The following is a 137,316-nucleotide window of genomic DNA, read 5'->3' as shown; positions in this document are numbered from 1 at the left end:
GTTCTTATAATTCATATTGTGCTGACTCTATGTTATTCACTATACTAGCGATACCATACTACTGCTAAAATAGTTGTTTTGCTTAAATTATAGGTAAATTAAGATGGTTACATTCCATATTATTGTGCTGACTCTATATTTATTCACTATACTACTTGATACTACCACCTGTAAAATAGTTGTTTGCTTAAATTATTATTGTATGGTAAATTAAGATGGGTTCTTTGTTTTATTTATTTATGTTTATGTGTATATTCGTTGCTGATTCAGTACCATTTATTTGTTAATTGAGGTGGTACATCGTTACCAGGCCTCGGCTTTTGCTTCATCAAATCTTGTTAATACACAATAATTGTATATAATAATGCTATAATGTTTGTAATGAGATTGATGAAAATAAAGATTGATTGATTGATTGTTATTTATTTATTTATTTATTTATTTATTTATTTATTTATTTATTTATTTATTTATTTATTTATTTATTTTTTCAAATTCAGAATGGTAATTCACTTACCTGAAGAATGTAGTTATATACTGGCTTACTAGAAATTTGAGTATTGTTGAAGTTTAGCTGCTTTTAACAAACTGAAGTGTGCTTTTGTGTTATATATAAATATATATGTCACATGAGATTAGAAAAGATACATATCAGAGGATTGAAATATTACCCATATGTTTACATTCTTGCTGAATTAACATGTTCTGTCTAGTTAAAAATGACCAAAAGTGAAATGTATATATAAATTGCACGGGACGTACTTGGAATAATCAACCTACAAGCAGGTGGCACTGATGTCATTAACACTGCAGCTTCGTTATATCAATTTTTATAATAATACCGGCTTTTGATTTTTTTTTTTAATATTTGGCTTTATTTCTTGATGTACAGTTACCACCATTGAATAGATTAATACCAAGAAAGTTATTTGAAAATAGTGTAAAAATATTTTTCCTAGTTTGTATGAAAATAGCATGTTTAGAACACATAATTGTTGACATTCCAAAAACTATTACATTCATCAAATAATTATATTCTAATGATATTGAAAACTTTCCTTTAATGATTCATATCACAAAACCCTTTTCTATTTTTCTAATTTTTTATATATTTATTTTTGACAATCCAAATTGTGAAATTCGGTTGAAACATCCTTGATATTTCACATAATCTGGTTAGATACATAAACTAGTAACAAGTATAATTTTGCGCATGTTATTCTAAACGTTTCTTATTTCATATCTGGGCTTTTGGCAATTACTTTATGTAATATTGTTTATTTATATATTTATTTATTTATTTATTTATTTTTAAATTTAGTGTACAGTATTAAATGTGTCCAAGATATCAACCTGTTCCAATCTCATATATATTCTTTCTCTATAGACCTCCTGTCTTTACTTTATATCTTGAATATGACTTGTCATATAGCTCTTATTTTAATTGCTGCATTAATTTGTGTGTTTGTACAAGGCCAAAAAAAAATTATCTAGTCAAAATTAACTAAACAGTTTACTCTTAAGACCCTTAGGCCAAAACAGTGATTTTACGAAAAATAAATTGTAAAAACAATTCTAATGATGTATGAAAATTTTGTTTGAACAAGAGATAACATATTTACTGACTTTAGATTTCAACTTTAATTTAAAATACGCCTAGTAGCACATAATGTGTGACTTATATTATTGCATATCGTATTATTATATATTGTGAACACTATATCTTTTTTGTATCATATCATATAAAATTATTTTCTAATTTTTGTCATTTTTGACATTAGTTGTGAGTCAGTAACTTCTCTTAATTAATACTGAGAATACTCAATTGTAACACAGCTTATAGAAATTTCGAGTATTGTTTGATTTCTTTGCATGTGACTCAGTATACATTGTATATATATACAAAATATATATAAGACAGAAATTATATCAGAGAGTTGAAAATATGCATGTGTTTATTCTTGCGGAATTAACTGCATGTTCCACAACCGATAACGATTGCAGAAATGAAATAAAAATTAAATGTAACCGAATTTTTAGGGACGTACTTGGAATAATCAACCTACAAGCAATGTGCTGCCAGTGTCGCGCTGCTGCAGCTTCGTTATATCGATTTTGATAATAATATAGAAGCTTTTTGGTTTTTTATCTTTAGCTTTATGCGATTCATTCTTGGTATGTTAGAGCTTCATCCTAAAGAGGTCTCGAAATAAAGTATTAAACAAAATTGCGCCTGGTGTATAGAAAATACTTAAAACCTAATGCAGTCATAACCAAAATAATTATGTTCAATGGTGATGAGCTTACCCTTCACAATAGTTCTTCGCACAAAACCCTTTTCTATTTTCAATTTTTATATATTTATTTTTGACAATCCAGGTATGATCGTTTGAACTCTTGGTAAAGGCGGGTCTTGAAAATGGGTGGTGAAGCAAACTGGTGAAAATGAATTACATTGTTCTAGACGTTTCTTATTTGATATCTAAACGCTTTTTTAGCATTCAATACAAATAATATTTATTTATTTATTAATTTCATTATTACAGGTTCATTTAACTTCATAACATGATCTATTACAATTATAATACCCAGAAAAGAAAGAAAATTGTCGAACTGACATCCATAAAGTCACTGATGTTTTTATGTACTTAATTCTAAACGGAATAGTTGCCAAATTAATTAAGCTAGCTGATGATGAATTCAAAAAATAGTATGTTAAGGTATCTAAAGATAACAAATAATGTCACCGTTCCATATTGTGCTGAATCTATGTTATTCTATACTATTGATACACACTACTGCTATAATATTTGCCTATGAAATTGTATTATGGTAAATTAAAATGGGTTCTTATAAATTATATTTGTTCATATTGTTCTTCTACTTGATATACTATACCTTAAGCAATTGTTTCCTTGAAATTTATTATGGTAAATTAAAGATGAGTTTATAAATTATATTACTGACTCTATATTGTTATACTTTTAGCAATATATAATTTAAAATTATTATTATAGTATTGAGTTAGATAAGTTCTTTGTTTATTTATTTATGTTTATAATATATTCGTTGTTTTGATTAAATTATAATTATTTGTTGATGAAATTTGCATCGTTACCAGGCCTCGGCACTTCATCAAATCTTGTTAATACACAATAATTGTATATAATAATGCTATAATGTTTGTAATGATTGATGAAAATAAAGATTGATTGGTGGATGACTATTTATTTATTTATTTATTTATTTATTTATTTATTTGTTTATTTATTTATTTATTTTTTAATTCAAATCGGTAAATTCTTTGGAAGAATGTAGTTATATATGCAAACTTATAGAAATTTCGAGTATTATTCTGAAGTTTCTTTATAAAACTCAAGTGTACATTATTGTCATATATATAAATCTATGCATGAACAGAAAAGATACCATCAGAGGATTTGAAATATTACCTTATGTTTTTACGATATATAATTAACATATTGTCAATAAGATTGAGAAATGTTACGAAATTAAAAATGTATGCTCTAGATTGCAGGGACGTACTTGGAATAATCAACCTACAAGCAGTCGCGCGTGTGTGCTGCTGCAGCTTCGTTCTGTCATTTTTTTCAATAATACCGACTTTAGTTTTTTTCCCAATATTTTAAAACTTTGTTTCTTGATGTGCAGTTGCAAATAAGATAGATTAATCTGAAGAAAGGTCTTGTGGTATAAAAAATGTTACTTCTAATTTGTCATCAACATCATTCCTGGTATTTCCAAACCTAATACGTTAGTCATCATTATATTTAAACACTTTTAAATGATTCATATCATAAAACCCTTTTCTGTTTTTCTAATTTTTATATATTTATTTTGACAATCAAATTGGCAATTAGGTTGGTACATCACTTCGGTAAAAATATTAAAAACTAGTAGCAAAATATATGTTTTGTACATATTGTTCTAAAACGTTTTGTATTTCATATCTTAACGCTTTTGACATTGTTTGTAAATATAATGTTTATATATTTATTTATTTATTTATTTATTTTTCAAATTTAGAGTGTGCTGTTGTTATATTAGATTAATCAACCTGTTCCAAATCTACTATGAGTAGCACTCATATTGCACTATCTATCTTATAATTCTCCTGTATTTTACTTCTGTTATCTTAAAATGAGGCATCCTTGAACAAATAATAACAAACTCTTGTTACATTAAAAATTATCTAGTCCCGAGAATTCCTTCAAAATAAAGTTGCTCTTCTCCAAGACCACAGGCCAAAAGCTTATTGATTTTTACGAAAGAAAAAAATAAGCCCCGTAAAACAATTTCTGCCGTGATATTAAGTGCATTTGGAGCAAAGAATAACATATTTTATTTGATTTCGACTTATTTAAGATAAGCCTAGTAGCACATAATGTGAACATATTACCTTAATCTGCAATATTGTTGACATAATATTTCAATGAACTTGAAAGCACTGTTTCACAATATCTTTTGTATATTATCATTCTCAAACATTTTCAATTTAATATTTTGACGTTAGATTGTAAGGTCAGTAACTTCTCTTAATTAATACCTGGAAGAATATAGTTATATACAGAGCTTATAGAAATTTCGAGTATTGTTTCTAAGTTTCTTCTTATGAACTCAAGTGTACATTATTGTCCATATAAAATATATATGTCACATGAGACGAAAGTACATATCAGAGGATTAATGTATATGTTTTACATTGCGCAGAATTAACTGCATGTTCTAACTCACAATAAGTTGCAGGAAATGAAACAAAATTAAATGTGTATCTAAAATTTTTAGGATACTTGGAATAATCAACCTACAAGCAGTGCTTAACAGTGTCGCGCTTGCTGCAGCTTCAAGTTATAAATTTTTATAATATTGGCTTTGATTTTTTAATATTTAAAAGCTTCATACGATTCCATTCCTGATATGTATTACGACTAATCTAAGAGAGACGAGGTCTCGAAATAAAATACTCAAATAATGTGCCCTAGTTTGTATAGAAAATAATTTGTATTTAGGTACATAATTGTTGACATTTCAAAACCTAATGCAGTCGTCAAAATAAATTATGATCAATGATATTGAAAGCAGCTTTTTCACAATAGTTCATATATCCACCAAAGGCCCTTTTCGATTTTTCTAATTTTGCATATATTGTATTTTGACAATCAAATTGTGAAATTCGGTTAAAACATCACTTGATAAAGGCCGACCATGAAAATGTAGTTGTTAAGCAAACTGGTAGCAAAAGTATATAATTTTGCGCATATTATTCCTAAACGTTTCTTATTTCATATCTTAACGCTTTTTGGCAAATATTTGTAAATATATATTTATTTATTTATTTATTTATTTATTTATTTTTCAAATTCAAATTAATGCAGTATTGTCATGTCAAGGTCGATAACACCAAATTCGTCTATAGTAGCATGTCATTATTGCACTATCTTTATACATGAATTCTCTATATCTTTGCTTTATTTATCTCCCAAAAATAATAGGGCATGTGACGCAAATATGCTCGCGCTTATTTTCAATTGCATTAATTGTTTGTTTGAGAGGCCAAATAAAGATTGCTCTAGTTAGAATTTAACTAAATTAATTTGCCCCTAAGACCCTTAGGCCAAAAACATTGATTTTGACGAAAATAAGCCCGTAAAAACAATTCTGCAATGATATTTAAAAGTACATTTGGAGCAAGAGAGATAACATATTTTATTTTGATTTCTGACTTATTTAAAGATACGCCTAATAGCTTTATAATGTGTTAACATTACCTTATGTCTACAATATTATTGACATAACATGTTCAATGACCTTAAAGCACTGTTTCACAATATCTTTGTATCATATCATTCCTCAAACCTATTTTACTAATGTTTATTATTTTTTGACAGTCCAGATTATAGAGGTCTGATGGCTTCTCTTATATTAACACCTGAAGAATGTAGGTTATATGCAAACTTACCAGTAATTGCGATTATTGTTCTAGAAGTTTCTTCTTATGTGATCAATGTTTTATTAAATTGTTTAAATTATTTTTAATTATGTATACAGTCATTTTAAAACTCAAGTGTACAGTATTGTCATATAGCAAGGTTGTCAACAGCTTTTTCAAATCCCTAAGGTAGCATGTTATATTGCATTAACTCCTATATAAGAGAATTCTCCCGTCTTTATTTCTGTTATCTTAAAATAAGGCATATGATGCAAATATGCTCGCTCTTATTTCCAATTTGCATTAATTTGTGTTGTTTATACAGAGGCTAAATATAAAAAGATTGGTGGAGTTAGAAGTCCTTCTAAAAATAAAATGCTTCTAAGACCCTTAGGCCAAAGAAACATTAATTTCACGAAAAGAAATTCACGTCAAAACAATTCTTTAATGATGCTAGAATTACATTTTGGACCATGAGAGCACAGACCTGCGAGATTGTGTTGATCCCATTTTCTTAATGTTCAGACAGATATATACAGTAGCCTACAAGCAGCCGGTACGTACTTCCAACTTACAAGGTGGGGCATAATTACGACCCGCCAGGAGTTTCTTTTCGCATGACTTGCAAGAAACTCTCTTGAGAAGAAATAAGAACAATTTATTACTTCATTCTTTTTGACCTTTTACAAAAATTAAGCCAGAAGCATGAACAGCAATAATTATCTAAATATAGGTGTACTTTGGTGAATTATATGCGCTAAAATTGAAGCTCAACTTTACAAGATTAGCGGCCAACGGATCTCAAACTAAGATATTTGTAGAGAGATCAACAATCAATTGCAAAATAGTCTAGATCCCGAATTAGACAACGACAGAACTTCAGTCATTATCTCCTGGAAATCCAATTGTCTTTTCAATACACGTATATAATGCTTATCGCTTGATGGCAGCGCAAATTGTATTTACTTAACCATGGTAACTTTTCATGGTGGAGATTAAACTGATCCACTAGAATCTGCATAATCTTTTAAGGTGTTGAACAATCAGTGGATAAAACACTCCACAGCTTCACCCACAGAACATTGAGTGATGTTGAATAATGGGACATACCACAAGAAATAATAACTCAACATGTCATAATCACTATATCTATACAAGAATTCTTAAGTCTGTACTTTTTGTTTTCTTAAACTGAGGCATGTGACATAATATACTCGCTCTTATTTCTTAATTGCATTAATATGTGTTTGTACAGAGGCCAATAAAAGATTGCAATGGTCTAGTTAAAAGTCAAGTAAGATCATATGTCACCTGTGACTCTTAAGCCATGTACATTGATTTTTACGAAGATATCAAAGATCAAACAATTTCTGTAATGATGCTAAGTGCATTTGGAAGTAACGTTTTAAATTGGGGTTAGCTGATGGGGCTAATATAGCCCATCCGCCTACAAATTGCTGCAACACGCCCGTCTCTGTCAAGATGTCATTACATGGATTCTACCTTGTGTTTTGCAATACTTGGTATATAAGGAAATGGTGACAGAGAAATGGTTATTGTAGATATTGGGAGGGAAATTTACGAGATATTCTTACAGTATTGCTAGCGCATTGGTCACTATAATCCATACCATACCCTAAACCTTATCCTAACCTAAAGAGCTGATCATATATCCTAACCCGAACCTTAGCATTAATCCGGACATTAATTCTAATATCTTAGGTGGCGGCAGTCATTCTTAAAGTAGTCTCCGGCAATCACAACATTTTTATACCTTATATGTAAGAAAAATAATTATCAAGCACAAATTACGTGATTTTAATTAAAACAAACTCATAGTGACCATAAAACGAATAAAAACATCGTCTCTCAACACACGATATTGAAAATTCCCGTGCAATGACGTCCCAGTAATACAATGAAGGCTAACGACAATTGAGCTGCAAAATAACCATTACGTCATTGCGCTTACGAATTTCGGCGCGGGAATTTGGATGTCGCGTGTTAAACCCGACTGGTTTTATTGGTCAATATATATGGTCAATATGGTTTGTTTTAAATAAAAACATGTGATTCGTGCTTGATAATTATTTTCTAACATATAAGACATAATAATGTTATGATTGCCGGAATTAACTAAATCCTTGCCATCAGAATGTGTGTAGATTTCCTTTCCGCGTGATTTTAACCTTTACAGGTTGTTGCCAAATATTCTATATAGGTTATTATCAGAATACTATGCACATTAATTTACCGGAAAATATAATTACATATAATTGGTAATAATGAATTGAAAACAGCATGCATGTTAGAAGCCTATTATAAAGTGTCTATACTCAGTCGTCATGTGTCGCCCGGTAATTACAAGCTAATTATATGTTGGATGCTACATTATAAGCTACTACGTTCTATTCATCTACAAAATTCATTGATACTTTATTACTTATATTTTATTGTTTCCATATTATAACGTTTATATTATGAATAAAGGCGCAGATATAAATTATACAGCGCAACGCAGTAAAGCTTCCCTAAGCAGATGTTGCTAAATAAGCGTGATAAAAGATCTTAATAGTAAATAATAGTAGAAAAAGATGGTAGAAGTTTAAATTGGCAACAGACATGAAAAGGAGAATTGCGTAACTGTACACAATGTTATATGACTGGTTCAATTCTCATTCATTTTATACTGCCAGTTCGAACCTCTACCTTGCAAGAAGCAAATAACGCATTATTTGTAGCAATTCGTAGGGTTGTTCTGATGTTGTTGGAATGTCTGTATTTCGTATAGTATACAAGATGTATTAGATTACTAGGTAGTAAACTACCAGTATAATGCTGGAGACAGCGGTCAAGTAGATTGATTGTTCTGTATTGGTGAACTTCAGACCCGCTTCCATGAAAAAGCGATCGATATTAACACATATTAAAATGGTTCTTCGGGGCTCGTTGTATTGAGAAGGTAGCGCATGGTTTTAAGGATGTCATCATTATTTGGTATGATATTATTTTGTTCCATCCTGTATCAATTATTTAAAATAAAACAAATGGCTCTTAAAAGAAGTAACCTTTAGGATAATCAATTTGTGTCAAAAGGAATGTGTGTACAAACATGTCAGTTTCAATTTATTTATTCGTCTGTGTTACTTTTATATTAGCTTCACTGACACAACTGAATCAATATCAGTAATCAAAAACATACAGCCGACGGTGGTTAAATTGGCGATTGAACTTCTTACGATTTTGGGCGGTGAACATAATTCCCAAGCATTACAAATGTTGGCTGCAGTATAAAATGCGTCATGGCTAACTTCACCCTCAATTATCAGCATTGTAAACATGCTGTACTCTAGTGGTCCATTTTCAGTAAACCTTTAACCCTTCGTATCTCAACTAACCGTTCTCAAGCTACAAATACCCTTTTACTAGACGTAACTTTACGAAGGGACCTAACTAGAGACCCCTGCAGTAAATCCCTATTACTAACGAAGGTATATTAAATATTTAAATTATTATACAATTTTTTTTTTTTTTTTTATTTTTACATGTATATTTTCACAACCACGTGGTAGGAAAGGAGTTACAGGGGTTAAAAAGGTAAAGCAGGTACAAAGTCAGTGTCCAAATTGTTTGAGACTCAGGTGACCTTTCACTACCTAAATATTAAAACGTTAAATTTGCTGGAAAATGACATTTTTTCAAAAAAGGCAATGCAAAGGCTAGATAACTTAAAAATCTAAGTAACATTAACGAACAATCCATGAATATACTTGTTCAAGAAACATATTATAGTATTATTTTATATGCCTGTTTAGAGGCATACCAAAACATGTGTATTAAGGAAATCATTCATCATCTCTCCATTTTAACATTTTATTGAAAGCATATGAATTCAAATTTATAGTAAGTTTATTTTCTTACAAATAAAAACAAACTACCTATACTTATGCACTCTCAACAAGTACATAATGAACACATAAATAGATAAAAAATAGGAAATGCGTAATTTATTCGTAGTAAGGTCAAAAATTCAAAAGGTTAAGGGGTATAAACTTGTTTCTCTCACCGTGAAACGTGTCAAGTGCAGAGTAAAATGAGGTAATAAATCACTAGTGATGAAAACCTCTGTGACAAAATGTAGCCACAAGCCTAGGAAGACAATTTTCTTCACAACATACAAACGCATACTTTGTGTGTAGATAAAATATCAGAAAACATTTAACATGAGCGAGAATAACCTAACCAATCTAACCCATTTTATGCTTGAGATTTTGACTTGACATACTTGATTGTGGAGATGATTCCTTACGAAGATAGTCGATAAGTTGTACACTTAAGTGACACTTCACTACCCTCAAGTGACATGTTGAAATTTATTCAGGTCAGGTCTTATTCAAAAAGCAGTTCAGTAGCTTGTGTTTAAAAATCAGTTTACTTTTGGTATCAGGTCATACATGAAAATGCACAATTCGTTAGTTTCACTTACCCATATAGCATTGAAAGTACCATCATGTTATCAATGAGCCAATATATTTTGTGTAGGAATATTTTGAAGAAAAAATTTGCCAAAGTTTGGGCGCATTCGTAAAGTGTTTAATCCCAGGGGGCCACTCAAGTATGATAGTGTATGCATGCATGACCAAATTGTCTTTAAACACCCCCTAAACGAGTTTTACCCTACCAGCAAATCTAGGCCCTTAATAAGGTAATGTAATATAAAATTTACCCCCTGATGAGTTTTTTGGCTAGTAAAAATGACAAAATGTACCCTTTTTGGACTCGTAATTTACCAAAAGTCAGTGTTTTTTAGACCCTAAATGCGTCACCTGCGTAACTTGCCTTGCCAAAAAAAAACGCCCCCTTTTCCTTGTTTTTTGGTCACGCATGCGTACAGACCATTTATGTGAGTGGCCCCCGGGTGTTTAATATAGTAGTGAAAGTAAGTAGGTACTAATACGAAGCAACGCGATGTCAAACAGACTTAAGACAACTCCACACAACCTATACTATAGCCTACATATGTAAATTACTAGGGCATGGGTTTGTAAGTGGGTGCATTTGGTTTGGTGTTTGTGTATCCTGGACGACTTTGCAATGCTCACATGGTACTGATAGTTAAAATAAATAGAAAAAGATTACTTAGACCGAGTGAAAACCCTAACAATGTACGAACATAGTGCATGGTATGATTATACCTCATATCTGACCTAGGTCAGGTCACGACCTTATGTCCTTGCCAGGTGCTTGTGCCTCTAATTCTATGTGTACATGTATGTTGAGGTCTAACGTAGGTGTCTCACAAACGCATGTCACATCGTGTACAACTAAACAAGGAATACAGCGTAATTTATTCGGGTATGTGTCAACATTTCAACAATTTATGCAAAGAGAGATTTTACGCAGAGTGACAGACGTTGACATTTTCTTCCCGACACACTCATTAATACTTTGTGTGTAAGTCAAATATCAGAAATGTGTTAAAGTGAGCGAGAATAACTCCAAGTGACTTCCATCTAACCCACTTTATTCTTGAGATTTCAATTTGACATACATGATTGCGGAGACGATTCCTTACGATGACATTCGATAAGTTGTCCCATGGTCTATGGTTGTTCACTTATGTGACACTTCGCTTGCCTCAAGTGACATGTTGTAAATTATTCAGGTCCATGGGTCCATTTCACCATGATTTCACTAAGCTTTACGTAGCTTCGTAAGTTTCAAAATTAATCGTAACATACAACGCATCGTAAAATCCATTTCACTAAAATGACTTACGATCGGTACTAGTAGCAGGGACTCACTACAGGGATCCTCCTTCTTTCAATCCCTATTCCCACACAGGGCCCATTTCACTAAACTTTACGAAGCTTCATAAGATTCAAAATCAATCGAAAATTACGACTTATCGTAAATCCATTTCACTAAAATGACTTACGATCGGCACCCTTCGTTAGTAATCATGGGAATTACTACAGAGATCCTTCGTATAGTTATATGTCTGTTAAGGGCATTTGTAACTTACGAACGGTTACTTGAGTTAAGAACGGTTAAATATTTTGTGAAATACACCCCTTGTCTCATTCAAAATGCAGTTCAGTAGCTTATGTTTAAAAATTAGTTTACTTTGGTCTCAGGTCATACACTAAAATGCACTATTTAGCTTCACCTTGCCATAGCATTGAAAGTACTATCAATGAGCCGTTACTAACCAATATATTTGTGGAGTAATATTTATGAAGAAAACACGCATATACTCATGTCACACTGTGTACCCTTAACAACTAAACGAGGAACACATGATAGTAATTAAGGCATAATTTATTCGCAGTGAGGGTCAAGATTTCTAAAATTTATGTAAAGAGAGATGTTACGCAAAGAGCTGAACATGACGAGTGATAGGCATGATTCTTCTCCCGAAAATGTCAAACTCATCGTAAAGAGGAAATTATGTCAAAAAATCAATTTGCTAAAAACCTCAGTGACAACGTAAGTTACAAGCCTAGAAAGATATGCATGTACACTTGCCTTTCCAGCATACTCATTAATACTTTCTATGTATAGTAAAATATCAGATAGCAGTTAAAATGAGCGAGAATAACCCCGAGTATATAACTCTTTTATTCTTGAGATTTCGATTTGACATACTTGATTGTGGAGATGATTCCTTCAGAAGATATTCGATAAGTTGTACACTTATGTGACACTTCACTACCCTCAAGTGACATGTTGAAAATTATTCAGGTCCAGGTTTCATTCAAAAAGCATTTCAGTAGCTTATTATGTTTAAAAATCAGTTTACTTTGGTCTTAGGTCATACACTAAATTCATTTCTTTAGTTTCACCTACCCATAGAATTGCAAGTACCATCATGTTATTAATGAGCCATTGCTTACCAATATATTTGTGTAGTAATATTTAGTAAAATATATTTACAAACGTTTGGGCTGTCATAAAGTGTATAAAATATACTGGGTTTGTGGGATGGATTTGGTTTGGGTTGGTGTTTGTAATTCTGGATAAATTTGCAATTTCACATAGTTAAAATAAAGGAATAGATAATTTAGATGAGTGAAAATACTTATTGACTGGTATGATTATGTATCCGTTGATAATGTCAGGAATCCAAATTTTTTTATTCTAAATTATAATAATAATGACTAATATTCACTAATATAAACAAACTACGTATTTACTGTAGTTTATACATCAACACTCAGTATATACACACGTGACCTGACCTAGGTCAGGTCACGACATTGTGTTTCTTGCTTGTTCTTCCTCCAATCCTATGTGTTTACATGTATGTTGCTGGTTTCTCACAAACGCATGTTACATCATGTACACATAATAGTAAAGCTAATTTATTCGTTGCGAGACACATCACTAGCCTCAAGTGACATGTTGAAAACTATTCAGGTCTAGGTCTCACTCAAAAAGCTGTTCAGTAGCTATTGTTTAAAAATCAGTTTACTTTGGTTTCAGGTCATACACTACAATGCATTTATTTACTTTTACTTACTTTAAACCACACTTCCCCACAGAAAATATGCATATGGGGTGTGTTGGGGCAGGTGCGTGTTTGCTTTGCATTACTTCCGATGACTCCAACATAACAACACTCCGAGGACCTCGTTCTTAACGAGGACCTATACACGCGTCCTCGCTACTTAAACCTCGTTAAACGGCGAAAATGAGGTCTTATATCATACTATCCTCTATAGCTTACGTCCTTTTAACACTTGTTCGGTATTACCGATATTTTGAGCACTTGACATGACAACCCAGCGAGGACATTTTGGACTTGTAAATATTTTGTAATTTTTCAAGTCCTCAGAAATACTAGTAATATAAGGGGTGTTTATTGGGATGTATCCTGGGGAAACATTGCAATACTCACATGATACTGAAGTTAAAATAAAATGGAATATATACTTTAGAGTGAAAATCCTAACAATGTACGCACATAGTCACTAATACATCGTATGTCTCCTTTAAATGTCATGCAATATAAAGACAGAGAATACTATATTGATTCATCGTCAAACGCTCCATATTTGTCTTTCTCGAATACACCAAGTAAATTGAGACATTCTAATTATCTGTTTTGCGTAATGCAATCACGACAAGTAACCCCGAGTGACCTCTATTTTATTCTCGCGAGATTTCAATTTGACATACGTGATCATGGAGATGCATGATTCATTAAAAGTATCCGATATAAGTTATACACTCGGATGACACTTCACTAACCTCAAGTGACATGTTCCACATTATTCAGATCCAGATTCTATTCAAAATACAGACAGTATACAATTTTTTTTATTTTAAACAGTTTACTCGGGCTTCAGGGCACACATTTAAATATATTTCGTTGCCTTTGCGTTACCATATAATCGTATCATATGTAATACTGCAACTTTCAAGGTTAACCAATATATATTTGTAGTAAATTTTGTCTGCTTGACAATATACATTTTCTCCATAAATATCGACTACCGTATAATGGACTTGCGTCATAATCTCTACAATAAGTAAAAGAAAAAGCAGATATCACATAAAATGCATCTTGCCTACATGACATAATAAACCCTGAGCTTAACGTGGCTGTGCACTCTCAGGAATACATTAATTAAAAATACTGCAACGTCTTAATTATTTATGATATAGAAAAGTATACATTTGGTACACTTTAACGTCCTAAAGGGACACAAAGAGTTCATATATCCTACTGGAATTCATCTTGTGCACGCATGCTGCCTCTGCCATACCTCGGCGTAAAACAAGGAATCTAAAAAAAAGCACTGATTTGGTGTAAAGGAATCACTAAAACACATTTTCGCCTCAAATTGTTGTAAAGGATCTATAGAATAAGTAAAAAAGCCAAAGTTTTGCTCTTGTATGTTTGATTTGTAATCTATAATATACTCCATTAAACTTTATTTCGTTTGTTCCCTTCCACCCAGCTGTAATAGGGGAGCTGTTAGAGGTAGTGTTGTTTATAGCAAAAACATAGCGTGATATTCCCTATCACGGTATCATGGTAGTGGAACAATGGAACAAACGTAAAGCGCTTTTAAATAAATTGAAAAGGCGCTATATAAAGCCGACAATTATTTGTATTATATATTTGTATTATATATGTGTATACCCATATATCAGAAGGGGTGCAGATTTAAAGGCTAGATTGCGATGAATTCAAATGCTATTGAAACCAACATAGTATCATGGGAAGCTGTCAGTGATTTCAGTGTGTTTTTAAGCGTTAAATCACGGACTATTTTAGATGTATTACTGCCGAATTACGCATCACTTGGATATGGCCAAATGCGATCACATACTAGTTTATCATGTTTATCTGAATTGTATATTTTAGAATATTATTACTATTTACTAAAGACACAAAAATCACTACAAAGAAGACAACTAGTTTTCAGAAATCAACAAACTTTATTTTCTTTGTTTCAGCGGTATAATTAATATTGAATTAGTGCATACACATAAAAAGAAAACAAAAACAAAAACAAATTAATGCGTAGTGATTTAAAGCACGCTACGCACTGGCACAACCTTTAGACAAGCCTCGGGACACATAACAGGTTGTCGCTGACCACTACGGCCCACATCACTCCATAAACTATTAAACAACATTTGAAATTTCGTACGGGTTACAACGAGACAATTAGCAGTAAGTTCCTTGTCCAGAATAATTTCAAGTTAACTCAATTTTTACTCGAGAGCGTACTAACAACCGACAGGGGTCGAACCCGCAATCTCTCGCACCATAGTCAACGCCTTATCGATTGAGGTAACTTGATTGCAAATTGCACTACCCAGCTTACTTCATATGTGCTGACAAGTGTTATATTTGACTTGAATGATAATAATAGGGTTGGGTTGTTGTTTGTTATTAGCATTATTATTAGTGCATCCTAAAAAGGCGGAGATATGGGGTCATGGAGTGCCAAGGATGAAGATATTTTTTAATCAGTTGAGGAGAGCCAACAACAACAACAACAACAGCAACAACAGCAACAGCAACAGCAACAACAACAACAACAACAACAACAACAACAACAACAATAACAATAATAATAATAATAATAACAACAACAACAACAACAATAATAACAACAACAACAACAACAACAACAACAACAACACAACAACAACAACAACAACAACAACAACAACAACAACAACAACAACAACAACAACAACAACTACTACTACTACTACTACTACTACTACTACTACTACTACTACTACTACTACTACTACTACTACTACTACTACTACTACTAATAATAATAATAACAATAATGCGTGACAGATCAAAGGTAACATCACCATCGCCATTAACGTCATCATCATCATTACCACCAACATGGTAGTTTAATCATAACCATGGACTTTTTAAATCCGACGACAGGCAGGATGACCTAGGTCAAGTGGTTAACATAGGTCATGAAAATCACGTGGTGTTATAATAATAGGTCAGTGCCATTTACGATGTAATATAAAATGAAACGTTACGTCCCAAAGAAGAAACAATTTCCGCTCATACATCACCTGGTAAATTAAAATGGCGGCGTTAGCCACTAACTGATTACCTGAATCGTTATAAATCCCTTAAGTAAAGTAATAAATTAGCTTATCTAACTCATCGTACTTAGATGACAAGTTTAATGATGTATTTACGAATTGTAATTGAGGTCACTTAAATTAATGAAGATTAATTTCAAAGATGTCGTTAGATCAAATCACCGCGCTCAAAGTAATTACTGATTGTGACTGAAACAATACGGCCTTTCACTTACTTAATTAGCATAATAAGCTATATTACGATACGCCACAACTTTTCTTGCGCTTTTCTTATTACATATACGTATAATCTTTCAATGGTACAACCAACTCTTAATAATAGTGTTAACAACCTTTTTGTAATAATCCGAAAAGTAAGATATGAATTCAATTGTTCGTCCTTTTATACATGTATAATGTAAACATTGGCAAACAACGGTGGCGCAGTACAAGCCCTAGATTGATATAAAAACTGCGGTAGGAGTACTTGTTAAAATGATGCATACTGCTAACATACATCCACACTTGACATATACGTAATTCAAGTTGTGTTCAATTTTCTCAAATAATTAACAAAATAGTACTTACCGCTGTGTAAGAAAGAAGAGTGTTACGACCAATATACTAAGGCGGCACATGTTGGCAAGATGCACTGAGTACTTATGAAGCTTCGACTGCAAGCTGCGAAACAGAATCCCCACGTGCGTGATTCTCGGCCACTTACTAAAGTAGTCGTAGAAATTGCTTCGACAATTACTGTTATTAACTGAAAATACAGTAAATATCTGTGAAATTGGCTAGCCCAGTTATTTACAGATGTCAGCTGGTTGTGTTTCTATAACAGGGTAAAGCTTTGTCTATGTTTCTGAGCCGTTAGCGTTATATTTACAGCTCTATGGCCAGCTACGCGCTGGTGGGGCTTTCGTGTATCTCGCTCCACATTAAGCAGCAGATGCACTACGTTAGCTAGTTGGCGAAATGTATGCCGGGACTGTACTAGACTTCCGGTTTTAAGCCGAGTTCTGCTGGCTGCCATTAAATTATCAAATAAACGGCACTTGAAGTTTATTGCAATAATGCTATTGTTCATATTATGGATTAAGTATTATATAGTCGATATTGTTTTTTTTTTGTCTTTGCATGCGACATTGATATTATAAAAATAACATTATATTATGACGATAAATTATTCAATTGTCATAATAGTACAGGTGGTATCAGGCAATTAACAGTAACATCGATCAAACTCACATTACCATACCAATTAGTAATTTTACATAGTAAAATAAGTGTATTTCGGAATGTTTTTGGTTATTTGTTTACAATTATACAATATCAAAAATATATAAATAAAATATGCGAATTACATATATAAAAAATATGCTGGACACGCTTATATAAATGTAATATACACTAAGATATAGCGAGGCGACAACTGGTTATACATAGATAATTAACCATCTCACAGAAACACGTAAGATATTATCTACCATGACAGTTTGCAATAAATACAGAAATATTGCCAATAATATGTTAATACAGAATTTTCATGCATATAGCTATAAACCCGTTGTCATGGAAAGTCTAATATAAAAATATCAATACCATGTAACTCAAATATAGAAATGGTTTCTGCGTCTTATAAATAAATAAAACTAATGTTATTCAGCTCTGGCACTTAATCAATGGCCCGATAAAATCTAGTTAAATGTCTGGCGTAGATGGTCATATATATAATACAGTGTGACAGAGGATAGCGATATGTGTATTGCGCGCAGGTTGGTACAATCGTTAATGCCATCCCGAGACAACCCTATACAGATTTAATTTAATCTTACTCCATGCATAATATATGAAAATTAATAAAGCTGAAAAAATAAGCTATGAAATATTATTCTGAAAGATTTGATTATGAACACTTTAACGTCCTAAAGGGACACAAAGAGTTCATATTTCCTGCTGGAATTCATCTTGGGCATGCATGCTGCCGCTGCTATAGCTCGGCGTAAATCAAAATTAACTACTTCATAATGAGGATAAACCTTATAAGAAGATTTCAAACTCGCGAATTTGCTTTTAATTCTGTTCCTAATTCGCTTTAGGTATATTTTAGGAGTGTCACGTAGTATTTGCATAATGCTATAAAATTAATGTCGGAGACAAGAGGCACGTCGGAGGGAAACTATGAACTGTGATGCTGCTCAACTAGAAACACTGATACGTACAGATTCTGCACTGGAACAGTTGAATCTTTATCTATTTATCTATTTGACTATTAAAAAACCCTTAGTGCCTTGGGCAATTCTGTGTGTAAAGGGCATCTTAATACACATAGCAGCAGCCTCGGGTTATAAATAGCTAAACGTAGAACACCTGTACTCAACTGAAGAAGAAGAAAAAAATCGAAATACGTAAGGGCATAAATAGTTGTGTCAATTTGCTACAGAAGAGAGTAAGTTAGGCGTACCATATCCAAGAAGCACCATCACATATTTTACACTGACTTTGCACACATTTTACAATGACGTATAAAATTGAATTTAATGCTTTCAATATCCAAACAGCCATGCATCGGATGTGAGGTGAGAACCGAAAAAAGGTAAACAATATGTTGGTGAGAATATGGCTTGAAGCAAGCCGCAGAGGTGAAACAGGGTGGCGCAAAATGATAACGACGATATGACCTAGTAATTATTGTAATTGGAGTGACGTCATCTGATGCTCTTAGTTTCGCCTCAGTCCAAAAGTACCGTCATCATTATCGACTAACTGACGGTGGTTGTACATGTTAAAGCGGGTTCTCAACTAAAAATGATCACAAGTGATTGTGATTGCGATATGTAAATCGATTAGAAAGGTTCCGAGATTTTTAGGCTACATAATGCTGAAGGAGCTTCATATATTGGCTGAATGGGTAGTCTAAGCATGAATACGACAGTTCATTCTGTTACTCTAAAAGAAAATCATTTTGAACCAAATGATATACATACATGTATATTTTTTTTATCATTGTGGGGTTTCTTTGTTTTTGTTTATAAATATTGTTGCTTGTGCAACTATGGGGACTTTAAACCCAAAAAAGGACACAAGCACTTTTGACAAAGTCGACAAGATCAGCGTGGCTTGCAAGAATTTACCTTGCCTACCCCATTGAACACCTGATCGTTATAACAGCTATAGGGTACAGTTTGCATCGCATGGAATAACCCTTATCTTTGAAAAGCCTCTCTCGGTTTACACTTAATAAAAAACATATTTAATAAACGCTCTGTATAGTCAGTTGAGATTCCCTTAAATATTTTTTGTTCCTTTCTTATTATACCTTGAATGAGATGTCATGTGACGGACTTGAAGCGAAAGATGCAATAGGTGAAGGGTACGGTGAAATGGTATAGTCAAATGGATATGTGGTTAGAAAGATGTATCCTCGATGGGAGAGCTTCTTTTCAGCCTTGCGTGTGGCAGGTACCGTATACTAATACCTAAGGGCTCCGGTCTTGGAGATTTTGTATTCAAGTGCCGGTTCTGTGCACTAAACATAACTGCATAAAACATTGGCTTAATAATTGCCTAACAGGCAGATGGTGTTGGAGTACGGACTGAAAGCATGACGAGCACAAGATTTACCCGCTCCTAGCATCTTGGCATTCATAACTTTCTATAAAAACAGTTTCATCATTGTTAGATAGAATTTCAATCGGATCTGACGCACAAGAGATAAAGCCCGCGGTCTAATTCCTCCCCGGGGTAAAGGGTTTCTTTCTTTTTTTTCCTTCTGACCACAGATTGCCCATACCTCCGTGGGCCCACACATTGCGGAATAAAAATACGATGCGCAGGGTATCATCAGTGGCTTTGATGCAGGTAGACATGCCAATGGTTACGACACGTTAAGTAGCTCTGCACGGGTTTTACAAAAGAAATTGTAATGTAGTAGCAGCAAAAAATCAGCAGAGTCCTGACCCACTAGCGGCAAATATTATGTCTTTTAAACCGTTTGAATCGAATACATTCTAGAACATTACTATATTACATACAATCAATAGCGCTATAAAATATAACAACTACACTTATTCGGTCAATTTAGCTTGCAAAGATAACAGATTATGCAAAACTGTTGTCTGAATATTGGTTATCTCCAAGTGACGTCTCTATATAAATTAGCTTTACATATACTTTTGTTTTGTTTTGTTTTATTAAAAACAAACCTTTTGTTTTTAAGTTCAATGTTTTGACAAATGAGTTTTTTTGGATTCCATAACTAATGTTGTTTTGAAGTTCTAGAGCAGGTTGAGTCATATATTGCGAACATAACATACGGAGGCCAGTTACATTTTCTTTAAAATTTCGCCCCGAAGGTCCCTGTTGATCTAAGTGATGTTTCCTGAAATTCCATACCAAATATCTCTTTTAAAATGACATGGACTGCTCATTTGGCTCTAGACATTCAAATGGGTAAGGTAAAAACACTTCAAATAACGAACTGTATGTTACAAAGGCATATACTAGTATGCATACATACATGCATTACATTTTTGTATCGGGCAAATTCATCAAGATCTCTGGGACGGCAACTTTACAGTGCATATCATGTCAGTACTTAGATTGTAAATGTTTACATAGCACTGGGACTAATTTGGACAGTCATGGGTTAACAACCTACTCTTTTGAAACTGACTGCGAGATACATGTACATGTATGGCTCTCTGTATCGACATTCTGGGACCGACGGCGTAATGTCCCCTCCGAAAGACGAGTACTCTCATGGTGTATTTACCCGACTGTATAAACGCACCATGGGGAGAGCAGAAATCTGAATTTAATTTACAGATGTTGCTAATTAAATTCAGACTTTTTTCAAACCAATACCCCTGCATACTACCACCGATAGTGATTGAACCCTGGACCTCATGTACCGAAGGTGACTACACTAACCATTTAATTGACCACGCGCTCCTAATGCACAAATCTATATTATAAAAACCCCAAAGAATCCGCCTTAAATATGCAAACTTTCCATAGTGTCGAACTTACTTGACTCGTGAAAATAAAAACCCAACCAAAGTCATTGTTATATTCTTGAACAAAATCTTCCATTATGTGGATTTTAGTCGAATGAGATGATGAAGTAAGCATTCGGAGATGTGCTTTGCACTTGTTGTTTATCAATTTCTCAGTCACATGAGCACGTTCATTCGCTCGCTATCAATTTACAATTGATCTCTAATTCAAAGCGAGAACTAATGTGGTGAGCATCTTGTAGTGTCTTGTTATAGATGCACTTAGCTTCATTGGGCATCTGCTCTGTGAAATCAGTCGACCGACACATGAACATTATCACAACACTTTTTTGAGTGTTGAGATGATACAGTGTCAATAGAAATGGAACACCTTCCTGTTAAGTATAATATGTAACGGAAACAGTTGCCAACACAACTGTTAGAAGGATAGTTACCACTTAATAGGACACACTTCACTGTTAAAGCAAAATTAAAATAGGAAACAATTTGACATTTTGATGTCTCTGTGGATTACTGTTGGTTTATAGAAATTAATGAATTGGGACCTTTACGTATTACCATGAATTTCACTAAATTGAGTAAGATCAAACCATACAAAACTCTTTCATTATTACAAACTCATTTTTACGGTATAACCTTTTCCACAGAAGCACATACAGTTAATTGCATTAAGAATCTCTTCTATTGTAAAGATCGCGAAGACAGGTAGGTAGTTCTACTTCTAGGATATTGAAAGAATTAATCGAAGAAAGGAGAACTTTGCGAGAGAGCGAAGGTAATTTGAGAACCACACATTTCGTTCAGTATTCTAATACAAAGGATCGACATAAGTATCTTACAATATGGCAGGTCAATATTGAGTCAATTATATCTGTTTCTATCGCTGCTTACATGTCACTGAATCTTCAAGTGTTTTGACATTCTAATAAGCTAGTATACCCATCAAAATAATATAGTCGGTTTAATTGTATTGGTTCAAAAATAGGGTATTTAAATGCAGCAAAACAATCACGACAGGTGTGCTATGCTATTTACATAGAATGTTGATAAGAAAACGCAAACAAGAACAGAAGTTTTGGATCATTTTACATATCTTGTGATACCTATATCTCATAGAAAGAACATGAATGTACACTGATTGCTTTAGATATATAGGTCGGTCATAAATGGAATGTCAACAACAGAAAATATAGTTCATCATAATCCGTGAATGGTAAATCAAGAATTGAGTCTATAAAATGAAGACAACATTTTATTATGCACCTGTTTTGAGATTGATTGCACTTTTCAAGAGATCACCATCAAAACTTCTTCATTGAAAAAGCCACAATCCAGCCCACCCACATAAACACGTTTCACTGGATGTATACTATTGATGACTTAATAATACTCTCCAAAATATTTTTCCTTGATGACGGACTTGTGCGCTGCCATATTATATTCTTTTACCACGAACTGCTGATAGACTGAATGGAACACGTTTTATATTACATCTATTTTGTATATGCAAGATTGGCATTCGAGACATGGTTCCTATGTATTGGAAAAGTTCTATAGGACCTTCACTCAAAAGCGTTTACAAACAGATAAATGAAATAATATATTCTTTACTTCAATAAGGTTTCAGGTCGTCAATGTTTAGACTGTGGTATGCATCTGAATGTATGCACAGTGTGTTTTGAGTACACAAAAACAGATTCTAGAATTTTCAATATATTTCTTGAACTTCAATATATTTGGCTCTTCATCTATGTCCGGATAAGATGTACAGCTTCGTAGATTTCAAAGAACACAAACGTACATTTCCATGTCGCGGATCTTTGTTTAAAATACAACTTTTTGGTTTTCAATTAAAGCTAATGTAGAATTTCCTTAACCTAGAAGACGAAAACCAGATCCACAATTTTGAGATGTAAATGTATCTTGTTTTCAAGAAGAACCCAAGCAAGGAAGGGGCAAAAATAGGCAAGTAGTTTCTGGCACACAATTTTCAACATCATTTAATATTACTCTAATAAAATGGTGCAGAGAATGGTACGAAAAGTACATGGAGCAACATTCTGGCTGTTACTCTCTCATCTCCGATTTAGATCATGGTAAGATTTAATGGTTAACCAAAACATTGCAAGGGGAGCGAGCGTGAAGGGGTCAGCAAAGAATTTTGACTACATGTAAATATTAAGTTGCATTGTCGCAATACTCAACGCGCAAAACCATATAGAGATATCGTAAATATTTTATTATGTCCATTAATTTATCTCATTATATATTTTGTTGACACCTTTTTTATACCAACTCAATCAGATGAGCAATTAAGTATTTTTAAACTGTGCACACATCTGGTAAAACCAAATCTAGGAGTGTGTGTAATGACACCACTGATGTAATGGAGTCAGACTCAAAGATGTGGCGTTGGAAATCATTTGATAGACCGCAAGGAAAAGCAACGCTGTTTATAAGTACCCGTGATAGCAAAACAGACATGGAAAAACATCAGGAGAGGCCAAATTGATTTTCTCAGTCGCGTCTGATTTGTCTTTTTCCTTACCTCTCTCATTCTGTGCAAGTATATATCCTCTAACAATTATTTCAACAAGAGTGCACTCAATTCCGTCACATATATTTTACGTAATGCAATCTAACTTTGATATCTATTTCTTTATTAAAAAGGAATAATCAGACTAATATACTGTCCAAATTCTAATTAACGGAGTATTATGAATATAAATTGATCTGGAAACAAACACGTTTCATAAGTTATAAGTGGACTTGTATCAATCCGATTTCACGCTACCCAAGTCCACAAGTATGACTGTTATTTTTTAATTAACACACGGTGGATATTCATACGCTGAGTTCATTTATCCGATGATATTTAGAAGTGAGAGAAAATACGACACACAAGCATTCTCAAAAGCCCGCCAAACTGAGCAGCACTTTAGCGATCATTTTCATGGCATCATTTTTTGTGACCTCTGACATTTGTTTCAGCAGCACAGATGCCGTGTTACGCGCACCTACCACAAGGACGTGTTTACATGTGCATGTTTAGCTCTGAGTGATATAAGGTGGGCAAAATAAGAAGAAAAAAATCCTCAGGAAAAAATTACTGTGCCCCCTTTTTCATATTCTGCAACGTTTCCTGTGAGCTATAGTGAAGATAATTAGCAGAGAAAGCAGTACTGTAAACGTCCATAGGGCAATAACACCCTTAAATTGAGCTGGTCATGAGATTGGCAAAGTACAGCGACTCACCCTCTAAAGATATCTTGTTTTTAGAACGTGTGGAGGTCTTGGGGTATTTGAATGCTGGCTGTCCCGCCCAGAAGAAATTATTACCAGTCTAATGCACAGATTGGAGGCGTGTAAGGTTAGAAGTATATGGTAAGAAAACGATACACTTAATTAACCCCGATGCATGGACAAATTGCAAAAGAAATAAAATTCTGCTCAAACGTCATTGTTGTCATACCATTTCAAAACGTAATTACTATTTGCTATATGTAGTTAATTTCAAATTCTAATTGGTTGTATATGTGTTATGAGAAAAACAGTATTTTGGATTATGAGTTTACTCAGTTCATTCGTTAAAGAAGTACTCCATCGATTACGACGGCACGTATAAGCAAAGTCACGAACAGGCCGTAAACAATAGCGCTTAACACGTGATCGGTTTTATTGGTTTACATGATAAGTATCACCATCTACTTGTTGAAGTCGCTTCTCTAAGTTTTAGGTGTCATAATCAGAGAACTCTACCGTGATTGGAGATAAATGAGAATTATAAAAGAAGGAAGAAAGCCTTTCTTCCTCCATGGAAAGGAAGTTGCATTGACTTATAACGACACGATACCGTCAGAAATAAGGACGCATGATTAACTCTCCACAGAGTATAAATAACAAAGACGTTAAAAGCATTTTCTAAAACGTTTCATATAGAGTTTCGAATTGGTATGAAAAGGAAACCAAAAGGTGCCCCATAGTGAAATTAGTTTAGTCAGAAACATCTGCCATTTCTGTCACTTCATTTTTCAAACAGAGCTATTAAACGTTTTCTTGTCAGAGTGGGGTTCCAAATACCATGCTTCTTTTTTTCTATTACATACATATAGCTTGCGTGCTGTAATGCAGATGTGGTAGTGGATGGTCGCACTTATTACGCAGTATATTAAGAGCTAGATTAAACATGAGACGCACGGGCACCTGTTGGAAAGCTACCAGGCTTGCTGTAACCCCAGGGCTGCTTATGTTTCTATCTTGCGTATTTAAGAGCTATTTGTAACCCTGATGGTAATAGCTTTTTAGAGTATTCAAGAGGAGCGCTGAAACAGGATAACCTATAAATGCAAGCTGTATTGCATCTCTTTCATTTTATTAGTATGAAAGAAATTATTATGGCAGTCACGATCATCATAATTATCTTCATAGCTTTTACGTTATCTCTCGGAATATTGCGAAAAAAATCCCATGTAAGCAAAAAAGATTCCTGGTACTTTGATAGCTGTTTTTATGCTCAACCTATAATTTAAGACTATGGTTTATTACACAGCACGGGAATTATAATACATCATTATATTACACCAGATTGTAAATTGCTTTTAAAATTATATGTGACAACTGTTTAGGTCTGCAGCTGTTGTTGGCTAGATATATTATCTATTACTCAGGCAAATGCCTACCCAATGTGAGTAATTAATGTTTCAGCCATTCCAGGACGATTCAAACGCTTATCAAAATGTTACAGTTCAGCTTTGATGTACAGGTGTTTAAAGCTCTCTCTATATATATAACAAGAGGAACACGGAGAATAACGTTTAGTTAGTCTACGTATACTTTATACTAAGGATAAGTATTACATGTTGGGAGTTTTATTCCATCTCATTTAATGGCTCAATAGGGCTCAGGGTCCTACTCGATTGCATTCACGCAGTCTAACACAATTCACAAACAGATATTGAGCATATTCCAGTTGAAATGCAAGATATGACCTTAATCTTCCACACAGGGAGTGTGCATTTCAAATGGGGTTACCTGCATGGCTGGCTTCATTTGAAATCTACATACCCTGTGTGATTAAGGAGATTAAGGACATGTCTTCCATAGGGGTTGTATGGAACAACTGGAATATCCCATTGTTTATGATTTTGTAAAAGATTTAATCTAGAAATTTAAATGGAGTTGACAGACAAGCTTTTGCTCAGGGAATAACTAGCCTTTCAAAAGTACTCCAGGAATTAGGGAGAGGGAAGGCCCGAGGAAGCCGACCAAGGAGGCCAAAGACGGAGTCACTATATTCTTTAACCGAGAGACTTCTTGACAGATCTTAATACTTAAGCTTCCTGAGAGTCACATATTGTTTTGTCCTTGTACAACTCGATTTAACATCCCCTCTTTTAAACAGCTTACAGTGACTGGTCATTGTTCCTCGCCATCATGATTATCTCGATGAAAGGCGATAAGTCACGAAAACATCAGTTGAATGTGTTTTCCTCTCATGTGTTATCGCTTCCAAACATATCCCTGTAAAGTAAGTCGTCGCTTCAGGTACTTGTCACTTCTCATTTGTAACATTCTTAATTTATTTCTCCCAAAATAGTCCGAAAGTAGTCTAACGATTACTTACGGAAGGCCTGCATTTACAAGGGCAATGAGTTTTATAATGCTAAATTTACTATTCTCAAAAAAGAAAGGGAATAAGTTGCACACCTTTCTCTTAACTCATTTGCTGAAACAATATTGTTGAGTATATATTATATATAAAAGAGAATTTACCGCATTTACGTATTACCAATATATATCATTGAAGTATATCGTCAAGTAGTAGAAGAATCTAGTTGATCTACCATATATCATAAGGGGTGACATTCTGCATTCTCAGTGCCTGTATATATTCAAATTTAGTAATCACATGAGGATGGTTGGTATAGAAACGATACATCATAACTGACAACATTGCTGTGATGAAGGTGCAGAGCCACGATAACTCCACTATATTTTGGGGAGTTAATCTTTCTCTTCAGCTTTAAATGTGTTGTGGTACCACCTCTTGGGAGGTTCAGATAATGTCAAAAGAAATCGAATGGCTTTGCTATTAAGAGAAGGTGTATAAAATGGGTGCATGTTTGCATTTAGAATTTTCCATCGGGAAAAAGGAGTCTTTCCAGGTACTAAAGCAATACTCTCTATTTAGATTACCACACCTCGACAATAGATACTGCACGCTACAGCCTCGACCCCCATTAGTGCTGGTGTTCAAGTAATGCCCATAGCATGATTAGAGGGTATGAACTTCGCCTGCTAATACGAGGACCAATTCATTTTATTCCTTTCTCAAATTTGAAATTGCTGTATTGATTACACGTACATGCTTTATGATATAAAAACAATTCCATGTTAGATCACACAGGAACCAAGTATGATTTTTGCTAAGGCTTCTATGTGTAACACAGTAGCTGCATGGTATGCACACCGAACGTTATATAGCTGTGTCGTGTAGCTATACCATTACAGGAATACGAAATCGGCTGGTAGTAATTGCATTGTATAAACATGGTTTACTAAAGTACACAAGATTGGAAATTTTACTTATTACTGGTGAATGGCTTAAGTAATTGGACGGGTTAGAAGCTTTAGCATTAACTAAATTGGATCAAAAGCAATGCAGTTAAAGAGGAAACACATACTAGTGAAGGGCAAGCCATGAGTTAACATATTAAATCGGCGTAAAGAAAACTTTACGGTTTGAATCAATCAAGGTCATATTTGACCTAATACGTATGAATAGTATTCAATTTTCGTGTTTTAATGCAACTGCTTGCGTTCTATATGTCAAGAAGATGACGAATATCTGACGCTGGTATTTAGCTTGATTACGCATCATCTGATGATGCACAGATTAGTTTCATAACGCAATATACGTATCTCATGTAATGACGACATAATTGCGATGCGCTTTTTCAATTATCATTTTATTATGCAGGACCGACCACAAAAGTCAGTGCTTTATTTTTATATGAGTACTAGTCCATAAACTTGAAGATTCACTAATTTTTTGATATCGAAAGAAATTTCAGTTACGAATGAGATAAGATTAATCTGATCATCGTACTAGAAATTCAATAATTAATTTTTAAGTTTGACATAATAAATTCCAAAAATCTCTGCCGTACGTTTTTTTGTAAATACTTGGTGAAATAACAAACGGTGCAAAGCAATACCAAATCAATACATATGTTCACCTTCGAAACTGTTCTATTCCAAGTGTATTGGAGACGTCATTTTCTGTTTCCCTAAATAGTTCACCACAATGTAGTTTTTCGCTGTAAGGAATTTTCTTACCAATAATGGAACTCATGTTAGCCATTTAGTTTACCTGACTCACTTGATTTCTCAACGAAATGTAACGTGGCGAGGTTTCTGTACTACTGTAAGGCACCAAACCTAATATGGCAAGGTGTACCGGCCCCTCGGGCTACCTAACGACTCTAGACATTAGGCGAATGAACTGGTATATCGTAAGGTGCCACGGTTGATACTAGTCCATTTACTTGATTGAGAAGTCAGGAATAGTGAGTGACTTTATCTCATCTTAGAGCACCTTATTCCCAATATGACCCAATTACCCTGTTAGCCCCTTTTGGGCAACACGATGTTGTACTAAATAAAAGGAGCCAAAATGTCAAGCTTTCTTTATACCGTTTAAGTTAAGTGATACTCTTAATCAATCAGGTTTTAAAATATGTTGTAGAGATAAACAAACATTCACATGTCTCTGTGGGCATAAAAACTAAGAAATATGTTTTCATACACTGTATTTAGGATTGATGTTACTCAAAATATGACAAAGATCTGGAAAGTACATAAGAACCTTTTGCACACTGTAAATTGGCCAGAACACATGGAACGCGTTCATTAATGTAACGGTTTTTTAACACATGACACGTGTTCAACTTATTTAGAGAACACTAGTGTTAATGTAGAGAACACATGTGTTATTACCTCAGAACACTAGTGTAACATGTTCTAATCCTTTAAACTCTGGTATTCAAAATTACTATCTATGAACACCTCGGACACATGAAAGAAATGTAACGGTTTTTTAACACATGACACGTGTTCAAACATTGATTTTCAGAATGCTGGTGTTCAACCTTTATTTATACATTACTCGACAATAAACAAATGCATGGTAGTAAAAACAAGATAATGGCGGTGTTCCGAAGAATTCCGATGAAATCAGAGAGTTTTCACCTAAAGGCAAGCCCAAGGCTCGAACCCTCGCAGATCGTATCTCCCGGCCGACAGCGCAACGCATTAATCGCTCGGCCATCTCACCCTCTTGTGTCTCTCCGATGCTTGTTCATCGCTGTCAACAGATATACTAGTCGCTCCCAAAGTTGCCCTGAATTTCATTCTTCCCTAAATCCTTCGAATTTACTCTCACTATCATCCCATTTGTCTTGAAAAAGACATTTTGGAATAGCGTTTCCCGGGAGCATTTTCACGTTGCATTGCCATTGTTGTTGTTGTTGTTACTTTTATCCCTCCTTCAAAGGAGCACCGTGTATTTCTCGCTGACACGTCGCAGCTCTCCAACGCCTCTATCTGCTCATGCGTTCCATTTTAGAACACCAGTATTCAATATAATCATTCAGAACACTTGTGACACGACTGATCAATACTGTGTGTTCTACATTATACTAAAAGAACACTAATGTGCAAGGCTTATCATATTTTCAAATACACTAGTGTTCTAAAGAGACAATTATGAACACCTCTTACGCGTCTGAGAAGAGTCATGTTTTCGGGAACATTTGCAGTGCAGGTTTTACAGTGAGTTATATTCCTAAAACTAAACTAAACAATACAGTGTTCGTAACGTTATCTTTATTATACAGTTGAGTAATTACATGTCCTTTGAATGTGACGGTACTGTCTGAAATATGTGGAAAATAGGTAGCGACGAATCATTTTCTGTCCTAAGGGTAAGACCACACAAGTCAATGAGATACAAATAAAATGCCCATGGACCGTAGGCAAAAATATTCACCTCCGAATTAGCATGCGCTTTCTGTTCTCTAAGTGATTGTCCTGGACTGAAACTAATACAATTGAGTAGAAATTACTCTTTGCTGTTGGAAGATTATATCGCACGGAGGCCGATCACATAATACGAAAAAAAAAAAAAACCGCTTTATTTTCACTTGCTATCCAGGTATATAAACGTGCTTAAAGATACTAAAGAGATAGCACACCAGGTGCTTAGAGCACTGAGCTAAAACGAGGCCCATTTACTTCGATGCGATACCTGCCATGTTGTTAAAATGAGTATAATTTAACACGTTTAAACTTAGTACATGAAAAACATGTCCATTTGTTAGCCTAATAGCATAATAGATAGGTACATATCATTGTTCTGAGGTCAGCGTGCTTCTATTTTAGCGTACGAAGGAGACGTCTTATTAGTTTCATCTGTATTGTTGTAATGTCAGCTTGAATTATAGGCATGGGTGAGTTGCTACAAGTTTTGTTATTAGTCTTCTGTTTTCCTGAACGGCAAGCTAAGTAACATAATTGTCAGACATTGACATAGATTTGCAGTTAGCAATACGCATGCAATAGCATTGAGAATTGTTGAAAATGGTTATGCAACCCACGCAAGGTGTTAATCAAAAGGTAATTTACCGTTGAAATAAAAATGTGTGAGCGTTATTAACATCTTCAGTTTAACAAAACGTTGAAAACATAATTACACCCCGAACACCCTAAAATAAGTTATTTAATATTTTTATCAAAATTATTGTGTTATTATTTATGACACCTTTTCAATGTATATGTCAATCTTTAATTAATAAGGCATTCCTATAATCCTGACTAACCACGGTAATATATCAACCAACAAAAATAAGTAAATTTGGATGCCCGCGTCCCAAAACACTTTAATATACATTACAGTTTACCTCAATTGTATATATTTTATCACATATTTTTAAATTAATGATATAATTTCTTGTCTATATATCAATGCAGTCAATGTTTTAACATTAACTCTGGGGCATAAATCTATTAAAAGCCCGATAAATCTACCGCTCTCATTTCAAATAAGAAAGAAAGACAAAAATGTTAGCGCATGAATGGAGAAATAATAAAAGTTTAACAATTTGTAGTATGATGGTGCCTAGGGACTACAAGTTATAGTATTGCATTACGCATCTTTCCATAATACAAACCCAGTGCGACAGATAATATTGATAAGCTTAGTGGGGTCAGCTTACAAATGGGCCATTCCATTTGTAATTCATATACCCCTTATAGAAGACATGACCTTAATCTTCCACACAGGGAGTGTAGATTTTAAATGGAGTCGCCCGTTCAGGTACCCCATTTGAAATTCACACTCCTGTGTGGAAGATTAAGGTCATGTCTTCCATAGGGGTGTATGGATTTCATCAGGAATATCCCAATTTATTTCTAACTTCTGTACAAAAATCGAATCTTCCTTATTCACGCGTGAACCAGATTTTCATATCTTGTTTGTTTTTGTCAATTACAATTACCCTTCTATGACCCTATAGGTGGTGATGTATTAAAACGACATGAATCTTGATTTGAATTTCACTATATAATCTAAGGGAATAAACAAAATAATATCCGGCTCTTTCAAATTAAATTTCAATACGTGTGCTGTTATTGCCAAGGACATTAACTTATCTTCGATGTATGACTCGTTGGCGCATCAGCACCTCAGTTTTCGTCCTAACCAACTATAAGATGCTATCAATTTGTGTGAATATTTCTCCGGGGGGTTTAAAGAGATAGGTGGTCAGCCCCTTCAATGGCCTCTAGGTCTTAGCTTGAGCCACGAGCTTGTACTGATAAAGCAGTTTGACTTCGCTCTTCATTTCCTTTACCTGTCAATAGTAAAGCGACATTGCCAAGTGAAATCCCTGCGCTATTATGCTGACACATTTAAACACATAAACATTAACTTTCTCTTCCAAAAATACACAGGTGCCACGGCCAAGTTTCCTGGCATCAAACTAGATTGTCATTCTATTAATCACAAGTAATAACACACTTTAGACGGCGGCTATCTCCACAAATTATTTGAAGCGTCGGGGAATGAGAATAAGGGGGCAAAGAAGACAGAAATCAATGTGGTGTCAGGTGTTCACAGGACGGAAAGAGTTTGTGTTATTGTGTCAATCGCAGTTTGTATGTTTAAACTTTAGTAATTTATGAGATCAAACGTTTTGGGAATTATAAGGACTATTTGTTTAACATTACAAGGTTTACAATCTATAGGAATGTAAGAAAGTCATGCGTCAAAATTGGTTAATAAGACCATCCTCTTTCTATTGCTTACATTAAATAAAAAACAATAATCTATATAGTCCATATAAAGATAAAATTTGAAATATTTTTTAAGGAAATGGATATGTTGCATCAGTCAAATCGGAGTACAACCATGCCAATTCTCTTGTAAGTCTACCCAATTACAGAAGGTTAGTAATACTTTTAGCTATGCTTTTAATACATACTTTAATTATTGCATCGTCGTACTTATTATTATGAAGCTCTAAAATTCATAAAGTTTGATTATTTATTTACATTTCAAGTTCGTTTTCAAGGCTCAACATGTTCGAAGGAACAAAGTATGAAAAATGAAAATGTCAATTTCAACGGATACACATCGCATATAAAGAAACTGAAACGGAAGAGTAGATTAAATGAAAGGAAAAAGGTAAAACAGGCTCTAAATTAATGCGAACGGATATCGGAAGGCAATGCCATGAGTTGTGTCGATACGAATCCATTATTTCCACATACAACAGATATATTTTTGACTTAAATACATAACCTTATGTGGCGTAATATAACCTAGTCATGATGTATTCTTACTTGTAAAAATGCTTTTGGAATGTATAAGTAAAACAAATTTATTGAAGTATTTCTTTACCAATGATGATTTTCGTCGCATTGATTCGCGAAAGGGAAATGCTTACATTACCTAATATTGTCTTGTTATTTCTAACTCTGTGTGTTTCTCCTTCTTCATTAGATACTGACATAGAATAGAACTGCAGACAAAATATTATTTTTTTTCCATCAATGATATCACGGCATTGTCTCCTAAAGTGTTTCCGACAAGCAAATGATTAGCTATAGCTTTTTGTTTTGTTAGTTTCATAATTTCCATAGTAATGGATTGTTATTGATGTAAGTAGTTATATCTGCAAACGAAATTAATAGATGCAACAAAATTGCTTTTTAAATGGCAGACTCAACAAAATATTTAATGATACATTAATGCTTTTAGGACAATTGTGATTCCATCATAGATTACATTTTCTAAAATGGGCATCTTTGCAAACAGAAAGGTCGTGTTGCGATGATGATCCACATAAAGTATTTGATTAAATCAGGGAGAATACCTTTTACACGGCTAGCTTTATAGCTTTAAAATTGTAGCTGCTGGACAGAGGAGTACAATGTTTGCATATTTCGCTAATTCCGCATCTAAAACCCAGAGCTTTGCTTACTTTTGTCTTCATTTATATCCATATTCCAACGATTGGTGATTTGACCAATGAAATAGCCCGTTACAATAGAAATATAACGATCCATCCGATTCGCCAATGAGCAATAGTTTATTACTATAATGTTGAACTCTAAAATAATCATTATTGTTGAATATTTATGGTACTTGTCCGGAGAGTAATGTTTTAGTAGGCCTACCATTCTGTAATTTGTTCTATTTCCCCATGGTTATGCTTACATTTCCTGGTACAAATATACTCAAACCACTCGCCACTAAAAAGAATCAGTGTTTATTTAAGGTATAGTAGGCACCATTGACATTTCCCCTCAATATGTTTGCTGGCCAGCGACGTAAATCTCAGATGTGCTTTCGTTTTATATCATCCAATCTAATATTTACGTTAATTATATAGTTCGAACATAACATTTAAGCACAAAGTATACCAAAAATAAGCAAAAGCTATAACCAATGATAAATTTGCGCATTTGTTCGGTCAACTATTATAATTCCAGATTATAATCAAATTAGATCTAGAAAAAGATCTAAATCAGATATCATGCGTAAGTCAATTGCCAATCATAACTAATTATAGTACCTATAATGTAAAATATTTTTTAACAGTTGCTCTTTTTGCTGATTTATCGAATCAAAAGGTATTTATATCATAAGGAAGTTTATTACTATTTGTTGAACTTTAAAATAATCATTATTGTTGAATATTTATGGTACTTGTCCGGAGAGTAATGTTTTAGTACCATTCTGGAATTTGCTCTATTTCCCAATGGTTATGCTTACATTTCCTGGTACAAATATACTCAAACCACTCGCCACTGAAAAGAATCAGTGTTTATTTAAGGTGTAGTAGGCACCATTGACATTTCCTCTCAATATGTTTGCTGGCCAGCGACGTAAATCTCAGATGAGCTTTCGTTTTATATCATCTAATATTTACATTAATTGGGTCCTCGCTTTAATTCAATATATTTGTATCATTTAAGGGGGTACTACACCCTTCGATAAATTTTGACTATTTGTGCATTTTTCTCAAAAACTAATAACACACTGGTAACAAAAGTGATGCATATCATAGGGGCAAGGAATCCATTTACTACACTGGAATTTCAGTGACCCAAGACAAGCAGTTCGTTATTTATGATAAGAAATGAGGTACCGCTAGGATGTACCTCATTTCCTATCATATATACTGAACCGCTTGTCTTGAGTCACTGAAATTTTAGTGTAGCAATTGATCCCTTGCCCCAATAATATACATAACTTTTGTTACCAGTGTGTTATTCGTTTTTGAGAAAAATGCAAAAACAGTCACACATTTACCACAGGGGTGTAGTACCCCCTTAAGCACAAAGTACCAAAAATACGCAAATAAGCAAATAACCAATGACAAATTTGCGTATTTCTTCGGTCAAATATTATAATTCCGGATTATAATCAAATTAGATCCAAAAAAAGATCTAAATTAGATGTCATAATTGCGTATGTCAATTTCCAATCATAACTAAACATGTTAATAGTACCTACAAAGGTAACATATTTTTAACAGTTGCTCTTTTTACTGATTACCCTATTGCATCAAAAGGTATGAAAATCTCAAGGAATCCTGCTATCTTTGGCACCGATAATGTATAATATTGATTCATGATACGGGGTAGCCTATATAGCCACACTTTAATTACCTCACAACACCTGGTAATTATTGATCTTTTTGACATCTACAATGTCAAGGGGCCTTAAATAACATGGTATCAAAGGCATTGGATTAATAGGAATTTGTACTAAAATATCAGAAGGAAATTGATTGAAAATAATAATAAAAAAATTATTATTCTGTCATCCTTGTTTCCCAGAGTCGTTCCCGCCCCTGGCATATAATAAAATCGTCCTTTACCCTAATCGAAAGTTACCCAGTGAATCTTCTTATTAGGTATTTCAACAGTGTGATTTACATACAAATCATATCATCTGATCCTATTGCCAACAGTGAAATCAATAGTTTTTAATATTTCCTAAATCTAATATAATTGCTTGAATATTGTTAATTAAATCTGATGTATGTATATAACATTCAAAATATATATTGTAAGTTTATGAGAGGGTTTGGAGGTTTGAAATTTGAATTTACACTTAACATTATCAAATATTACTTTTTAGCGGATATGCTACAGGATAAATAAAAATCGAATGCAATTTTGATTTGATTTTGTTGAAATAACGTCACCGTCCTTTGCAGCATGAATTTGTTATAGACAATTATTTGATGGAAGGAAATGTGTCGCATGAATTGCAGTGAATGGTGCCGTTGTCATTTCTAATAGCAAAAGTGGCATGATCATGGTCCAATGATGCTAATTGCCTAAGTGGTTAATGATGTAGAAGTGAGTCTGCAGGAATGACAGAAGCGGCATGAATATACTGAATAATGTGTCAATGATTATGAATGAAATTGATGTGCTGTTAAAAGTCATCGTACTCTTACTCAACACATGACAACATTTTTGATCTTTGAGATAATAATTTATTCACAACTAGGGAATTATCTATGGTTCTCTGTTTTTGTCAAGTATTTCGTGGAGTTCCCATCGGGAAAAGTACATCTATCATGTTACTAATTGATATTATTCATATAAATCATTAATGTTCGAAATATTAATAAAATAGAATATTAATAGGTATAATAAACATGAGAAATTGGATCCGGCCAATCATTACCACACTTTTGTTTTTTATCGCAAGGCTTAGTTGTTGCCCAAGTACGTTCACTAAATGACGTCAGTAATACAACATTCCCAAAGCAAACATCCAATAACGCCCTTCATTTTATCGCCAACCTGAATTGAAAAAGAACATATAAAGTACAAAATGTGAAAACATGTCTAATTTTATGAAACTCACGGAGCCAACCAGTAACAAATTTGATTTTCCGTCAACTTTGTAAGTATTTTAGAACTTTTAGAAAGACATGAAAGATGTGTATAGTATTATTTATAGCATCATAAATAGTGATGTGATAACCCGTTATAGAAGCAATAATAATAAACAGTAATAATATAGTTATTTGTTTCGACAACAAGCTTAATCACATAACAAAATATTTCTTATTAGTTTCCTCCATAAACATACAATGTTATTCAAACCAACGTAGCCTCGTTTTTGAGTTTGATGTAAAGACCTGAGTGTACTTTCACACATAGCACCAAATACGTGCAACTGTAGCCAGGTCGTATCCCAAAGCTGATCATCCTGTCACATCTTCATTCTGGACATCGTCCATTTGCCTACCTCTGATACCCACCCCAGGGCTTAAGGTGCTAGATTTCTCTAACCTAAGCTAGCTCAATTATGTCATGTATTTAAAGGCACTGACTATCAGTAATTCGCTGAACTAGAAAATTAAGAAAAATAATCATCGAATATCACATTTTAAAATTGTTGTAAAGCATTGTAAAGAGTAAAGGTGTGTAAACATATCGTCTCTGCAAGTGATATGACCAAGCATGACCTATAAGGATAATAGATATGCATTTGAGTTACATGGTTAATGTTGGAGGATTCTGTCCATGCGGATAAATGTAGCTACATGCATTTAGTGCAGTTTCATATTTACAGATTGTTATTTACTCCTTTTTTGCAACTTGTGTTTCATATGAATAAACACACAATGATTCAATTGACTTATCCTTGACTTTGAAGCCATTCCTAAAACACACTGACTGCTTTGCGCGGATCACTACGGAGAGCCTTTAATACGTGTAAATTCAAATTCAATTATAGATACAATAGGTGTCATAACATATAGAATAAACTAACACGAGTCCAAATATTATCATTGGTTTTAGTGAAAGGTAACGAAACTAATCAGTAATGAACAACGTGAGGCGGATAAAATCATATCCTTGACTTTGAAGCCATTCCTAAAACACACTGACTGCTTTGCGCGGATCACTACGGAGAGTGCCTTTAATACGTGTAAATTCAAATTCAATTATAGATACAATAGGTGTCATAACATATAGAATAAACTAACACGAGTCCAAATATTATCATTAGTTTTAGTGAAAGGTAACGAAACTAATCAGTAATGAACAACGTGAGGCGGATAAAAGCATTATAGTTAAAGTGGTGACGGAGATGATAAAGTTGATTATGTGCTGCATAAGGGCAACATATCTTTGCTGTTTGTACATTATTTGGCTCCAAAATGGTAGTTATCCATCAACATGCGGAAATGGTCCTATTCACAAGGTTAACCAGGCAACGGAACTGGTGCTTTAGCTTCGAATACAATAACAATCCATCCTATCACACTAACTATTTTGTGACGAGAAATCAAAACTATTTATATAACTTGTACAAAGATTCTTATCATTTGATTGGTCCATTACTAATTATTGATTATTTTCGCTATTTATAGAAAAAGACTATTGCACTCCGCGCAAGTGCAATAGTCAATTTCCATTGCACTCACCCGCAGCTACCATGGCAACGCTGACAGACGCGAGCGTAAGTAGTACTCGGGGCAACGGAGAGACGGAAGTGAGACCGCCCCCAACGTTGGACCGGAAGTGTAGGGGGGAAGTCTAATTAGGTAGAGTGACCTAATGTCCCTTAGAATCCCTACCCTGGGGAAATTCTTAATTGGAGTGAATGTCTGTACTGACTAACATGGTCCTGGTATACTAATTGATTAATTGGGTGTTCCCAACATCCTGGATCAAATTACTTCAGTCTGTCAAAAGTGAAATCATGAACTAATTAGCAACTGTCAAAAATACAAAATCATTAACCAATTAGCGATAACATGTCTCAACTGGTAAAATGAAAAAATATAAATATGAAATAAATATACACCAAATGAAATATAGAAATAATTAAAATATATTAATTAATTAATTGAAGCAACCGGTGGGTGTGGTTTTAAATCGTATAAAACGAGCGAGCACATTTTTGGAAAGTCATAATATCACCATCGATCCTGAAGAATAGAAATCTTTCTGTCATCACGACTTTTGTGCTTACAAGTGCATATATAGGAATGGCAACTAGTACAACACACCGTTATACGGAAGAAGTCGAGAGAGCGCAAAAAGCTAAGGAGGTGGAAGAAGTACGAAAATTGCTGAAGTATTTGTACATAGACCAAATACTCTTTGCCTACAGATCCACCGTGGAGACACGGTGTAACGGGTGTATAATAGATCACCCCTCCCAGAACCAGCATATGTGTATGGAGCCTTTAGACGAACTTTATGCATCGGAGCTGTACATTGAAGCTGAATCCAAAGTAAATAAACATTACTTGAATCTGTTATTCATCGAGACCTGCAACACACTGTGGCTTAACAACAGAGTGATAGATTTTGAGAGGACCATTCAGGAATTTTTACAATGTTGGATGGACACAGATTTTCAAGACTTGGAAAAGACTCTGAAGAACTTGGAAGATTTTTATGTCACCGCAGGCATTTCGGCAGCCATGAAGCTGTGTTCTCTGGAAGCCCGATTTACAAAGTGATAGACATTTGCACGCGAGATTTAGAACTTGACTGCGAATATGGATGTTATGACTGCAAGCTATTAAAAGGCTTTTCTGAAAAAGTTCAAATGATAAGAGAACATCCTGATTATAGAATAACTTTGGATTGGATCGAAAGAAATCTTGTATCTGCCGAGTGTTTTAAAACGCTGATGGAAGAGGTATTTACAGAAAAAGACCATGGATCGACAAAAACTTCTTACAGAGCTTTGACTTTGCTCGTATGTACTTTCGACGTTTGTGCGAAGATTAAAGACAATGATCTTAAAAGGGATATACTTATATCCGTAGACAATGGCGTATCTAGACAGAACGTTGATTGGACAGTGCTAATGAATACTGACAGTACTCTCACAATGTGGGATATTTTGAAAGCTTTAAGTTTCAAATGTTGTTCGTTTGTACTTCAATGTTACTTATATTATCTAGCAAATTTGTGAAATAATACTTTGAAATCAAAAAGATGAATTAAAATATATGCAATGAAACAAATTTGAATGTAATTGTGTTCTTCTTAAGCATCTTTATTACTTAAAACTGTATGTAAAACATAAGGGTAATCATTCTTTGTTAGAATGGCAAAAGACAAAGAGGTAAAAGAATACTTGCGTGAAGTTTACTACGACGCTGGTCATCCTGCCGGTTATGGGAGTGTAAGATCTCTTTACTCAGCAGTCAGAAAGAAAGGTCTAAAGATTACCTTTGATAAAGTTAAAAAATGGCTGCGGAGTCAAGACACTTACACGCTGCATAAACCAGCTAGAAAACAGTTTCGTCGTAATAGAGTGGTGGTATTTGCGATGGATTCGCAATGGGAAGCTGATTTGGTTGATTTGACATCTCTGAGCCGTCAAAATAAGGGGTACAAATTCTTACTCACTTGCATAGATGTCCTTTCCAAGTTTGCGTGGGTGGTACCTCTAAAAGATAAGAGAGGATCTACTTTGGTACAGGCGTTTAAGAAAATCTTATCATACGGTAGAACACCAATCCGATTATTTACGGACAAAGGTACGGAATTCAAAAATAGGGAATTTCAAAAACTGTTAAAGAGTAAAAACATACACTTTTTACGCCCAACAATGAAACCAAATGCAGTATAGTAGAAAGGTTTAATAGAACGCTCAAAACTAGAATGTGGAAGTATTTCACCCATAAAAATACGAGCAAGTATATAGATGTCCTGCCCAAGTTTGTTCAAGCCTACAACAATGCCAAACACAGGAGTATAGGTACAAGTCCCTCATCCGTTAATCTTGACAATCAGATGGAAATCAAGAAAAGGTTGTACGATGAAGATGATGTGAACAAATCACAAACTTTCAAATTTAAGGAAGGTGATCGTGTTCGGTTAAGTAAAGTCAAGATGACTTTTGAGAAAGGATATAGGCCTAATTGGACGGAAGAAGTATTTGTAGTTTCAAAATGCGTAACGAGAAACCCCCCAGTGTATAGGATCAAAGATCTAGATGGAGAGGATTTGGAAGGGACCTTTTACGAGAAAGAATTGCAAAAAGTCGTCAAGGAAGATGATGCTTTATACATTATCGACAAAGTGATAAAACGGAGGAAGAGAGGCGGCAAAAATGAATATTTTGTGTCGTGGAGGGTTACCCCAGCAAATTTAATAGCTGGGTGTCGGACATACAAATTGGGCCCGCATTATTATAAGTACCCTTGTTTTTGATTATCATAGTCATATCGATTCGAATCATTCACGGTGTGAAAACGTTACAAAGATGGCTGTCTCACAATTTTACGCCACTCTACCTAGTAACAGTTCCATACAGTTTTACCCTGACAACAAATTGTCTTCATACACGACCAAACTACACACTCCTTTGAAATTGACGGGTGAATGGGAGGTTTCTTTGGTAGAAATAAATTACCCCAGAACGTGGTATAATATATCTGGGGATACTTGTATCATAAACTACAAAAGTAGCGGTGTGGATGAATTGGAAACGATAATCATGACCCCGGGATATTACGAAGATGCTCAGCAGATCATTTTGGAGATAAGAAAAATTTACCCGAAAATGCTAAGAGAAATATCGTGATGTACATGAAATCACAATCCAGAAAAATGGTTATCAGTTGCAACCATGGAGCTCGTATACAGATTAACGATCTTCTAGCTCGCATGTTAGGGTTTAAAGAGGGGGGATTTTTCAAAAAAGATAATTTTGGTTCATTTCCAGTAGACGTACACCGAGGATTTTATACTTTCTACGTCTATACGGACATCGTGAGGTCTCAGTATGTTGGAGATGCTCACGCCCCATTGCTAAGAACCGTGGATGTTGACCACTCCGTAGTAGGTGGAATGGTTTGTCGAACATACAACAGCCCTCACTACATCCCCATCAAAATACGAGATATTGAGACTGTCCAAATAGATATAAGGCTCGATACCGGTGATCCTGTACCATTTGAGTCTGGGCGAGTGATAAGTAAACTACACTTTCGTCTCAAGCGTTCCCCGTACCTGATCTAAGTTTTCAAAATGTACCGCAAACCCCAAACTCCGCATTACCACGATCCTCACTTTTTCGACAACTATTACCTCAAACAAGTTGGATCGGGGATACCTGTTTACAGAGGGTCCAGCACTCTTCAAAGGGGTTATGGATTGGGAGGTCTGCTCGGAGGGCTATTCCGATCCGCCATACCTCTTCTTAAAAAGGGAGCCGCTACTGTAGGCAAACAAGCTCTTCAAACTGGTATGGAAATAGCCGAAGATGTCATGGCTGGTCAAAATGTGAAAACCGCCGCAAAGAGAAGAATCAAACAAGCCGGTAAACAACTTGGTTCTAAAGTTGTAAAAAGAATACAGACTGGTAAAGGAAAGAAGAAGAAGAAGAACGGGAAACCAAAGCCCAAGAATAAGAGTGGTGCCAAAGGTGGTAGAGGTATAAAGAGAGGTAGATCTGGTCAGAACGTCAGTAGGACAAGTAGCAAGCGAAGGAGACAGACCTACAACGACATATTCATTTAAAGAAAACATGGCTTTACTACACGAAAAATCGTGCCAGTGCACCACGAGTCAATTAGATCTATTTACTGTTCCACCAACTCAAACATCCATCTTGTCAGGAACATGGGATGAGTATCACCCCATCTCTAACCTCCTCGATGGTTCACCCATAGAATTCCATGTGGCAGGTACTCCGGAAGATTATATCGATCTATCTCAAACCAAATTACACATCATAGCAAAGGTAACCAATCAAGACGGGACCAATCTTGTGGCAGATGCTCCAGTTGCCCCCACCAATCTTTTCTTACAATCATTGTTCAGTCAGTGCGAAGTTTCCTTGAACGAGCGTCTAGTCTCTGTGGCCAGTAACAACTACCCGTACAGAGCTTACCTGGAAACCTTACTCAATTATGGGAGGGAAGCCAAGGAATCTCAACTTACCTCGGGTTTGTTCATCAAAGACCGTGCAGGTATGATGGATGAGAATAATCCTTTGGCCGACGATGAACACGCAAACACAGGTTTGAAGAAAAGGTACGAATACTCAGCTCGTAGTAGACGCATAGACATGACTGGACCTCTTCATTCGGACATCTTCATGCAAGACAAACTCTTACTAAGTGGAATCGATCTGAAGGTGAAACTCACGCCATCTAAAGCACCATTTTGTCTGATATCTCCCAACGCTCAAGGAGACTACAAAGTTTCCATAACCCACGCTTCCCTGATGGTACGCAGAGTAAAAGTCAGCCCCAGTGTGTCTCTCGCCCACGCCAGAGCCTTAGAAGTAGGAACGGCCAAGTACAGCCTCAATAGAGTGGAAGTCAAAGCATTCTCAATCCCTACGGGGACTATGTCTTTTTCAAAAGACAATCTGTTCCTAGGACAACTACCGCACCGTCTGGTGGTAGGGTTTGTTGACAATGATGCCTACAACGGCGTATTGGAGAAGAACGCTTACAATTTTAAAAACATGCATCTCAACTATCTGAGTCTCATGCTAGATGGACAGCAAGTGCCAGAAAGCAAGCCTCTTACTCCGAAGTTCACGGTGGGTGGAGGATCGAGTTATATTCAAGCTTACCAGACCCTTTTCTCCGGGTTAAATAAAATGTACCAAGACACCGGGCACTTCATCAGTCGGGAGGAATATCCCCACGGTTACACACTGTATTGCTTCGACCTCTCCCCGGACCTCAACCCTGGAGACCATCTAAACTTAGTCAGAAAAGGAAACCTGAGATTGGAGATGCGATTTGGAACAGCCTTGCCTCAGACAGTCATGGTGATCGTGTACGCTCAGTTTCAGAACATTCTCGAGGTAGACAAACAGAGAAATGTCTTGTTAGAATACAGCGTATAGTCCCAGCAGAGACCGAACAAAATGGATTCCCAACAGCTGAGAGAGGTCATGAAATCGGACAGGCTCGGTAGCCTATACTTTAGGGGTGTATTTGCCTCGGATGATTTAAAGAAACAAGTCGTTAAAAACTTTCCCTGCGGGTACATAGCTAATACAGATCCGAGTCAGAAACCCGGTGAACACTGGGTGGCTTTCTACTTTGACGAAAAAGGAAAGGGAGAATTTTTCTGTTCTTACGGGGAATCACCAAAGACCTACAACTTTGAATCGTGGTTAGAAAAGAATACATCATCATCATCGTGGACTTACAGCAAAACGAGACTACAAGGAGATTTATCGAGCGTGTGTGGACAATACTGTTTATTTTTTCTACTTCATCGTTTCAGGGGCGTTTCTATCAATGACTTTTTCAGTACAGATATGGATCTAAATGACTCTTGGGTTAATGAATATATCGGTGAAAGGTTCAATTTGGATACGAGCGTTACGGACCAACACTTTCTCTTAAAACAAATAGCTCGATCTATGATGGGGCAATATTGAAATTGCATGAAAATATAATAGCATTTTAAAAATCCTTAAGCATGTTTAAGTAATAAATATAGATATAATGTAAAATAAGTCAAACTAGGACACAAAGATATATAGTTCAAAGTATATAGTATGTAAATCTTTTATTCTTTCTTTTTTTCTTCTTCACACGTATATATGTATGTACATAAAATGGTGAGATGTTTTATAATAAAGTACGTCTGTACAATGAAAATATATTACAGAGTTTTTGTCGTTATTTACAAGTTGTATTTACAATCTTCTTTTTCACATGCAGAGATATTTACAAAGTTGTATTTACATTTTTCTTTTTTTTTATGCAAAGATATTTACAAAGGATACACTTATATAATTATACCATTTAATATATAATCAATAACTATTTTTACTTTAACGATAGTACAAAATACAAAAGGCATCTTTTATACAAAGTTAAATCCAACTGTTCTTTGTAAATTACAATTTACCCTCCTGTACATAATATTCTTAAGATGGGGGATAAGTCTCCCAATTTAAACGACCCGATGCTCTTTTTTTCTTGGAGTCGGTATAAGACTCTTTTTACTTTTTTAGACTTTTTAGGACGAGTAGAGGTGAATGAGGCCGTATCTGGAGGAGGGGTCCTTTCTTTACGTTTCATCGCGATCATTTTGTACCGTCTGTTTGAATTAGTGATTAGTCTTTCCGGTACGTTAAGTTTGATCAGACCATCTAGAAAATGCTCCCACCCCATGGGATCGAAATGTCTACGTCCCAAAAGAATATCGTAAAGTAAATCGGATATGTGACTTCCAGAAACCTCTTTTCCATCTACGATCAATTCACCCTTCTCGTTATAGTCTAATATACCCTGACTGTTCTTAATCAGATCCAACATGGATTTTGCTTTGGTTACTAAAGTTACTGGGAAATTAATCAAAAGTTTTTTGGCATCTTCATCTATGGGGTCTACTCCTCCTACGGCGCCTTCTAACGGTGCATCTTCTTGGTGAGGTAGATCAACCGGGTCGATAGCAGCATCTTGAAACTCCGCCAAGGGTTTCTCTTGGGTAACTTTAACGGATATAGGCTTATTGACGGCTTGATTGTAGTACACTAAATACCTCTGAAGAATTTGGTTGTACATTTGCACCTTGTCGAAAGGGAGCAAGTCGTGTCTTTCCAGAATTTGTTTAAGTTCTAGGTCTAATTTTGCCAAGTTAGTTTTGGTAGAAGATACGGGTCTGTCTTGTACGGTAGATAGTACATCAGGAGACACTAACACCATTTTCTTAGCGTGCTGCATGATTTCCCTTGGATTATTATTATTTGAATAATAACCCAGCCAAAGTAGAGAGTATGGGCTGTAACAGGGCTCCTAGAAATCCACCTTGTTGAAGCAGAAGTTTCTTCTTACGTCTGCTAGGTACTTTATGATCAGCGAGAGTACGCAACTTGTGTCTGTGACGAGATAACTTTCTCTTCTGATGAGAAGACAGATTGACATTGCCATTTAATACGTTCAAAGAACACTCGCATAATGACTGTAATAACCCAGCACTGGCTTTTTGTAAGATAGATTTCCTGAGTTTAGGATCACACTTGGCCAAGACCTTGAGCAGGTGAGCGTTGGTCTTTATGTGACGAGACATGGTGACAGAATGAGACTTATTTGAAAGAACCGATTAATTTATATCATTTTTTAGGTACGTAAACGTAATGAGGCGTTTCTTGAGGAAATACATTGGTTCTTACCCTCATATTGTCTGGACAGTTCGGTTTAAAATCGAGAAAGAGATACCCAAAAGGCTTAGAAGTCGCATCGGCGTACGCTTCTTGCAAATATTTGACGTTACCCGGAAACATTTGTTTAGCCAGGTGTACAATTTGGGATCTATCTCTCGGGTTTTTAAATAGAACTATGTAATGGCTATTTAAACTTATGGTCCTACTCTCTTTGCCCTGGTAAAACAAGTTTTGTAAAATAAAGATAACGGTCAAATTACGGTGGTGCGATCCTTCGTAAATAAATTGGCTATTTTCTTATCACCGGCAGCTTCGGCCATCAGATCATCGATGATGATCATGTTATTTACTCCAGGATCGAACATATCACACACGTCGGAAGGTATGCCTTCCATGAATTCAATTTGTGGAAACTGTTCAGAAAGTTCTCGATAAGCCGGCTGAAACTCTCCGTAGCACCAGACGATCCTGTCGGGTTGATTGGTCATCATTGTGACTGTATTTTCCAATAGTCGCTTCGTCCATTGCGTTTTACCACAACCACTCGGCCCACAGCACAAAAGTGAAAATGGAGATTGAAGACGAACGTCCATGTCCTACTAAGTCTCGTTACAAAATGATGGTTATATGCAAATACACGTATGGAATATAGAAAAACATTTGATCAAGATAAACCAATCGCAATATTGTCAATGATAGTGGCACTTTCTTTAATTAGCGTCCATTGTTCAAAGTTAAGATTAATACCTACTATCGTAGGTTTGATACCAGTTTTGACATTTCCAGTAAACTTTCGTATGTCGATTATTACATTGTTCAAGTTGTTGTTGTTGTTGCTGTTATTACAAATGCTAAGAAAGATACTTTCTCCCAAACCTATCATGTTTTCTGCCAAGCATGGTTGAGGCCTAAGTACCGACGTGAAATTAAATTTTACGGGTGGATCATTCGACAGTAAAGCGGAGAAACCTTCCGATCCTTGGTTGGATTCTATGGAATCATTCTGCATAGAGCTCATAAGTATACCCCAGTCATTAGTCGCTTTGTTAGTAGCTGCCAACATGAAAGCGGGATAAACCCCGTACAAACTTGACGTGATTAAAACCCCTAATATGAACAAAATGGCAATTTTGTTTTCTTTGATATTTTTATAAGTCATAGACAGAGAGAAACGTCCTTCTTCAGCCATGGTTAGACGATAAATGAGACGCAATAAGAGATCGCATAAGATTTATTTCATTTTTCACAGACCTTAGCTTTTACGCCTTTATTGAAACGAGATAAATTGGGGACTAATAGTTTTTGATAATTTTTTTAAATAAATTAAGTAGATAAATAAATAAGTATGGGTTACAACTGTAAAATACTCATACCAGATGTGAGGGAAATTCAAATACCATCGAATCTTTAAGTCAATAATACGATATTTATACAGTTAATTATATATTTCTTTGCAAGTGCGGAAGAAAATGTCAATCTTTGTCAACAGTAGATAAGAGGGCTTCAAAACTACTTTGTGGTTGGGAGTTTGTAAATTTGGGTGTGGGGGGCATTTTGTTATCGTCGTCATAGGGGCAATCATGGTCTTGCGAAACATAACGGTTACAACCGTAGCAAGAATAAAATGTTTGGGAATCAGGGTCAATAAATAGATAATTTGGTGATGCGTGGGTTTTTTCTGTTTGTGAATAATAACCGTTTTATCCAGTAAGTCCTGCGCGGGGTTCTTGGAATATCGAGGTGACATTTCCTCTAACATATCTTCCAATGCACTCCAGTCAGTAGTTATATCTATTTGCCCCTCCTCTCCCTCATTGTTCATGTTTTGTTCATTCATTATTTCTTCTCCTACTTCTTCTTCTTTTCCCTCAATCTCCATAGGCTCATTGATCTCAACGATCTACAAAGTAAATATAAAAAAGAAGAAAAAAATTAACCTATCTATCGATACAAAAATATATAATAATCACTTTAACAATTTTCGTGGGTAAATTAGAATTTGTTTGTTTGTGTTTTATTCATGGTTTTTGTTTATACCCATAAGGGACAGTATTGAACTCACCCACTCTCACCCTTTTATTGTATACTACCCTGTAGTCTTTGCTTTGGGGCCTAGTGAGGATTTGCTTGTTTTTATAATCCCTTACAATTTTGTGTGGTTCATTTACCGTAACAACCTCGGGTCCGACTCCCTTCACCATACTTGCCAATGTATCATAATTAACTACTTTAACAGCACTACTGTTCAAAGTGATGCCTCTGATTTTAACTACCGTCTTCCCCGTGTCCAAAGAATACGCATAATTTTTAGGTCCCGCCCCCACGAAAGTTTGAATGAAATTGCCATCTTTGGGAGATATTTCGTTGGTTAAATCCCCCAGATACGAACCTAATGGAGGTGACCACTCCCCTTCCCTCTCCACATACACACAACTATCCGTATCGAAGTAAAGTACCCTTTCGCCTAACTTTTGAATGATGGAATAAAGTTTCAAGCGAGCATAGGCTGTTGTAAAAGCAGCTATGACAACATTGGTTGTTGAATTAGCCCTGATAAAATTGTCACCAAACTTGTAAGTAACTTCTGCAAACATGTCATCGTAAATATGAAGGTCTTGTAACTCTATACTATCACTTTCTAATAATTCGAACAATTTGGATGGGGCATTAATAAATTCCGTTTTAGGAAGATTGTCTCTCATACCGAAACGACCCCAAAGAGTGTTTAAACATAGTTTAGCTACAGTTCGCAGACCTGGATTGTGGGTTATTTTTTTGGGATCTAATTGAACGCCTTCAGCTTGGTAATAATCACTGATATATTTGTCTTTTTCTTCCTGGGTTTTAGCATATTCGGGCCAACCGCTGCATTCTTGTTTTATTTTCAAAAAAGCATCTATATATTCGCTGAAGATACCTTTACTATCCGATTCTATATCGTATTCTGAACTGTTTTGAAAGTCCCAGACTTCGAAAATCTGAGTAACTGTGTAGCCAAGCTCTATCGCTTTCATGAGCTCGACTGAAACCCACGTTCCTTCGAGGCTTCTTTCCGCATCGTTATGTTGACAAATGTCTGTTTGCTCCGTTTCGGCACATATGGAGCATAAGGGAAAGAGTAACTTACCATTTGACTTAACGGGGAGGACGGGTAGATAAAGCGACTGAGGCGGTAAAACTTTACATTTTATAAGGCCAAAATACTGGTCAACACTCTTAAAATCTTCCCGAATTATGGTAGGTTGCCCACAAGGCATTTTTTTGTATTTTTGAATATATGGGTATAATGAAGTTACGTCGGAGTATTGAATTTTCTCTCCTTCTTTACAATCATAAAACAGACGGACCGAATTAGTACGTCCCCCAAAGAAAGAATCCCTAGGTTGTAAGGGCGTTTCAACGTTACACTGTAATGCGGCATCTTTAAAAGCAGAGTCCGTTTTCATCAAGTGATCAAATTCATGTTCCCACTGAAAAATTACATCATATCCAAGTTGTTCTAATAACTTTATTCTCGTTTGGGTCTCTTGATATACTTGACCCATCATCTTACCCGAAAGAGGATGAATCGTGGTATGCCCGTAGCACGTCATACACGAATGAAAGAAACACCCGAACATCTCCAGAACAGTAGGCCTATTTGTTTCGGGGTTAATGCAATAGCCATCTACAAACCCACACCCATTAACGTAATGCTCTCCCCCGTGTAGAGCATCTTGAATATCCCAATTTTTTAATACTCTCATAGTATGTAGCCATCTCAAACCTTTGACAGATTGGTTTCTTTTAGGAGAGTACCCTGAGGAGGGATACTGGCTATCTCACCCTTTGGCATAAATAAAGTTCTGTAAACTAAACTACAAGCAGAGGCCAATGTAGCACTCTGTCGAAAAGGATCTATACCCTTAAGGTCTTTACCTCTGTAAGTAATCTCCATAAAGAGACGCCTGAAATCGGAACATGCCCTTCTCAAAATATCTACATCTGACTTGCAATACGACACAATTTCTTTCCTAAAATTAAATACATATTCACCATTTTCTTGTAAATGTAACATATCTGCGTACCATTTTTCAAATTCAGCCCTAGCATCGGGCATCATGGTTTCAACTCCATAATCCTCCATCGGAGGAAGTTTGCCTACATAATTGAAATTTTCAGCCTTATTAAAAAATGAGGAAAATGACCTTTCTTTAATTCAGTAAAACCGAACGTTTTGGGCAATTTTGCAAGAGACATGGGTAAGAAGCTTAACGAGTCTATAAATCTAATTTGCGTATTGGGTTCTATCATTTGCCTAATTTTTCCCCCCGACCTAATGACGTTGGCTGGTCTGATACCATTTGCGAGCATATATTGTATGATAAAATGAATATCATACCCCGAATTGTTATGAGCTATGACTGTAGCCCCTCTGTGTTTATCGATACTGAATAACCAGTGGCAAAAAGCCTTGTTGCAATCTGTAAATTCTCCAGAAAAAACAACTTCCCTTTGAGATACAGGTACCATACATACATCGCAACGATCTATGGCATCTTTAGACATCTTAGGCATCCCTTTTTGTTCCCGTTTTATATTGTCTCTATCAATTTTGGCTTCTAAATCTAAACATCTAGTACAAGTAAACTGCGCAACGACCAAATTTGGTTCGTGCTTTCCCCCATTATTCTGAGTACATTCATAATCAAAGTATATGTAAGGCAAAGGTTTTTTATATTGGGGGTAAGATTGAGGAATCATACAACAATTGTGATCTTGAGTGACATAATTATTACATGTTTGACAGTGATAATCGGTGCATGAATGTTTCATCCTTTCACCCTTTTCATTTTTGGGTAATTTGTTTTTGTAAACAAATAACTTACAGGAGCCGCATATGTAATAATTTTCGCAAGTCTTAACTTGATCATCTTTGTGCAAATCAAAACAACGCTGAGTTTTAAATGATCTGAAACAGTCGTCACATTTAAACCATTTGCCCGCATCGTCACTATCAGGGACACGGGCGTTACATTGTGTAGTAAGACATTGAGAACATTTTGGAGTATCAGAATTCCCCTTTGTGCATTTGGTATGAGTATTTTTGTTATTATAACCCTTTAAACAAGCTTCGCAAAAATAGCTAGTGTTAACCATAACCTTTGGTGAACCTATGACATCAAAATGATTGTGATGGTAAAATAGATACGCCGTGTGTTCTGCGGCAGGACCCTCGTAAATGACACCATTTTGACACCTAAGCCCATACACCACTAATCTTACATGGGGGAGTATGACTGCCTGAAATTTATCAAAATTATCGGCTGAAACCGGGCCTTCTTTAACCCCCGCTTTTTGATGGAGTTCTTTCGCCATCTTGGTTAAAGTAGGTCCACCTTTTCGAATAGCGTGCCAATTAGGGTGGGCCTTTCTTTTGCCGGGGATAGGACGACCCATCGATGTTACGATGGCTCTGGCGAAGCACAGATCATCATCTTTATTATCGATCGATAACATACCATTACATTTTTTGACCCATTCCCGACTATCCACGGTCTTGACATAATCTACCCTACCCCCTACCGGAACATTGACGTGTTTGATGATTATTTTGACCCCCGAATGTATATAAAAATGCTGATTTGATTGTAACACTGATTCTATAATTCTTAACATTTCTTCAAGCGACATATCTTTGGCTAGAACCCAAGGGATAGAGATAGGGGTGTCTAGTTCGGGAGACATTATAACAAATCTTATGCGATCTCTACCTTGAATCTCATCTAAGGTCTCATCCATGACTTGTTGAAAAACTCTCTCTAAATCTCCTAATACATCCGAAACTGATCCTCTACAACCTGAATCAAACGACACATTATACCATCTTTCTAGAGATCTGAAACGCTTGCTCTGAAATTGCCTATCTAGCATAACGTTATACTTTGGTGTTTCACGCTGTTTTTTGGGGCAAGAACCATCAGCTTCCCCCTCTTCAGACTCATCCCTAGATCTTTTAGTTGAAGGTGGTTTTGATGATGGAGTAGAAGAAGAAGTTGAAGGTTTAGAAGTGGTTGATGGAGTAGAAGAAGAAGTTGGAGGTTTAGAAGTGGTTGATGGAGTAGAAGAAGAAGTTGGAGGTTTAGAAGTGGTTGATGGAGTAGAAGAAGAAGAAGTTGAATGAGCAGGAGTTGAAGGAGTTGAATGAGCAGGAGTTGATGGACGAGATGAAGAAGTTGAATGAGCAGGAGTTGATGGACGAGATGAAGAGGAAGTCACTTTTTTGAAAGTAAATTTGGATTTCTTCGACTTTGATTTAGGTTTGTCGTCTAAACCACGTTTACCACTAGGTGTTTTGGAAGTATTCGTCGATGATCTAACTTGGACATTCGCGCCCACATCAGAAACCCTGGGCCTACCACCTTCTTGAGAGATGGTTGGTGGTGTGTAGGTTTCGAAAAAGCCCTTAACTATACTGGCATAAGTAGGTTTGGGAATTTCATCTACAACAACAACAACAGTCTTCTTAACTAAGCCACTATCATGATTTTGCGATTGATTTACCTTGTTTTCATCAGATTGCTGTGGTGGTGGTGGTGGTGGTGGTGGTTGCATCTCTACTATCGGTGCTGTAGGGGCAGGTCCTGATGGAGGGGTTGGTCCTGATGATGCTGGGGCTGTCCCTTCTGCCGCTGGAGGTGCTGGTCTCCCATTCATCTTCATAAAATGTTGGTAGAGTTTTGGAAGACTGCCCCGGGCGTAATACTTCATTGCCTCCCGGTCTACTTGAGGGAACACGCGACGCAAATGGTCCGCGATGACGCATATCCACACCTTGTCATGGAACTTCATGCTGAATAATAAATAATATGAAGTGATCTAATTAATTCATGAATCGAATATAAAATATTAATTTGTGAAAGTTGTACTTAGAAGCCATAATAGGGTTAAACGCAAAATGACTGAATTGTTATTTTAATAAATGTTAAATTTCTAAATTAAAAATAATATTTAGATGTAAGCCTATGAGTAAACAAAATACGTAGAATTCATCATCTACTATCTATAGGCCTCAAGATCTTACTACATGTAGTTCTTAAATATTATCGTGCGTTAATCAAATTCATTTTTGTTTTAGGCCTAATACTCGCTATACTTACCGTTCGTTTATATACAAACCGGAACATCCATCGTATTTCAAAAACATACTAAATTAAACGGTTTGTTATATTAGGTTTATTAATGTTACAACTATTAACAGTATGAAAATGAAAATATTTGTTATTAATATAATAAATCTTTGTAAAAGTAAGTAGAATAAAAAATTAGTTAAATAAATTATCGAATAAACAAAACAAAAAAACCATTAAAATGAGAATTGTTATCAAACTGAAATAATAATAATCATTATTAACTTACTTTGGATTTGATTTCCACATTTTCTTCAACTTCTTTAGCACTTCTCCTCTCATTGCTAAGGAGTCTGCCACCCCAATAACGACTGATTCAGGGGCTGACTTTGGGAGCATTACCAGAAACTCCTCCTCGTCGTATTCCCCTTAATGTAGTGTTCATCCTCGGCACGTCCAGTGAGATTTTTGACATACTCCATGCCACCGATGGCTATGTATCCTGATAGATCTCCTTTAACGTGGTGAGACATGGTAAGAACTTGACTGGATATAAGATCCTGTAATAAGTATAGCGAGTCTTGGCAACTAGTGTCGTGAAGTTGATCCAGAGATCGAATGATTGGACTGATGGAACTCTTACAGTATTTATTCAGATTTCTGTTAATTAGGCGTTAATTAAATCTCCCCCCTTTGAAACTACCGATGTAAGGACACCCTCTTTAGTTCCGCTGCGTTAATTAAACAACCTGTCTGGAACTTTGGTTTTCAACGTTTTAATTAATTTAATCCGGACATATCCTTTAATGATCAGAGTAGGAACCTTTGATACTAATTACATACAACTGACAAATTGTATTTTCTTTCTCTTTCATTTCCATGATTTATTCAGATTACTACATCCTTCATTAACATTTTGACACATTTGTTCTTTTACATGGTACATAGGAAATAAAGTTTTAACAAGTGTACAAATATTTAATTACTAAATGTGTTTAATTATATCAATGTAGGTAGCATTTCCTTTGACTTAGTTTTCACCATCAGTATTATATTTTGGTATAATTATTCCATAGGAAATATAAAACATCTTGTTAATTACTATAGCTGACAAAGGGAGGAAGTGTACAAAGTTTCCCGCAACATATCTGATTGGCATAAATCATTAAACAACTTTACAATATAAATTAACATTACAATGATTGTATTTACAAAAACTCTCTAATTACTTTACTGTACATTACACATTTGCCCTATGACATAAGAGATTTGTTGACATCATTCACAACAAGAGTCAAATTATTCCATTCATTTGGTGCAAGTACGAGTCCTTTCTGTGTAGCACGCCTTCTGTTGTTTTTGTCCATGTAAAACTGGCGAATGTGCACACTCTTTCTCCCTCTGAATTGACTTACAGTCACATACTTTTCATTCCCCACATGATAAACTTTTTCACTGTCTTTCTGCTCAGTCTTTTGGTGAAGAATATCCTTCTTCTTTTCGAACAATGTCTTGGGTCGCTGATATAGTCTAGGCAGGTGAGCGAATGGTTTTCTGGGTGCTTTGTTCAAATCATCAAGCGAGGGTTTCTGTTCCAAAGGTGTGCTGTCAGTTCCAGGGGCCTGCAAAGTACCGCAGTCATCGACACTCTCCTTATTCTCCACGATGATCAGATTATTTCCTTCGTCTTCTGTTTTCTCATCAAAGTCTTTGTTATCATGTTTGTTGTTCTTCTCATCAGACTCTCGCCTATATTCCGACATGTGGTCTTCTATGTAACTGTCCAATGAAGCTGCTACAGGGTCGTTAAGATCCCAGCCATTTAGGCTTCGCATATATTCGCGATACTCATCAGCAGTCTGCATTAAAGCATGGTAGTTGGATGCTGGCGGCTCGTCGTAATTACCGGCTGAATCTACGCTGGTCACATTGAATGTGTTCATATCGGGTACATCGGAACTTGTTTCACCAGAGAATATAGGGTCGCAGTTGTAGATCGGTGCATCGGGCAGCGCCTTTTCGTAATATGGGAGAAAGTCTGGCATGAAATTACTGCTGGTGTTATTTCTGCTGCTGCTTTTGTTGGCTGTATCTTCTGCTAATTTTGACTGGTTCAATCGCCACAAGTTAATTTCTGTTTCACTGTCCCAACCGTCGCTTGCCATCATACCTAGATGTTTTATACACTACTCTAGAATTAAACGATGAAACGCTGGTTTTACTGCTCTGCTGTCGAATCGAAAAGTGAATGGCTAGACCTACAAACTGTACGCTTTATATACAGTTTACGTAATTGAAGTATCCGACAGAACCAGTTTGGACAGGTATTTGGACGGATAATGCCAATTTTAATGTATCTTACAGGATTATTTCTATATTTCATTTGGTGTATATTTATTTCATATTTATATTTTTCATTTTACCAGTTGAGACATGTTATCGCTAATTGGTTAATGATTTTGTATTTTTGACAGTTGCTAATTAGTTCATGATTTCACTTTTGACAGACTGAAGTAATTTGATCCAGGATGTTGGGAACACCCAATTAAGCAATTAGTATACCAGGACCATGTTAGTCAGTACAGACATTCACTCCAATTAAGAATTTCCCCAGGGTAGGGATTCTAAGGGGACATTAGGTCACTCTACCTAATTAGACTTCCCCCCTACACTTCCGGTCCAACGTTGGGGGCGGTCTCACTTCCGTCTCTCCGTTGCCCCGAGTACTACTAGCGTATATCGCGCACGGTGACTGCCTCGACTGGCCAATTATAGGTATGGGTGTCCCTTCTAAAATAAATACAGTTTGCAATATATTTTAAATTTATTTTGTTTTCCTGGTGATTTTTAAAATTAAGTGGAAGAAAAAAGCCTCGTTGATTGGAACAATCCTCATGAAAATATTCTTACCATTTTCCTCATAAACTTTCAATATTTGTATAATATTGATAATTTTGTTTATAATGGTTATAACAATCAGTTTTAGTGTTCGTCTTAACATAGAGACAACATAACCTGTAATTATGATATTAATACTGATTGCCTCAAATAACCGTCGCTTGATTTTGTATAGAAATAGAAGCACACGGTTCATTTTTTCTTCTACATAATGATATTAATCAATTAATAATAATAATGATAATGATGATGATGATGATCATGATCATGATCATGATGATCATGATGATGATGATGATGATCAGAATTATCATGATGATCAGGCCCACGATTGCTTGATGTGATCATTTATTAATGTTTCTAACAAAACATTACATCATTCTAAATTCAAGACCTTTACAATACCAACAGCAATCACACTGGTAATTATATTCAGCATATATAAGCTATATTTTTAACTTAAAGTTTCTTTTTTTATCACATTTATTAGCTATATTTTTCAACTTAAAGTTTCTTTTCTTTATCGCATTTTTCATCCTTTTTTCTGCCTTTATGTTTTAATTTTCATCCTATAAACTGTACATTTGTGTGGAAATTGAGGGCGTTATTTACACATAATTAAATCTAATTTAGCCTAATATGAACTATTCCTTTCATTTCATGATAAGAAGTAATTTGAAATTATGCTATTATGTTACTCATTTTCATGACGTCTTAATGTTATTATACACGAGTCTACCCCTTGCAAACATGCAAACACGATTTAAGATAAATAGCGCCATCAGTGTTCAACTTTGCTTAAAATGAATACAGTTCTACAGGCCATCAAACAACCATACAGGGTCATTATGATGAAGATGATAAATAAGAAAATAAAGAAGATAATGATTGAGCTTTTACCGTAAATCATTATAAAAATGCTTTATGCAGAACAAATATCATATTCATATCGCCAAGTTACAATCGAAGTATTACTTATAACTATGTTTTTATTATTTTTTTCAATCATATCTCTTTTTATTATGCAAAAGACAGCTTTACGCCCATTAGAATAGTACAATGATTTTATCCAATAAAATACACATACTGCCAATTTTACAAATACTCATTTGTACATAGGCTGTTATTGTTCTCACATTCAGGATATTACATTTATTATTTAGTTATTATCAATAGGACAATAACACCATGGTACAGATCGATATGCATTGTCCTATAAGAACAAACAATTAACAATAACATTATATTAAATGTATAGCTAAACGTAGTGCATTACCACCAAGTGCCAGTTAAGGCAAGTGTGATGACATGACAAGAGCCATATATTTTTTTTCCAATTTAGCCATTTAACTAAAAACATGCAGTGTTTTTCTTAATATCAATATCTTATAGGAAATGAATCAAGGAAACCAATATCGCATTTATATTTCCAAATATTTTGGGACACTTGAGTCAAGGGCAATGATAGGCCTATATCAAAACGAAAGTTTGACGTAAAATTGTAAAATCATGCACATGGGGAAAAATACACCCCTTAATAAGATTTGGGATTTCCTTTTAAAACCCACACCATCCCTCTTGTGTGTCAGCTTTATTTTTCTCAATTGTGCAAACACCATTATATAATGCTTCCTTCAGACCCGCCATAATATAATTAATGTAATGAAAATAGTGGTTCAAAGATAGAATTCGTTTCCGCTTCGATGACCTACAGACAAATAAAACTTAATTGCAGAAACTTTGCAAAAGGCTACATGCATGTAATAACATGCTGATTAAAGCATAATGTTGAATGTCCGCGGTAATTTCTGTCCAAATCATTTGAATGAAATAAAAACATATTGAAATATTTTTCCTTTATACTTTTTTTTCCAACCATATTGTGGCAAATAATAAATATAATAAACAGAAAGTGATCGCACTTCTTTTGAACCAAAAGAATAAGCCAGCTATGTCGAGTTCGTCACCAAGAAGCCACACGATCATCATAAACGTAAACTATTAACTGCCTCGCAGAGCAAATTCTGAGCGCGACTAGTCGGTACACTGAGCATGCGTATTGTAGCCTCCCCTGTGGGCTGCTGTACGTCGGTGGCAGTAGTCATCGGCAGTGTGACATGGATACTGCTACGTTAAACACTCATGTGAACTACCTTCCTTACGGTTTCCATAATTCACCGAAATCATGCCTTCTACTACGTTATATAGAGTAATATCTTTCTTCAATGCCACCGGAGCTTTTATAATTATCTTACTACTAGGAATCGAAACAGGAATATGTTGGTATGTAATTTTTATTTCTTATGGAACACCTAAGTCTTCCCTGATGAAGTTATTTATACATAGGAGAAGCAGTTTTGGTATAACGGCCGAATTGAGAATGTCTATATTATGCGTATTATGATCAATTTTGTGGAAAATATATATCTAAAATGTCTCAAGGATTATTTATACGTTTTATCTTGATTTTCCTACAGGAGTAAGGATGATCCTGACGTAACTGCAAATATCACAAGAGCCTTAGAAGCATTATTGGACAAAAGAGTTATGACATTAGGCTACGGCCACGTTTTGGAGGTAAGCTTCTATGTCGAATAATCGGCATGCTACTGGAGTAAACCCAGGTGGTTATCTCAAAGTGCCAGATCAAAAAGTTACGGCGCATCCCACCCGCCTATCTGATATCTAGTGGTAGAAACACACAGGATTGTGTAATTTTTGTGAGAATGTTAAGTACCTGTACAAACTACAAGATGAGGAGCCATTACATCGAAATTCGTCCCAATCATGTTCTGTTATGAGTTATTGTGTTATAGGGGGCGATCGTTAAGTCTAGATCTATCCCCGTCAAATGAGCTAAAATAACGGACATAGGAGTCGGCATTTCCACCGCATCATTGGACGCATTTGTATGTACCATTGTCGAAACCAACAACACCAGCATCAGTCAAATCTGTTTCCAAGAGGAATTGCATTTGGCCAATGGATGTTACGGATTGATTATACATGTTTATAGAGATAAATGTTTTTGTTTGTTATTTATTCCTTTTCCTGGATCACAAGGGTAATATAATTTATTTACAAATTTGCATATTTAAGTAAACAACATTGATACTTTACAATGACCTTAAATTCAAATGGACGTGCACGTGTTAATATTATTAAATTGGTTGTGAATAGATTTGGATGAAACAAATCGTGTGGGGGCGCCAAATGGGTTTTACATTTCATACAATTTTTATAAGGTAAGTACGGGCTTTCTTGAATTTAGTAGGAACTATATACGATAAGTCATCCTTTTATACTATTTTCTTATCATAAATCATTATAGTCAATATCATCGGCAATCGTTTTTATTATTATTGTATGTTATAGTAAAAACCTAAGTTAATGCTACATTCGTATTTATATCCAAATCTCTTGTAAAGTGACGGTTGTGCGATTGGTTAGATACCATTACTACCATTATTGCAATTTATGATGTCAAAGAAGAGCACTTAGACACAAATAATACACATAGATCACTTAATACAGATAAACCATATAAACGTATAAGTTTTTATGCTTATTTGTAAAGCAGTTTCGATGCTATGACAGTTTTTCCGTTACCTGGTTAACCTTAGAGCATTTACGCATATTTTTTGATAAAGACCATTTCGTTTCAGTAGCTAAATAATGTAAAATACTAGACATTATGAAAACACGATATATATTCTTGCATGCGGTTTCACAATCGTATATTTTAAAATCGATGTGTATAAGAAAATGTTATCGATTATACGTGACCTATGAGATCATCGAAATGTCACATGCTTAGCAACTTATCAGCAAAATTCTTTGGATTATTATAATGAGCACTTTAATCAAAACCAAATTTCTTGCTTAAAATTTGACAATAGACAACAACAATATGTGTGTAAAATTGCAATTTGCAAAAGGAAACCCAACAGTTGAGTCCAGAATTGTGGTAGCGAATAACATTCAGGATTCTTTTTGTTTTGTTTAAAACATTAACACTGTTTTTGATCACTTTTGCATAAAACTAGAACAACAAACAAGCACACTTTTAATGACACGTCTGCGAACATAAAACCGTCATATTTTGAAATTCAAATAAACCAAAATAAAAAGAAAATGGTAAAGGAAATGAAAAATAAAGTGCTAATGATTTGATAACTATATCATATTGTGCGCAGTTGTGTTACAATGGCGGGCCAAACAAATAGCATGTACAGTTGTATGTTGCTTAAGAACAACATGCGTCGTAAATGAAACAATCTGGTATGAAGTGAAATAGCATTAATTGACGGATTATTAGGACATGCCGGTCATATGACGTCATGAGGAATAAATGAACTCACAATAACAGTCATAGAGAAAATACTATTACCTGATTTTAATGTTAGAATTCCTTTGGAACAATTGACACAACACATCTACATTATATTACATCCTTTCGTATAATTAAATTGGTGCATGCACATTTCTGTTATTTATCATATTTAATTATTTATCAAATTATTTATTTATATAATTTTTACTTAACATACTACTTATTTATTCATTTTATACAATATAATATTTTATTTATTCACATGCATTTATGTATTGATAAGAGGCGTGTAATAACAAACCGGTGATCAATTTTAAACATTTTATAACACACATGCACATGTCAAGCAAAATGTTTGCGCAGGTCTACAAAGTTTCCGAAACATAAATATACGCCAGGAAATTCAATTTCTAGATTCATGACCTTATTTTATTTCATCATCACCGTATTTATGCGTAAGGTATTTAGTATTGCTAAAATTGTAAATTGTAAATTAAGTGTGTGTATAATTCGTCAGTGAGCTTAAGGCATAACAATTATGAAGAGTAGAATGCAATTTCAATAATTTACCCAAGTTAACAGCGTTAACCAAATGTGTACGGCGTGCTGAATGACATCACCCAAACTTGGGTTATATACCTTTATTGGTTTTGATTATATGTTTGTGTAGTAGGTCCTATTACTATTTAAACAAAGTTACAAAGTGGTTTAAAAAAAAACCCAAAAACACTACACACATGAAAAATAAACCCAAAGTACAATATTATGATATTATCAATCTCTCTTAGGAGTGATTTTTATGATATTGATTAGTTTGGAGGGTTGTTTTAGCAATTAACGCTTAAGATGTAAGTTAAAATTGAGATTTGGTTTACGGTAACCGTGTTCTGTACATGACAGGACAAGCATACGTCAGAACGGTCCAGTAAGGTTAACCAGTTAACGGAAAGGCTACTTTAGCGCTGGTGACATCATCCGACATGCACAAAATAGCAATCCTTTCTAAGCACACTTAGATACGAACAGCATGCACTCTGCTATAATATTATAAAGTACTTTTCTCTTAAGTTAAATTCCCAATATCTAAACAACCTGAGAACACCTTATCTTATTATTCTTTAATGTAGTCCCGTTAGCATTTCCAGTAGTCTATAGCCATAATATAGCAGTATAATTCCACCGAACACCACATAATAGGGTTAACTCAGTAGCGTACATAAACATATCCCTGCCTGCATGCTTTAGCACTCAACAATTTTGAATTAGCGTAGCCGGTGGTTAAACATTTTAGAAAATCCCTTCGTGGCAACCGCGTGTTTGGAGATAGTACGGAACCCTTCAAAAACCTTCAGGTAGCAAGATATTTTTTGCGAAGATGATCTTAACTTAATTTCGAAGACATGTTTTTTGGGTTCCGGGTGTCTATTGATAACACTTGCCTGTTCCATTTGCATTTTTATGTGTTGTTTACATTTGAAGTTCTGCAAATTGAAGAGCACTTTTTCTTATCAAATTTGGTTTAATTGGTATTATTTTGAAGAAAAAATGAATACCAATTTGAGTGGTTTTGTATTTACCGCAAACATTAAAACGCGTCGTACGAGGGTGTGCTAACAACCTAATGTTTTTCATCTGGCACGTGTGTGTTTACACCCGAATGACTTAAGCTAATTGCAGACCCATCCGTTGTGCTCATTGTAGCAATACAAATAATACATACCACACGACCCGAGGGTAGGACCGACTATCAAAGTCGACCATTAAGGGAGGTGGGGTGAGGTCCACTCCAGCTTTCTAGAAAATGCATGAATTTTATTTTACTTGCTCTTGTGACATTATTGTACAGGATAAATGAACTTTAAACTTGGTAATTTATCTAGAAAATCTGGTGAAAATAGCATGTTCGTGTTCCAAATTTTGTGATGGCGCGCTTACATTCTTATGTCATTATTTAGTGTCACTTATTTTGGTATCAGCTGATTGAAGAGACCCATAGCTATACATTGGTTCTTGGTCTTGTGACTTTATTAAGGATAATTTATCTAAAAAATCTAGTGACAACAGCAAGTTAGTGTTTTTGAGAAAAAAAAACAAGAAAAAAAACACCAATTTTCCCTATACTTAGCTAGAATTTCGCAATTTTGCGAGGGCACGCTTACATTCTTACGTCATAGCGACATTACATAGTGAATGCTTGTATTTATTTTGGTTTATCACCGGATAGCTATACCCATAGCTATACATTGATACCAATATTTATAGGTTAATAAATGCGTATCACTTGTTGCTCAAAACATTGTACACAATAATGCACGCATACTGAGATGTTGCTGCGTCTAATGGACGAGCCCCGAAGGGGGGAGTGCATTGGACGCATCAACATCTCAGTACAAGTGCATTGCTGTGTACAAATTTTCGAGCAACAAGTGATACGCGCTTATTAATCTATTTCATACACGAGAAATAAAATCCGTAATTTTTGCTATTTTTATAACAAAATTGAAGAATTTGGTTCCAAAAAGGCGCTAACTCCAAAGGCTGCTTTGTGTACAAGATATTCCAAAGAGTAGCAGTAACCTTGCCAATCTAATAACATTTGACCACTAGAATAGTTATAACAATTATTTGGTTATCATTAAAAATATATTGGCAAATCACTTTAACCTCCCACGTGCGAAGAAGAAAATAATAAATATACAAACAAATGTTGTTCCAAAAGGAGCTAAATCCAATGGCAGCCATTTTTAAATCTTGCATTGGAGAATTTTTAGGGGACAAAATGATGTTGAAAATAGTTAGAAAATAAGCAAGATTTACAAACATATCCATTCCAATCGTTAAATATCATTTAAACTTACAAATGATAAAATATACCAGAAAAATGTGCACGAGGCAACTATTGGATTTAGGAAACAAACTCTTAAAATACAAGCAAGTATAAATGCATCCACCCGCAAGAAAAATGAACGCGTCCGAAAGTACCGCAAGTACTACGCGGAGTGCGTCCCGTACAATTATACAATATTTATACACGGCTAGTAATTTACTAACGTTTGCTCTGATTGGTTCTCACTATGAAATAAAAAAAAACACAGTAGGAAGAGGGTTAACATCTTTTATCCAGCATACTAAAACACTTGTATTTAGACCCACATGACTTACGATAATCGTAGATCCACCACATTGCGGTCATTTTAGTTAACCCAGCACCTTACCATTAACCATGGGAGGAGCCCACTATTGGTTTCTATAGTACATGATTTTTATTTTGATCTTGTGAGGGTATGGACTTACAACTTGAAATTTAGGTTTATAATAGATATTTACTTTCATATGTGCCTTGTGTCAGATTTTTATGAATTATTATTATGTAAATGTACAAATACGTGAAATCCTATAAGAAATAATGGCCAACTTTAAACTCGCAAAATGTATGTGGAACGCACAGTCAACGACAATATACGAATCACTTTTTGGCCGACATAAGGGTCCCTTGACAATTAGTTTGATCTAGGTCAAAGGTTATTCATCCTATTTCAACTTTTTATTATTAATTTATTGTCTCTATTATGGCGCCTCATATCTAGTGTCAGTTTTGTGATCAACAGCCTACGGGAAAGTGGTTCTATAAAGAAGGGCTCCGTGGAACCCCCTTAGCAACTAACAGGGGTGCACCGGGAATTAGATACATAAGTGTTAATTAAAAATAAGATGAGAAGATCTCAAACAGCGATGCTCCTAAACATATTGTTTTATATATTAATGCCAATTTATTTTCAAATATCAAGCGCCATGTTGAGCCACAGCTCGTTTCTCTCTAAGCACCTGTGGGATAACGTTATGTTTGTTTTTGGTGCGTTGTTTTGATAATCGTATGAGGAGGGGAAACTCCACAAATATTAATCTAACTGAAATTACTTATGATAATAGAACGGGATTTAATGTAAGCAAAACATGTTAATGATATTAAGAACGTACGAACATGAAACAAAAGTGAACATTATACGTTTAGATTAATCAGATTCTCCATATTGCATGGATCATGGGACTTGCGATTTTCACTTTGTCAAAACACGCACTCTAAGCTAAGTTGAAAATGAATCCAACATTGCACACAGAAGTGTACCACTTATAACTAGAGGGCTAAGTTTCTAGCTGCTCCTAGGCAGACTGATACGGTATGATGATCAGAAGTGGGTTAGAACATTCAATTCGACAATTCCGTCTCTCTTGAATTTACACACCTGAAATGAGGTGTCATATTGTTTATTGTATGGAGAGAATGTTGCGTAGTATGTCGCTATCGTTTTTTCTTTTAATTTCTCAGCCACATACATGGTGTAAGCGAGTCAAATGTAGTTTTGTCAGACAATATTAAGTAGGTAGTGATATTTTGAAAACCTAATACATGATTTGTTAAATTGTGAATTTGCTCTTAATTGCTGAAAGGTAGATCACAAACTACAAAGGTAATCAGAACAGGACTAAGTGAAAAAATACAAATCAGAAATTAAAACCATCTATATAAACAGACCTGACAATACAGGGTGTACAAAAATAAATTACGAAATAACATCATTATTTCAAAGTAATGAATTACAAAAGCGCAACGGCATAATGGTTTGTGTATTTAATTTTAATAAATCTAGGTTACCAGAGGAACGTAGTTGGTTTCATTTAATACTCGGCTTCAAAGGTTATGTATAATTATTTAAAAGGTTTAGAAAATAAGTTGTACCACTTTCACCATAATCGAGGATATCCGACTTGTTGTACCACATAAAATTGTTTGATTTTGCCAAAACAGAAGAAAAAAAATTAAATCCGATTCTTATGCTTTATTTCTTTTTGGATACTTGAAATAAATGATATATTTATTTATTTATCTATCTATTTATTTATTTATTTATTTTATTACAGGGTTCATTACAAAAAAAAACATCCTTAGTATATACATACTTGTCCCATCCTGTTTTCTAGATTATTTAGATAATCAGACATAACTTTTCAAGTCGAGCACTACACGAACCTAACTAAAGTGCATCTGGCATGTATTTAATACCCGAAATATTATGTCGTTATGACTTTGAGCATTTTACTGGTTTTTAGATGAAATTTAATTCCAAGATCCTTATGTCTTTATAATACAAAGATTATGACCTATTTTCTTCAAATGTTTTCAAATTTCTTCAAATTTTCTTCAAACAATGTACAACTTTCAAATTCCTTTTGAATTTTGTTTTTATTATCACCGTTGCTATAAAACGCTATAATTAAGAGAATTGTGTATTCGATGCAGTGGCATAACATAAATAATGAAAACAGCAATTCCATGCATGCGCTTCATTTTTGCATTACTGGTTTCTGTAATAGTTTTCAGATGCTGTATACTATAATTATCTTTGCGTCATGATTATTACCTACATTTTATATGCAAGTTATGTGGTCCTTAAGGTGATACTGCACCCCCTGATAAATTTTGTGACTTATGCATTTTTCTCAAAAAATAACTACGCACTGGTAACAAAAGTATGTATATTATAGGGGCAAGGAATCCAATTACTTCACTGAAATTTTAGTAAAGACACGTTGTTCATTATATATGTGTAGAAATGAGGTACATTCTAGCGGTACTTTTTTCTTATCATAAATAACGTACCGCTTGTCATGGGTCACTGAAATTCCAGTGTAATAACTGGATTCCTTGCCCCTATAATATACACAACTTTTGTTACCAGTATGTTATTATTTTTTGCAAAAAAACCGCAAAAATAGTCACAAATTTATCAAGGGGTGTAGTACCACTTTAATACTGAACCATTTGAAACATACGTACAGCATGAATTATAATTAACATTTCTGTCTGCAATATGGCAATTAGATTCCTATGTTGTCGAACTGACAACATCTTTGCACTATTTCAAATATATTATCTTTTGTTCTCATTTGATTTTCTTTACAGGTCCTTCTATTTCAGTAGGAATGGACATAGAAATTGCTTCCATCAATAGTATCTCTGAAGTTAACATGGTAAGTGATCTTGAAACATAAGCTTGTATCACCAGTAAGTCAATTCAACTGGTCGTTGTTCTTCCCTTTTTTATGCCGTCAGGTTATACTTATCTATAATGCCCCAAGGCCAACTGTCAAAGTTATTCTATCATGCCTACGTCTTGCTGAAATGAGGTAGGACAAAATACGCAATGTATGTCAACATGCATATTTTCAAAAAGAATATCTTTATTACCAGACATAGTAAGAAATACAAACTTTTATCTGTTTATTTGAATAACCACATGATATTAAAATCCAAGATATTGCAGACATTGGATATTGTCCAGAAGAAGGCAGCAGTGTTTGTTTTAAATTGGAGAAACGATTAAAGAAAATAACAGGTTGACATGCAACTGAGGCTACTCACACTCTAATACGCTATCCGTAATTTGACAAGTAAAGTAACATGTAAGAGCTGTACTTGTTTTCAACATAAAATGATTTGGACAAATAACAGGTTGATTGTGATATGGATGCGTCACATATTCTTACCATTTCTGTGCCACAAGTATTGTTAATATTAAAAAAATATTTAAACAAAATTTGAAATTAATTTTTATGGTGAAATGAATTAACCATTAAGCGCAGAATAATTAAAATGACCTATAGGAATATAGCAGATTATTTATTTCTGCATAAAAAGGAGTATTTGTTCCAGGTCACACGTACTACCTTTTTATTTATCTTCATTTATACCCGAAGGGAAAAGCGAAGAGTTATCACCGTTGAGGCACTTCTAGGTTTTCCTTTGCTATAGAAAACAGAAGTGTACAAGAGTCCATCTTTGATAATTGTTTCATATATAAACACTAAAATATCGTGACGTTAATCGGTGGAGCTAAGGAATACAAAGTTAAGGGTATCTTGGTTACTGCCGATAGTAATATAGTAAACCTTGAGAGGGTAATTGACGTTAGTTAGTGTCGAAGTCAGTCATGTACTGTGACCACTAATGGATAGGATGGTCACTTCTTGGTCATATTGATAACATGATATGCTCGTCATTGACACTCTTTACTCGTACCTCATACACCCCAACGCAATAAACCTGTTTTATACAACTAGGGCCAGCTCTTTTCTGTTTTGCTCGCGCCAATTTAATGCACCTCATCGTTCTGTACAGCTCATCTATATATCTCCAACAGTAGCTCTTAACTCCGCAGGGGTTCAGCTGGTTTTGAAGACCTTTACAGCATTTTATTAGCCCCTATAAGCAGTTGTGAAGCGCAAAATCAATTTGGTATACCCCGTGAGTTCCTTCAACCATTTCATCCCGCTTGCTTTGCCTCCTATGCTCGATGCAAACATAATAATCGGGCTCACATGATTGTGTCCTCCTACGAAGAGGAAAAATATTGCTATACATATATGTAATGGGGTGGGTAGTTACGGATAGCTTACGGGGCGATAAAAGAGTCAAATGCGGTACCAATAGGGTAACTAGAGACCTTAGTGCAGGTGCTTACTGTGGCTTTAATTTTATCCTCCTTGTTCCTTCACTAATCCATGACAATGAGCGAACGCACGATGCCTACAATCCACTTGCTTCCGAACCCTCTCTATTTTACTTCCATATGAAAGTTTGACTTGTAATGCATTATTCATGAAACTCACTTTCATCCAGTCGTGGCTTTCTTTGTAAGAATTCCACACAGTGTTTAGCGTAGCTGGTGAATATATTTAACTTCATATGACAGATGTGCTTGCGATGCCACGAACTGGAAACCGTGGGGTGATTTTTATGTTGTTTCAGATTTGTCATAGCTCTGAAATATTTGTGTACATGAATCACATTCTTCGCTATTGTACCGAAGTTATAATTTTTTTCTTTTATAAATATTAAAGGTGCTGCATTTTATTTAGTGAATGGGGTAATGGTTATGTTAACTTGAATTTTATTCCTCAAATATCTGACCAGGGACCATGTGAACTACACGGTGAAAGGTCAATATTTAACATACTGCATTTTGGTTATTTTAGCATCAACAAGGACTCCTGGAATTATAAAGAGATGCATATCAACTTGTTAATGTAAAATTGAATCGAATTTTGCATGTAAACTAGTCATTACACATTATTTAGGTCACCAACGCACGCAAGAGCGGCAAGGATAACCAAATCACCGTGAACAAAACATGTAAATTATATTCTCATGACCTTGTGCTTGGACGAGTCCGTTCATAACGCCCCTTTCGTAATGTACGGTCTGCCATCCATGCAAAACTAAGAGGTCCCAATAATAAAATCCTCCAGAGATCTTTTCAGGTCAGTCAATCGAATTGAATAACTAAAGCATATAATATACCGACATGCACTATAAGACGATCAAGATGCTAGCCAAATTAAGTGGTATTAATTTCTACATGATCTAGTCATTACTCACAGAAATACCCTTATATGTCTTCTTTCTTGTCACCAGATTAATTTAAAGTAAACACAATATTTTTTTAAATTAATATTAAAGGTGCTGTATTTACTATAATACTTCATCAGAGAGATGATAACTTAATGAATGTGGTATTGGTTATGTTAGCTTGAACTTTATTCCTCCAATATCTGTTCAGTGGCCATGTGAACTACACGGTGAAAGGTCAATATTTAACATACTGCATTTGATCATTTTGGGATCAACAAGGACTCCTGGAATTATATTTGGAATAAAGTGGTATTAATTTCTACATAATCTAGTTATTAGTCACATAAATACCCTTATAAGTCTTCTTTCTTGTCATCTGATTAATTTAAAGTAAACACAATATTTTTTTGTGTTCGAGAATTTTTTTTATAAATATTAAAGGTGCTGTATTTATTATAGTACTTCATTAGAGAGATGATAGTTTAGTGAATGGGGTAATGGTTATTTTAACTTGAACTTTATTCCTCCAATATCTGTTCAGTGGCCATGTGAACTACACGGTGAAAGGTCAATATTTAACATACTGCATTTGATCATTTTGGGATCAACAAGGACTCCTGGAATTATATTTGGAATAAAGTGGTATTAATTTCTACATAATCTAGTCATTAGTCACATAAATACCCTTATATGTCTTCTTTCTTGTCACCTGAATAATTTAAAGTAAACACGATATTTTTGTGTTCGACTATGTGTTCGATTATATAAAAGGTAAAAATAGATTAAAGGATTGCAGAACCTGTATGTTTTGATATGTTGTCTAAAACCTGCAATTCATTTGAAAATACCAAAAATATAATGAAATTATAGTAACACAATATTTTTTGTGTTCAATTAAATATATAAGATAAAAACAAATTTAAAGATTGCAGAACTTGTAGGTTTTGGTGTGTTGCCAACAATTCAATTGGAAATATTTAAAAAAGAATGAAATTATAGTAATAATACACAAATGCAATGATCAAAAACTGATTAAAGTACGTAAGCTATTAAAACTAAAATATCTGCGTTGAATATATTTCTTTATCTATTTCTATACTGTGCCTTAAGTACATCTAATAAGTATGTCTGGCGTAATGTGGTAGTTTGCATTGCCTTATACCAAGGTGTGAAATTTGATCACGCTCTCTTGCCTTCTTTGCTTCTGTTGTGTACCGATTAGATCGTTGAGCCAGAAATAAAGGGATATCAATATCCCAGCTCCACCATGGGAAGGCCCACTCCAAACATAGTACTATGTTTGACAAGCTCAACTATGATATCCTAGTTTTTAATGCTGAATTTACTCTTCTCAAAAATTACCTTTGATAACTACAGGCCTTGAACTTTAGAGAAACATTAGAAATATCGATTAAAATGTCAAGAAACCTTCTTTGATTAGGTTTCATTACATTAGTGCTCCATTCTCCAAATCAATGATTAAATATGCTATTATATTACTGTATGTACTGGTACAGACTGGGAAGCTAATGTTTTGTTGTTTGAGAAAAGGAAACGAGATTTAGAACACGCTAGTGGTATTTAAGACTTCCTCGTCATTTAACGTGATTTCACTATTTAGTAGACGTAAAGTTCGTCCAACAACACGGTAATTAATATTCCCAAAACATTGCATTGTCTACCCAGCAAACACAAAAACGTTTTAAAAACGTTTTTAATAAGTTATATTTTGGCTTTTGGTTTACATAAAAACGTTTTAATAACATTAAAATGTCGGGTTATATAAAGGTCATGAAAACGTTTTAAAACGTTTTGTATGAAAACACACTACAACAATATTTTTAAAATGTTTTCAAAAATGTTATTGTAAACTATTTTTGCAAACATTTTTTGCCAAATATTTTGTCAACACTAACATAACATTATGTTAAAATATTTGCACCCAGGAAACACAGAAATGTTCTTAAAATGTTTTTTTCAAAACGTTTTAATAACATTTAAATGTCGGGTTATATAAAGGTTATGAAAACGTTTTTAAAACGTTTTTGCAAATATTTTTTTTCAAACATTTTTCGCAAAATATTTTTGCAACCCCAAAATAACATTCTGTTTAGAATGTTTTGTATCAAGTTTTCAAGAATATTTTTGGAATGTTATTAAAACGTTTTTATACCCTTTATATAACCCGACATTTAAACGTTTTCTGTAAAACATTTTTGTTTGCTGAGCAGTAGATTATCAAAAAATGATTTTTAATGTTATGAAAACGTTTTATACCCTTAATATACCCTTTATATAACCCGACATTTAAACGTTTTCTGACAACCTTTTATAACCTTTTGCGAATGATGTCGAAAACGTTTTGTGTTTGCTGGGTATGTCATTTGTCTTATATTTTCTGCCGCCATTGCGGTCACATGATCAACAAGGTGAGACTCTAACGAGCTTTTCATTTTTTCACCCTTGGCTTTTTGCTTTGAATAACATATCTCAAATTCATAGGTACCTTTCATTAGTACAATGGTAAATTTAAGTCAACTTCAACAGTTATGTATTCAATAACTTCAGCGCAGGTGCTTAACAAATGTTACGAAAGGACCTTTCAAAACGCCTAGAGAGTTTGTCTGTGCAGGGTGTTCAAAATGTTCTTTAATGTATATTGTTATTTTAAGGTAAAAATAGAAAAGAAAATGTTTTATTTTTTCGCAAATCATATTTAATATTTAATATTAATAACTGAACTGAACTGAACTGAGGCAGTTATATTTGACCTTATAAATCTTAGTTGTTTGTATAGCATTAGCTTAAAGTGATCATCAATTGGAATATCTTAAGGATTATTTTATATTGCCTTTGTCTGATTCATAAGAAGCAAATTGGGAAATATTTCATCAAATCTGCTTGTATACTTGAGAATACTCTCTTTTTATTCATTTATATCCACGTTGAGAGGACTTTTTTTCCCTTGGTGGAATGACCTTCAATTTGAGGATTACGTAAATCCCCGTCAGTCGTAGACTTGTGTAACGAGATTGATATAAATAGAAGAAGGACAAGGATATTTTTGTCACAAATCACTTAAACAAATTGTGACAACATTTACTTACGACGAGATAGGCTAAGAAAAAGAATCGTATATACATAGGGCTCTACACTTAGCAATGTGTTCTTATTTACGGGCAATATACAGGTATTTGTATAATCTGCTACAATTTGATATATTTTTTAAACCAAAAGTAGCTTAAAAATTCTGTTTATTTTCTTTTTCTTCGAAATCAAGCCACAGTTCCCCACAAGTATTTGCTCGACAATATTTATTAATTGTTTATTGCTTATTGATTTTCAAATTATATAGATATATATATAATACTGAACCCAATTTGGTTATTACTAATAGCTGTTAACAGCCTTATCTAGCATGCGGAATAAATTAACATGTCAATCGCTAGCGAAGAACTATGAATCGCAGATTATTGTCTTCTACAAAAATAAAACGCACTTCAAAAGCAATAACTGAAACACTTTAATCTAAAACATTAGAAAACAGTACAAATCTGATTGAATAAGGAATAACACCTAGTGGTTTCAGTGTATCCACTTTTAAAGTGTAATTTACTTTTGAGCATCATCAAGCCTTTGTAAATTTATATTGTTGGTAGCCTAAGTGCTAATGACAGATAACTTTTGTATGTTTTAGTTTGAGTAATTGAATGGTTGTTAACCTAATAACGCGATGAGAAGATAATATGACCCGTGATTAATTTTGACGGAACAGGGTAGCTAATTAGGGATTCTTACCACTTGTATATAATAGTGATAACAAGTCTCGTCAGTTTAAGGCGGCGCTGACTTTATAACACAATGTGATGTCAAAGTTCGTTAAAAATACTGGTATCTTGCATGAAATTAAATTTACCAAAAGCATGTAAAAAATATAGATATCTTTTCTTTATCCCTACTTTGCGACAGTAGTGTACGCCTTACAAGCCTGGGATGACAATTATTGTGGCAGTAATGTACTCATTTCAAGGCCAGATTCTAATAATCACAAATAATCAATACAAGGTACAAAGCCTTTCGAAGAAGAAGTAGTCAAAGATAAATAAGAAACAGAAGAAAATAAAGGACACAATCAAGAATGTGAGAAAAAGAGCAAATGGTTGAAGACGAAGAACAATAAGATGATGATGAAGAAGATGAACAAGAACTAGAAAAATAAGAAGATGAGTAAAGAGAAGAAAAAAGAAGATGATCTGAAGTAGAATGAATAACCAGGAAGTAAAAGATGCCTATTTTTTACATGTTGTGGTAAATTTCATGCAAGATACCAGTATTTTGTGAAACGAACTTTATCATCACATTGTGTATTAAAGTCAGCGCCGCCTTAAACTGACGAGACTCATCATCCCTATTATATACAAGTGGTAAGAATCTCTAATCAGCTACTCTGTTCCGTCAAAATTAATCAAAGGTCAAATTATCTTCTCATCGCGTTATTAGGTTAACAACCATTCAATTACTCAAGCTGAAACATACTTAAGATATCTGTCATTAGCACTTAGGCTATCTCAATTATACAAGGACTCGGTGATGCTGAAAAGTTAAATATACGTTAAATTTGGATACACTTATACCACTGGGTGTTATTCCAAATGTAGTCAGACTTGTGCTGTTTTAAAATGTTTTAGTTTCTAGTGGTTAAGTGATTGTTTTTTAAGCACTGTATGTTTGCAGAAGACAATGGTCTGCGACCAATACATGTTGCTCTTCCCAGGTGATTGACCAATTCATTTATGATGATTAGAGAAAAGGTTTGTCATGCGCAGTGAAAATGGATCTTGAAATAGAGTCTGTCCGTCTCGGTCGTTAATACGTACGCACGTATCATGTGCATCGTGTAAGTACTAGGCCAGGCAGAATATGGAAACTTAATTAATCATTCACTGACTGTATGTTGGTCTAGAAATTTGTAATGAAAACCAATGATATGATTATTTACCGATTCCATTTCCACTGTGCACGGAAAACTTTTTCCTCTAGAATGAGGATATACTTGTGTCGTATCTAAATAAGACGATGCCCAAATACATGTAAGCTTGGTATATTGTTTTGATTGTATATGAATGACGATATCGACTAGCACCTTAAATATTGTCATCACATCCACACACGAATGCTACCATATAAAGAAGAAACATATTTCATTAGTGAAATAACTGAGCAAAATATGTGTTATCTTCAATTAATGTGAACAGGCAGATCTCAAAATGCTTGTGACTTAATTAATACAGTAATGTTTTCTTATTCCGACCCATTGTATGGTGTAGGATAAATTACCTTTATCTACCTTCAAATCTTCTTTCTCGTTCCCAACAAACTGCCTAACTACAAGTATGATGCTGTAGATTATATTCCTGATGAAGAGATTACTTCATGAATCTAAACAAGACAATTTGTTGATACAACATAGATGTAAGCTCTTCATCGATTATTATATTAGGATTTGAATAGTGAACGTTAGAAGTCATCGTAAAGATGAAGCCGTCCTTAATATTGTCAACACGTACATACCAAACACTTATTTTATATTGCACAGTACATTTGCAAAATAGAAAACGCAATATTGTGTATCAAAATTAACAACATATATGTGGGAACCTAGTAATAGTAAATCCACCCATATGAGAAAAGGAAATGAAAGTTTGCTGTGCAAGGCTCTCGACACACATCCGGTTTCATCTCATTTTTCAGGCGTCTCAAATTGCTCTTCTTCAAGACCTGTAATGTACAGATGAATTTTCATTGTTTTATCATTTTGATTTCAAAGAGAATAATAGAAACAATAGATTTCATGTGTGTCATTTGTTAGAAGTGTTTTTAAGGGTGAAACACCATGCGTAGCCTTTTACTTTTAACATATACAGTCATGAACAAAAGTTTGGAATATAGTTCAATTTATGGTAAGCCTATCTAAATCCTAATTTGACAATCAAATTTTGATAATATAGTTGCATTTTGTTTGCCAATTGATTTGCCATCTGGAGAGTTTCTTGATTCCAGTTTTAGAAACTCATCGAAACTCATCAAACGCTTGATAAAGAAGGCTATAGAAATTAGAAAGAGGAGTGCACCACCATGAATAGAGACGAAGGACAGTATCAATTATCTCACATTTTTGATGAGTTTCTAAAACTGGGATCAAAAACCCTCAGATGGAAAATCAACTGGCGAATGAAAGAATGGAACCTCTTGTACGTATGGCATGATCAGAAAAGACTTTCTTATTTTTGGTTAGATTTAGGTCATTTATATATCTTGTCGTCATGTATGTCAGAACGTTTAGTAGAATAATTAAATAATTATCAAATGAACAGGGCAGCTCATAATTATATGGAGTGCCTGTACATGAATGTACCTAATTCCAGTGTGTACATATCTTAATACGTTAAAATGAGCAAACAATGGCGCTGTGTGATCTCTGTGCCACCGTTCTTATAGCCCATTTTTTGAATTTGTACATATTTTATTTAAGTATTCTATAATTCAGGTAAGCCAATATTAACGTACAACACGGTGTATATAAAATACGATTTCTTGAAATTGTTTTAGATACACAATCTATGTGATATTTCCAAGTGAGACATTCGTCTATTAGTACACCAAGGAATTTAGTATGATGCACTCTTTCTAAAGCCGTACGATCAGGAGTTTTTTGCAGGTCTTGATTCATCTATGTCGTTTTGGGTGTGTCAAGTATTATATAATTTGTTTTTGTGGCATTAATTGATAATTTATTAGCTTTAAACCAACGTTTTCATGGGAGTACAAAATGGTGGTATCGTCTGAAAAAAGGACGAATTCGAGTTCTTTAGATGCATTAGTTATATCATTGACATAGAGTCTAAATAGAAGTGGACCCAGGATTGATCCTTGCGGAACACTACATATAATCTCATGTGATTCTGATTGATAAGAATTATAATAAACATATTGTTTCCTGTTGCTTTTCTGAACCATTCTAACACAATACCACGAAAGCCATAGTGTTCTAATTTATGTAAGGGTTACGATCTATTGTATCAAAGGCTTTTGACAAGTCCAGAAATATTCCAATAGTCGTTCCGTTTCTTGCAACTGCTGCAGTGACTTTGTCTACCATTTGATCTATAGACTTAAATTCGAATGACCGAAAGCTGAATTATTTGGTGTAAAGAATTCGCAATAACTCACACATATCATAGACTTTATATACATTTGCCTAGTATAGTAATTAACAAATTCTTAGATTGCAACTCCCGAAGAGAATTTGTTCAAATATTTTGTTTTAAGATAAACTATTATACATTTTATGATTAAAGGGCATGGCATTTTAAACTTAAAATACTTCTAATAAATAAAAACATTTTGTTCTTGTCGAAATCAAAATGTAATTCTAAAACAATTAAAATTCAAATGCATATAACAGGCCTTGAAGAAGGAACAATTTGCGACGCATGAAAATTGAGATGAAAGCGGATGTATGCCAAGAGCACTGTAGTAAACTTTCATTTGCTTTTCTCATATATGTGAATTGCTTCACGTCTTTCCTATAACTAGGTTCCCAGAACTTGTTTGTCAATTTTGATACACAAATATTACGTTTTCTATTTTGCGAATGTACTGTGCAATATAAAATAAGTGTTTGGTATGTACGTGTTGAGAATGTTAAAGACGGGTTCATCTTTACGATGACTTCTAACGTTCACCATTCAAATTCTAATATAATAATCGATGAAGAGCTTACATCTACAGTATCAACGTAGATTACATCAGTCTTCATCAGTCATACATGTCTACAGCATAAAATTATTAAGATTTGAGGGTAGATAATGTAAGTATCCTACACCATTCAATGAGACGGAATAAGAAAACATATACTAATTAAAGTCGCAATCATTGCTTGCTCAGTCGTTTCACTTATGAAATATGTCCTGACTACTTTTTCTGTTCGTCAGATGAAAATATGATAGCATTTTTGTGTGTAGATGTGATGGCAATATCTAGAGCGCTAGTCGATATCTCTGTCGGATTATCGCGTCCTTCATATCAAATCTGCTAAGCTTACATGTATTTAGGCATTGTCTTATTTAGATATGACGCAAGTAATTCTTCCACCATTTCACATTTCCTGAACATGGTACTATCGAGGTTACGTTTTCTGTGCGCAGTGGTAGTGGATATGGTAACTAAGCATCTGATGGTTTTCATTGCGAACTTCTAGACTAACGTGCTGTCAGTGAATGGTAGACTAAGTTTCGATATTCTGCCTGGCATATAGTAAGTTAGTGCGTACAAACGACTGTAAAGGACAAACTCTATTCCAAGATCCACTTCCAATGCGCACAGATAACGATTATGTGGGTGGTAGGTTAAGGAGGTAGGAAAGAATGTGGGTAGATAGATATGTACAGAGTCACCTGAAAAGGTTACATGCAGAAAAACAAACGTGACCAAAAGCAGTAAAACTTAATTCTTCACAGCTTTAAACTGTATATCTGTCGAGTGAGTATCTTGCATAAGAATATTCCTACGAGTGCTCAAATACCTACAGTTTATTAAGAACTTTGAATAAAATGTCAATAGATAGCAAAGTGTGCACATATGCGGTGGTGCAGTGGTACCGTGTAACATGTCTCTCTTGACCCAGTTACTCGAATATCTATCTATCTATTCAACTCCACCCTCTTTCCTTACCAAGCTTCTATTTACCTATATACAAATGTATATATTGTGATGAGGAAATGTGAATGATGCAAAGATTATCAGCGTAAATCTGAACATCTGATGGATGTAAGCTTATGAGACTGTCTATTTGTTTGAAATCACCATTCATAGTCCTTGACATTGCATTTACCTTGATATTAAAATGAATTTTTAAACTATTTGTCATAAAGCTGGGAAAATTCTTTTAAGTGATACGACTGAGCTAAATGTTTATGTAATCAACTCTTCAATCACATGTAAGAAACAAATCTTCATCATAACACAACCTTACGTAGTTAATGGTGTGAGATACCTTCACCTACCTATCCAACTATAGAAACTACTAGTCACTTACCTATAAGATTTTATGGTGAAGACATGTGAATGATATAGGGGATTACATGCGTCAAGCATACTATATTGTAATGTTTGTATGAAGGAAGCGACAATCCAATACAGAGATCGACTGGTGCTTAACATTACCCTCGCATCCAAATCAAAATATAACCGAGCAAAGTATTATATTAAAACGTGTATATTTTCAAAAATGGAAGGGCTGTGGCTGGTTTCATTTCTTATTTTAACAGTTTTGTTAAGCTTTCATCTGTATTATAATATTTAACTTTTAAAACGAATCGGAAGGGCGCATGGACGTGGTTAGTTGTATTTCTTTTGTTAACAGAAACTATTTTGTTAAGGGGGTACTACACCCCTGTGGTAAATTTGTGATTATTTTTGTATTTTTCTCAAAAAATAATAACACATTGGTAACAAAAGTTATGTATTTTATTGGGGCAATTTCAGTGACTCAAGACAAGCGGTTCAGTATTATATGATAGGAAATGAGGTACATCGTAGCGTACCTCATTTCTTATCATAAATAACGAACCGCTTAACTTGGGTCACTGAAATTCCAGTGTGGTAATTGGATTCCTTGCCCCTATAATATACATAACTTTTGTTATCACTGTGTTATTAGTTTTTGAGAAAAGTGCAAAATCAGACACAGATTTATCGAGGGGTGTAGTACCCCCTTAAGCTTACATCTGTATTATAATTGTTAACTATCAAGACAGGTCGGAGGGGTGCATGGTTTGCACTCAAACATTGAGACAAATAAAGCTGACACCCAAAAGGTATAGAATAGTATAGGTTATATAAAGGAAATCCCAAGGTTTCATATATGGATTGTCATTTCCGGCAGGGGAATAACGCCCAAAATATGTTTTATGTTTATTGTTAGTCTTAACTCATGAGCCACAAGACCTTTGGCAATAAAAATGCAATTGTTGGCTTCTTTTACTTATTTCTTATAAGATCAATGTATTAATATTAAAATACCACTGCAGGTTTTTAGTAAAATGGTTGAAACTAAACAAACATGGCTCTTTGCATTCCACTTGCCTTAAAGCGTCATTACGTCAATATTTCTCATGTAGCTAAGTATCACTCATCGTTGAAGTGGATGCAGGTATTATTTTACAACAAGTAATTTATGTCGGAATGATGAGTGACCATGCTGTTTGAAAGATGTATGCCTTTAAAAAATCGTAAAAGAAAATTGAAGAAAGAAAAAGTACAGTTGCTCATTAACACGAATCTATTGACTATTGACATGACTCATTACAAATATTATTTCCATAATTAATGTAAAACCGGTGTTCCATATGGATGGGTGCCTGGTTGGCTATGTCAAGTACTTGTCTGTTGCATTATCATGTACAATATACAAGTAGTTCGAATTAGTTAAAGCTTAGTCATGGCTAGATTAAAAACATCTTGATTTCATCTCCGTTATAGTATACACACAAAAATATTCATAGCATTAGGTAAACATTGTAAAACATTCATATGGTACTGATTAATTGTGATAAGATATTATTAATTAATTATAATGATGGTCCGGACTGGTCAGTTTTTCGTCTGATGGCATCATATATTAATACATAGAATTTCATAATTGAATGGATTTAATGCTCTGCGTACTAGCCATACGCTGCAACATAAAAAGTCAAAGTTTTAAGTTTTTTTTCTCAAAATATCAAGACCTATCTTAAGAACAAATGAACCAATACTAGGCTTGTTTGTACTCATTTTAATGCATTTTACATGCTGATTCCAAATATGGTCATGAAAATTGACAATTCTAAAATTTTTGAATTTTAGGAATTTTTGATATTTTTTTTAACTTGTCGTCTGCAGTCGACACTCGCGTGGAGTGAGTTAAACAATCAAAAGGTCACATAGTCGCCCCTCCACATTAATTATGTTATGATGATATTTTACCGTAAGAAATTATAAATGCATTATATATTAATGTAGGGTTAATCCATTTCGAATACTATCATATATACAAAAACAAATATGACCTCATTATATGGTACCATATCTAAAGGCATTTAAGACCTTGAGGAGGACGTCAATTAAAATTAGTTGTATCAAAGGATGGAGGCCTCTTAATAATTTAACTTGCCAGTATTAAGTCAGATCTTCATACAGCAACACAATATTTCTATACGTCTTCGTTAGTTATCCTTCTGCTACGGTTAATAACATATTCTAAAAACTTACTTGAGCTAAAATACTAATTCATGTTAACATTGTATAATTTTAGTACCTCAGTTAATAAGATGTCAAGATTTAAGTTGATACGTACAATATTTTGTCGGCTTAATGTATATGAGTATCCAAAAAGCAAATTACCTATTGGCGTAATCAATGCTTAACAGAAAACATGTTTATATTACATTGGCACTATCATGTCGGTATGGGGCATACTAATGCATTCAGGGTATGTTGTACAATACATTACAGATGTAAAGATAACTTGTGTCGTGTGCTATGTAATGAAAAACTACATTGATCTGCAATCTCAGCCCTCAGACAGATGTAGAAATACAACAGGATAAGAGAAACAGAAAGGCCCAGACAAGCACGTACAACATTACATATAATATTATGTCAATATACCAATGGTTTTCTTCGCGTAATTTGTTCAAAGATGATCATTTACAGTTATAACTGTTTTAACCACCCTATACATTTCACATGTAAGAAGACATAGCCACGAGGTATACTGCTTCCTGAGAAGTTATGGCTGCCCAAGGATGAAAATTTTCATCTAGTCAGCTATGTGAAAACAAGGAATAAAAAGAAAGTCCGATCAAAATCCGCCATTTTGTATTACAAAATGCTTCTAAAAAAGTAGGACTGTTCAAGGCAAAGCAGCTGCCGATGGAACCAAAATGTCAAACGTCGCAAAGATATCACCGATGGCATTTATACATTCACAGATTGTAGTTACTTTGCGCTAAGAAAAGACCAAAACGAGAGGGATTGGGGTAGGGATGTTTACTGGCTCGCAGAATGACAGCAAAAAACGTTTCATCACTCGTATTTACAAAAACAAGACCCTGCATGGTGTCGTCATGCCATGCACTGCTTACACATACAAATAATTGGTGCTTGAGCTAGTTTCGCACCAAAATGTGATGTAGTCGGATGATTACGTATACTATTTGATTTAGGTTATATCGCATCCATAAATCATCGTGGTGTATGTTGGAATCTTACTCAAATTACACCTGCAAATTCCAGCTGCAAATTAGACAGTTATATGGTATTCTCTTAATCAAAGTCATTACAGTTATAGATTAGTGGTACTTCGCTTACCTGCATTACTGGCGCTTTCACTACATATATCATTTATTTACTTATTTCTTACATCATATTCAGATCAAGCATATAACAATTAGTATAGGTTTAATAAATTAGCAGATTACAGTTTTTGTTATTTTCTTGCTATTTAACAATCTTCCGAATATTTTTCGTCTATAATGATTCAATTTTTCCACAGCCACTTAAATATGTACCAGATGTTATTTACTTTATGACGTTTTATATAATTATAAGTTATTTATTTTCATTTTAATACTTTTAAAGAAAAAAAATATTCCATATAATTATCAATCTGATAACAAAAACCAAAATTGTAATTGTGAATGTAAGAAAGTGTGACAGCCATTTTGCCCATATGTTTTACATTCAATTGAAGATGTATTTATTTAATTTGGAAATAAATCAAACAAATGTGTATTATTAGAATAGAGGAGGGCTCTCAAGGGACAATTATGACATGTATGATGACAAACTATGATAAGGTATCCCTCCTGGTTTTACTCCATAACATCCAACTATACTGACCACGGCCTTTAAGACAACTTAGCTAATGATTTGCGATCCATTTCCTCTTTAAAATAACACAATTTCATTACAAAATTATTCCAATTCAAAGTATGATTCTCCTTACTTACGCTGCGTAACCTTGACCTTTTTAAATACTCACATCAATATAAGATATGCCATGGACTATATTTTATCGATTCCATAAAGCTCTGTAATTGAATATCGCAAAAGTAGGGTGATAAAGACGATCAGTGTGTACTAGGTTATGTTACTTTCGATTCTTACTCATAAATGTTATTGGCAAGTTAAAGCCAAAATAGTCTTCGATGATCCTATGATGTTATATATAGCTAGGATCTACGAGAGCAAATCAAAACAAAGCCAATCAATATTTTTGGTTTTCAAACCCTATAGCAGGCCTCATGAAAACCTAAGGCAACGGCCACTGTACTGTCTTCACGAGTGTACATCGTCTAGAAATGTCTAATAGGCGAGCAATATTGAATAGATCTTAGGCCATTGGAACTGGCTCAATCAGACTGTCCGTGTAGTTTGCCCGTGGTATAGAATACTAGTGGACGGGTTCAGCTTGGGTCGCCTGGAGGATCGTGACCATTATCACTATCACGTAATGCTAACTTGTCAACGGTTAGTCGTTCGTTGGGCTAGAAAATCTGTTTCTTACACACTGAATAATGAATTGAATTTTAACAAGATTTAACTTGTATAAGCAATGGTGTAAATGTATTCCCAGCCCGTATTATCGTAGGTATTATCTAATTCCAATACATTACATTACATTTATCGAGCATATTTCTATACATATATATTTGCAGTCATATTTAGTGTCCACTTGTCAGGAAACGTTTCTATATTCTATTCGATTTTAGTGTTAAGGGCAGACTAGGTATTGTTGATCGAAGCAGCCAAAAAAAAATCGACTTTCATTATCTAAATCAATATATTATTGAAAAATAACAGTATGATGGTTTGCAAAAGTTCATTCTACAAATCACATACTTTGAAAACGTGCTTGATTTATTGTTGTTAATGAGTTATGTACGTTTTACAAAAGTGTTGTTGTTTCAGCCGTCTTTACAAAATAACTCAAGAACCACAGGAACTACAAAAGTATATCTGTGATATTTGAATTCTTCTACACACTTGCTATGAAATGATCAATGCAATTTTTGCCAAAGCTCACTACCATTCGCAAGATGAATTACACCAAATCGCAATAGTTTAAAATAGTTGCTAAGCTTAAGATATGATCTGTTTGCAAAGATGTAGATATGATTTCGGTGCAGACCTTTTTATACTTACCGATGCACTCCCTAAATTTTCGCATAAAACAAGATGGATTGCGCAATTCAACTAGGCATTAATAAATCGGCAAAAATATGCAAAAACCTCGTTATGTCGAGTCTTTATTTCAGTACTAGCTCTTCAGTAATAAGCTTTTGCGAAGAGGGAAGCCCAAGAAGTTAATTCAATGCAATACCTTGCAAGTAAATTTAAGCGCTTTGAGGCGAAAACTACAAAGCTAAGACACAGCCATGGGCTAACTTAATCCGCAAACCACCTTAATTTAGAATAAAAGAACCTGTATTGATACTCTTTTCCTACCTTTGTACGTGACACAATGGAGCCAAGTCTGGAACATGGAATTATGTTGTATTACGTCTCATTTGTAATATCGTGTCTAAATGTCTCAAGAGGCTTCAATGGGAGTAATTAAAGGTCCCAGACGATAGTTGTAACCAAACGTGAGAAACGCGGGAAGTCTTGCAGAGACAGGTATATTCCGTTGGATTTGATTGTGTTTCGCATTGTTAGACTTATCACAGCTTCAATATATTTTGTTTTTATCTGAGGTCTAAGAAACTTCATTCACTGAAACATTCACTGGGTAATTTCGCGGCGTTCCTATAGACCTTTCCTGTCGTATCCCACAATGCACCATTTAATCAGTATTTCCGATGGCAATATTCTCATATCCGGAGTAGCATGATGTGATAGGAAAAAGGTTCTATAAGCGGGCTCCAATCGTTTATTAATACTTCAGTTTTGTCCGTTCAGGACAAACTGAAGTGCCCAAAAGCTATCGAAACACGAGTTTACACGAGTCTAGACTGCAAATGTCGATGCACTCTTCCCCGGTTTTCGTTTTGCTCACTACTCAAACTAAGTATTGAACCAGGTACTTTACATGCACACACTCCCAGAAATAAAGGTTCTAAAAGACACGAATGAACCTTTTTTGTCTTCTATTTAGAACTTCAAGAAGAATATTTTTTGAAATTGAAAGAACCCTTTTAGGTTCTTTAAAAGGTAAACTTTTAGGTTCCTTAAAGGGTTCTTTAAACCCTTTGTAGAACCATTTTGGGCCTTTTAAACCCTTTGTAGAACCATTTTGGGCATTTATAGAACTGTTTGGCTCATTACAAAACCATTGGCTATTCCACACAGAGGTCATATTTTAGAACCTTTTTTTCTGAGAGTGCTGGAATAAAATTGTGCACCCAAAATACACCCGTTCTTAAAAGTATTTTCCAAAATATGCAAATGAATGCTTCCAGGCCGGAAAAGAAATATTTATGTCAAATATGTATGTCAAAATATGTATCTTTTGAAACCATCACCTCTAAGAGGAAGATAACCGAGTGTCTCGTCTACAATCTGAGTAGGACTGAGGTTTAGCCCCCGGAATTTCCAGGTAAGGCTCATTCAAAATTAAAAGAAAATGTGTAAGTTTCGGTTTACCACATGCTTGCAGTACAGCGCAAATACATGTAATAAGAATTAATATTGAATGGTGGATGGACAGATTTTTGCACATTGAGAATTGCACCTATATTATTAATAATAATATTAAGGCCTGTGTACCAAAAAAAACCAACCTGGGATTCTGTTGCCCACGTTTTTAGTTTTCATCAGATATGGAACCCATTGAAACAATTTGTATTTATTTTTTAATGTTAAAAATAACAGCGGTACTAACAGATCATCAGTATTTTACCCGTAATGAGTACCTCGCAAGTCAATACTACAGGTTGTAACAAACAAATTATACAATTTAGAAAATAGTATTAGGTAAATATGTCACTTATTGATTGTATTGAATTTTACTTGGTCGTCAAGGTAATTTCTTAAGCTACTACATAAAGTTTGTTTCAATATAATCGGTGGTCTCCAAGCGGAGATATGGTCAGTTGTGTAAAGTAGTCCTAAAACACTGTATACTTTCAGTCATGGATCAGGATTTGATCAATTAGTTGATTATTAAATCTGGTCAACCAGAAAAACTCACTTTTGGTCGGTGACTCCATCTAACCAAAAGTGAGTTTTTCTGGTTGACCAGATTTAATTATCAACTAATTAGTCCTAAAACAGCTTGGGCCACTTTTGTGTCATTATGTAGCAAAAAGTGACTGACTTGAGTTGAATCATTACCATCTGGTCGCTGCTCTTTAGATGGGTAACGTTAAACAATGTGGCATTTGAAGTGGTATTTTAATTCATGATTTTGAAATAAATATCATATTATTTACTAATGTCAATTAAGTGAAAGAAAAACATAAAAAACCTTTGCTTTTGTTCTGAGATCTTTGATGATAAGCATGAGAGTTCATTTTACGCGATACAAACTTGATGTGCGAAATTGGCAAAAAGTGGCCCAACTCGAACGATTAAGTAAAATCGGGCATAGCGTTTGAATCTGAACTAGAAAAGACACCAAATAAAATGTTTCTGTTAGCCAAGATATTACTAATTCTAGTGCATATCACATTTACGCCATAACCCTTTTATTTTTTTCTGAAAAGCAAAAATGCGATTTCTAATCATGAAAGTAGATTTTACGCAATGCAAGCTTGATATGCGCGAAGATATCAAAAGTGGCCCAACTCGTTTTCTGGACGATTAAGTTAATTGAGCATAGCGTTTGAACCCGTACTAATAAAGAAACCAAGTTAAGTTTTTCTGTTAACCAAGATGTTACTAATTCCACTGTATATAACATTGTTGCCATGATCTCTTTTATTTTCTGAGAAGCGAAATTATTGTATAATTTTTTTTATTGTTACAGTCTGTATAGTTTGTAAGAACATGCGTGCTAGGCTCAGCATCCCAATGCATTATGTTAGTTTTTCAGTTTATGTTAGTTGATAGCTGGGTTGTCAACATTTGTATCAATTTTTGGATGAGTAAAATAACGGAATTTGCGAAACCCTGTTGCCAACTGACGTCACGTGACATGCGCAATCGTTATCGAAGCTACGTTATGTACTACACATTTCAATGCCATGAATTGCGCAGTAGCGATGTGCGCAGAGGCGTGACGACATCAGGTCCAAATGCAGGGACGTATGGCATCTACCGAAAAGGTGAATACTGGGATATCTTATGATTTGGTATTCTTAGTCAGTGGCTATGGTTTTGCTTGTAAGCGTTGATTTTCATTGGTTCCTGGTTGTTATCTAGCCAACGGTAAACGGCAGTGGGCGTATCGTCGCAGGTAGCGAGTTGTGAACTAGTGCGTAATACGCAACGCAGTACTCGCTACTGAATCTGTAAGCAAGTTTCGTTTACCTTTTCCTAAATGCAACTAGTTATTAAAATAATATTTAACTGACTAAGAACATGACTAAACGATATGAATTACTATCTTGTGTGATAGGCGATATGCAGGTCATACTGTCTCTAAATAATTATTAGACATGCCTATTGTCTACACAATTTCGTATCGTTTATTCTCCAGTTCAAATAATCAGTAGCATAAATTCTTTATGACATTGGGGAGAATAACTTTCTTGGAATTAATTGGGTGTATCGTTGGTGTAAGATATTCATGATTTAGACTAGTGTAAAGACTCCATTGACGTATTAAGCAGCTTATGGAATAACTCTGTAATCTGTAATTCTTACAATAGAATATTCATGTGCTAGGTTTATGCCGTGCAGTTTATCATGAAGGATAAACCAGAAATTGCCATTTTAAAGCACAAAATATAACATTCAACTAGACAGATGCTAAAATTGTCAAATACAAGCTGAAATTTGGTCAGAAATATACGCCTTTGTGTCACATTAGAAGTTGATTGCATAGACCAGCCCTCTGGTCGCACGCTGGGTGCTTTGTCCAATAAGGTAAATTACCCACAGCACTATAATTATATGCTAAACTCTTAATGCCTGCTTATTTTACTTTGCAAATATCAGTCACTGATTTAACTTTACGTATTTGCATTAATAGCATTTTAATTTCCGCTTCAATAATAATATCCAATATTTAAATATTTCGAAAAAACATATTTCAAGGCCATGGCAAATGAGCCTTGCTCTTCATCCTGTTTTAATGACACGTTCCACTTGCGTATGACGCCTAATATGCTCGGCGATCATTGTAACTTAAAGGTGCGCTACAATAATTTGTTGCACGTGAAATGTAATGATGTTTGCTCCTTTCTTGTAATAGAAACTATAAGGATAAAAAGTGAACAGCTTTTATGTCATCAACAAGAATACTGCAAAAATCAGATGATCAACGACCATACAATTTTTAATTTAAGCATATAACATAAACAAGAATCATTATATTCTTTCGGCTTTTTTCTTGTATTATTTAAACTTATATTGCAGTACAATGTTTTACAATAGCGATGTGCTGTAGTTTTCCCCAATGGTTATAAAAGGATAATGTTGTTAACTAAACCGCACATGGCGGGCAAATTGAAAGACCTACGGTAGATTACTTCACTTATTTACACATTACATTCAAGAGTTGAATGAAAGCATTCTAACTCAATGCGAATAAAAACAATATGAACTTGTATCTTTGTTCATGGTTGTTTTGAGTAGAATATAGTAAGTGGCCCTTAAGGGTTACGACAATTTTACAGTAAATATAGAGATGAAATAACGTAAAACAGAAGGAAGGTTTCAGTCATGGCCAAAAGATAAATGTATCGACATTTTCTGACACAAGGCACTCTTTTCAAGTGAGTCATCGTGTTACATCTGAAGAAACATCAGTGCTTCTTGCTTAAGAGGGTGAAGCATTGTAGGTGTTGAATTAAGATTTTCTTTTTTTTATCCTTATTTTATACAAACATTTGGGAAAGTATAATGTAACAGGTAGAGAGAAAGACAGAGCAAACGGAGGTAGAGAGAGGAAAAGACATAGAAATAAAGAACAGGAGTGAGGTGGAATAAATGTGTGCGGCTAGTTTGAAATTAAGACGCTATCAGTAAATCATTAATTAAATCAGAAAATCTGAAAAGTCATCGAAAATCAGATGTTTGCATATCTTTAAGAGTATGTGTGTATTAAAGATGTATTTCGTGATCCTAGCATCCTCTTTTTATGACATTTTTCAGTAGATTATTCCCAAAAAGATTATTCCCAAAATTCCAGTTGATTTCTATTTTGCGTTTGCGAGTTGCATGATTATGTGTATTACACTGCTCCATAGACAATGTGTTGTAATTTCGTTTCAAGTTTCACGATATCTTTGCTAAACGAGTTAATCTGCAAGAAATATTTTGTAACGAGTAGCGACTGAATTCGTCACAATACCGTGCAAGTGTTAGGACCAAAAAAGGTCAAAGGTCACATGTTAGTTAATTTTGGAGGAGTATCATGTCCCTATGAACACTTGTAAATACACACAACTGAGTGAAGCTTCATTTATCAATACTGCCGATTTAATGACCCATCTTTCGTTTGTAACTTTAAACCCGTCCTAAAAAGGAGAGACACCAAGCATTTCACAAGAATTAATTTTCTGTGTGATGATATTAAAATTGCAATATATTTTATTGAAATAACCCATTTCCAAAATTCAAAATTTATGTGAAGGTCAAAACAAACTCTATCCTTAGGACTGTTAAATGTCAAAAATGTCATTGTTTAATAATTTGCCATACAATTTGCATTATGTCGTGAATTTCAAAACATCTAAATTATTTGATATCAGAAAGACATTTATTTAAAAAAAAGCAATGTAAAAGGGTTTTGACCCGATTGACGGCTACTTAATGCACTTTGGTTATGAGAATAAAACATGTTTTTGTCATTAACATACTACAAAGGTAGAGATTGTTAGATGGCAATCTGGTAGCACGGTCTTATATAACTCCAAGAGTATGTATACTTTCATGGGGCACTGTAATACACATTTATAAATATATCCAAACTTCTGGAACAATTGCACCCAAAACATGTAAAAATAAAGTTTGGTCGATGGGATTCCATGTAAGGTAGAATACATCATGTAAAAATATCTGATCATCAGCAGTTACTATTTCAACGATTTCAAATTCAGTCATGTGCGTTTGATCATCACTTTCCATCAAATTATTTGAAATCTGAATAACTAAACAAGGTAAAGTTCTGTACTTGTTCGTCTTGATAAATGAGCATGTCATTTATTACTTAGTAGAATTTCTTAATTAATTTTCCAGCGAATTTGGTAACAAAATGTATTTGACCTTGAGCATATATTTATTAATTTTCAGGTTTTTTTGTAGCTTTTGTGGTGTCAAATGTACAAGTATGTATTCTCTTACATGGATGCAATAATTGTAATAATTACCATTCCTCAGTTGACCGTGAATATAAAACATTCATACTATGTCTTTTAGTACTGTATATTTAGTTATTATATATGCATTAAAAACTTTTTTCATGCACGAGCATGTTGTAAATAGTCTCGTGGAAGGTTTTCATAATAGAGTAGTTTTAGCACTTTCTGACGAACCGTGACTTACTATTCGTCCAATGTTTTGCTTCTTGTCTTTACCGATTTGTCTACACTCGCTTTTGCTTACAATGTGTAGTAATGTTACACTCCGAACCTGCTGGTGTTATCACATATTCATACGCTTTCGTTAGAGTGCAAACTGTATTTATATTTGATTCGCCAGCGACGAACTATTGACTTTTAACCAATGAAGTTAAGTATCATACCAATATATACACAAGGCAATTGATAGCATTCGCTCGTGACTTACATCTCAAGTGTAAATGCAGCTATGTATTTGAAGGGATGCAAATGAGATCCAATTAATCCGGGCCTTTTGGAGCCATAGTGTCAATCTATATTATTACAGATCTTAAACAAAAGCTTTACAGGCATTTCGCCCTGGGCCTGCCTTAGACAATAACCATGCCTTAATGAATACGTAAACAAATCTCTAATGTCGTCTTTTTGGGTACAAGTGATTACAGTTGTGATTTGGAGCAAGAATGTGCAATGATTTAAGTTTAGACAAGCATTATAGTTGCTGATACAGAGTATCTAGAATATACTAACACAAGAAAAAATCAACAATTTGATTTAAATATTTAAAGGTAAGTGGCGACCCTGACCGTGTGTATTTTTATCAATTGGTTAAAGTCTTAACTCTGCAGCGAACAATAAATAATATAGTAGCCTATACTACCTTTATATGTATGCGTAAACAAAAAGAATATTCTTTTGCCAAATTTTGGTATAAAGGATACTTAGCCTTTATTTTATTTATATAACCGCAAAAATAGTGCCGTGTATCCACAACGCAAGTGAAATTGTACAAGTAAAAGCGAATAATAATCTACGTAGATTTTGTCATGGTTAATTGTGTTTGAGACCCAATCAGGACACAGTATTGCCGAGTATATTACATACAACGACCAATAGTGAAAATCGCGTTCTGTGATTTGTGAGAGTGCATTAATCGCGAGATTGCGCTTAAATTGTGCCTGAAACGCAATAAAGCGCGACACATTCTACGCATTATTTGTTGTTATGCGTACAAATTCCGCGAACGCGTTGTGACTTGCGCTATGGATACCGTATTCTTTACACTCATGTGGAACATTGCAGGAGCTGATCGCAATTTTTTGATAATTAGTACAGGGAAAGTACTCCAGAAAATATTTATAATGTGTCATAGGTAGCAGAAACGTGTACTTCACAAATTCGTATAATGAACGCAAAAAGGCACATTATTTTAAATATAGAACACTCACGTGACACGTTTGGACAAATTACAGTGAGAAATTTTGAGTAATGGAAGATAGCGGTAATATAATAATAGTCAAGCAAATGACATTTTTTTCTACATGTTGCACTATTTTTGCGGTAATACCCAAATAATGTGTCCAAGGCAGTAAAAACGTTTAAGCAATGGGCCCGGCATCGTCTTGATAGAACAACTAGAAATTTAATCTAAACTACGATTGGAATAAAACGTTTTCTGATATAAAACTGCATTAAGATGGAAGCATTTCGTAGTTATTCTAAATTAGATACTGCTCATTTAATGTATTTTAGATTGAAATTCCAATTAACAAAAGAAAGTGCACAATAACCTGTTTGCAGTGCTGTTTCTAAAGAACAAAAGAGTTACACGAAAAGAAGCTACCTCAGTTGTCTTTAATTTGAAAAGAAATTAGTACAGGAAAGTCCTCCAGAAAATATTTATAATGTGGCAGAGGCAGCAGGAACGTGTACTTCACAAATTATTCCATTGTCTTTACTGCCGAGAACACATATTGCGTACAATGTTCTGCATAGAATGTGAACGCAAACTTATTTTAAATATAGGACACTCACGTGACACGTTTGGACAAATTACAGTGAGAAATTTTGAGTAATGGAAGGTAGCGGTAATATAATAATAGTCAAGCAAATGACTTTTTTTTTTCTACATGTTGCACTATTTTTGCGGTAATACCCAAATAATGTGTCCAAGCCAGTAAAAACGTTTAAGCAATGGGCCCGGCATCGTCTTGATAGAACAACTAGAAATTTAATCTAAACTACGATTGGAATAAAACGTTTTCTGATATAAAACTGCATTAAGATGAAAGCATTTTGTAGTTATTCTAAATTAGATACTGCTCATTTAATGTATTTTAGATTGAAATTCCAATTAACAAAAGAAAGTGCACAATAACCTGTTTGCAGTGCTGTTTCTAAAGAACAAAAGAGTTACACGAAAAGAAGCTACCTCAGTTGTCTTTAATTTGAAAAGAAATTAGTACAGGGAAAGTCCTCCAGAAAATATTTATAATGTGGCAGAGGCAGCAGGAACGTGTACTTCACAAATTATTCCATTGTCTTTACTGCCGAGAACACATATTGCGTACAATGTTCTGCATAGAATGTGAACGCAAACTTATTTTAAATATAGGACACTCACGTGACACGTTTGGACAAATTACAGTGAGAAATTTTGAGTAATGGAAGGTAGCGGTAATATAATAATAGTCAAGCAAATGACTTTTTTTTTTTCTACATGTTGCACTATTTTTGCGGTAATACCCAAATAATGTGTCCAAGCCAGTAAAACGTTTAAGCAATGGGCCCGGCATCGTCTTGATAGAACAACTAGAAATTTAATCTAAACTACGATTGAATAAAACGTTTTCTGATATAAAACTGCATTAAGATGAAAGCATTTTGTAGTTATTCTAAATTAGATACTGCTCATTTAATGTATTTTAGATTGAAATTCCAATTAACAAAAGAAAGTGCACAATAACCTGTTTGCAGTGCTGTTTCTAAAGAACAAAAGAGTTACACGAAAAGAAGCTACCTCAGTTGTCTTTAATTTGAAAAGAAATTAGTACAGGAAAGTCCTCCAGAAAATATTTATAATGTGGCAGAGGCAGCAGGAACGTGTACTTCACAAATTATTCCATTGTCTTTACAGCCGAGAACACATTTGCGTACAATGTTCTGCATAGAATGTGAACGCAAACTTATTTTAAATATAGGACCCTCACGTGACACGTTTAGACAAATTACAGTGAGACATTTTGAGTAATGGAAGGTAGCGGTAATATAATTAGTCAAGCAAATGACATTTTTTCTACATGTTGCACTATTTTTGCGGTAATACCCAAATAATGTGTCCAAGGCAGTAAAAACGTTTAAGCAATGGACCCGGCAACGTCTTGCCCATTGTCACGTTTTTATTGCCGATGCCACATTATCTAGATGTAAGGGATACTGCATAACCTTTATTTCTTTTATTAATGTACCCATATGTCACGTGCTTGGACAAATCCCAGTGCGTGATTTTGGATAATGGGCAGTGAAGTAATGTAATAAAATATGTCATATAATTATCGCATATTGCTTTTTTATATACCACAAATAAAGATTAAACAAATGAATGATTAACATGATGAATAAGTATAGTCCTATCGAAAAAATGGTCAATACTCTGCTCTGCCGCTCTGGTGTATTGATTTAGTTAATTAAAATCATGTCAAACTTGACATTTTAGCCTTATTTTCATTAGCGTTATATGTAGCATTACCTGGTATCTTACCGAAACCATATCACCACTAAGGTTAACGTCCGCCAGGATATGCAAAACTTTGAAGTTGATACATTTGTAATAACAGAAGAGTTGCCCCGTACTAAGATGAGAGATAGACCAATCACAATATATAAGTGTGAAATCGCGCTTTGGAATGAATTCATTTCTGATGAAATATAGTGAAGTAAATCCATTCTACTGACAAGTGATGAAATATTATTTAAGCATAGAATGCAAACATGTCAGTGGGCTTTGAATTGATGATACAAACGTTTTGTTAGTGACATATTTGGAAAGAATAAAAACAGGAATCCATATGAAACGCATTATTTAAATCAAGAACTCTGTACTAACCATCAACGTTATAGTAGAATTAGGTTCATGGAAATCAAATGGAATTATCTATCTTAAGTGTGTTTAGGCAAGAAGACAACAAATCTATTTACCTAACGTAAAATGGTCTTGAAAGATCCAAGCTCAAATGCCTCTTAGTGTTGCCATGGTAACTAGTCATCCCGTTGAATCGGCCAGTTTAATGGTAAAGCATCTTGTTACTTAGTGGTGGGTGTCCGATTACTCCGTTAGGAGAGCCAGTTTAGATGATTAGATAGTTAAATAACCGTGCCTTATTGACGATCGGGTTACACATGGGCTACTTCTTGACCAAATGCTACATAAATATGTGTTAGAATGCAACAACCGAAGTCTAATTCAATAACCATGAAATGAAATAGGCGTATTGACGTTTTGTAATTGCAACAGATACTTTTAGTATAAAAACGTGTCTAAGTTGGCACAACAAAGATTTGACCAATTATATATTCCGTTGGTATCAAGAGCAAAATTTAAGCTGCAACGGCAAAGTTTGGTAACGGCAAAGCAGTCATATCTATGTCAAATATGGATTGATAAGTTTTTGAAAAAGAAATTTTTAATCTGTGACTTCCAGGAAGAAGAAACTACAGTTTATTGTATTCATGACACTATCCTAGAGTTGGTTTTAAATTTGTTTTCGTTTTCTTCCAAATTGTGCGAGACTGTGATCCCCATGTCCATTCCTAAGAGTGGTGTCTGATGTCACATTTCAAAAGTCAGGAATCACTTGCAAAGTAACGCATACCTTAATAAAGTTGGCAATCTTTATGCAAACCAAGCCAGCCAAATTGCCGCTGAGGTATCACCGAAGCACTTGATACGTTAGCACCCTATTGAGTATGAGGCCTGTCTGATATAGTCGTGGTTTCGACAGGCGGCGGCCGGGGAATTTTCCAACAAACTGATGCATAGCACCACTACATCTTTTACATTTCTCTGTTTATCATTCCTACATTCTACCAGACAACGTATATAAAGTGGTTACTTCTTCATATACGTATAGAACAACTAGAAATTTAATCTAAACTACGATTTGAATAAAACGTTTTCTGATATAAGACTGCATTAAGATAAAAGCATTTCGTAGTTATTCTAAATTAGATACAGCTCATTTAATGTATTTTAGATTGATATTCCAATTAACAAAAGAAAGTGCACAATAACCTGCTTGCAGTGATGTTTCTAAAGAACAAAAGAGTTACACGAAAAGAAGCTACCTCAGTTGTCTTTAATTTGAAAAGAACAATACACCTTACAATAAATTGACCTTGAATGCCAACTGTATGTTGTTTTAATGATTAAATTATAGTAAGAAATATATTAACACACATGTGTCTCTCCAGACAATTTAAGAACAATTATTCGTCATCTTTTGACAGATAATGTATCACAAATCTCAAGTCTATCTTATATTTTAATTCTTAAGGCAATTCGACGGCAGGTCCTCTGCAGGTATTTCAATCATTTGCATAATTAGCCTTATATTCTGTTGTTTACCAGGGGACTCGTTCCTTCGGTTTATAACTCATTTATGATAATATCCCTGCAGTATGCTCCTCACCGACAAAAGGGAGCACCCGTAGTGTTCGTTCAAAATTATGCACGAAATATCTTGCCTGATCAAGACAAGAGCTGCTTGGTATAAAGCGTACGGGTATTTGGAATTTCAGGCAAGAAAGTTTCAGGTCTTCATGTTTCACGGCCCGCGGGTTGGTATTGTACTGAATTAGTAATTATGATGTATAAAACGGGACATTATGTCATTTTGCCTGAGGAGTGAATATGTTACAAATCTCTTGTATTAGTTGTGGATACTGTCACACCTTTAAATAATTGACTGTTAGGAAATAAGTTTGATACGTAGCCTAGTAAATACTACTATCGATCCCTACGTTAATAACGGTTGATTTTCCTGTCGCGTTACACTTACCGTGACTGATAAAGGAAATAGTGTCGCATTCTGCATGTGAATGTGTATCTGTGCCTTACATGTACCTCTGATGCTAAATAAACAGTATTACAGGAATTATAATATATCAAACGCGGGATATCAAACCCACTAATTGGTGTCATGTCTTTGGTATAGTTTCAGTCATCAAATAGATTTGATATAACGAAGTGCTGAAAATATTGACTTTTAATGTCAGGTTGAAATTCGAACGTTTCCGAAATCTAAAACAGTGGTTTGGTATAATCCAAATTAACATTGGCAATTATTTCAAATGCAATGTTCAATTCATCAGATAATGTATCATTTCATAAATTGTGAAATGTTTAATAGTAGTTGTATATTATAATTACGATCTTGAAACTGCTTGCAAATGAAAATAATTGAATAGTGTGATAATTTTTGTCGAAATGTGTCTGGACAAGATCATTTTTATAATATATCATTTTATATATATTTCATATAAAGCTCCTTTTCTTTTATATTTTATATACGAATACTTTGATTGGAAGTGAATTGATTGTCGCTTTTATAACAATGAAACACCAGACAACGCTTAACTATCCAAAAAGTCCAAGGTACGGCCACTAAGCAAAACAAAGGTTCGTTGTCTGTGTGGCAGGTCACATGGGAACAAGTGAACACGGAACAAGGGCACACGCCACAAGGGAACAGCCTATGGATACAGGGCCTTAAATAGCCAATTGTTCAGAATTGCCGACTTTACATTAAGTATGGAATATTTCTTCACGATGTACCTAGACTATTCTGGAAGGGGTCTGCATAAACCGCACGGTCTAAACATTAATTAGGGTGTGTCGGGAGATGGTACAAAATAATTATTTGATAGAAAATATGATTTCCATCAGTTTACGTTATGGTGATCATAATGTAGTGAATTTGCCTAAAATGGCGGATTTAAGGAGGCTGAATTTGACCTTTGTGGGGGGGACATAATTTCGGACTTCATGCAACATTATTATGTTATTATCAATTTATTGAGGTTTGAGGTGATATTTCCTAAACTTCGTCAGTAATTGGCATTCGCCAGAGCTGAAATACACTTGCAATTATTTTTGAAAATGGGAGGAGCTTAAAATATGGCTCTTCTAAGTGGTACGTACTCAGAAAGTTTGAATATACCCCACTGTGGTCAAATGTTATAAACCTACGGTAAAAAAACAACTGCACGAATTCCTGGTTGTCCAGGGGGCCATTCAAACTTTCTGAGTACGTTCCGCTTTTAAGAGCCATTTTTCAAAAACGCCTCCCACATTCCAAACTGGTACATTATAAGTGCATTTCAGTTCTGATCAACACCTATTGGTATTTAGGTCAAGTACACCACCTCAACTTTGATAATTTCAGAACAATGTTCAGAAATTCAGAAATTTTACTCCCCCCACAAAACTCAAACCCAGTCTCCTTTAATCCGCCATTTTAGGCTAATTCACTACATTTTATGAGCACCATAATGTGAACACATGGAAAGCACATTTTCTATCAAAAATTATTTGACACCATCTTCCGACACACAGCGATAAATATTTAACCCGTGCGGTTTCTGCAGACCCCTTTTAAATTAGTCTTGGCACTTCGTAAAGAAATATTTCATACTTAATGTAAAGTCCGTACATCTGCATTGTAACTTTTCCCCCATGTTCTCACTAGCTTTTTTCCCTAATTATAGGCTGTATTTCCTTATGCATTTTATTGCAGTATAGTATTTTTGCTGTGTAAGTTGTCAAAGTGTGTACAGATATTGTTGATATACGGGCCATATAATCAAAAATGGTTTAGTACATGTCATTAGCGTTAAAATACACTCATTTATTTTGTTGTGTAATAAAATACAGTTTTTACAAACATATTAATCAAACGAAAACCATCTGCCTTCATTTTAATACCCAAATGTCCCTAAGAGTATCTCATATGTAAATAGTGCCTGAAAATATTAATGTTGATGTTGGTTATTATCAAAATGATATAAAAGGGTCTATCATCAGCTTTATTTTGGTAAACTTGTGATAATAATAGAAAGGTATTTCTTAAATCTCTGATGTGACAGTATGCATGAGCGTGAGGCTCCTCTTCTCGCATATTGCACATTATATTGCCCTTGTGGATTACACAGCCAGAGATGGCGCTAATGTTGTAATGCATCCATGGCAAGTTGACAATGCAAAGTTACATAATGAAAAACCGTGACTGGCTGTGTAAAGGTACGCGAACAATGTTTGATATTGATGCTACTTTTGTGTATTCATATACATTTTAAAGGGAGGATAGTTCAATGTCGTCACATGCTGAAGTTGCTTACCAAGTTGCAATCCCTGTTGAGTCAAAAGGCGCATTTGAAGGTCTCATAGGACTATACATAATACTAACGTGTGTTGGTTTACCAATGATAGTTATGTAAGGAAATAAAGAAAACGTGAAGATTTCTATCTTTCGTCTGAATGTGTTTTGATGGCCTTTTTACATTTTATAGAGCACTAGAACTTTAACCGAAATAAAGTGCTAAGATCATTCATTATGCATGATCTGTTCAAATTTCAACTTGTGAATTCTTACTCGCATTTATTTTATTTTTTCTATTGTCTGATTTGCTCATGAGGAAAAAGGAACTCTATTAAAGGGCTACAAGAAACTGAGAACTTTTATTATTGTTAATTCTGGCATGGATAACCATCTATGTTAGTTTGGGTACATTAGTCAAATACACCTATCAAAGTTACCTGTTTGCAAAATATGTTATTTAAACTAAAATATTATATAAAGTATCTAGTATCAGGGTTATTTTCTTTTTAAAAAAACTTGTGATAACAGTAGAAAATTGTTTCTTAAATCTATGATGTGACAGTATACATGAGCGTGACGCTCCTCTTCTCGCATATTGCACATTATATTAGTGTGTTGGTTTAGCAATGATAGTTATGTAAGGAAATAAAGAAAACGTGAAGATTTCTATCTTTCGTCTGGATGTGTTTTGATGGCCTTTTTACATTTTATAGAGCACTAGAACTTTAACAGAAATCATTCATTGTACATGATCTGTTGTGATCAACTTGTGAATAAGCCCAATCGGCATTAGAAGTTTGCAATGCATTGTGGGACAGTTTTTGCAGTTTTAGGACACTTTGTCCTTTGACCTATCGGGAAAATTGCTGTAATTATTAATAATTTATTTATTATTGTCATAATGTTATCATTAAAAATATTTAAATAATTAATTCATTTAATAATAATGTTTTTTAAGTTTGTTTTTATTCTAGTAACAAGTTTTAAATTATATTTTGTACGCACAAAACCCGAATTTTCCAGATAGGTCAAAGGGCAAAGTGTCCTAAAAAAACCGGAAGTTACAATAGCGATTTGGCTTATTCTTCTTATTAATTTGTGTCTCGCATTGTCTTACGCCCTGCTAGGGTGAAGCATATAGGCAACCTCCTTCTTCATTATTTAACCATTATTATTGTGGATTCCGGCATGGATAACCATCTTTGTTAGTTTGGGTATATTAGTCAAATAAACCTTTAACCTATCAACGTTACCTGTTTGCAAAATATGTTATTTAAACTAAAAAATATATAAAAGGATCTAGCATCAGTGTTATTTTCGTTTAGTAAACTTGTGATAATAGTAGAAAATTGTTTCTTAAATCTATGATGCGACAGTATGCATGAGCGTGCGGCTCCTCTTCTTGTGTATTGCACATTATATTGCCCTTGTGGATTACACAGCCAAAGATGGCGCTAATGTTGTAATGCATCCATGGCAAGTGACAGGGCAAAGTAAAAGTTACATAATTAAAAAGCTCGACTGGCTGTGTGAAGGTACTCAAACAATGTTTGATATTAATGCTAATTTTATGTATTTATATACATTTTAAAGGGAGGATAATCCAATTTCCTCATATGCTGACGTTTTATCACAGAATTTCAAACGACACGTTTTGGGCGACAAAATAAAACATCTTTTAGCGCTAATATTTCAACAAGAACAAAATGGGTTTTCCACTGATACCACATTTTGATGTAGAAAAAGAGGGGATGATGATAATAGCACCATCCTCCTTTAATTTCTTTCTTTCTTTCTTTCTTTCTTTCTTTCTTTCTTTCTTTCTTTCTTTCTTTCTTTCTTTCTTTCTTTCTTTCTTTCTTTCTTTTTCTTTCTTTCTTTCTTTCTTTCTTTCTTTTCTTTCTTTCTTTCTTTCTTTTGTGAAGTGTGTAGATGGGTTATTATTGAAGACTCCACGAAATCAAATGGAATCAGGCTCATTAGTGATAGTATTGTACGGAAGAATAGAAAACATGAGAAGATTTCAATCTTTCGTCTGTATGTATTTTGATGGCCTCTTTCTATTTTATGAAACATGCTTTGACCACTAATGTAGTAATGCATCCATGGCAAGTTAACAAGGCAAAATTATATATGAATAAACATGACTTGCTGTGTAAAGGCTCTCATATATGATGCATGAACAATATGTTTGATATTGATGATACGTATATTCATTTATTTACTTATTTCAAAGGGAGTATATTCCGATTTCGTCACAGGCTAAAGTTGCATGCCAGCATTTTAATCTTGTTTAAATAAAATGTACACTTCCAGGTAACATAGGACAGTGTGCAATAACATAGTGGGTTACCCCACTAACAACACGTTTTTATTATAAAACATAAAACAAGGATTATGCGATTTCCACTGATAGCATTGGAATTCTAATTGTGATATTGGGGATGAGGTTAAGTAATAAGTAATCTTCCTTTAAGTAATTGGTTGCATAAAGTTAGTTAACTGATATTTTTTAAACAAAGTGTAGATGTATAATATTATTGTTGATGTAACTATGAAACCAAATAGAATCAGATTTACCAATGATTCTATTATCAGGAGAATGGAAAACATGAGAAGATTGCTATCTTTCATCTGCTTGTGTTTTGATGGCCTCTTTACATTTTATGAAGCACTAGAACTTTGACCGGTGAAAGTGATATAATCATGATATATGATCTGTGCAACTTATATACCTGGTGAAGTCTTGTTCGCATTTATTCCATTTTATTTTCCAACATTGTCTGACTTGCTCAATTAGATAAAAAGGAACTCTATTTTAAAGGGTTATAAGAAACTGAGAACCATTATTATGGTTAATTCCGGCATGGATAACCATCTATGTTAATTTGTGTACATTGGTCAAATAAGGCTATTTGTATCACATCATCATCATAATATTGACACCTTATTCCTCGTTTTACGCGATAATCAGGAAGAGCAGTTGGATACCGTTGAAGGACCTTGCTGAATACTATAGAAAATAAGAACTTTACATTTACAAAGGGTTATAAGACACTGAGAGAACCATTATTATTGTTAATTCCGGCAAGGACAACCATCTATGTTAGTGTGGGTACATTGGTCAAACTTACTTTAAACCTGTCATGCTACTCGTTTGTAAAATATTTAAGCTAAAAATTGTATAAAAGAATCTAGCATCAGGGTTATTTTCTTTATTTAAACTTGTGACAATAATAGAAAATTGTTTCTTAAATCTCTGATGTGACAGTATGCATGAGCGTGAGGCTCCTCTTCTCGCATATTGCACATTATATTGCCCTTGTGGATTACACAGCCAGAGATGGCGCTAATGTTGTAATGCATCCATGGCAAGTTGGCAGGCCAAAGTTACAGAATGAAAAAATAAACCGTGACTGGCTGTGTGAAGGCACGCATATATGATGCATGAACTATGTTTGATATTGATGATACGTTTGTGTATTTATTTATACATTTTAAATAGAGGATAGTCCGATTTCTTCAAATGCTGATGTGTTTTGCCACCATTTCAATCCCTAAGCATTTCAATTCCTTTTCAGTCAAAGTGTGCATTCATTTTAAGGTCTCATAGGACACGGTGTAGTGATAAAGTATGCTACCACACTTACGTCACGGGTTGGTTTACAAAATACAACATTTTTTAGCCCTAACATTTCAAAGTTATATCTGTGAATTCTTGCTCGCTTTTATTTTATTTCGCTTGTGTTCTGAGAAACTGGGAACGAATCTTTATTATTTTTTAATTCGATGACCACTCATCTATTTTAGGAAACAACCCAAAAGTTCGTTGACGTCCTATAAACGGAAGAGCTTTAATTAAGAGGCTGACCCCTCCCTTGCTGATACCTCCTTGCCTATCTCCCTGTAACGTAAGTGTAAACTATTAACTATTTCAACCTTAAAAGGTCAACTTTGACTGATATTTTACAAACAAAATCTGACTTTTGACCCCTCCCTCTAACGAAAGTCGTTTATAGGAAGTCATCGAACTTTTGGTTTGTTCCTTTAGTCATGTTAGTTAGGGCACATTGGTCAAATAAGCCTTTAATCTGTTATGCTACCCATTGGCAAAATAATGTATTCAAACTAACTAATGTTGATTTCAAAGAATGATGGCAACTTGATAGCAAGCGCAAAGCTTAAAGATTGAAGCTTGGGCTGCTGAAGTCCAGCGGCAAACTCATGTTACCACAATGTGTAACATAATACTTATATATGTATATTTTCTTTTTTCTCTTTTTCCAGGATTACACATTATCAATGTATTTCCGACAATATTGGACAGATGAGAGATTAGCATATGATATGAAGCTTGGTAATGTATCGCTAGATGGAAGGTTAGCAGAAAAGATATGGGTTCCAGATACATATTTTGCAAACGACAAGAACTCTTTTGTCCACGATGTCACAGTAAAAAACAGAATGCTACGGTTTCACTTTGATGGCAGCATAGCATATGGCATGAGGTTAGTAATGAAAGAAGACAAATGATATTCAACAATTTCAAAATTTGATTCTAACACATGGACAAAGGATCTTTTTTGTAATATCAAGCAGCAAAGGAGAGCGCCATTAATATAATCTCCAGTTAATGGTAGAATTAAAAGAGTTTTCAAATGATCCAATGTGTGCAACTCATTGGACGGGAACTTGTAAATTTGTAAGTTCGAATAAATGCAAAGAAATTTGTCTAATTATTACATAACATGGTAGAACATTGTACTTGTTAAACACCGTGGGCAAATAAAAGTAGGGACCACACACAGATCAAAAATGAGCCGCCTTATCCGAAAATAATGATTAATCAAACCAATAAAGTGCGCAAGACACACTTCTTTGCGAAATAATTTGAAATACGTGATCGTGATCACATGGCCAATGCGCATGCGTGCTCTACTAACGCACAACAGATAATGTAATGATGTAGTCTCCATAATTTTTTTCGCAAATAAGTTTGGGAAATGCCGAAATATCTTTCATGTGTGACATAACTTTAAAACCTGATCTGTATGGAAGACGACACCCATGCACTATTTGCTTCGAGTGCTACTCTTGGGTGCTACTAATGCTATCTGTTAGGGATCTCTGCTCATTCGGGTTTGTGGGACTGTGATGTAGACAATTGGGTTTGTGTGATTGCAGTCGCTATCTTTATTAATTTAATTAATTTACTTATTAAGCAACTCGGTCACAAATTGCTGTTATTAATAACGCGTTATACCTTGTCTGTTTATAATGCAGTGATGTGTTAGACCAAAACACCTTAATTACATCCGAATTGAGATGTTTACATTTATGGACCGAGTGTAAATGTGCCAATAAACCGTTCAAATGACAAATATGAAGGCAATCTAATAAAAACAAAATGTGACATTTAGATGAAGGCTAGATAATGGTTGGTATACGTGCTTTTATTCTAGCGTAAGTGAGACTTTCGAATTCGGAAAACACGGTTAACACACGAACGCCAGCAGTCGATAATTGCAGGATGTGATAATAGGAATAGAAAAATGCTCACATAGTGACCAATTGCAACATTTTATGAAATAAGTTATTATGATCAAATTGGCATATATACTTGTTGTTCATTTGTTGGTCAGTGCAGACAACACTTATGTGATAATGCTGATGGTCACTTGAACTTTAGAAAATGATGCAAAAATATGTTGTTAAAAACTAAAAGCAGCCATTTGGTTAATATGACATTATCGGCCTTCAAGAATGATCTGTTCAGCATGTTCAGTTGACTAATAATGGCGTGAGTATTTCATTCACGTCTAGCCAGCTTCAGGTGAGAACACAACTCTATTAACTTTAATGTCGTTTTCTTCAAATAATGCATTACAAACACCAGCATCGATCTTTATATGGAAGAGTTAAATACCAAAGGGACGAAATACTCACCATAATGCAAATTAACTACATACCACAATATATAGCCGCGGTAATAGCACATGTATAAAATGTTTAACCGATGCCAAATATAGTTTGCATAACAACCTTGGACGATGGTAGATTGTAACAAAACTGTTTGTGCTACTTTTATTTAGAATAGAATAGTTCGTGAGGGCGCTGAGCTGTGGGCAACGTCTGAGTCTTGCCGACAGGCACGGAAACTGGTTTGAGAATACTGGGTCATGGCCTGTGGTTTGAGTCTTTTATCTCCATTGCAAAGGAGGCACACTTGGTTGAAAACCCTTATTGACACCTGAAGCGCACTCAATCACTCACAACATTCTTTATATTCATAAAATCATTCAAGTAATGTATTGTTGGAGTGTTTTCGTAGGCGGATTTTAGATATTTATAGTTTTTACCCTACAGATAAGATTTATGTAAAACAAAAAGTTAATCTTATAAAATTATAATCTCAAAGTATGAAAAACAAATAAACACTATATAATCATTCACTCGTTCATGAAAATGAAAAAAAATCTATTTTACCTTGCAAAATACATTTCGAATCAAATTTCCATTTCTTTATAATGATCTCACACTAAATTATGGTTAACGGCCTTGAAAAATAATCCATTTTATTAAAACCGTGATTATTTAAAATAACACCTTTTATTGCATTTTCCAACAATATGTAAAATAGCTGTGACTACAGGACGTCCTGCGTTTAAAGATATTGAATCTAATACTGTCTTTATTTTCGGTAGTAGTATAGTAGTAATAGCGATACAAATCGTTTATATAACCTTATAAAAGAAAGGAATTAGTCTCAGTTGCTCTAAGGTTTAATTTCTTGAATACACTTTTGTTCGGTCCCTTGTGACTTTGTAGAGAGGGAGATTATAGCAGTATAATGAAGGTTTTAAAGTCAGATATTAGTATTAATGTATTATTAAATACCTTGTTGTTATTTATGGAGCCTATCACACAGACGCGGTCGTTTTGAAACAATAATTCATTAGAGGCATTTGATGGCTCCAGTGTCAACATCTTATTTTAATTAAGATTTTCTGAATTTTTACGCAACATAAATAAATAATCAAATAAATACAAATCTCAGTTCAATGCCCTGCATATGTGGTAAGAATCAACAAAAGGCTTTAATAATCACAAAATGGAAACTGAATGCTGCGACAATACCATCCTCTTATTAAACGTTGTCCTGTAATTTGGACCCTATGCTGTAAGGGAAGGCAAGCAGTATAATATAAAGTGATTGCATAATGTTCAGGATTGACAAGTCTTTATACATTTAGCAATATACTCCTTATTTTTTCATCAACATTCTCAGTGATCACCACACAGGCTCCGGACGATTTTAAATATTGGGGAGGAGAGTATGTGAAGCGCGTATGTGTCCCACAAATATGAATTTCCCCTTAACTTATGATTTCTACTTTAAATTATTTAGGCGTCTGGCCTCCAACCCCCTCCCCGGTTTCGGAGCATTCATTTATTTGAATAGTCTTACTGGTTGGACATTTTCTACAGGCTAGCTCATATTCCAGTTATAAAAATGGTTAATTAGAGAAATCGAACCCAAATGTTAACTATCAATCACATTCAAAACACACTGAATGAAGCATCCAAAACTGACGTTTAGCATAATAATCAAATAAACACAAAATATTGGTTACATGGGATTGTTGCGTGCATGATTAAATTACGCTACATTGTATATAATGTACAGAATAGTAGTAAAATATCATGAATTAAACAAATGCGAACAGAAAAAACACAGCGTATTCTAGAATATGCTAGAAAATAAAATTACAAAAACTCAATATAAACGAACATCAAAATAATGTAATAACACAGACTAGTTTCTTCTCTATATTTACAACTCCTTCAAGCAATCTCTTGTATTGAGTCACAATGCTGCTGTGGTTAGTATTTTCCTATATTGCTGAGTTTGTTATAGTTTGACACGGATTTTAGTTTGTCACATTGAAAAGCGCTTATTTTTTCTTTCGGCTTTTTTTTTACTGTAATGGTTTTCATAATATTTATACATTACTTTAATAAACTGAAATAACAGCAGAGATAACCTTCATCAGGTATAACAATCACTATCGACGAATATGGGATTTCCAAGGATTTTGGTATAATATTGAAACGCTCAAAACACCATCATAAGTTTATATCCGTGATGTAACCTTTACGCAAGACAAAATGAGATTATACTTTCTCTCATTTCTCAGACTCTCATGCTGATATGAAAGTGGTGCTAATAGTTTCAGTCATGGACATGAATAAAAAACATCTTTAAAAAATATTTTAAATAAATACGGGCCAACAAGTGAAATTATAAACAAGAGCATCCTACATTCGTCTTCTCCATCATGTCTTTTCTAACTTGATTATACTGTAAAACACAAAGCTCATTTTCCAGATTATAGAAATGCTAAATTAGGGCAATCTAACCAAAGTGTTAAATACACAAAACGAAGCAGACAAATAAAAGACGTTTAGCGAAATAATCAAATAATTAAATAAATAAAAGAAGTTACTTGGGGTTGTGGCCTACTTGAACAAATTACACAAGATACAAAAAATAGTAGCAAAATAACATAAATAATAAAAAAGTTAACAGTACCGAGTATTCTAGAATTTCAGAAATAAAATTGCCAAAATTCGATATAAAAGAACATCAAATGTAATAACACAGACTAGTTTCTTTTCTATATTTACAACTCCTTCAAGCAATCTCTTGTATTGAGTCACAATGCTGCTGTGGTTAGTATTTTCCTATATTGCCGAGTTTGTTATAGTTTGACACGGATTTTCGTTTGTCACATTGAAAAGCGCTTAGTTTTTCTTTCGGCTTTTTTTACTGTAATGGTTTTCATAATATTTATACATTACTTTAATAAACTGAAATAACAGCAGAGATAACCTTCATCAGGTATAACAATCACTATCGACGAATATGGGATTTCCAAGGATTTTGGTATAATATTGAAACGCTCAAAACACCATCATAAGTTTGGTAAATTAGGGCAATCTAGTGCTAAGCACACTCGAAAAACAAAATGAAGCAAAATAATCTAATTTAATAAATAAAAAAGAAGTTACTTGGGATTCTGGCCTACTTGATCAAATTACGCAAGATACAAAACATAGTAGCAAAATAGCATGAATAATAAAAATAGTTATTAATATCGTGAGTATTCTAGAATGTTCGGTATAAAAAGAACATCAAATGTAATAACATAATGTAGACTAGGTTTCTTCTCTATATTCACAACTCCTTCAAGGAATCTGTTATATTGAGTCATAATGCTGTTGTGATTAGTATGTTCCTATTGCCGATATAGTTTGACGTTAATGTACATAATTACTCGTTATCGTTAACACTTAACTGTGAAACAAAGCAACCGATGAAATAACACGTATTTTCGATTTTTAGTGCATCGCTTGTCACATTGGAAAACGCTTAGTTTTTCGTTCGTTTTTTTTTTGAATGTAATGACTTTCACAATATTTCTTTGCCATGTTTATGTGAATATTGTTATATATTACTTTAATAAACTGAAACACCCGAGATATCCTTCATCAGGTATAACAATCAATATCGACGAATATGGGATTTCCAAGGATTTTGGTATAATATTGAAACGCTCAAAACACCATCATAAGTTTGTGTATATCCGCGATGTAACCTTTACGCCCATTTATAGCAAGACAAAATGAGAATATACCTTCTCTAATTTTTCAGACTCTCATGCTGATATGAAAGTGGTGCTAATAGTTTCAGTCACGGACATGAATAAAAAACATCTTTAAAAACTATTTTAAATAAATAAGGGCCAACAAGTGAAATTATAAACAAGAGCATCCTACATTCGCCTTCTCCATCATGTCTTTTCTTACTTGACTATACTGTAAAACACAAAGCTCATTTTCCAGATATAGAAATTCTAAATTAGGGCAATCTTAAATACTAAACACAAAATGAAGCAGACAAATAAAAGACGTTTAGTGAAATAATCAAATAATTAAATAAATAAAAGAAGTTACTTGGGATTGTGGCCTATTTGATCAAATTACACAAGATACAAAAAATAGTAGCAAAATAACATAAATAATACAAAGTTAATAGTACCGAGTATTCTAGAATTTCATAAATAAAATTGCCAAAATTCGATAAAAGAACATCAAATGTAATAACACAGACTGGTTTCTTCTCTATAATTACAACTCCTTCAAAAAATCTGTTATATTGAGTCACAATGCTGTTGTGATTAGTATGTTCCTATTGCCGCTATAGTTTGACGTTAATGTACATAATTACTCGTTATCGTTAACACCCAACTAAATATACGCATGGTGTGAACCAAAGCAACCGATGAAATAACACGTATTTTCGTTTTGGTGTACCGTTTGTCACATTGAAAAGCGCTTAGTTTTCCTGCAGTATTTCTTTGCTGTGTTGACGTGTATGTATGCTGTTATAAATGACTTTAATAAACTAAAATAACAGTAAAGATATCCTTCATCAGGAATAACAATCAATATATATCCTTGTCGACGAATGTGGGATTTTCAGGGATTTTGGTATAATATTGAAACGCTCAAAATACTACTACAAGTCTTTGTATATCCGCGAAGTAACCTCTACTCTTATTTATAGCAAGACAATGAACTTTCATTATTCAGACACTCACATTGATATTGAAGTTGTGATAATTGCTTCAGGTCACCGAAAAAAACATGCTTTCTGTAAATAAATCTTTGTAAAATATTTTATGTAAATTAAAACACCCAGTGAAATTTTCTGTTATGATCAAATCACCTATCTGTGCTCACATTTACCTCTTCATGGCACATAAAAATATCCAATTGCTCCTTTGAATTTTGACCACAGAATTGTTCACTCCCATGGCTACAGCAGTGTAATTCCCATGAATTACATGTATGTCTTGAACTTTATACTATTGGAGCCATTGTCTAGTTAACAATCAATTATCGAGTGATCTCATTGAGATTGAGACCTGACATGTTCACCACTCAAAAATCAATTGTCGTTTTAATTTTAACATAGTCCTATATTTAGAAATAATAGAGCTGTTTATTTTAAGATCGTACTTGACTGACCCATGGAGAGACTGGTCTGAGTACCGCGCAAGAGAGCTAATTGATTTGCCTGTACGCCCGCGTGGACATCCATACCATGTACGTTGAGTTTAAGAAACATTCTGTATGGGCAAGCTTCCCATTTGAACGCGTTATTAATTTTTTAAAAGCACCCTGCGCAGTCTGTTTAATTAAAGTTTGCCTTTCAATGTGTTTACGTGTCTTTTGGATACAAATGTAACCGTAATTGTATTACGAGCAACTTGAATGGAATGATAGGCTACTAATCGTTTTCCCATGTGAAAATTCATCATTGACATGAATTAGATTCAATGATATATTATTACGTATAAGCCCCTACTATAACTATATGTTTAGATGAGAACATTCATAATGATTACTGATGTTTCGAAAGGAAACTTGGAATTAATTACTGTAACAGACATTGAATTGTTGAATTATACAAACGTTAAGTTGGAGAGGAGAGGTATATTATGCAACCCCTCCCGGGTTTATCTAACGCTCAAACTAACCGAGAAACGGTTCTATGTAATTGTTAGCCACCAAACGGCTCTATGTAATTGTTTGCCACAAAACGACTCTATGTAATTGTTTGCCACCAAAGGACTCTATGTAATTGTTTACCACCAAACGGTTCTATGTAATTGGTAGCCACCAAACGGCTCTATGTAATTGTTTGCCACAAAACGACTCTATGTAATTGTTTGCCACCAAGCGACTCTATGTAATTGTTTGCCACCAAACAGCTCCATGTAATTGTGTACCACCAAACAGCTCTATGTAATTGTCTGCCACCAAACGGCTCTATATAATTGTGTACCACCAAACAGCTCCATGTAATTGTGTACCACCAAACAGCTCCATGTAATTGTGTACCACCAAACAGCTCTATGTAATTGTCTGCCACCAAACGGCTCTATGTAATTGTTTGCCACCAAACGACTCTATGTAATTGTTTGCCACCAAACGGCTCTATGTAATTGTTTGCCACCAAACGACTCTATGTAATTGTTTGCCACCAAACAGCTCCATGTAATTGCGTACCACCAAACAGCTCTATGTAATTGTCTGCCACCAAACGACTCTATGTAATTGTCTGCCACCAAACGGCTCTATGTAATTGTTTGCCACCAAACGACTCTATGTAATTGTTTGCCACCAAACGGCTCCATGTAATTATTTGCCACCAAACGACTCTATGTAATTGTTTGCTCATTATAGTAAACAAATGTGGACCTTGCCACCTTGCCCAGTGGTAAAATAAGCCATTCAACTGCGTGGGGGGGGGGGGAGATGTCCCAGGTACATATATTTTTAGCTGAAATCCAACATTTTGCCAATTTTGACTGGAAATCAACGATTGTTAAGGCTTTGGTCATCAATGGAACGAAAAGACAAAAGCTATCTATTTGTACCAAGATAATAGCCAGCAGCCGTGTTATAGTAAAAAGGGTTCTAACTCCCCTTCATTAGACGTGTTACAAACGAAGTCAACTTTATTAGAATAGTTAAAAATTGACTTAGTGAGTAGAAAATGTGACAAATTAATTGAAAACTTCACTTAAAGCAGGATATGTAAGAAGCGGTTTTTATATGGGTTAGTTTTCCGACAAAACATGCTACAATGATATCGCCCACATGAGTTACTAAAATGGTAACGGATCCAAAAATGTGGAATTTCAAACAAAATTATCAATGTTGGTTCAAAATGCTAATTAATACATAACTAATTAATATGACATATATTCTCCAGCTATAAGTTGAGCATTTGATACAACTGATATTAACTCGTACATATTGCAGTGTCTTCTTCTTCTGCATATGAGTTGTGTTTTTGACTCAACATTGTCGCTTACATGGGAACAGAGATAAGTCCAAGACCATTGCTTCGCTTAGTCAGAATTAAGGAAGCCTATCCTTTATACCTAAATGTTTATATATACTCCGGAAGTTAATTTAATGTTCAGCGAAAACGCACCTGTCACTGTAGCTAGCTTTTATGTCATTTCAGTCCCAAGATATAATCTACATCAGAAACAAGGAGATTATATACTAAGCTATTTCCCGTGATTGAGTCATTATTATTCAAATTGTTTACGACAGCGTTTCAAGTCATGATGTTCTCTGGAAAATGATAATTATAAACAGAAAATGTAATTGATGAAAATACCCCTATATTGTTAAACATTTTAAGTTAATCGTAGTTTAATATCCTTGAAGTCTTTATGGGTTGTCATAAAATCGCTTGCTATTATACTTAATCTTCAAATTTACAAAGAATTAACAGAATTGCCGTTGTCTTTTTACAATTATACACATTGTTATATCACACTATCTTATGTTCACGTTTTTGGGCAAAATCCACTTGTGTTTCTTGTGTTAACTGGAGTTTTTGAACGTACAGCCCATAAGGAACGTAAGCAGCGACACTGCCGATTCAAATCATACTGCCACTAACCTGCTCGAATTCAGTTATGAAATACGATATTCCTTGTCAAATTTGTCTTCCCTTTGTTTTAGTAGGAAATGATATCTTTACTGATGATCTATAAATTCATTTCCCCTAAATGTACAACTTTCACGTTTTATGCGTTTCTATGTTACTAGGTCGTATTTAATGTGTCGTTGAACTTGCTATTTAAATGAAGCAGAAAACTTACAATGCAATAATTGAAGCCATCCTATGTTGATAAAGATTAAATTGTCAATTTCAATTATTTTCGTAACCAATTCTAAGATTTTGTCTTTCATTTTTTTTTTCATTTTTCTTTTTTTTCTCCTTCACATTATTATGCACACATTGTCAGTATAAAATAGCAAAGTATGATTTAGGGTGTAATACCGTTGTGTTTTATCCAAGCCATGGGACAACATTGCTCATTAAAACTTTATTATTTTATAATTAAAGAGTTTCTAGTCAATGTCTGTTGCCTTTCAAGCATTTGAATTAGAACCAATTTTTGGCAGGGGGGGTCGATTTTTCTGATAGAAAAACCACGGTTTTTCACAGATAAACTAAGATGTTTATCGCAAAACCATGTTTATTAAATCTAGAGACCAGGTTTATCAAAATTCAAAAACATAATTTCGAAAAACCTGGTTTCGCGGCCGAGAAATCAAGTTGTTTTTTTTCTAGTCGATAAACCTTATTTCTCGATTCGATAGAGAAACCTGATTTATCGACGAGAAACCAGATTTATCGCTTCTATTTTGCATAATACTCAGTTATATTTTTCATGACGCATCGATAATGGAATGATTTGAACTATCGTGGTCATTAGCAATATTAGATAGTGCACCAAGACCTTGTAGGTTTGGTTTAGTGCACTTAATAAATCGCAGTTCTTCGCCATTTTGGACAAATATGATGACATTATACTCCCCCACGTACTATGTTTACGTCAACAACAAATTAATTACATTAACGGCTTAGAACGGAGGAAATTCTTATTAGTTAGTACAGGTATTCAAAAAATACCCCTCCACGTAAACCGCATATGCATGCCAAAATGGCCTCATTCAGTTTGAGATCATTTTAAGCATAACTAAATTAGCACATACAAGAACTGCTTACTTCTGGCTAGATCCTTTCAACGATATGAACGCGCCTAGAAGAAAATAAATTGTATGGACTCCTGCAATCATTAAATGTAGATGGTATAATGAACCAGATAATCATTCATCTCACGAAAGCAAGCAAGTTTTGGCACGCTTCCTCATTTATTTTTCACTCGGAACGTTTTGGTCACTTAAAGGAGAGTTTTCCATACCAATTGACGATAACAGAAGCGACACTGTTTTCCCGCTAAAAAAATTGGCTTTTCCCGCCTTCTCATTTCTGGTTTGGTAAAGGTGTCGGGCTGTGCTTCCGCACCAACTACTGTACAAAGGTACAGTTGTGTGCGCGCAGGTGCTGCTATAAAACGTAAGGAAATGAAACCGAGGACGAGTCATTATGATTTTCTGTTGAACCAAGCAGTGAATAGCAAACCCAATTCATTATCCTATATCCGCAAGTTCAACCAAACGCAAAAGGGGAAGGATATGCAATTGAGCTCCTCTTGCAACATACAATGCACGTGACTTGACAGAACTCACACTTCTTCATTAATAATACCCTCGATTGATTTCCACAGGCATCCTAGCAAAAGTACGCATGGACGAGAGCAAAAAGTCGCAATAAACAGAATTTGGCATATCAGTTCCGCCTTCTCAAAAAGCGAAGAGTACTTTATTTCAATGAGTGACTTCAATTTGTGTCCTATATAGAATAGATTGCCAGTGCCAGTATTAACTAAGAAACGGCAAATGGATGGCACAAATTGTAATAGTGATGTATAATATTGTGCAACACACTGTGAATAGTCAACAAAAAGGAACGAAAAGAACATAAGTCAGAAAGCATTTTTTAAATAACAAAAAACCAACAACAGTATCAAAGCATACATTATTTGAAATATAGCTTTTAAAGTAAGGTGGTTATATACGACACGGTCATCGCGAATAATAATTGACACTGTTCTACCTTAAAATAAGGCATTACGCATGTTTAGCAGTGTGTTTTTGTCACAATTTTGAACAGTTAATATTGTGGAACAGTTACCAGTCACAAACTGTTACGAAATCCTAAATACATGTAAAAGTTTTTGCTCATATGTTTCTGCCTATTTGATAATTTTGTCAAACCCCAAAACTACTGATTCAAATGTATCAAATGTAATTGGAATAAGTTGTTCAAACTATAAACATCAGTCAAAACATGTGGGTCCAATGTTTCATTTGGGAAGAGGGAATGAAGTTAATTCTAATATAGTCAGTTGAAACCAGTGGCTACCAATTAGTCTGATGCTGGATATGCAACTAAAGGCACCATTTAATAGCAATATATATCAAATAGTGAAATACAACTTTTTTCAAAATTGTAAAAATGCTTATGGGTCCTTGTACATTATTCTGTATTATGTGTCCATACCCCCATCGTGTGAGGCGGTTAGACACTTTGACAACATAAGTCTATTATCGGGCTGTTTTAGTTTACTTATTTTGCCAGAAATTGATTGGTACGTCACGTAACTAAAAGTGCTATTTCATAATAATAAACAATAAACATATGGTGAATTACATTTTTTTAAATTGCAAAATTGCTTGCGGGAACTATATTCCTCCGGTCTATATTTGAAATCTTTTAAAAAAAAGACCTGCGACTGCAATATCATTATTACATTGAATTAAGCGTTGAGTATTACTGCTTCAGTTCTTATAACGGAAAACTCTTGTAGGTGTTAAACATGGTTTAAGGATAAATCGATGCCCATATTTCTGGCTTTCTTCCTGATTAACCCCATTTTTACCATGTTCACTCCATTTAATATTGGAAGAAATCACCCAACTACTTCAAACAGATGAATATATAGCTGTATATATATATATATATACTAGTATTTAAACCACGACAGGTGACGTCAAAATTTCTGGGACAACAGATCGGTAAACATTACATTACGCGCTACCCAATGCTAGGCCCATGGAATATTCCGACTCTATTGAGCAAAATACACTTGGCTGATTCCAGATCTGAGAACAAACGTGCTTGAGCAGTCCCAGCCTATTTTGTGGGAGACAAACAAATAAGAGGCCCATAAGCGAAGTACCATGCTTCCCCATACCCCAGGCAATTAAAGGTACCAAATTACACACTTAAAAAGTCATGAGTTGTAATTGAAGTTTTAATCTAACCTTTCTGTGTGACCAGAAAGCAATTTCATGGCATCTTTTTTTTTTAGAAACCGTTGAGGTTTTCTTTATTCTACCATTCACTCGGACGTAGTTGTGTATCGAATTTCTACCTAAAAGGAGTTAAGGAATATTCATTGAGATCGTTTGGAATGTCCAAAGAATGCAGGAGTATTTAGAAAAAAGAGGCTCCTATAGAGGAGTATTAATAAAGATTATCTTCGTGTACATGTTTGAATCGACTCAAATTTTGGAATTGCATTTCAACAGGTTGAGAAATGTTTATATATATTCGGCTTCAATATACGAGGCGAGTGTTGATTTTAACACTTTTTCGAGCTACAATAATTATGTTCTTTTTTTTAGAGTAAAGCGTCATTCAGTGTAAGGCACGGCTTTTCAAAAGGTCGTCAAAGATATTCCTTGAGTGGAATGCTTGAGTCAAGCAGGTATCACCGTATAATGGCCGGTATTCATTAAAGCACTACCGTTAGTCCTAGTTTATACTAGGTGTTATACTAATTTGACGTCAGTCTGGGATCTCTTCATGGACAGCGTGAATAAGACTGTCAATTACAATACGCACAAGGCACCTGCTTCAGCAAACTTGTCAGATATTCTTAAGTCTTCAATGATGATGGAGATGACATCTTTACTATGCAGTGAAGCCTTTGTTGTTGCTCATGTTTTTTGCTGAATGTATTGTATTGTTTCTTTCATGTTTTGCTCAGGCAGTAAATGTCCCAGCTGCTCGACTAAGTCCTGTTGTAGTCCTTTATTTTTAGAACTGTTGTTTGAAATCAACTGAAAAACAAAAATATAACCCTCTCAAAACGTTTAGTAATTTATACCTAAGCCACAAGGACTTAATACCAAATTTGAAATGTTTAATTTATAATTTATCTTTTCAGCATTATATATTTTTTTATTTAACTCAGCATCTATCACAGCAAACTTATCTCCCGCGTGTTGATTTAACTTTTGCGTCTTTCGCTCACGCGCGTTAGTTTTTTTGTCCGCGCGCGTACACGCATCCGCGTTTATTTGGTCTGCTTAACAACGTACGCGATATATTGTTTTGTTTTGTTTCGTTTCAAATATTTGGCATCACTTGATAAAGGACCATTGGTCCGAAACGTCGTGTGTTTATATTAAACCATTGTGTGTTTTTTACAACAAACTGGTACTGTTTTTACTTATTATCTACGACTCTGTAAATATATATATATATATATATATTATCACCGTTCAAAAATGTTTTTATTTTTATTTTTCAGAATTACCACAGTGGCTTCCTGCATGATGGATTTAAGACATTATCCTATGGACACACAAACATGCACATTAGAAATAGAAAGTTGTAAGTAACATTTAAAGCATATTCCAATTGGAAATACTTGTTTATTTTTTTAGTTCATGTCTGAAAAACAAATCCTACTATTCTGACACAAAGCTATCTTTCAGCCGCCTAGTGGTTAAGTTATCGGATTCATGATCACAAGGCTGAGGGTTCGAGTCACATCACAGCCAACCTGTTTTGTTCTTAGGCAAAGCCCTTAATCCTGTTTACTTCACTTCACCCAGTTGTAAATGGGTACCGGAAGGAAGGAGTAAGAAGGAAGGAGGAAGGAGTAGCGGACCTAAGTAGCTCTGATTTTTTAGCTCAAAGATAATAATAATACAGGCTTACAAAGAAACAACGTTCTCCAAAAACAATAGCAAACAAGCTCAAATTAGCCCCCGATAGAGGACAGGACCTTAATAATGAGGGAAATTATGGGGTAAAAAGTAAAAAAAGTATGAAATGGGTGACGGGCTGTCTCTAAGTATGGACAGTAGGAGAGACAGCCCATCACCCTTAAGGTTACTCTAACCCTAACCCTCGGCCCTGCGGCCTTGATGTTTTTGTTGATACTGGGGCCCTCACCCTAACCCACAAACCCTAACCCCTAACCCTAACCCATTAACCCTAAACCCTAACAAACTAATCGTAAGCCACTAACCCTAACCTTAACCCACTAACTCTAACCTTAATGTAACACTAACCAACAGTAATTTTAATGTAACATTGCCTACAGCAACCTTAATGTAAAACAGAGGGCGCTATTTATATTACTGCCGTATATTCAGTCTCATATAGACTTAATATGAGCATGCATTCAGTCGCATACAGACTGAGAGACGGGTTATAGAGACAGGTACAGGTTGCTTTTTCTCAAATTTCACACACTTATTCAAGTATACCCGGCAGTATTCACACGCCATTTTTGTTGAAAACCCGTGCTTTTAAAATTCGCGCCGTATCAGATAAAGGGCCAAAATGCTATTGAAAAGTGAAGTTGTTGTATACGCTGTTCTTGGTAGTATAATCAATAGACGAGTCACTTCCCTTTGTTTATAAACACTGCCATCACATAATCTTTAATTAAAAGCTATAAGAGTATACTAAATTCATAATGGATATTGTGATATCATGTGGGTATGTTGTAATCGGTAAACGTAACACCTTGTTCATTTAACATGTTGGTGTGGTGAGAGTGGGTTATGTGTGGGTATGGTTGCGAAATTAATAAAGCGAGAGAGGCATTTAGTTATAAGCAAAGAAAAGAAGAAAAATTTAAGTTAAAACATAAAACAAATAATTTATTACGATCACTGTCATGATAAGAAAGAATTGTTAAAGAAAGCGACAAGACCTGGGCACATATTTAAAACAAATCGTGCTCTAAATGTGACCACTATTAAAGATACGATGCCCGACGTGCTCAATTCGTAATCTACGCACACTGTTCTTGTGGTGTTTTGGATTTTGACAAAATCTGATCGTTTTGACCTGGTAATTCAAAACTAGCCAGACGTAGAGTACCCTGAGATGACGAGGTAACACATATCTGATATCCATTATTTAGCAAGTTTTTTTTGATGGTAGACATGTAAATTGACCAAAATAATAAGCAAACCGACAGGCAGGCGAGTCGACGCCATGTCTACTTTATTCCATGTTAGGAATTGGTAGATGAAAATACATGTTCCGCCCGTTTTTATCTTTGGCTATCATTAATCTTGCTACTTTTAACCAATCATGTAAAGTTGCCAATGTAACAAAACTCTTCACATTAAAATGCGGATATTTATGATCACGGTGCTCTATGGGAATCGTAACTCGGTGGCTGATAACAGCTTTTCTTTAAACAAAAACAACTAATCTGATTAAACTGCTAAAGGACTAGGTTAATTGAACCTAGAATGATACCTACATGATATAATAATACGTTGTCGGATGTTAAAGGTTTGTACCGTATTTTATTGAAGGTTTATACCGAATATGGAAGAAAGTTAAAGGTAGCAATTTTTATAATAATGTAAGGTGAAGAAGATATATTTTAAAACAACATCATGCCTCTATTTGATTGTACCAAGATGTGCCAATTCACGTACCTGGATCTCAGAAAAAAGATAAACCTTAACAATTACAATCAAAATCAATAAGGAGCGCTAATTTAGAATTATTCATACTTTTCGGCATTCAAAGCTACAACCTTAGGCCTAATTGGCCAAATTGTGTTAATTGAAAGTTATTTGTAATTCAATTATGAAGACGCTCCTATCTCATAGTGATACTTTAAAAAGTGTGCGTTAAGTGTGAAAATGTATAATTCAACGTTATCTTCTTGTTCCGAATATTATCCAATACAATGATGTTTTACTTTCATGGGGATCGAAAATGCGGAGTCGCGCATTTCAATTCTCGATTACGTGGTAAGAAATGCTTTAACATGATAAAATGCATGAGTCGAAATAACATGTTCAATCATGACTGGTTGCTTCATAACATTCACAACTTCTATAGATGACATTTTGACAATACTACACAACTTTATTGTTAACACTGATTTGCGCATAATTGAAAGGAAATACTTTACAAGAACTGTATTGTAATCAAAAGAAAGTCTTCATTTATTTCGGTACTACATTGTCAAAAAACCCCAATGTAATTAGGTCTTATGTAAGCTGCAAAGTACATTCAATACAATTACACATTGCAAGATCCAAACGAAAACTAAATCAAATATTGGTATCAAACTATTACTAATGTTCTCCTAGCGATGTGTCTCTTTTTTTATAATTATAGCTACAGTAAATGTTTTATTACTTCCGTGGTCTGTGCTGGGCGCCGAGCGTACACGAGCGTAAACACAATCACGCTGATTGGCTGATAAGCGGTCTTGACAACTAGACGGTTGACCCATTGGTCGTCGGCACGTAGAAGGGGAGGAGACTTCACCACTTCTAATGTTCTACGCGATCGCCGATCACCTGCGCGTACCCGGACCACAAAAGTAATAAAATATTTATTGTAGAAAAAATACCAAGATCATCTCAAGTGGCGATCATCCTCAAGTCATATGGTTTAGGAATGTTCTCTCGCTCCATTGTTGCTCATTGGCTGATAATACTAGAAAAATACCATGCCTTTGTAAGCCACCAATAAAAAAACTCAGCTGAAGCAAACAAAGAGCAAACTAGGGCTGTACAACAATTCTATTCGCTGCAGAAGTGGTGATGTAACAGGATTAATTACAATAGCAATGGGTTTACACTGTTTTTGAATGTATTGACCTGCACTAGCCGTTACACTGTCAAACTGTCAAACAGGGATCGTAATTCTATTCGCTGTAGAAGTGACGTAATAAATCGTATTAACTACCATAGCAATTTTGACTATATCGCCCTGCACTACAAGCAGGTTGCATTCATCACCTATGTATGTCTGCATTCATAGATATGTATGTCTGCATTCATAGATTTATAAATCCAAAATGTATTTATTTATTTAGATTGAATACAATACCACTTCATTTATTTAGCGCCTTAGATCCGCAATTAAACGAATATAGTCGTGTTCACACAGTCGGATATAAGTGAGTTATTACCAGTAATAAGCGACTTATAACCGGTATTAGTGACTTATTACCGGTATTAAGTGACTTAAATCCGACTGTGTGAACACAACTTTAATCACGCAATTTGGTAGTCAATAATAACAGCGCCGGTATGTCAATGTATGACTTACCATCGTACAACTGCCCATTTTATACTTGGGTGGAGTGAGATAAGCGACATAAAGTGTCTTGTCCAATGATGCAACACGTTGGCCCTAACGCGGTTCGAACACAAAACCTCGCGACCATGAGTCGAATATAACACTATTTAATCCGTGCTTTCTATACAATGCTAATCGTCATTTTGGAGGGAGGATTAGTAGACTAAAACACAAGGAAAACGCTTGATATTCAACGTTCTCCAAAGAAGCAGTTCATTGAATATGTTTACCGATATTATGTTAGAGCTCTGGGAATAAGTCGGCAATCAATGACAGAATGCCAAGATGGATGATCACAAGAAACGACTAAAAAGTTGCAGAGAATCAAGAATGAGCGCGTATGAAGAAGCTCATGAAAGAACTTGGAATGAACTGCGTTGTGACATGTGTTACATAGTAATTTGTTTCTCTGTAACCACTGAACTGATTTGAACGCAATCTGTACTGATAGTACATATTGTACTAAATGTACATTTCCGTATCAAATGTTGTGATTTCAGTACATATACTTGTAATGACAAACTTATATTGTCGGTAATTTGTATTAGGACACCCTGTAGATATGATTGATGATTGTTTTTCTTATCAAGGTTACGATATTAACATCGTAATGTTAATGTTAATGTTAATGTGTCTATTTTTTTTTTCAGATGGTTATACAGTGGATGATGTGGACTATTATTGGGCCCACGACTTAGAATCAATAGAAGGCATAGAAAAAGTTTCACAAGAGATGGCACAATTTACACTAGCAAACTATAAAACCACAAAAAGAATTCAATCATTTTCAACAGGTATGTATTAAACTAGCATTAATCCAATAGACACATTTATAATTTACAGGTCATCAAATGAATTCTTCAGATCTTATACCGTATATAAAAATGATTCAATGTGGCCAATATGTGAGTCAACGCGGATAAAAGAGACTGGTGTCGGAAATTCAGAAATGATCTTTTGATATTTCAGTTATATCCATATCATAAGAAAAACACAGTACAGTCATATTTGTAAGAAGCTTACAGTTACAAAGTAATGTGGTTAGAAGAAGAGAAAAATTTCAATATTTTACACACATACATATTTCGACCTCTTTTGCACAGTAACACTTTCCGACATTCACCTCATTTGGTAGCGTTGTCTCACATAATAATCGTCGCATCATACTGACGAATCACTGACTATAAACTGGCAATGTTGTAGTTTACTAACTATAGAGGGCGACATTGTCAAATATTTGACGGTGTAAAGCTGTTCTTGTCATTGTCGCTGCTTCGAAGACTTGGCAAACTGTCAGTTGAACATTTATCCAATATCCCAATGATTTTGTATCACGTACTAGATGGCAATGTTCATTACATGAAATAAGTAAGATTAGGCTAATCGATGGGATGTAATGTGTCACCTGTGTTGACATTATGCGTGTATTTCAGTGCTTACAATGGTGGAATAATGGAAATCAGTTTGGGCGCAGAGACGAAAAACGTGGAATCTACAAAATGCGTTTAAAATGGACGCCATATGATTTATTTGGTTTTTGCTAGTATCTAAAAGTCAAAGATGCCCAAAGATTTGCAAGAGTTGATGGACTCTGTTGCATTTCTGTTGCAATATTATGGTTAATATGGGCTTACTTCATAAAAAGACATAATGACAGTAAACACGTAATGAACACACAAGACAATGTTTTTGGTGTAATTCAAGGTCATCCGGTTAATTTCGGGTAGCCACGTGACCTTTCTTTCTTCTCGGTCTGTCAAATCTTGAAGAACCTTTGTCTTCTAAGGCTGTTAATTTCTGCCACACGGCATATCCATAATCATTCTCCCAGCCCACTGCCATTTTTCTAATACCTTGCAAAAACCAATGAAACCATCTGGCGACCATTGTTAAGGCATATGGACATTTTGTTGACTAAAATGTCTTCGTCTCTGCATTCCAACGGATTTGTGTTTTTCTACCATTGTAAGCACTAAAATACGTGCATGATGTCAACACAGTGGACACCTTCCATTCCATTGATTAGCCTAATCTTACTTATTTCACGCAAAGAGCATTTCCATCTAGTACGCACTGTGAATTCGACAGGATATTGGATGAATATTTAATTTACAGTTTGTCGAATTCTTCTTTTTAAGTGATGTAGCAATACTTTTAGTCAGTGTTTGTATTATGGCGCCTTGATCAAACTGGATATTGCGCCTTATATAAGAAATTGTTGTATGTATGTATGCGGAAATCACGAGTTACGTACTCAACTTTCCATGCGTTTATTAGACAAACAACCTAAATTCTTCATTATTAACATAGTGACCATCTCTGTCTCTTTTTCAGTATAATTTTTAGTTTGCATTGTTTTGAATATTCTTGTCTATTTAATCCACGGATACGATTCCTAAGAAATAATGGCGGGAAAAAGCTTCATAATTATGTACTTTTTGCCCTTGAACATGGATGAAGCAACCTCTTAAATATAAAGTATACACCTACAAGGCTTTATCCATGTTCAAGGGCCAAAAGTACATATGAGGTTTTTCCCGCCCAATGACGTATTGCTATTTTCTTATTGTTGAAAACAATGCAATAGAAGAGAACATGACGGCTTGCTGATAGCATTCTATAAATCAAGATAACCGGTAATTACCACAATCTGTCTGACATCTTGAATGATACAAATCTTTAGAAAATCGTCTCCTAAACCCTGACAAAATAGACCCGGAGTCAAAACGACCAAATAAACCTGCACATCAAAAGATCGCCAGAGTTAAATGTATAACTAATCTGGAGGCATACCATTTATATGAGTTTCATAGGTTTCAAATCATTTCTGTTAATATTTTGTTCGGGATGTGCCAATTAATTAAATGAATCTCTAATAAACCTTTTGATGGGCTCATTTCATCATACAAGCATCGTAGTCTTCATTTAGCATACTCAAACAAGAATGAAATCAACATTTAGAGAGTAATAATCCTGTCTTTATGGGTCAATGTAGCTCGGTGACGTTTACTTTATAGTACACTAATTCTGCCCTCAGGTCTTATAATTAATCAGGTTAATACCGCCCACGATAAAATAAATGCGTTCTGTTGGTATGATCACAATTGGGAGGTTTATAGTAAAATGCTATTCGGCATTATGCGGACATCGTAACGAATTATAATGCAATGGTCGCTACCCGCGCTCGGTGAATCGCGCAAGATATGCAATTACACCTAAAATGTGTAATTATGGCCCGGTAATGCAAGACGATAGAAGATCTTTGATTTAAGAATGCATTTGACTGAGGTTAATGTCTGTGCCACCGCCGGTCATATCACTGCTGCCACCTTCATAATCAGCCGATTGAATGTATATTACTCGTTCCTACAGTACAACACAGCTCCACTGTCCACAGTGTGTCTCAAAATGCTTGCCCTGATAAATGTGATATTATCTTAAAATGTGTTTCCAGTATTATATAATATTATAATATCAGATCTTTTGGCTGTGGAGTTCATTTGATAAAACAGTTTTTCAAAGATATGCCATCGATGTAAAAATAGTTGTAACCCAATTATTTAGGTTGCGAGTGGCGCAGGCTCGATGAGTCCATCAGTGATTCGATTTGTCTACACTGTTAATTTTCCAGGATAACACTTTTTAACACATCACCACGTTTATTTCAGTACTTTTAAGTTAAAACACAGGAGGCGTTGCTTGCGATTAACACTACATACAACGTGTTTATTTTTCATAAAAATGCTCCTAGACATGTCTCACTTTATACAAAACGGGTTTGATTTTTGCGAAAAATTACACAAAGTGAGCCTTAGATGGACTTCTTTAACCGCCAAAAACTCTCCATTAAGGCAGCTGTGTACTCTCAGACATACATGTAGTAAAAGTGCCATAACTTTGTAACTATTCACGCAAGACATATAAAAGTATACATTTTTAAAGGCAAGACATTAAGAAATCTTAATATAAAATAGATTTGGTGTAAAAATAACAATTATTAAGAAAAGTCATAAAAAAGTGAATTTTTGGCAATTTTTTGGGTACATCATAACAAGAAAAAACAAACAAAAAAACACTCTTTCCAAACATTTTTGTTTTCATTTTGTCTGAATATTGAGGCTCCATTCCGAAAACGTTTTTTTTTAATTTCTCTGATATCGGCCTTATTGTTTGAGATATTGACCATATAAGGCATTAAAATGAACTTAAAAAAATGAGAAACCGTTTCTTGAGTTGATCTTGCTTTTTACGATAAGCCTAATATTGCTTACCTACAGACGAATCCAACGAGCCAAGTCATGGTCAGGATTTGGTCGGCCATTACTGGGTACCCGCAGCACCAAACTGGTGTTGAGACTACCCAATTGGGTGGATTAAAGCCGCTTAAAATTCGATGTTAGATACTTTTGTGTTGTAAACTGTCATCATTCTTTTATCTACGTGTAACACGCAGTTTAAAATACCCTTCAAGGCCGCATCATTTCACATTTTAGGTGAGATGGAGCCGAAGGGGACCCAACTATGGCTGCCATTGAGGTGTAGGAATGCGTGAAATTGGATTCGTCTATAGCTGCTGTATTTATTGAGTTATTGTGTACCTAAATCGTCATTTCACCGAGAAAGTGAACATAGAAATAATCGCCGTTAAAAGTGGTCACATTTTGCACTTTGGTCGAAGCTCATAGGAGAATGCGATAACTCTCGTTGTTCTCCCTCACATTACGTAAACATGGAGTATATCCAGAGCCCCTTGAGAAGTTTGGCCGAAATCCATTTATAACTTGATATTTAAATCGGACGAAAGAACTTGAAAAAAGCACACATTTATCAACTAAAACGGGTCTATTCGACCACAAGGTTCTTGTGAGATCAGTGCTTCCATATAGCCTTGCGCCGCGCTTGCAGAGAAGCGTCGCGTTAACAAATTGTGCAATACGCAACGCGATGCGTGCGTTCTTGCGCATGTTTACCCCGCTGATTCAACAAAAAATTGTCTTTTCTTTTAAATTGAGAACACGAGTGAAATAGTTAAATAAAGACCATCAAAAAATGAAGTTAGGGTTTACAAATCTGGATTTTCTTTGCTTGTATTAATAAAAACAAAGTATACATATCATAAAAGCTCAATTCCTCGAAAGAAACAACGTCTGAAGTACACAGCCGCGTTAAGTGATGTATTCGTGCAATAAGGCGCGACTCGAAGTCAATAGAAAGTTGCAAAATCGATCCTTCAACCACTTTTACATCCGAGAATCGTATCTTCAAAACTGTTTCATCAAAATGAGCTCTGGTTTTGCAATTATAGTTAATGGCTTTCACGTATGAACTCACTGAATGACTGTTGAAAACTCGTTTTAAATATCACCACATTCTTTGGGGCCTGCCTTTTCTGGGACACCCTGTATAGGGAGAGAGGTAACAAACTGCGTCGGCATTTGGAATTGAAAAGCAACACGCACGAGTAATGCCGTAAAGTAGATTTATTTTCCAAATTTTCGGGCAATGCCCTTCATACTAGTGTTGTCATGTTAACATCATATATTATTTATATTTAGATTGACTTCGTCGTTACCAAATGCGTGATATTCTTTACATTTTATTAAATGTCATACTAACCAAAAACCGTTTTTAGTTTCATTTTATATGCTTTATTTTCAACCCATTCCTTGCTTTAAGACAATTTCAAGGTCATTATTATTTTGTTTATTATAATCATGCATGATTCACATTCCTATAATCCCAAGCGCATGATACACATGGGTAAGTACCTATAACCAAAATATTTTTATTTGCATCGTTGGATTTGAATATCTAAAATGGACAAAAGTACCACCTTCTATCCAATTCCTCCCCCGTTTCAATTGAACCCAACATGCATTTGGTAACGAAAGAGGAATATATTTTAAGAAATAGAAAACAGAATTCGCTAAGATCGGCGGTTTGTGATCAGTAGTTTGCAACAGCTCGTTTTAATATCTTAATTATCAATATAATCCAATTATATATTTCATTTTTAAATGTCTACTGTAAAAGCCTATATTATTGCAATAGTCAAAATGAAATCTGTACTGGAATTAGTTACATCTGGTATGGGCATGATTATGAAGTGAATGTGTTGCACTGTCTTCTTGATCTGTGTTAAAAACAATACAACAAAATCAACTTATTCCTCTTTTGACCAAATGTATGCATTTCCTTATCATTTTTCTTTTTTCTTTGTTTCCGCGACAGGTGATTACCCACGCCTGCAATTTGTGTTTGTCCTGAAGAGAAATATAGGCTTCTTTTTGCTGCAGACATTCACTCCCTCCATTCTTATAGTGGTCTTGTCGTGGGTCTCATTTTACATCAATCACGAAGCAACATCAGCACGAGTTGCATTGGGTAAGAGATTACGTACATATTCCACAAATTTTATATGATTTACGTTTTCTACAGGGCGGAAAACTCAAACGTTAACGTTGGCACTGGTTCTAAGAAGACGGCTAGAGTTCTTTATACTTCAAACTTACGTCCCTTGCATCCTATTGGTGTGTTTATCATGGGTCTCTTTCTTCCTTTGGTCCGATGACCCGTCAGGGAGAGTGTATCTCGGTAAGCTTTAGACAGTGATTAATTTGCAATACTGCGTTCAAAACCTTCATGAAACAAAAAAAAAAAAAAAGAATGACACATACGGAGTGAAATGTATCAAGTTTTTGAGTAATATATACTTTAAAAAAGACTTGCTATTGCTTTGAACGCAGTAATGGACTTTTTTAGGGTGCACGGATGAGAATAATAGGAACTAACCAATCTTGGCATGCTCTATAAGATTCAAAAAGCTTATTGTAGAATATATTCTGACTGTTCTTGACTGTTTTTCATCTAACATGCGGGATAAATGGTATATGATATAAACAATTTGCTTCGCCTTCTTAGTATGTTTCCCTTATCCTGAGCATGATGAACCCCTAATGTAGAATGGCAGTCGCATACTGATCTAGCCTAATTGCATGTTCATATTTCATTTTCTTCAACTGCTTAGTAAGGTTTTTATCCAATTAACGACACACTTAGTAAAATGGAAACCCTCCTGTTAGCCAATTAAGAGGTGGTTTATCTTAGAATAGAAGAAAATCAATCAACTGTAGTTTCCGCTTTTTAGAAAAATTCATAATAATTTAACTACCTCCGAGCAGCAAAGATGTGGTGCATCAATAACACAAGAAAAGTATATAACGTTTCTCCTCATAGAAGCTTGTTTGTTCATGAAACTTGCACTAGATTGGTAAACGCATTGTCACGATCTTTTAAGGCTGACAGAGTTGCTGCATGGTATACGTCAAACTAATTGGTGTGAATACTTACAGTGTGCCAAGGATTTGCTTTTCTGGAGATTAAAGTTTTAACACGATTCCTGTACATACTGTATCACGCAGCTATAAAAACAGTACAAAAACAATGATGGGGTCCGGAAGTGAGATGAAATTACAAAGCTTAAGAAGTGCTTGTTCTATTAAACTTACCTCATTGGGAAAAGCGGTACTAAACTTGGCACTCTTCCTCTATCGAATTTATCAAATTACATTATGATGTCTTACTAAGAGCATTTTGAAACATTTATTGTGGTAAAAATGTAATGTCTCAACTACTATGTTACTCACGCACTTTTTCCATAACTTGCACTCATAAGCAGCATAAGTATTTCTATGCAGAGTCTCACATTTAATATCTTATCAATTTTATTGGATACTTGGTATGTATTAGCATCATTTTGTGTTCTCATCCGGGCCCCCATTTCATGAATATTTGTAAATTTACACTGTCTAATGTATTGCCGTTAATTAGTTTAGTACTGAGAAGATACAGGAATGCGTTAATGGAAGTTTATGTCATTGAGGGGCCATACATTGTCAAGGGAAAGATGCATTTCGTTTGTTCACAATCAAATTCGTAATAGAGGAGAGATTCTGATGTTCTGATTTTATATTGGTTTTAGATGTCAAGGATAATTCATCATCGCCTATTAGGTATTTTGTGCAGAGATCATTACAATAATATTGTGACGTGGTGGCATTTCCTTGCCTGTTATTATTGTTTATTGTCTATTTGGGATTAGTGTGATGAGTATTGAACAGAGAAACGGAGAGAATAATAATTTATTTCAATGCATGCTTTAAATATTCTAGAATGTTGGTTGTTTTAGTAAAAAAACAAAAGGTTAAATAAAGTAAAAATACAATGCGATATATTATTAAATACATACGGCTTTATAATGAAGAACAATTTTGCTCGGTAACGTAACATACCAACATACATAACGTGCTTCGTAATAATCCAAAGTATAGCCACGGTAGCGATCATATAGTAAAGAAAGTTTCGCACTCGCTAGAGGGCTAACATTAGTTCTGTCAGTACCACATTCATTCGTGATGTTCGCCTTGTTAGACTCCGTTGTGCTACTTCACAAAAGGAAGATTTATTTCAATAGAAATCCGTAATTTGTAGCATTAATTTCTTGGCATTTCTCCCTCACTACAAAATCGAGATATATCACAAGTTGCGTCGTGATTGGCATTTGTTAGAATGTTCCACTTTAGAATGTCAGTACGTATTGTCTGCTGGATACTTTAACAGAAGAAAGCTCTGCAGTCGTAAAGTACTCGAGCACCGTTGATCAAATATAGCGAAATAACGCGAACTAGTTGACTTACCACTGACAAGGTCAAGAAGGATACATTGTTGCAGAGCTTTCACATTGTATGATACCTAATATGGGGGAAGTATTTTGGTATTTAACTGTCATGTTGTAACTATTATTGGATTTTACGGAATTACACTGAAGATCGCTTGGACGTTTTTGGTGATATACACATATTTAAATATCCGCCAAAATACCATAAAATGTTTCAATTTCATGAACGTAAATCAGTTGTTTACAACACATTTTAATCAGAACGTATCCATTGCGTAATACAAATTCATTTTTTCATTTAAGCAATGAATGCTAAATGTATCAAAACCACACTTTTCATCCCATATCCCAAGTAGGTCAATCATGCCATATAGAGAGTTATCCGTTCGTGAATACAGTCATAGGTTGGTAATAAAAAAATGATATAAACCAAGATTTGAATAGGATGTATTAAATATATTTGATTGAAAAGTTTATAATATTTAAGTTGCAAGTGTATTAAATACCCCAGAGATATTTCTTTCATAAAAATACTGCAGCTCAAGTTTGTAAGGCATGAGGTGACAGGCTTTATACATGTATTCATTCGATTAAAGGACGAGGAGCAATGGCAGCTGTATATGCTTGTTTAAATAGTTCCGAAGCCAGCAAATTAGCAATTGAAGCTATTGACAATAAATAGTGAAGTCGGAAGTGCTGCAGTCGTTACTATTTTCTTACGAACAGCACCTTACAAAATGTAATCAATAAAGGCAACAAATCATTAGGCACTATAAACACTTTCTTTGACTTACAGAAATAATTTAAATACGTTCTGATAAACTTAGACAGAACAAAATCGTAAATTGCCTATAAGCAGTGTACCTTCTATCCAGTAATATAAACAAACTGAACGTATTATTCGACTTTAATTACGGTACTTCAGCCATTATTTTTTTTAAGGTTGTAGGTATGCTTTAGGACAACTGTTGAGCGATGCACTTTGCGCTTTTTACTTATGTTGTATCGTTTGGTACTAAGGCTTATTTCATACTTGCTTAGTTAGCAATGAGCGATAGCGATATTTATTGAAACATGTCCAATGCATTTTATCGTTCCTTTGTTGAGTAAAAATGCGGTCTCCTATATTGGATAAATAACAATCGCTAGTACTGACGACTGAAATACAAATTGCCGCGCACTGCTTTTAAACCCCTGTTCATTTCCGTCGTTTGAACTATCAAAGGTATCACTGCTTTTGGACTAAATGTATTACGCTTCCTTTACTTGAGTACCTTTTAACTATTAAAATGTTACATAAGTTGCTCCAGATGTTAAGCTTTCAGGATTAAAATAACTATGTGAACATTCAAAACGTTAATATATTCTTCTTTGGAAATGGACGAATTAAGGTCCTGAACAATAATCTTGACAAATGATACCTTTCAATGGCCTTATATGACCTTTCACCCCAATATGTCCCAGATTATCTGTATCCTGCAAGAAACTGTGATTGTGGTCATTCTGTATATAACCAATGTTGTCCAATTGTAAGTAATTTGACCTTTGACATTAATGCACTCTTTGAGTTCAAATGTAGGAGTACCCCCTCGATACGAAGCATACATGGGCCAGGAATTATTGCCAGGACCTAGTACGAACAACTTTGCTGAGCAGTGCATGTTGAACGGATGTAGTATGTTGTAGATCATGTATATGAGAATAATGCCTGCTGCATGAACCCCAAATACAAGATTGTGCCAGGGCATCATGTGATGAAGTAGGTTTAATAATATAATATAATTTATATATGTATAAGCAAGAAGCAATTTCAATTGGTTTATCTTCGTGAACAGCTGACGGACACATCTACAAGGTATATCATACCCTTAACATTGTTACAATGGTATTAATTATAATTTTAAGATAGTTTTAGGGTCTTGCAATTATAGTATATACTAATAACATAAAATCTTCATTATTTTCATTTATATTTTGTTCATTAATTTCAATCTCAAAGAGTACTAGCTTAAACCCTTTCTGTAAGAACTTTCTTTTGAAACATACAATTTGTAACTTTTGCCACTTGTCCAATAAACGTTTTACTTCGACTTTATTGATGGTTGTTATTTTATGTTTTTCCCGTAGGTATTACAACTGTTCTTACTATGACAACGATAAGCACAAGTTTAAGAGCTGATCTTCCACGTATCTCCTACATTAAAGCTATCGACATCTACGTCATAACCTGTTTTGGGTTTGTTTTTGCTGCCTTGATAGAATATGCCATAGCTAATTTTATTTTCTGGTCTGGTCAAAAGAGGAAAGCAAAAGAGGCCAAAATACAAACAGACGCCAATGCTGCCCATCAAAATGCCGCCGCAGCCATACACAACGCCACAGGGCCTGCTAGGAAATATCGAGATAATACATATGAGAAGGTGAGTCTAGAATGATCATTATGAAGGCGCACAATGCCAGAAACTTTTACATGTCGAGAGCTCTCAGAGTCGTTGATTTGATTTTTCAGACAACACTCCTCACAATACTGAAAATTAATGTAAATAATGGTTGGCCAATAAATGCATTGCGAATATTAGTCAGAATGGTTATGTCAAAGTACTCGTATAGTTGCTCGTGTGGCAACTCGTTGCTAGTATATAGTTAAAGCAATGACGCAGGTCTGCTGCTTGTTGTCTGAGAAATTAAAGCACCGGAATCGCCAATTTCTGATATTTCTTGTAAAACTGTTCATTTCCTCGGAATAAAATTAAATCAAGAAATGATCTACTTGTTGGATGAACCCGCTCACACACCTTTCATACTCACCCCTACCAGCCTACATACTTACTACAGACAGACGCCCACCACCTACCCGGTACACCCTATACAACCCCCACCCTCCCCCGTATGCACAAACATATATGCACGATGCTTCAAGGCATTTATGACGCTGACTTTTTCAAACCTGTATGCAGCCTCAAATATGGTATTATAGTGCTCTTTCCCGGTACCGGCGACCCGCGCAAAAATGTTTTACAGCTTTCTTAACATGTGATTAGTTTTCCTTTATTTACTGAAGATGATGTCTGACGCTGCTACTATTTCTTCCCCAATAGTTCCTCAATAAGCGACAAGTAAATTTGCGGAAACTCTAAAAAATTTCAAGGGATTTCGTTTGCTCTAAGCATCCATTAGCGCACTTTAATGAAATTGGAATGATGAATCATTCATTCAAATTTACAAATAAACTCAAAACAGATTTGTCTCAGAGAACATGTTTGAAATGCATGAGAGCGCCGTTTTTCTATTGAATAAGCTGTTTGACGGAGCCAATTGTTCTAATTTTCTTAACTTATCCCTCAGGCATAACTCATGTTAAAGTTCGGTTTAAATTTGATAAAAAAATCCACATTTCAGAAATTTTTTAAACTAACTTTGAACATATTTACATACTAAATCAAAGCAAAGTCAATTAGTGATTCAATTACGGATCAAATCTAGGCCAAGTATTGGTATTAAGATGCTTTTAGTGTATTGTAGTGTTTTGATTAAAAAACAACAACATCGTAGATTACTGTTTAAATAAACTTATATTGAATACCAACAGATGATTTTGTGGCTATGCTCTTGATACCCTTTGCATGCATAAAGAATTCCATCTTATTCTGAGTAAACAAAAAAAAAACGTTTATTCTACACATAAGAACACACACACACATACATGACATATTACCGAGAGAAAGAAAAAGAGGGAGGAGAGAGAATAAGAGAGACAAAAATGGCAAAAGCAGTTAAGTTTTTGCTCGCAACCAAATTCTACTATAAAAGAGTAAATTTTATTACAGCATATAAGCATCAACTAGACATATTTCACAATATAACACATTGATAATGGTATTACTTCGGGCCTTTTATGTCTGTGCATTTCATAATTGTTTTCCTTCACAATAATTAACGCTCTGTGAAATTAGTAAAGTATATTCAACCCCTAGTCTAAGTACACAAAGTAGTTGCGTTACATTGTTGATACAGCTAGACATTGTTTTAAAGTTAAATCAAAGATAGGTGTTGAAAGGGATAGTGGTTGTGCCCGCAACGCTTTTTCAGCAATATAGGTTAAAGTCACAATAAATCGCTCCCTTGGGCGGTCATCCATTTAATGGATGTTATTGTTATTAGTTTAATGGTGGCAAACAGGCAAGAGGCTCCAAGTGGGGAGTATAGGATAATTCTAATAAAGCTTAGTGTATGTTATTAAGGGAGGGTCGTGGACTTTAGTCATAAATAAGCTGCGAGTCGTCATGCAAATCAATCTCAGACATTCCATTCATGCGTGCTATGGTGATACTTTATTCGCAGATTTACGGCACACGTATTATATAGCATTGCAAAACCATGTTTTTTTAATTTTTAATTTATTTTTTAATTGACCAAACCAAGACTGTGCAGATTCAAATGCGCAGAGACGCACACTCGCGTACTGAATTTTCTATAATCCAAACACACCACCCACTCACAACACCCATTTCACTCACACTCAAACTTAAACTGGACACTCATACTACTAGTCATCTAATAGCATCTCTGATTGGTTGATAACTTGAAATGCTCATTTCAATAGCCAATTATGACTAGGCTTTAAACCATTTATGGTCAAACTTGCATTTTCAGATGATTTTTTTAATGCCCTCCTAAGCCTCCTTGATTGGTTCAAAATTGGACACAATATTCATTTTGGCCAATCGGAAGGTAGTTCTCATGGGGTTAACCATGTATTGACATCCCATTATAGACATCAAGAAATATTAATCATTTCACATAAGAACTATCGATCATAAAGTGTAACATAGTAAGTCTTATTTACATCAGGGGTCGCAGATCGCAACTCTCCGAGAATACTTTTTGAGCTATTATATTGTTCATAATACCTGTCTCCCAATAAATACATCACATATTATGTTCCTTCTAGGGGTTCTCCGTTATCCTTTCAGCTGTTGAACTAAATTTAGGTCAATGATCTCTTTTTCAAACAAAGAATTCCTACGGGCTACAGTTTGCTCCAGATAAAAATCACCCTGCCCATGAAGGGCAATTGAGCACACATAATTTCATATTTAGGTATAGATAATTGATTTCATATGTTATAAAGAGCGATCGCAAACGACGATCAGGATGTCAACATCCGATAGCGTTATTATACTATGAAGTAAAAGTAATAATATTAGTAGTAAATGCGTCAGTTTAGGTTAAGCGGTGATATGCAACTCTTGCAGAGTTCGCAATTCAACTAACTTTTGACTCGCCGCATATTTTTATTCATTATGAATTATGTTCAAATAAAACAAGTGATTACATCGATATTGTTCCATGTGTCACAATCATTTTATTGTATGTTAATTAAACATTGTTGTTTAATATGACAATAACAGTTTTGTTAAATATATACTCCTAGACCAAAAAAAATCATCATTCTTACTCCATTCTAAAAATATCTACTTTGTTCCAATGTATTTTTCTGTAACTTATACCAAAAAATGAAGATTTGTGGGTTTACAATCACTTAATATCATTGATATTGTTCATTAACTTGTAGAGGGAAATAAGTGAAAACCAGTCGCCTGATGAAGGTCAAAGTTGTAACCAAACATTTGAGGTACGTCTAAAATTTGTGTTCAGATCACAGGTAAAAATACTAAATTAAGGGGTAGTCATATGCACAATTGTTCTGTTATAAGAAGGGGATTTTTTTTGATCAGGAGTATATATCGAGAATTGTGTTTTAAGGTTATTTAAAGCAATATTGTAACATTTGCTAAGGAGGACGCCCTCAATGTTTTTCAAAATTCTGATTTTTACACGATTTTAATGTACTTTAAACCGGCAAAGCTCAGGGCTTTAGGTGCTGTATTTGTGACAAAATCGGAGCTTTATAATAAAATGATGTTTCCCGTCGTTTTATTCATACATCGTAAATCAGTGGCTGTGTTTTAGCTTGTAAGCGCTGAATTTGATTGATCCCGGGATGTTGTCTATCACTTGGTAAACATCAGTGACCGCGTCGTCACAGAATACGCTTGTCGAGGCGCTCGCATGTAGCGTGTTGTAGAGCGTAATATGCGAACAACGCACACGGTAAATAAGTTTCATTTCAGAATAAGGTTTTTTTCATGGCTGTAAGTTACTTTTTCCAAAATGAAAGAATTTTGTCGTAGTGGATACCAGCTGCGCCACAAGCATCCACTATATCTAAAAATATAAGACCTGCTTATCATAATTATATCTCACGATCATGATAGAGGATAGTGAAAACAATAATTCACATTGCTTATTCTTTAAATCAAAATATTAGTCGAACGCGTACGTATTGTATATCACTATACAATGGTTAGCTCGTAATAGGCGGGAATTCTTCGGTTTTTGCTACTGCGTGAGTCATTAAAAATCACACGCATAACTGCACAAAAGCGAACGTCAGTCAAGCAAAGCGCGGATCGCGTAGGAGATTCGCCAAACTGTTTGTACGCTATTCTATATCAATTCACGATATTAATAGTCCCACAAGCTGATCAGAGTATTATAGTGTACGTAGATGGCATGCGTTTTGTTCATAACACATCAAGACAACCGACCTCAATCACGACCAACAGAGTGACACGCATTGTCGATGTCGGCGCTGGAATTAAATAGCGATTTTTTTTTATTTACCTCATTTGTTCGACTTAAATTTAAAGAGGTTCTTATCTGACAGTAAAAAATAACATTTCGGGGAAAAATACTAATCTACTTTTATGAAAATGTTACGATATTGCTTTAAAATAAAACAACAAATGGCAATATAAACATATCAAATACACACCTGAGTGGCAAAGGAAAGTCAGAAGTAATAGAGTTTTAAACAGAAACAACAACGAAAACGAACAACTGCAACAACACATAATAAACTTAATAGAAGCAAACACATCAGCAAGTACAATTTTATATCGGTTTGAATGTATTTTATCAAACCAGTATTTAAAATATTCAAATCATCGTTATTCTATCAATATATATTTGTGAATATTCTGAATCATTCAGGTAGCTATATAAAGTAAGTTAAATATTTTAAACTGTTTATCTAGAATGATTTCTTACTTTAATGATGGTTACAGTATCACGTCTCATTCGAGTGCATCATCAGGTCGAATTGGTTGGCGCTGAACTGTTGACCCGTGACACGGTTGGCACCATGATAACCTTCTCACAACCGAGGAGGGGGACTACGCCATAACCTGTCAAGTGACTAAGACGCCTCCTCGGTTAAGAGAAGGCTGTCACTGTGCCAACTGTGTCACGGATGGACAGTTCAGCGCCAGCCCATTTGGCCGGATGAGATGTGATACTGTATAGCCATTATAAATATTAAATCCTGATGCATAAATAGTTTTAAGCCATTAAGCCGCATCCGGACTTGAAAACAGAATGACTATAATATTATATAGTATTACAATTTATAAGAATACACTTTATCTGTTTATGACTAAGGTATGTAAGTATTAAACATAAATTGGTAATCGTAATTGTGGGTTTTTATTTCATTTTTGCAGCTTCAATACAACCAAAAGTTGCTATGCGCCTTTCGCAGCTTGAGGACGAAGAGCATGAGACAAATGAAAGTATTCCAATGGACAATTTGAATGGACTTGATCGGGCTCGTGTCACCCGAAAATCTGCCACTAAAGTGCGAAGGAGAGGCAGCCTTACGTATCGCCATAGTCACCCGGCCTGGTTTAGTGCTGGACGCTCAAGAGAATATATACCAAGGCGGAGAATTATACGGCTGAGGGCACCTCATATTAAAGACGTGAACAATATTGATAGATTTTCTCGTGTTTTCTTCCCTGTAATGTTTCTCCTTTTTAACATTATCTATTGGGTTTGTTATCTGATATGGTTACCTTCGTTTCAAAAGGATGGTGGTCCTGATAGTAATTATAACGATACACAAACAGATTCATCATAATAGATAGCTTTTCTTATATTGATTGTCACATTGCTTTTTAATACAAAAGATATTCCAAACTTGTGTGAGTTGTACGATTAAAAGTAGATAAACCCAGTATTAAACTATACTATACGCTGTATATATAAACTCCCCGAATCTCCCATCAGTAGAATTACAGGTAAAAGAGATTTTTTGACAATTTTCGCGATACTTATCTGATCTGAACAGATTCCGCTTTATGCTTGCAACATTGTGCGGCAGTGGTTATCGTAATGGAACATGATATGGATCCGTGTCATTATCTACGTGACGAAGAATGGTCACAGCATGACAGCCATTCGTAGTCATTTGCAATGACAGAAATGATTGTGGAGAATACATGAGCGATGTGTGAGTGTCAGCCTGCGAAGAAATTTGGTATATTGAATAACTTCAAGAGGAGTACAGACGAATGGAATTGTTGAAATCACATATTGTGTGAATAAGGAGTATCATATTATATATTCCGTTATTTAATTTTCTGACATGATGGCGTGGCACAAGTAGGGATGTGCTTTCTAGAGTAATATTATATGGAGTGATAAGCTCGTCTGGTTGATAAATGGCCGTGAATATTTTGTTGAAGAATTGGCCATCTCCTCCAGGCAGTGCGCTCGGAACAAGTCTATATTTGTCATGAGAAGGGATATGTGTGGGTGGGGTGTATTTGTGTGAGGTTAGAGATGGTGTGTGATGGTGCTTGTATGGGTGGTGTGTTTGGAGGTGTGGATGGGTACGTTTGTATGGTGATGTTTATAATTCGTAGTACTCTATGGAGATGCTGATACTGGAAAGTGTACAAAAGCATTTGTTTCCCATGCC

General features: G+C 34.6%; 3 protein-coding genes across 6 annotated transcripts in view; 2 read left to right on the top strand and 1 right to left on the bottom strand.

The window, feature by feature from the left end:
* LOC140160969 (gamma-aminobutyric acid receptor subunit alpha-2-like) overlaps positions 1–17,496 on the bottom strand; it is a 255,302-nt gene extending 237,806 nt beyond the window's left edge. For both annotated transcript variants that reach the window (XM_072184325.1, XM_072184326.1), the window contains exon 1: positions 17,123–17,496. In XM_072184325.1, the coding sequence (XP_072040426.1) occupies positions 17,123–17,172 (50 nt within the window). In that variant the 5' untranslated portion in view covers positions 17,173–17,496. The remainder of the gene's footprint in view (positions 1–17,122) is intronic.
* Positions 17,497–42,652: 25,156 nt separating this feature from the next.
* LOC140160071 (uncharacterized protein F54H12.2-like) lies at positions 42,653–43,990 on the top strand. The gene has a single exon (XM_072183341.1). It carries the CDS (start codon positions 42,653–42,655, stop codon positions 43,988–43,990), a length of 1,338 nt encoding a protein of 445 aa, XP_072039442.1.
* Positions 43,991–58,396: 14,406 nt separating this feature from the next.
* Positions 58,397–136,274, top strand: LOC140160967 (gamma-aminobutyric acid receptor subunit beta-2-like). Of its 3 annotated transcripts, none has more exons than XM_072184320.1 (10): positions 58,397–58,557; positions 58,752–58,851; positions 66,570–66,637; positions 102,172–102,392; positions 115,989–116,071; positions 120,466–120,609; positions 126,254–126,409; positions 130,620–130,912; positions 134,068–134,127; positions 136,058–136,274. In XM_072184320.1, exons 3-10 carry the CDS (start codon positions 66,590–66,592, stop codon positions 136,145–136,147), a joined length of 1,095 nt encoding a protein of 364 aa, XP_072040421.1. In that variant the 5' UTR covers positions 58,397–58,557; positions 58,752–58,851; positions 66,570–66,589; the 3' UTR covers positions 136,148–136,274. The 3 variants fall into 3 exon arrangements, with proteins under 3 accessions (XP_072040421.1, XP_072040422.1, XP_072040423.1); XM_072184321.1 differs by lacking the exon at positions 126,254–126,409 and adding an exon at positions 126,047–126,199; XM_072184322.1 differs by lacking the exon at positions 134,068–134,127.
* Positions 136,275–137,316: the final 1,042 nt, after the last annotated feature.

This window comes from Amphiura filiformis, chromosome 9, assembly GCF_039555335.1.
Source record: "Amphiura filiformis chromosome 9, Afil_fr2py, whole genome shotgun sequence".
NCBI classification, from domain to species: Eukaryota; Metazoa; Echinodermata; class Ophiuroidea; order Amphilepidida; family Amphiuridae; genus Amphiura; species Amphiura filiformis.
This window is presented reverse-complemented; position numbering and strand designations above follow the sequence as displayed.

Coding starts and splice junctions, on each gene's coding strand:
- LOC140160071 (XM_072183341.1), top strand. CDS start 42,653: ATGGCTTTACTACACGAAAAATCGTGCCAGTGCACCACGAGTCAATTA.
- LOC140160967 (XM_072184320.1), top strand. CDS start 66,590: ATGGACATAGAAATTGCTTCCATCAATAGTATCTCTGAAGTTAACATG. Junction 66,638..102,171: donor GTATCTCTGAAGTTAACATG/GTAAGTGATCTT, acceptor CTCTTTTTCCAG/GATTACACATTATCAATGTA. Junction 120,610..126,253: donor AATTCAATCATTTTCAACAG/GTATGTATTAAA, acceptor CGTTTTCTACAG/GGCGGAAAACTCAAACGTTA.